Source organism: Eleutherodactylus coqui, chromosome 5 (assembly GCF_035609145.1).
Source record: "Eleutherodactylus coqui strain aEleCoq1 chromosome 5, aEleCoq1.hap1, whole genome shotgun sequence".
Lineage (NCBI taxonomy): Eukaryota > Metazoa > Chordata > Amphibia > Anura > Eleutherodactylidae > Eleutherodactylus > Eleutherodactylus coqui.
Genome location: NC_089841.1, coordinates 136,459,480 through 136,588,347, shown reverse-complemented (window position 1 = coordinate 136,588,347; position 128,868 = coordinate 136,459,480). Strand labels below are relative to the sequence as shown.

Here is a 128,868-nt window from a genome sequence, read left to right as displayed (position 1 = left end):
ATTTGGCCTTAAATAGTGTCAAGAAAATACTTTTCAGCACATAATATAAATGGCGGCCCTTCTAGACTCCACTAAATGTAAGCAGGTTTTCCCTCTGTATAAGGGCTCATGCCCACGAATGGGTCAGATTCCGCCTGCAAAATATTGCAGTGGAATCAGTCCTGGCGCCCCCTAGAAAACCTATACTCACCTCTCTGGATCCGCCACGAGCGTCTCACCGGCGCGCAGCCCATGATGTGGATTCTCGTGGTACTTCAGCAATAATCCGTCTGTGGGCATTAGCTCTTACAGTGGATTCAAAGACTGTTATGACTAAAGATGGTATATGCAATGTCTAAGTAAACAATGTGATTTTTGTTTGTTTTTTACTAAAGCAGAAAGTAATAGCAAAGTACAAAAAGGAGGAACAATTGGACAAAGTAAAATATGCAAACCAAATAAATGCATTTCTTAGCTTCAGACAATTCTGAAGGCTGTGTGCGCAAACAACCCAGGAATTCAAGGAGAGTAGCTTGATGACAAAGTGTCTAAATCTGAGCTCTCATCCCCTTGCCTAGTCCATGCTTAAATAGCTAAAATGCCCATTCGTTTCCTTATGCATATACTCGTCAAAACAAAATCAAGCACCTAGAAGGAGTTGTCACAATCGAATTAAACTTTATATGTGTGATTGTAACGTTAATATAAGTAAAGGGAAGAAGATGGAAACTACAGGCCTGTGAGCCTGACTTCTATACTGGGAAAGATCATTGAACAAATTATTAAACAGCATGTATGCAAGTTCTTGGATGAGAATGGAGTAATTAACCAGAGCCAGCATGGGTTTGTAACAAACAGGTCATGCCAGACTAATCTAATTTCCTTCTATGACAGAATCACCGACTGGGTTGATTAGGGAAATGCAGTAGATATAGTATATCTTGACTTTAGTAAAGCATTTGACAAAGTATCTCATACCATCCTTATTGAAAAAATGACCAAATATGGGAACAGGATTCTCCATCTTCTGTTGCCTGGAGTAGTGTAGTCTGTCTCAGCAAGTATTGTATGTGTGTTTGTGCTTCAGTATGGATGCCGCCTGTGTCCGTGCTGGGTGTGGCGCTCTAGTGCCGTACGGACATGACAGAAACTGTTAGAGAGTATAGGCCTGACGGGATACGTGGTGTAGAAAAATCCTTTTTATTCCTCCAAATGATAAGTTAATACATTCAACGTTTCGACTCTATGAGTCTTTGTCGAGTATAAACACTGAAACAACATGTATACCTTTTAGACACAGTGTATTTGCAAAGACAAATCACGACAACCCCCCCAACAGTTCCCACCCCACCTGTATTCCGCGCTGTAATAGCGGTGAGGAAATCCACATACAGTGTATCGCTCCATAGCAATGCCTACACTGCATCCAGAAATCACTAAGGCGCAGGCGCATGATTCTCTATGACGTGTATTGTGTCAGAAATTGCCGTAATCCCGCCTTAATCGCGCATGCACGAGAATGTTCCTCGTTTCGCGAGATTACACTGATGTCACACATCCAGCGTCATTACCTAGGCAACCAGTTTGCCAGTTACTGTAATGCTCTGTGGCTGGCCAAACTTAGACAGGCAATGTAGTAACCAAGTGATTCAATAACCAAATTGAAAACCCATACTCTATAGATTGGATTACCTATCATACCTCTAATTTAGTAATCTGTTCTATCTATCATACAGTTATTATACTGTGCTTGCATTTCTATTATGTGGCTATTTTACTGCACTCGTAGTTGCAAAGAGAAATGTATTAATTCTGGCATAAACCCTGGCATGCCCATTAGGAAGATAAGAAAAACAAAACTATCCAGCCTAAAGATTGTGCTGCTGACATTCTGTCTTTTTCTTACTCATGCTTCATGAGTGATCATAAATGGCCACACATCCAAGTGGAAGAATGTCTCAGGTGTAGCACAAGAGTCTCTTCTGGGCCCAGTGTTGTTTAATATTTTTGTAAATTATCTAGAGGAGGGAAATGAGGGGAAACTGATCAAATTTGCGGACGACACAAAGCTAGAATAGATAGTTAACATTAGAGAAGAGAGAGTGGATTCAAAAAGATGAACAGTGGGTGGTGACTAAAAGAATGGTATTTAACGGAGAAATGCAAAGTCCTACATCTGGGCAAGAAAAATGAAAAAAGCACATACAGAATGGGAGGAATTGGGCTAAGCAGCAGCACATGTGAAAAAGACTTGGGTATACTAATAGATAACAGACTGAACATGAGTCAACAATGTGCTGCAGCAGCCAAAAAGGCAAACACAATTCTGGGATGTATTAAGAGAAGCATAGAGTCTAGATCACATAAGGTAACTATCCCCCTCTACTGTTCCTTAGCCAGACCTCATTTGGAATTCTGTGTCCAGTTCTTAGCACCCCACTTAAAAAAAGACATAGACAAACTGGAGCAAGTTCAGAGAAGAGTTACCAAGATGGTGAGTGGTCTGCAAATCATGTCCTATGAGGAACGGTTAAAGGTTCTGGGAATGTTTAGCTTGCCAAAAAGAAGGCTGAAAGGAGACTTAATAGCTGTCTACAAATATCTGAAGGGCTGTCACAGTGCAGAGGGATCAGCCCTATTCTCAATTGTACAAGGAAAGACTAGAAGCAATGGGATTAAACTGAAAGGGAGAAGTCACAAATTAGATATTAGAAAAAACGTTCTGACAGTGAGGGTGATCAATGAGTGGAACAGGTTACCACGGGAGGTGGTGAGTTCTCCTTCAATAGAAGTGTTCAAAGGCTGGAAAAATATCTGTCTGGGATGATTTACTGAATCCTGCACTGAAAAGGGGGTTGGACCCGATGACCCTGAAGGTCCCTTCCAACTCTACAGGTTTCAAGTGTTGCTCTTTTATCAAATTTAACCAAGCGTTTGCTTTGTAAGGCAGAACAGTTTAATCCATTTTGAGGATCATACATGTGAGATGTGTATATATGACATTATGGACATCAATCTTGTATGCAAATAGGAAAGATGGAACAATACCTCTGCAGCGCCACCCATTGGATGTCAGCATTCCTGCAAATCAATGTCAGATCTTTAAACAAGTCTTTAACCCCTTCCCGCTATAGGACGTACAGTTATGTCCTGTGGGGTCAGGGTATGTATGAAGAGAGATCGTGGGTCGACTTCTCTTCATACATCGTGGGTACAGGCTCTTTATTACAACTGACACCCACCGGCAATAGCTGCAATCAGCCGTGCAGCTGATCTGCACTATTAAATCTTTAAATGCAGCTGTCAATTCTGACAGTGGCATTTAAATCCCCAAAACGATATTCCGGGGTCCCGTATGCCCCCCACCCCCCCTTCCCTGCAATGAGATTGCAGGGAGCTGCACGGGTGTCAAGACAGCCTGGGGCCTTCTGAAATGTCTTTTTTTTTTACTCCTTTTAGAATTTTTTTAAAGTTTTTCAGTACATTATATGGAACATTAAATGGTGCCATTTGAAAAATGCAACTCGCCCCGCAAGAAACAAGCCCTCATACAGCGATGTTGATGGATAAATAAAGGAGTTACGATTTTTTAAAAGGGAGGAAGAAAACACGAAAATGGGAAAAAAAAGAAAAGGATGCGTTATTAAGGGGTTAAAACAATGAATGGGAATTGAAAACCAAGCCAGAAGGAGCATAGTATAAAATGGGTAGGAAAAAGGAGTCCTATTCATTTCACTAATAGGCAGAATTCCTTTCTTTCTGGTCATTCTGTCTTCAAGAAAAAAATCGAATAAAAAACTATCAAAAAATTGTATGTTTCCCAAAATAGTACCAATGCAAACTACAAATTGCCCTGCAAAAAAAGAAATCCTCACACAGCCCGAACGACAGAAAACTAAAAAAAATTATAGGGGTCGAAATTAGCAAAAAAGCTTTTTTATAAAGTATCGGCATATTAAAAAAGTATATAAATTTGGTATCGCTGCACTCGTACTGACCCACAAGAAAAAGATAACGTCACTTTCACTGCACCATAAATGCTTTGCCTCACTTGGGAATTTAAAAAATATTCCAATACATTATATATAACGTTAAATGGTACTATTGAAAAACTCCACTTGAAATGCCAAAATCTAGTCCTCATGTAGATGGGTCACCTGAAAAATCTAAAGACCTTTAGTCTACCACAGCAAGGAGCCTTTCATGGATTTGGTTAGTTACATATCGGACTATAACGGTCATCTGATGATTTCATGTTAAATCTTGGATGGAACACATTCTAGCACTCCGGATTTCTTCTTTAATGGCTTTCTGAAGAAGTTACCTGATGGCATCAATAATTTCATTCACAGGGATATTTGTTTCAATGTTTTTTTAATTACATTTTAAAACGAGATACAACAAGTCGAGAAGTCATCTTTCATGTACAATCAAGAGTTATTTAATCATAGCCTATCACATATCAATCAAGACTAATTGTACACTAGGTTAACGATAACATTTAAATGCAAGAACATATAACGAAAAAGAAAACAGAAAAGCCTAAATGTAGATAAGTATTTACCAGGTTTACAAAAAGCTAGGGCTTAGGGCTTCACGTATTTGCCATCTAAGCTTAGTGGCTCATGGGCTTGTTATGGGAATGGGGTTTGTAATCAGCTCCATATACAGTGAGCACTAGATGAACATGCACTTTATATATGTTGAAGTTTGGGAAGTGTAAAGGTGCTTTAATGGAAAACCTTGTAATGCAAAGGTTCAAAGCTGTTTCTTCGTTGCTTCTTGGAATCCGTGAGTTTGGATAAGCACTCCATAGGAGACCGACTCCTCCAGCTTCTGCTCGTGCCATCTTGCTCCTGTTCTAATTACCGGGAGAACAAGAAATTAATAGGCTTGCCTAGTTTGGTGGACAACCATTTTTCCCTCCCTATTCCGGAGGTCTAAGCAACAGGTGAAGCTTGTATGTTCTACCACAGTATGGTCGTTTTTTGGGCCCTGGTGGTTCAGGAGCTCTGCACTGTGCTGCCATTCAATCCAACAGCCAAGCCACATCCCACATTCACAGTGTTTTTTGACTGCAATGCTATTAAAGGGGTTGTCCCGCGCCGAAACGGTTTTTTTTTTTTTTCAACAGCCCCCCCATTCGGCGCGAGACAACCCCGATGCAGGGGTTAAACAAGAACACCGGACAGCGCTTACCTGAATCCCCGCGCTCCGGTGACTTCTTACTTACCTGCTGAAGATGGCCGCCGGGATCTTCTCCCTCGGTGGACCGCAGGGCTTCTGTGCGGTCCATTGCCGATTCCAGCCTCCTGATTGGCTGGAATCGGCACGTGATGGGGCGGAGCTACACGGAGCCCCATTGAGAAAAGAAGAAGACCCGGACTGCGCAAGCGCGTCTAATTTGGCGATTAGACGCTGAAAATTAGACGGCTCCATGGAAACGAGGACGCTAGCAACGGAACAGGTAAGTGAAAAGTTTCTGATAACTTCTGTATGGCTCATAATTAATGCACAATGTACATTACAAAGTGCATTAAAATGGCCATACAGAAGTGTATAGACCCACTTTGTTTCGCGGGACAACCCCTTTAAGGATCCTCTTCCCCTAACACCTCTGGAATGCCACTGTTGGGTTTTTTTTTAATGCTTTCACTTATATGTTCTTGCAGGCAGATATCGTACTTATTTAGTAATAGAACTAGCTCCGAAAATTTTCTATGACCCAAAGTAGCTTCCTGTAAGCTATATGCTGCGTCATCTTTTTCACCTCTGTAGCCAAGTCCACATTTTCCATTCACATTTATAATATCTATTACCCAATGTAGTACTTGTCTTCTTTTTCAAACTTGCTTTCAGTGAGCTGACATTTGACTTTGTAGAAGGAGGCTCCCTATATCTGCATTGCTTGCCTTCAGAAAGTACGCTTCTGCACAGCTTCTGTGACTGTGACTTTTCTCTGGCTCTAATCTTTGATAAACATGCCTCTTATTGTTCAACCCATCATTTCTATTGTGCTCGGAATTCAGGCGATGAGACCCATGGTTGGGCCGGGATACTTGTCCACATTACAGATGCATAAATGTAGCCATAGTATGCTCGTATGTCATCAGCCATAAGGAGGATCATATGCCTCCCTTATAATTCCACCAGCTCTGAACTCTGTTTCCAGTATTAATCCATGTTTTTTTTTACCTTCAGGAGTGGAGAACTGACCAAAATCAAGAAAAGGACTTTTCGCAAAAGTTGGAGACCCAAGGATTTAACACCCCTTTGTAGATCTGCCCACCCACTCTGACTGGTAGTCTTCTAGCTGTTTCACTACATATTGAGAAAACTGCCACTGCTTTCCACTGAATAGCCTCGCTGCCTACTATTTTTTCCAGTAGTTTATTAATTATCATTTCTGTGCTGATTAATGACCCGCTGAGATAATTAGTACACTGCTGGCCACTAATCGGCCCGGTAGCCCACAAACCAGTCCAGCAGCCCACTAAATAGCCCACACTGTCCAGGCACTGGTGGTACAAATCAGAGTTCTGCTCAGTGCTCATCACTTGCACAGAAAAAGGACAGCTGCAGTCTGCAGAATTTAGCTCAGCCAGACCACCTGACTCACACAGCAGGCAATACTGGACGGTGCCCTTGCAAGACAGGGAAGTTTAACCCTTTCCAATCCACTGTCTGACATCTGAAGACATTATGATTAAGGCTGTACAGTTCTGATATTGGAAGACGTCAGTCGGGCTTCTCTCACTGTATATTGCCAGCCTATCTGCTGTCGGAGCCTATCCAACATGTCACCTCATGCAGTACTGGGTTCAGCCAGCATATAGCGCTATTGTATAATGGCAGAAAATGAGTAAGCCCCCTAGGAAGACCAGGATACACACTGGATTGGAAAGGGTTAAGAGACGAGAAGAGCCTGGACTGTGCTGTATACTCCATGGAGGCGTCAGGCAGTATAAGTAGGTGTACAGTCACACAGCCAAAATCACACACATATGCGACAAATATGCAACCAAATTTAATTGCAGATTTTTGTTCCGGTTTCCATCAACCATCATAATCTAACTCATATTTACCTATCATCTGTTTCATATGTACCTGTATGTTATTTTAAATGACCCTTTAAGTAGGTATTTATGAACTACTTATACACTGGGCGAAGGGCCAGTATCATAATTTAAATGTGGATGGCCCTTACATTTGCTAGAAGGCTTAGTATTTCCTAGTCATAGCTATGGCAGATACTAATCTTATGGGTAGTATATACACTTCGTACCTATGCAACGACCGCCTCCCAGGAAACTAAGAATGTCCTGATGGCTATTTACAAATCCTATCCACCCAAGAAGAGGTTGAAATGCATGTGTTTCCATTTTTGTGCATATTTTTTTAAATTAAGTTTTAAGGAAATATATAACATTAATATATATCTGAAAACCTCATGGGGCACATTTACCAAAGCTTTTTATATCAGGCCCATTTGCACAAAACCTTTGCAACTTTTCTTGCACAGGCGACGCAACTTTTCCATAAAGTGAGCATGGCGGCCCCAGACCTACAGATTTATGATTAATTTACGCCACAAACTGGCATAAATTATGGTCAGGAATAGGCTTACATTTTTGTAATGGCATATGGAGGTGCCAGGGATGCACTGAATGCATGAAGAGGCAAGCATGTCTTCATGTAATCAGCGCACCTTCCGTCGGGGAAAATCATACTAAGCATGGCGCACAAAATGGCAGGCTTAGTAAATTGCCCCCCATATTGTAACAAGTATTTTATTAGTATACAATGTGGGATGAGGAGGGGGAGATGTTTCCATTCTTTACAGGAAAGAATACATCGAACTACACTATTCTACCAGTCAAAGTACAATGGAAACCTCAGGTGATGGACTCTAATACCAGTGTGAATACAACTTATTCTGCAGAGTCTTCTGCTGCCCTCTGCTGGCTGCAGTACTGTACGTTACCAGATATATAATGCTGCAGTGTTCTAAGTCCTGGAGGCATGCTGGGCAATGGAGGTGACACCCGGGACTGTCCCACTGAATCCAGAATATTATTCGTATGTCCTTCAGATACTGTTGGACAGGGCAAGCATCAGCAGTAGAGATGAGCGAGTGTACTCGCTAAGGCAAACTACAGGTACTCGCCCAAGGCACTACTCGCTCGAGTAGTTTGCCTTAGCGAGTACGCTCGCTCATCTCTAGTCAGCAGTGGATCATTCATCTATATTTCTATGCTTATACTGGTGTTGTGTTCATTGCATAACCACACAAAGTGAGCAGCACTTTAATAGCTTTTAACCCTTTTTGAGCCACCCAAATCTCCATCTTTTCTTTCTTAGCACTGAATCCAAGATACTTAAGAGGTTAATAAGTAATCACAACTCTCAACGCCACAGAATGTACAGTTATGTCCTAGGGTTTTGTATGAAGCAGGATTAGGGTCTGATCCCGCTCCATACAATGTGGGTGCCAGTTGTCTCTGACAGCTGACACCTGCCCCCAACGGTGGGCAGAAGATGTGTGTGAAGACATATAAGGCCATCCATGCTTCTCTTGAAATTTTTCAAATGGGAAGATGGAACAATATCGCTACAGCACCACCTATTGGAAGGGAGTATTCCTGCAAGTCAATATCAGACTTTGTAAACAAGCCTTATTACAATGACTTTGAATTGTAAGCCAAAGCCAGAATAGCCATGCACAGACAGCTGTTTCGGGGTGATTCCAGGAATGCTGCCTTCCCATAGATAGCACTGCAGAGGTATTGTTCCATCTTCCCATTTATATTTTATTGAGTAAACATCTACAGTGCAGGGAGGAAAACTGAACTGTCTTAATGACTCTTTTAAGAGCTGATTGGCAAAAATATTTTAAATATGATGAGATTGTAGTGTGACTTTCACAAATGCTATTGGACAAACAATAAACAAGAATAGTGTTCATGGATGGACACCATGATGGAAGTGTTGCAGCCTGCCTCAAGTGTGCCTGATACCACCAGGATGTTCCATAATGCTTCTGGAATAATGTTCTATGGACAGACAAGACAAAAGTAGAACTTTTTAGCACAAATGCACAGTAAAGGAATAATGTACTGTAATAATAATAATAATCATCTTTATTTGTATAGCGCCAACATATTCCGCAGCGCTTACATAGACAGGGGTAATACAGAAAGACAAAAGTACAAAAAATTACAGAACCACGGTTACAATCGTAATCAGTTTGTGGAAATAATAGGGAAGGGTCCTGCTCCAACGAGCTTACATACTACAAGTAATGGGGTGATACAGAAGGTAAAATGGCTGGAGATGTGCACGGTATGGCGGGGTGGAGAGTGGGGGATTCTATACACATAGACAATGGTCAGACATTTAGCCGTGTGATGGCAGAATCGGTATGACTACGGGGGCAGTTTATGACAGCTAGCAGGGATTGCAGTTAATAGGTCAGGGAGCATGTTATCAGGTGGCATACAGAGGAGTCGGTTTAGGGTATGCGGTATGCCTCCCTGAAAAGGTGCATTTTTAGAGCACGCCTGAAGTTTTTCGAGTGCTGGATTGCCCGGGTATCCTTTGGTAATGCGTTCCAGAGGGCTAGTGCTGCTCTGGAAAAGTCTTGGAGGCGGGAGTGAGAAGTTCGAATTAGAGGGGTGTGCAGTCTAGTTACGTTTGCCGAGCGGAGAGCCCGGGCTGGGTGATGGATTGAGATGAGGGAGGCAATATAGGGGGGCGCTGCACTGTGGAGGGCTTTGTGGATTAAGGTAGTACGTTTAAATTGAATTCTGTATTTAACGGGAAGCCAGTGCAGTGACTGGCACAGAGAAGAGGCGTCCGAGTAGCGGCTGGACAGGAATATGCGCCTGGCTGCCACATTCAGGATGGATTGGAGAGGGTAGAGTCTGGTGCAGGGGAGGCCGATCAGCAACGAGTTGCAATAATCGAGCCGTGAGTGGATGAGGGCAACAACAAGTGTTTTCAGCGTGTCTATGGTGAGAAAAGAGCAGATTCTTGCGATGTTCTTGAGGTGCAGCTGACAGGTTCGGGCCACAGATTCGATGTATGGGGTAAATGAGAGATCGGAGTCGAATATGACCCCAAGGCAGCGGGCATGCTGCTTGGGAGTTATGGTGGTGCCACACACTGAGATGGAGATGTCAGGATGAGGTCGGTTAGTGGAAGGAGGAAATACCAATAAGTCAGTTTTAGAGAGGTTTAGTTTTAGGTAGAGAGAGGACATAGTGTTGGAGACAGCAGACAGACAGTTGGTGATGTTTTGGAGGAAAGGTGCAGAGATGTCACGGGAAGAGGTGTATAGCTGGGTGTCGTCAGCATACAGGTGGTATTGGAGGCCAAAGCTCCTGATGGTTTGTCCAACAGGGGCTGTGTAAATAGAGAAAAGGAGGGGGCCGAGGACCGAGCCTTGGGGGACCCCAACAGCAAGGGGAAGGGAAGGAGAGGTAGAGCCAGCAAAGGAGACACTGAAGGAGCGGTCAGATAGGTAGGAGGAGAACCAGGAGAGAGCGGTGTCCTTTAGGCCGATGGAGCGAAGCATACTGAGGAGGAGTTTGTGGTCGACAGTGTCAATTGCTGCGGAGAGGTCGAGGAGGATCAGTAGGGAATAGTCGCCCCTCGATTTGGCTGTCAGTAGGTCGTTTGATACCCTTGTAAGGGCAGTTTCTGTCGAGTGTTGGGGTCGGAAGCCAGACTGTAGGGGGTCTAGGAGAGAGTTCTCTGATAGATAGCTTACAAGGCGGGAGTAAACCAGCCGTTCAAGTAGTTTGGAGATAAAGGGGAGGTTTGAGATGGGTCGGTGATTGGCAACGTCAGTCGCGTCAAGAGTCGGCTTCTTTAGCAGTGGGGATATGATGGCGTGTTTGAAAGAAGAGGGAAAGATGCCAGAGGTCAGAGAGAGGTTGAATATAGTGGTTGGATGGGAGATGACCACTGGGGAGAGGGATCGGAGGAGGTGTGAGGGTAGAGGGTAGAGGGTCGCTAGCGCAGGTGGTGGGACGAAAGCTGAGAGGCAGATGGGGAGTTGGGGTCATTAGTGGGGATGTTAAAATCGCCTAAGATGAGGGTTGGGATTTCGCAGGATAGGAAATGGGGGAGCCAAGCGACAAAGTGGTCCAAAAACAGGCGAGGAGCACCTGGGGGGCGGTAGATAACTGCTACTCGCATGGACAGCGGGCGGAAAAGCCGTAACGTATGTACCTCAAATGATGGAAAGGTGAGTGACGGTACAGGGGGGATGACCTGGTAGGTACAATTTGGGGAGAGAAGAGCACCTACTCCTCCACCACGCCTGTCATCTGGTCTCAGGGTATGGGAGAACTGCAGGCCATTGTAAGACAGTGCAGCAGGGGAAGTCGTGTCAGACTGCTGTATCCACGTTTCTGTGAGAGCGAGCAGACTTAAAGAATTAGCAGTAAAATAGTCGTGGATGGTGGGGAGTTTATTACATGCTGACTGGCAATTCCAGAGGGCACATTGAAAGGAGTCAGGGTAGGGTTCACGTGGGCTAGCAGTTGGGCTTGAGGGGTGTCTTAGTGAGTCAGGTTGGGGGTAATAGTTAGGAGCAGTGGAGGGTGGGCCAGGATTGGGAGAGATATCCCCAGCTGCTAGTAGCAGCAAGATAGCAAGCGTGAGCAGATGGTTAGGAGATTTATGGGGGTGGCAGTTATATTTGTTAGTGGTATTAGGGGGTGTGAGGCTTAGTAAGAAAGTATAGAGTGCATGCAAGCTGTGCATAGGGGAGGACAGGAGAGAGGGGCTAATGTGAATAGTGCCCCCCGGAGGTGGGCATTTGAAAGAAGTTCTGAGACTGAGAGCAAGGACTAGAAGAGAGGTGACAGCATTAGCGATAGCTTTGACGTGAAAAGCCTTTGAACAGAGTTTGTGGCGTACCTGTCTCTTGCCCTGTTGAACTGCCATGTTAAACTGCATGGAAGTCACACTTGATCACGGGCACACTTCGTCACAGGGGCCACATGTGTACACTGCCACATGCGTGTCAGTGAAGGGATACTACTTTTAAAACCAAGCTACAGCCAACACCTGGGAGGGACTAGTTCAATTTAGGTTCGTTAAGCAACTGGCTAGTGACCCACCCAGAGGTTTTATGGCTCGCTTACATAAATAACACCTCCACACTAAAAACTAGACATAGAAGTGGGGGATAAGTACTGTAATGGGGGATCACTACATTATTCATGTACTGTGACATCATGTGTGCATTATACCTGCATGTGACATCACTGTTGGCATATTCCATATAGGACTCATGTCCACGGGCATTTTTTCACCACATATTTTGTGTGTGATGCACGGCCACATGATACGCGGTCAATGGAGTCAATGAAAGTCAATGGACTTTCATTGATCCATGCATATGTTCGCGTGGACACTGCATGTTGATACGCACAAGAAATAGATCACAGTATGCTCTACTTCTCTGCGTACCACACAGCGTAAGCCCTATACATGTGTATAGGCCACATATGCAACACGGTCCATACGCAATACATTGTGTGTGGGTGGCGTTTTCATACACAACCCTGCTATGAAACAGAGCAGGGAATTTAAAGAAAAAAAGAGTCACACTGAGCATGCCTACGAGATACGCGGGCATGTGCAGTACACTCTGCCATACGTGGTCTATGCTGGCAGAGCCTGTCTTTACAAACAATAGTAAAACGCTATGTGGAGTTCCGCAGCGTTTTACCAATATGACCGAGAACATGAGGCCTTATTCTAACATCACTAGTAGACTACCCCTGTACTGTGACAACACTGTGTATATTATGTCAATGTTGTGACATCACTGTGTGCACTATCCATATATTGTGGTATCATTGTGAACATAATTCCACTGTTATTACATCACTGTTTGCATTAACCTTGTACTGTGCTATCACTATGAACACTGTCCATATACTATGACATGTGTCTTGGCCCTGTTCATTAGAAAGGCCAATCATAACCTGTTCTGAAAATGCTGATAAAAGTTGGTTGTGGTGGAGTAGGGTCTCATTCCCAGTTTTGCTACAAGGCCTCATGAGGTTACTAGTAGAGATGAGCGAGCATACTCGCTAAGGGCAATTACTCGATCGAGCATTGCCCTTAGTGAGTACCTGCCCGGTTGGAAGAAAAGGTTCGGCTGCCGCCGGCGGGCGGGGGAGAGCGGGGAGGAATGGAGGGGAGATCTCCCTCTCCCTCTCTCTCCCCCCCGCTCCCCCCGCTCACTGCCGCAACTCACCTTTCACCCGCAGCGGCAGCCGAACCTTTTCTTCCGAGCGGGGAGATACTCGCTAAGGACAATACTCAATCGAGTAATTGTCCTTAGCGAGTATGCTCGCTCATCTCTAGTTACTAGCTACACCCAGATCCTATGTCTATATACGAAGTCCAACCTAAATCTCATTCTCATCCATTTTTAACCTATTTTTGGTAGCCTTTCCTGTGTTAAATTTTTTAGAAAATCAAACTAGAGACAGTAACCATGGAGTTAGAGTTGTTTTATTTAATCATTTATTTGATCTTTCAAACAAACATATGCAATGTTGATCCATACCACTTTTAGCTTGGTACTATACACAAAGGGTGCATGCTTTGACTACAGTCAATGTGGAGGTATAACATACTAAACTTGCTAGTGATGAGAAATGGACATTGAAATTCTGGTAACAGTCCAGGATATCCATGTTACTATGTGGTTATGCTTCTTCAGTAGCAATAACATTTCACTTTTTCCATGCAGCGTGTTTGTAAGGCTGGTGTTGTATATTTGGGGTGTTGGCCTATGACCACCTCATCCACATATCCCCATTTCACAATTGTTGCATCGTATATTCCTCTCTTTACATGATATATTGATATATGGAAAGCGCAAGGCAAATAAATGATCATAGACATTTCGATTTACTTTAGAGCTCATTTCCTTACCATCGTTTCCTATATCCTACAGATCACACATCTTGTGCAGTATACAAGGATTACACTAGTGGTGCAAATAGATCATTTCGTTAATGATTGTTCTATAGTATATTCATTAAATATATTTCATTTAGAGCTTCTTAGCTCTTAGTCTAGACATGTGTCATATATTTTAGTTTTGCTTCACTGTATCACATAACCAATTTAGTTGGCGTTCTCAGTATAAATTATTTACTTTTTTACTTTGTAGAATAAACAAAAGCATATTAAGTTTTTTCTCTATATATTGAGTTTTGGGGAAGTTTATTTGAATGTCATTTTTTTCTTGTAACCTATTCTGTGTAAATGGGAGGTAAGCTATACGGGGTGTAGAGTTATCAGTCTAATCCGAGCCATAGTGCCTGAGGGATCCCAAAGCCCCTTGCCATCTATGCTGATAAATTCCAAAATGCAGGTGAGGACCTTGTTAGAGATTTTGGGGCCAAGAAGTTACGCAACTGCATGTAAGACCTACGATCCAATCCACTTCTTTTAACCCTTTTGCTTGATTTTTTAGATAGCAGAAAAGTAAAAAAAAACTCTTATTTAATACAAAGAGACTCATGTTGATTAACATATCACAAAATAAAAGGATGTGTCATGTGTCAAAACTCTGAACAAAGACCTAATTTATACTATATACATGACAACACTGAAAACAAAATCCTTTTCCAGAAAGGCTACCAGATTTTTAGTCCTATTTAAAAGGCATTTTGTAATTAGTTCGTAGCAGATTTCCTTCGTTTTTGCATGTAAACAGTATTACTTTGTACAAGAGTACGGTCACTTTGTTTCCACCTGTGGTCCCATCACCTAAATGAAACCCCTATCTTGAGCATATCCTTTCCTTGGGAGCTAGTAATATCGGTCGGTCATGACATACTAAGAAGAACTGCTTTATATAAGTGACAGGCCTCAAGCTTCGTATTCCAGTTTACATTCACTATTAAATCAGTTGTAACTAAACAGTGGAGGCAGGGAATAACGTGTTGTTTCCATGTCTGTACAGCTACATCATGCACTGAGGATATAAACTGTTGGGGAGTTATACCATTTTAAATGATTGCATGATTCATTAGCAACAGTATGTTAATTTATAGATCTATATAAATATAGAATTCTTTTAATCTGGCGTTAATGGTAACTAATCGCTCCTGGAAATTTTGAATAATGAAAAGGAAAACACATTTTCTATGTAGAAGTGTAGAACCTTCAGGAAAAAAATGAAATATTACTAATTATCAGTTTTGGGGGCAGAGGGTTTATGACATTTTATGCTAGAAATTGGATTATAAGAATCGCCGGATTATAAATGCTGGATTAAAGGAGTTTTAGTGCATTAAAGAGGGCCTGTCATTGGATAATATCAGCAAGGCTGGCCGCATAGCTCTACAACTGCAGCCTGCTCATTCTATCACCCCCACACCCTACTTACATCCCTTCACCTGGACAGGCTCTTCTTAGGTCCATCTCCTGATGATGTCAGTGTGTCAAGTGGCCGGTCCTCATTGCTCACTCTCAATGGGTGATATCAGACTTTATTGGTAGTCCGACAACACACATTGACAGTAAGTGGTGGGAACCAGCCATTTGGCACATTGACAATGCCGGGAGTCAGACCTAAGAATAATCTGGCACAAGAGAGGTGAGTATTGGTGGTGGGAACAGGCCAGCATTTGCAAAGCTATGCAGCCAGCCCTGCTGATCTTGTCCCATCACGGGTTCTCTTTTAAACAGTTGTGTGCTTAAAGGAAAACCCCACTTTTAGTAATATTTTAATATTAGATGTGTTATCTAGAAATGCTGAGTAACCAGGCTTTACTTTTCAGATGCTGATTTCACTTAATTTTTTTAAGTTAAGTTAAAAGTGACAATTTGAATTTTGCTGCCCGTCCGACTCCTACATTTTAGGGAAAAAAATAAATTAGCTACTACTAAAAGTTATGATTTGAATTATAATTTTATAGATCCAGTACAAAATGTAGTGGACAAGACCTCACTGCTGCCTAGCCATAATACTAGTCCAACAGGTGGCAGTGATAGGATGTAATCAGACAGTAAGTATATAGGAAAACTTCTTCTTTCTAATTTCTACAGGTTACTTGGGCTGTTTTCGAGGTGCTCAAGTAAATACCTATCACAAGTCATGTCGCGGTATGGGTATATCTACTTGTTATAATGTGTCTTTTCATCATCCAATTTGTTTAGTGACTATTTTAAAGCAGATCTGTCAGATAGTCTGTCGCACCTTATCTGAGGACCATTGGGATAGTATAGGAGACCTCACAGATCCACTTTCCCCATCAATGCCCTCTTATTCTGTACATTATTCTTTCAGTACTTTTTTTTTTTGGGGGGGGGGGGGGGGGGTGAAAAGCTTCTTTGAATGGGTATCATAATTACATGTACTATGCACAATATACAATATGCTGCAGACAACCATCTGCTTTCATACACACAGTTTTCAGACATTTCATGACATTTTGCATTAACTGATCTACTGTAGAATAGACACGTTTAATAGGTAAAGAGAGATGGTTTTCCCTTAGTAAAATCTTACTTCTCATAGTAAATGACCACTAACAATAGAAATTCTATGCCTTTAAACTGATTAACATTGGCTGTAGATCACAAATTAAATTTTAGAATTGATATCCTTGCATGTATGTGTAAAGGAAAGGAGGAGCCCCCATCGGTTGAGAAAGTGTGGTGACATTTTACTCCCATGTTACTTTTATTTATGCCTTTACTTTATAGGAGGTGTTGAATGGAGAATGTGTGTTTTAAACTACGTATTCTTCCTATTGCACACATTGTGTAATAGGGACCTGTTCTCTTAATTTTAAAGGGCCATTCCAATGATTTTTCTTTTTGTTCATTCACTCATTCATCATCAAGCTATCCTGCTAGTATATATAAGTGAGCTAGTATTACTTTGGTTAGTCATTTCTCTCTATCTGAATCTCTATCAGATGGTTGTGTGATCTGATTTCTGACCAGCTTAGATCTTTTTAGGTTTATGTGTTCATTTTCTAGTCAGTATCTCAGTCTGTATGATGCTGTTACACAGGACCTACCTGCAGTGGCACAGCCATTCCTATCACAGTTACTGATGATGATCACACAGCTCCTGTCACACAGTTATGATAGAGGAAATCACAGCTCGTCCTCCTGACTATATACATATTTAGAAGACTATAGGAGCTATTAATAATTAAAATTCCACCTCCCTTCCCCATAAATAAATAGTATAGCTGTGCTGATGTACCATGGGATAGATGTGAAAGTGAAAGCAAAATCTTTTAGCATCAAAATGGTGTCTGATACAGGGGGCTACACTGCAGGGACGTGGCTTTTAATACAAAGAGGAGACCTTCAGAGTCGGACAGGCAATCAGGTGAGGGGACCAGAGATTAAAAAATGTGTTTTTACTGGAGTGACCCTTTAAGTGCATTGGCTTTCAGGGGATTTAGTTAGACCATGTCCTAACCAACAAGACACTGAACTCCAGACACCATGATTGTTTGGCAATCCTACAGTAGCTGGTGCACACTCCTTGAGAGCGCAAGAGCGTGCTTTTCGCACGTGTCTTGTCTATGTGGAGGAGTAACTCCCCAAGAAGAGACCCAGGAAAGTAGGCCACTGAGCAAATACTAGGAACTGGGTATAGGTGAAGACAGAAGGGACTTTGCTGTTGTAACAAGTTAAGTGCCTCTCCAGCTTCATATACTGAGAGAATATCCCTTAGAAGTGCAAAAGTAGGCCTAAGATTCTTCCCAGTGTGGCCATTTGGCATCGTGGTTCAGCTCATCAGTAAAGGTTAACAAGAAAATTGTCCCACTGCCTCTGATGTGTCTTTCTCTCAGTGACTTTTCCTTGTAAGGACCGCTGGGACAACTTTGTGGACCTTACATGTAGGTAAAATACTATGTAACATGTTGATAAGGCAAGAAAGTTTAATAATGTACATTGAGATATGAGATTAATACTCATTGTAGTTATCTTATAAAGAGACTGATTCTGAATGTCTTTCCAAACTGACCAATAACTGTCACTTACTGTAAAGGTCCTTTTACATGGAATGATTGTCGGACGCTTAAGGACTTCTAACGATAATCACGCAATAATTGTTCAGTGAATGGCGGTGGAGTGGGCTGGAGATCTCTTCTGTCTGCTCACTTCCATTCACAATAAACAGGCAGTCATTCATAGATGACAAACTGCCTGTTTAGACAGGCCTACAGTCACTTCTATAGCTGTCTACACTGAACGATGACCGAAACCAAGCAGATTACCTTCGTTGTTCGGTGAGGTGGTATCTACACAGGCAACAGTGATATCGTTGCTATGTACAGACGATTTTGTAGCGTCTGTGATGCTTTTTCTTGGGAAAAATGTAGCATCGCGACGCTGTTGCCTGCGATTTTCTCTCACGATTTTGTAGGAAGACAATTAGTAGGACTTTCGAATATTAAAATCGCATCGCATGAAAATCGGAAGTTCGTGCTATGTGATAAAAAAGGAGGCTCCATAGGGAAACATGGGCTACAAACAAAATTGCAAATCGCGGCTATATAGAGCATGCCGCAATTTTCTAGTCTCACAATGTAGCAGCCTACAAAACATCGCTAATGTAGACGAACCCATAGGGAAGCATGGGCTCTACATACATGCGATTTATAGCACTGTCGCATCGCTACAAAATCACCTGTGTAGATGCAGCCTGAAGCCTATGGTTTCCAATGGGTTCTTTCACATGAGCGATGTTTTGGAGCAAAATTTTGTAGCCCGTGCGGATGCAGCCTTTTGAAATCTCAGGCTCAGCTGCACTGGTGACTTTGATGGTCCACTTATTTAGAAGAACTTTCTCTACAGAATGATTGATACATTTAAAAGGTGATTTCAGATGAGATCCTTGATCTATATCGTATTATGAGATTCAATGAAGACGTCAGCCATTAAAATATATAATAATTTTGTGGGATTTTATATTTCTCTTCTATAATTTATATTTTATCACAGTTTTTTTTAAGGAAAACATTGAGCTATATGTCAAAATGGGTTACTGACCATATTCACTGCTTGGGATGTCGCCCGGTCCCCTGATCTGGCACCCGCTGTCAGCACTACAGCACATAGGAGCAAAAACAGATTGTTCTAACCCCTGTGTAGTGGGCGACGCCAGTAATTGCAGGCGCAGATCTCACTGATTTTAATGGTAACTGTGGCAATTATCAGCGTCGACCACTACACAAGAGGGTCAGAGCTAAATGCCTGTGCTACATACCCCTGTGTGTTGTGCCGCTGACAAATGGGCACCCAATCAGCTGATCAACCGGGATCCCAAGCGGTACACCCCAGCTGATCAACTATGGATGACTTATCCTGTAGTTATCAATAGTATTGGCCTAGAAAACCCATTTAATAACTTAAAGTACATAAACCATAGGCATCAAGTTCACATTACAATTTGCTTCTTAAAAAGCTTATCTTCTGTCAGCTGTCAATTTGTAAGAAATCTTGTTGCTACCTATGTAATTCTAATGTACAGTAGTGATCGTCATCTTCATTTACCAGCACACTACACTACTTTAACCCCTTAAGGACCAGGCTGTTTTGTACCTGAAGGACCAGACACTTTTTAGGGATTTTACCCATGTGGGGGTTTAACTGGCCTATTTTTTTTCCTTCAGCTACCAAAATTATTTTTGCTGCGTTTTTCCCCCCCCATGATACATAGGGCTATTTTTAAATATTTTTTTCATTAGTATATTTACGCTAAAATAAAGTATGGGAACGGGTTCCTCATTTTGCTTTGGACGTTTTGTTATATAATATGTATGGTTTTGGATTACAGGCCGCATACGGCGACGGTTTTTGGTTGGCATCGGCTTTGGGTTATTTTCTTTCTTATGTACCGTATATACCGGCGTATAAGACGACTTTTGAACCCCGAAAAATCTGCTCTGCAGTCGGGGGTCGTCTTATGCGCCGGTAATACAAAAAAAAAAAAGTGTAAAAAAAAAAAAAATTATTACTCACCTCCCCCGGCGTTCTGTCGCGCTCCGGCAGGATGTCGCTCACTCCTCGTCCCCGTCGCAGCATTGCTTTCTGACTGCGGGGCTTGAAATCCCCGCTTCCAGAAAGCTAATACACACGCCGTCAGCCGGTACAGCTATTCAATGACAGCATTGAATGGCTGTGATTGGCTGAAGGCGCACGTTGCTTCAGCCAATCACACCCATTCAATGATGTCATTGAATAGTGTGATTGGCTGAAGCCACGTGTGCCTTCAGCCAATCACAGCCATTCTGTAACTGGCTGACGGCGTGTGTATTAGCTTTCTGGAGGCGGGGATTTCAAGCCCCGCATTCAGAAAGCAATGCTGCGCCGGGGACGAGGAGCGAGCGACATCCTGCCGGAGCGCGACAGAACGCCGGGGGAGGTGAGTACAGATTTTTTTTTCTCCATTGTAATACCGGCGTATAAGGTGACAGTTGGGGGGTCGTCTTATACGCCCCGTCGCCTTATACGCCGGTATATACGGTATATGTTTTTATTTTATGCGCCAGAGAATGGTGATTTTTTTTTTCTTTTTCTTGCATTTAATATCTTGTTTCAAGATGCAGCAGCAGAATCTCAAGCAAAATTATCATAGTGAGTTTATATTGAAATCAACTGGAATCCCATCGTTACAATGGAAGAGATATATATGTCTCTTACATTACATATATTAATATATGTTTATGAGCAAAGGACAAAGAACAGCACGGTATGGCAGGCAGATCAGTGCTGATAGTCCCCATTAAAAAAATGCTTCTGAAGTTACAAAATCCATCTTGTAAGAGAGGCTTTTTATGAGAAAGAGAAAGCGAGTTAGTATATGTAAATCTCCACATTGCCATAAGGGTGCGGAGTCGTCGGCTGTTTTCATACATGCAGTACACACAGTTTATGTATGTCTCCACAAACAGTGTACATGCAGGTGTGGTATGCCATGTGCATGGGGTGTGGTGTGCCTCATGACCAGTTTGCAATCTGTGTACAATGAAATATTCCAGTTATGAGCAGAAAACTCTGAAACAGAAAGAAAAAAAAGACATTATTGTAAAAGAAAGGAAGTTGCTAATCACACATATACAAGACAAATAGATAAGTGATATGTGTGAAGAAAACATTAAAAGGATTTTGGCAGCTTCTATGAACCCCATAGGCTAAACTTATGGACTTATGGTAGCTGAAATAGTTAATCCAGCACTATAAGTCTTCTACTTACCTTCCCCACCATTCCCCTACTGTCAGAGCTGCTGCTGAATGCTTCCAGTGGACTACTTGACGCAATTATAGAATGAGAGGAAACGTCTGTTATTCTATATGCATGTATATATGGTCTATTGGGCACCTTCAGAGGCAGCTTTGACAGCACATAGCGGGGGAATTGCTCATGCTCCGCAAGAACGGAAGCCTCTCTTTTTTTAAGTCATAAACGCGGGTCCTGAGCAAGGAGACCTAAAATGGTATTATGACCAGGAGTTGCCTTCTTGGCAAAACTCCTTTAAAGGGACCCTCTGGCTGGAGCAACAATGATGGCCACACCCACTTCTCTGAGTGCCTGGATGACTGTCACATTGTATTAGTATGCATCGTTAGTCTTACACTACACCTACTTTGATTGGCCAGTGCAGCCCACATGAGCAGTGGTGGCCAGTCAGACCAGCATGTAGTGTCTTAGACTAGCAACACACACTATGCACACAGTGTACATCAGGTAGTCAGAGAAGCAGTAGGACCATCTTTGTTTCTCAAGGCCCAGAGGGTCGCTTTATTAGTGTTTCAACAGACTAGTACATATATCACTTTTAGGTGCTTTTGTAATGAATATTAGATACTATACATTAGCCTCTTCCCACCCAAGGGAGCTCCATCTGACATCATCGGCCCTCTGTGATGGGTTGCCTAACAGTGACCTTCAGGTCTAGTGATAAAACACTGCAGTACAGAAGCTCTCTGCAGTACGAGTTGGCTGTCTACAACATCCATAAATCCAAATTCATTTTAAAGCAGTTCTCTCAAGAAAAAATACCCAAATCTTGTTTAATTTCAGTGGTTATAACACTAGGTTATGTGGTATAGAGCTGCCTCCTCGGGTTGGTGATGGGCTTACAGAAGGCTGTGATAGAGAAGGAGGCTGGCTTAATTGACTGACTTATTTCAATAATCAGCTCTACAAGCACACCACTGAATCTCGGGGAAAGGAGTAAGCTCTATATCACATGACCTAGTGTTGGAACCAGACTAGAATACTTCTGGAGCTAGACTCGAATCAGTAATTATATTTCGCCAGAAACCATTAAGGCTATATGCTCACAAACCTATAAAAAGTTGCACCAAAGATTCTTGGGCACAACTTGGTTTGGATAGCACATGGACATCCCATCTGCACATTGACATGTATTATTTTTGTCCAAGAATCGGACATAAATAGGACATGGTGTAATTTATTTTAGCCCATATGAGTACATCCATTTAAATTAATTGGGGCTATTTACGTTGCACGGAAAAAATGTCCATGTGCATAAACCCTTTATAAGGGGTTGACTACAAAAGATTTTTATCACCTATCCATAGGATAATTGATAAATGTATAATCAGTGGGGAGTCTCACCACTGAGATATCCATATATCCCAAAAACGGGTATCCTGTGCCCCCCCCCCCCTTCTGGGCACTGCATGGTCGCCGAACCCACCTACAGTAACTTCAGATTAAATGGAGCAGTGGTCACATGTGCATGCTGATGGAAATAGCCAAATACAAGTGCTTGGCCGTCTCTGACAGTCCCATTGAAGCATTCAAGCTCCTCCTTACTATGGCAGGAGGTGGGAGGGTGTGGCACAGTAATTGCACATTGAGTAGGGGAGGGGAACATCTGACCCTCGTTCTTAGGATCAGCGAGTTTCTCAGCAGTGAGACTCCCACTGATCAGACTTTTATCACCCATGTTATGGACGGGTGATAAAAGTGTATTGTGGTGCAACCCCTGAACTAGAAAATAATTTTAAAGAACCATTGTTTTTTCTTCTCATATTATAACTGTATTCCTTATAGACATCTTGTCATGGGACCTCCACTCATATGTTTGTTCTTAGCTGTGAAGGTCACATGACAGCATGTCCATGCAGAGGTAGTTTGTTGAGGCTGCTATGGCGACCCCAGACAAAGCAATAATGTAAATATTTGGAGGATGAGATAAGCTAAACAAAATATGTAAGAAATAGTCATTATTTTCAATTACCCATTGAACAATATTTTTTCAGCAGAAAATGTTAAAGGAGGTCATCTTAATCTGAGAGGAATGTATGATTAACGAGTTAGTGGCCTAGAAGAAATTAAAAATGTCACAAGTTTATACAAACCTAGAATGCTACTCACTCATCTGAGTCCTTTTTGCTTTCTTCAATAAATGCAATTGATTCAGATCGGAGGCGATTTGTAACCTCATATGTCCGTAGTGTCACTCCAAAGATGTCTTCATGATATCTGCTGTCATCCTGAAAACAAATGACATTGCAATTATGAAAATGTTATTTTCAGTATGGATATTTGCCCAGTCTTGGACTTATGTTATCTTATTTGTGTATGTGCCTAGGGGGAAGATAATGCTTCTACATGTTGAGAGACCCCAAGAGAGAGCACCACTAGGATGTAGGCAATCTTATACAGGTCTTGCAGTGCCCCATAGGAAAAAGCCATGCAAAATAGTCCTACACAGCTGCCCCTATTGGAATAGTAGCTACCTTATGAGTCAATATCTGACTTTTGAACAGGCCATGCTATATTACTTGGGTTCTGAGCCAGAACAAAATATCCATGCACATACAGCAGTTTTGTGGTTATTGTCTGTTAGCAGTGTATTGTAAGATTCTTGTCTGGCTAAGTGAGAGGTCATCAACATGGGGTAATTGGGGTGCGGGGGGGGGTGTTTCCTTGTGGAAAGACCACAAGAAAAGACATCAGTGGAGTGTAGGGAGTGTAGTGCTCTCTGGGAAGAAGCCATGCTAGAAATATCTGCAGTCTGACTCTGCGAACGAAAATTATGGATGCTCAAGAGCCCACTAGTGTTAAATTGTGACAAATCCCACCTCAGCCTTTGCCATAAGCTGAAACCCATGCTTGGGTCAGAGTCTCAATATAGTGTGAATAAGTGTGATGTATTAGACAAAACCAGCCTAAAAGAAACAATATCCTGCCTTGCTAGTTATGCCCAAATATCAGGATCCTGACTGTAACACTTACTGCTAACGCTGTGCAACAAATTTTTTTAAAAGGTTTCGTAACAGAAAGTAATTGATATGTTTCTGTAAGATTAAAACATACTGATTCCACTTGTAAAACTGAATAATAGCAGTACGTCTCATTTTCTCAAGTTATTTAACCCTTTAGTGACCAAGAAGTTTTTCCGTTTAAAAAAATCGTAACTCCTTTATTTATCCATCGACGTCGCTTGTTTTTTGTGGGACGAGATTAATTTTTCAATGGTACTATTTAATGTACCATATAATGTACTGAAAAAACTTTTAAAAAGTTCTAAGTGGAGTAAAATAAAAAGAAAGATGAAATTCCGCCATCTTTCGGTGCGTCTTGTTTCTACGGCCCACAAACTGCAAAAAAATGACATAACTTTATTCTATGGGTCAGTACTATTACTAAGTCCCTCAGGAGGGACTACAAGAGGCTCTGTGCTAAAAGACCAGCCCCCCACCCCTTCTGTTGACTCTGCAGTCTATTCAGGTTCCCTTTTATTATTGTACATTCCAACTCTCTAAAATACTAAGTGCATTTAGATTTCTTTCGTTTAGACTGGTTTTGTCTAATACAGTACACCTATTCACATTACATTGAGACTCTGATCTTTTTAATTCATTGCTACCACAATATATTTTATTACACATCAGTAAAGGTTACTTTTTAAGGGGATCCAACTGTGGGTTTCAGCTTATGGCAAAGGCTGTGGTGGGATTGACTCACAAAATATGGACTGTTAAAGACAGTATACATACTTTATATAAGAGATAATAATGAACCCACATAGCCTTCTACTTGTCCAAGTCATACTTTTTTTCTTTAGGGTGCTTTCAAAGGGCGTTTTAATCACAAGAAAATTTGAACGATGACTATTCAGTGTATACACAGCGAATGATTGAACAGTCCAGCGTTTTTTTTTGGGTTTTTTTTTAACGATACTCGTTATACGTAATAACACCTTTAGGTTCAGTTCACATAACTTTTCAAACACTTCCTTTAATGGGGTGAAGTGAGTCCAAAGATGCAAGCTTTGGGCATTATACGACCTGATTTCCATTTGTTTACATCATATTTGGCGGATACAGTAGCCTGGTCTGTCACAATATTGTGTCTTCCAAAAAAAGAAAAACAAATGGAAACCAATCCACAGTCCAAAATGGGGACCTTTGGACTCCTTTTGCCTCAGTAATTAAACGTATCCCACAGTAGAATAATTTGCTTTAATATTTTCAGTATTCAAACATATTTCTTTGCAGGAAAGCTCAGCAGGAAGCTACATTGTGATGTTTAACAAGTCTTAGATGGGTCTACTGTCCTGAATCATCCAGAAGTGGAAGCGTGTACATAGTTGGCTATTATACATTCTCACTCACCCTCAGTTTGCTGATTAAGGCTCCTGCCTCTTCAGTGCTCATGTTCCCACGTTGTTTTGCAATCTGCTGAAGACTTTTAAGAACATCTCCAGCCATAGTGACATCACCACATACATATATGTGTCCTCCTTGCTCTTTCAGAGCTTTGAAGGTCACATCAGAGAGCTGTTCACGCAACACGTCTTGCACATATTTCTAAAATGAAATTAAAGTATGATGAAAGATATTTGTTATTGTTTAGAGTTTTATAACATATACTGAACAGTGATATTTCTATGCAATGCAAATAAAAATCTATTACAAACTATAAGGGTCCTTTAAGACTAGCCGATTCTTGTTTCAATGAGCGAGTGATGTCACCACTAACCTGTTCACACTCATGCAGCCTGTTTAGACAGGCAAGTGCATCATTGGCCCATTCAAATAAGAATCGTTCAGATCAATCCCGGTAAAAGTGAATAAGAGGGACTGAGCGATTGCTGTTTAAACCTAAGGATAAGCGAACGAGCCAACAATGGTTTTTATTAGAGATGAGCGAGCAGCACTCGTTTAAGGCTGCCACTCGATCGAGTAGCAGTCTTATCGAGTAACCATATACTCGTCCGAGCAGCATTCGGGGGGCGGGGGCCAGCAGGGGGGGAGAGGGAGAGAGAGATCTCTCTCACTCTCCTCCCGCTCTCTTCTGCTCCCCCCCCCCCCCCCGCAGGCTGTCGCTCAAACTGATGGCTAAAATCAAGCTCACTTGATTTTAACCTTTTTTAACCTTCAGCGAAAAGGGCCTGAAATGCGGGTGCCCCGCGCCCATTTACACGCACCGATTATCACTAAAACGATTGCCGATGAGTGAAGTTTTAGGGATAATCATCCAGTGTAAATGGGCCTTTATTTAGCTGAGATGTGTCCTGCAAGCAACTATTAGTACACTCCTCTCCTCTATTCTTTTGTGTCTATAGCAGTATAGGCAGAATACTATTATTACATTCTTTTAAACTCAGTATATAATGATTAATTAGAGAATCTATATGTGATGATGTAATCCCCATTGTAGATGAAAGGAATATTAGAAGTTGCCATGTAGTTCTCTTGAGCATTATTTGCACGCACCAATGTCGTTTCAGTTGAGTGTTGTGTGCTGATTCCTGCACCCTCCACCAAAGGAAGGCATATGATGACTGTGAATGGAACAACACTACCCTCTCTTAAGGCAAAATTAGATATTTCTTGGTTCCAAATGACTATATTAATAATGTAGCATAGCAAAGTTTCAAACAAACAGTCCATATGGCTGTAATATGGCTCAGTGTGGTACTTTATAGGGCTTCGGGACCGTTCCTGGAGGCCTGTAAACAGAGGTAATTGGCTACCTGCTATGAATCATTTTGGGGATTACATATCTCAATACACCCTGAAGGAACTATATGATTTTTAATATTTACTGTAGATACAATATTGCAAATCCATGCTTTTGATTACCTTTGGTTTATTTGGTTCCCGGGAATATGCTGTGAACAGTTCTTTAAACACTCCTTTGTTCTTTGCAAGCATTGCCTCTTCTTTGTAGATATGATCAATCTTAGATTCCCGACATCCAAACACAAGGATCATTGGACAAGGTTTCAGTCCTGAAAATATGTAAATCAATCACCCTTAGCCTAACATCAGCAGTTATATATATATATATATATATATATATATATATCATCGCAGTTGCAGCAGGAGGCTGGCACCATCCATAGAAAGTAAGTTTGTGTTTATTTATAGGAACCCCTTCCAGCCAGGATGTAAACTTACGTCCTGGGGCGGGAAGGGGTTTAAGTGGTCCTATCCGGTGATTTCTTCTGCCCTATCTCAGAATAGCATATGATAGATCGACTGAGCTGAGCTCTCTGATATATAGCTATATATGATTTGAAGCAGGATTTCAGAACAAAAAGGAAAGTAAATCCTGATAGGACTCCTAGGAGAGACATTAAGGTAGGGTCTTGATTACCTTTTCCCCCTGGCTAACAGTTTCTGTGTATACACTGATACAAGGAAAGTTATCAGTATATGGGCAGGGTAAGCAGGACTCTCACTGTCTCTCCTAGTCGTTTGAGGTTTTACCCTCCTTTTAACCCTTTTCAATCCCATTTTTGATTCAGGGTTTCCTAGGGGGCTTTCTCTTTCTGCCATTATACAATAGCGCCATCTGCTGGCTAGAGCCCGTACTGTGGTATGGAACATGCTGGAGAGGCCCCCAACCACAGAGCAGCCAGTAATATACTGTAAGAATACCCAGCTGGACATCTTCCGACATCGGAGCTGTACAGCCTTCAATCAAAATGTCTTCAGACGTCAGACAGTGGATTGGAAAGTGTTAATTCACATATCCTACTCTAACCATATATACCTATATTACATGGAGCTCAACTTCTCTCCCTTTATCACATCCTTCTCTCAGATAGGGCAGCACTTGGAGTCAGTGCACTGCTGTTTCTATAGCACATAAACTATAAATCAGCATACAGAGTGAATGTAGATCTGTGGGACTGTCACGCTTACAAATTTGCCTACAGATCTCACCTTTATGCTGCATATCATAGAGGCGTTGTTGCCAGAAGCTCCTAAAGGGTGCAATGCCAGTCCCAGGACCAATCAGGATACAGGGCACATGTGGATCTTGTGGCATTTGGAAACTGGGTGCTCTAAGGATGAGAAATTAACATTGAGAAAATATAATGTTTGGTAATTTATCTGATGATTATGCAAAATACATCATTATTAGAGATGAGCGAGTATACTCGCTAAGGCACATTACTGGGTGACAGGTGAGTTACGGCGGGGAGCGGGGGGGAGAGAGGGAGAGAGAGAGATCTCCCCTCCGTTCCTCCCCGCTCTCCCGCCGCTCCCCGCCCCTCGCCAGCCCCCGAATCTTTAGAGACGAGCGGGGAGATACTCGGCTAAGGCACTACTCGCTCGAGTAATGTGCCTTAGCGAGTATACTCGCTCATCTCTAATCTTTATATAACCAAACTGCAAAGAAGTGAATTAACAGTCACTCAGAATGGTAATTAAAAGTAGTTTTCAGGACTGTATTATATAGTTCACTATGCTACACGCAGCTATATACGCTCAGCTCTGCTACACGCAAGTATATATACTTAGCTCTGCTACACGCAGGTATATACACACAGGTTAATAGTGGTCTATAACTCAGTGACTCTATTCTCTATCTGTGGTAAATCCAATCTGTAGAACATACCAGAGATACCAGATATTACTGCAGGATACACTAAATATACTGGGGGCTCCACAGTAAGGGCTTCTACCCATTTGTGTTTTTTTAATGCTGCGATATCCCTGCATTTTTTAACACGATTGTCAATGGGACTTTCTAATGATAAAAACGCATCACAGGTTTGTGTTTTGCGATTTTTGTATGATGCCTTTTTTAACATTAGATAGTCCCATTGACAATCGCGTAAAAAAAACAGCGATATCGCAGCGTTAAAAAAACACAAGTGAATAAGAGCCCTAACATATACTATACTAAGTGGTGTAATATACCGACATGCAATTGACTGTTGCTATGTCCCCAAAATGTGGAAGACTAAGCTGTGAACGGCGAACAGTTCAGGCCAAATCCTTAGAATTATTCTTCCAAGCTCTTTATGTTCGCGCAGCAAATATTGAGCCAATCTAGTATTTGGAATTTACTTCCACAAATCTTCTTTCCTATGGTGCAGCAGTGCATACATGTGGGGTTAAATCCCCCAACTGCAAGCTGAGATGAGTAACACGAAGGGCGAACACATTAATCCATAAAAGCCACCCCATCTCCTCCCCTCAGATGTGTATATGATAAGACAAGGAAGAAAATCAAATCAAAACCTTTATTAGGGGGGGACAAACATTTTTGCTGCTGTTTGGACTACAGGAAAGATGACTTTTCTAAATAAATTCCAACTTTGCTTGTACCATTAAAAAATAAAAAAAACAGAAACCTAACTGAACGGAAAGAAACGGAAACTTTTTCTTTGCTTTTCATTTGTTAAAGACCCCATATAAATAAATGGGGGAAAATCCAATCCGTGTCTTTCCATTTGAATTTTGTTTCTCTGATCCAAAAATGGATCTTATGACTGAATCCCAACGCTGATTTGAACTGAGCCTAATTTTGTCAGTCTCCCTCTGATCCAGCACAGATGTCACTCCAGTGGCCATCCATCAGGCAGGCTACCAGTGAGCATGTGCTGTAACTGCACATGACCACTGCAGTCAGTCATTGGCCTCAGCGGTCATGTACTGCACTTACTGGCATCAGCACTCAATGCTGAGGTTTTTCATTTAGGGCATTTGCTGTTTAAAAAAAAAATCCACTGGACAACAACTTTACCAGGCAGTAACAGATACTCAAAATGTGTGCCCTAGATGTCAAGCTACAATGCATAGTTAGAATATAGGCTACCAAGCACTCCCGGGCATTGTTCTGGGCAAGCAGCTCCATCCTCCGTTCTTACTACTTTGTGTACAAAGCAAAGAGCTGGCAGGGGGTAAAACAAAAATGCTCCAGAGCCAGCAGAGGAAGCACAAGGGACTCTTCCTAGTTGAGTCTATATATATATATATATATATATATATATATATATATATATATATATATATATATAGACTATGTTTAATATATAATTAATGCTTTTTTGGGGGGGGCAGTGCCATTTCACTATTCGCCTCGGGCAGTAGAAATAGTAGGTGCCTCCCTGTGTATACTAGTACAGAGAAAAGGGGAAAAGAACTACAATCAGCAACACCAACCTGAAAAAACAAACAGAGTTGGAACAGCTACCCATACCAGCACACAGAGGTAGAAGAATAAAAACCACATTTAAGGGGAGGAACTGAGGTGGTTTTTATGTACTGATTTGTTAGCCCTTCATGTTACTCGTCTCACCGCGGCTGGGGGTATGTGCTACTGTGAAGGAGGTCCAGAAAGCATTAATACAATTTATTTTGTTTTGTGACTAACCCTCTTACAAAACAAGGTACCACTTCATCAGTCTGTATTCTGTTAAGCCAAGAGGAGCAGACACCATGATGTATGGGACCATCACCATCTGAAAAACCCAAGAAAAAAGTATATGCATATATTCAAAATTTATGATCAAAGCAAAATTAGGATTCTGTTTGCAAACCAAATCCTGATTTTCTATTTGTATAAAGTATTCACAATTAATTTGTATGTCTACTCCTGTGCTATGTATATGTAATGTACCAATGTGTCCTTCATATCGAGCAATGTCACTTTGACACCGATGGTAAGGTGACCGACTCCTAGGGTGACGTCACATCATGACATTTTCGTGGCAGACTGTTTTTGGGGTGGTTTGCTATTGCCTTCCCCAGTCATCTTTTAACCCCACCAAGCTGGGTACTCATTTTATTGACCTCGGAAAGATGGAAGGCTGAGTTGGCTACCTGAACCAAGCGGAGATTGAACCTGCAACTTTCAGGTCATGAGCGAGAGCTTAGGACTGCATTTCTGCTGCCTTTACTCTGCACCACACAAGGCTCGACCGTGATGGTAGCGTTAGGAAATTTTCTGCATTTTCTATATTCCTGTGTGTATATCTTTTTAATTCTGAACTGTGTGTTTCCTGGTTCTTCTCACCTGTCAATCAGGTTCTGCCAGCACACCAGTATATCTCTCTAACAGCTAATGCGTTTGCTTGAGTCTCTATATAAATCTACTCATCCCTCCATTCTCTGCCAGTAGAGCTGTCCATGTCCATTACATAGAAGTTGGTTTAATGACCGTTGAAACATTTATCTGGTGAACATTTGTTTTGCAGATGCAGCCATATACATTTTAGTCAATGTGGATCATTAAAATTGATCAAACTAGCCATACATGTTCAATGATGCCATGTGATGCGCAACCAATCCTTCTGAAAATGTTTTAAAGGAAAATGGTTTGTTGTTGAAAGATCGTTAATGCAAATGAAAGATCTTTCATCCAACTACTGGACTATTATTCTTTGATTCTGTCTTTCACTCTGACTTCCTGGTATAGACCCCTGGCTTATTTGACTATTGCCAGTTTGTTCCATCAATCAGTGGCTACTCTGGGGCAGGACCCTGGGTATCACAGCAGCAAATGCCATATTATTTCAAAAAGGGGTTAAAGAGTGAAAACCTGCAGCTCCTATGAGCTGCTAACCTGAGTGTTTTTGTTGGACAGGCTATTCCTGACTTGACGTAAACATCACAAGAAGGTGGATTTAAAGGGATTATTCAGAATTAGAAAGAGATTGCTTTCTTCTAGACACAGCACCACACATATACATAGGTTCTTCCTGGTATTACAGCTCAGATACACTGATGTTAATGAGGCTGAGATGCCATACCACACACAATATGTGGTCAGGTTGGCACTGTTTTTGGAAGAAAGCAGCCATGGACAACCCTTTTAATATGTCTATAATGTTCTACTTGAACTCATCCATGAGTTTATAATAATTAAATTATGTTCTACTAGAAGACCACAGATATGTGTAAATCATGTTGAAATAAACCCTTTTTAATCATGCCAAAACATATACAATCTTCATTGTTACAGCTACGGTACTTTTTTCTATAAATGTTGTAAGCTTTATAACTGTTATGAAATTAAAAATGAATTGAAATGTAAAAAATGTATAGAGTTTTAATGGAAAATGAGTACCAAAGGAAAAATTACCTCTTGTACCATAGGACACAACTGCTACAGTGAGGTGAACCTCATCAGGGTACATGTCAGGAGATGAGCTAATGGAGTAGTAACGAGGTTGTAGCAGTGGTAGCTGGGTGAGCAGGAGAGATGATGGCATCTGAACGGAGGGGAACTCCTCTAGCACCTCTATAATGGTGGGGTTCTTGTACCACTTCCACTGTTCATATTCTTGTAAGCCCTTCATGGTCAAGAAAATTTGTTAACACAAAAAACCTGTGCGAAATTAAAACAATCTCCATGTTTATAATCAGAACTAAAATTATTTCCATTGTCTTTGTGAAAACTTTAAACAAGGTTTTTGCTAAATCTTAGAATCTTGGCTATCTTAGGCTAGAGCTGCACCTAGACTTTTTGTAGTAAGACTTATAATCTGAACCTTAAAGGGAAGCTATCACCACCTATTTGCACCATAAACTATGTTATGGTTCTCACAGCGCAGGTCCCGAGGAGTCCAGGTATTTACTTTTAATACTTTACCGGCTCTCCACTCGCTTGGGTTTAGCCAACTTCTGCAAATAACTAATTTTACAGATGTGCAAATCAGAACCAAATTAAAGGAGTTTTATCAGAATAACAAGTGACTTGCTGATCGATAAGGGTCTCAGCGTTACGATCCCTGATGATCTTGAGAATGGGACTCCCGTGTCCCATTCTCTTGTTACTGCAGGGGTTGCTTCTTCCCCATCAGTGACATCACTCTGAATAGAGCGCTGGCAGAGCATGCTTAGACTTCCTTAAAGGGGTTGTCCTGCGGCGAAATGCAATTTTTTTTTCAACCTCCCCCCGCATTCTGCCCCGTTAAAATCAATACCGTTTGTAATTAAAAAAAAAATAAAAAATCGCTTACCTCCTTCCCAGTTCGCGCAGCATCTTCTTTTCTTCTTTTAAAGATGGCCGCCGGTCCTTTCCCAATGATGCACCACGGTTTTCTCCCATGGTGCACCGCGGGTCTTCTCCCATGGTGCACCATGGGCTCTGTGCGGTCCATTGCCGATTCCAGCCTCTTGATTGGCTGGAATCGGCACACATGATGGGGCGGAGCTACGCAATGACGCGTATAAGGGGGCGGAGCCAGAACGCCGCCCGTGCCCGGACCGACCAGAAGGGAGAAGACCCTTCTGCGCAAGCACGTCTAATCGGGCGATTAGACGCTGAAATTAGACGGAGCGATGGATACGGGGACGCCAGCAACGGAGTGGGTAAGTGAATAACTTCTGTATGGCTCATATTTAATGCACGATGTATATTACAAAGTGCATTAATATGGCCATACAGAAGTGTATAACCCCACTTGCTTTCGTGGGACAACCCCTTTAAGGCTGGTTTACATGGGCCAATGATCGCTCAAAGATCGCTCAAACAACAGTTTGAGTGACAGCTTTGAGTGATCATTTTACATAAAGTATTAAGTAGCTACTCAGCTACTTAAGTACCAATTAGGTGTGCAAATAAAGCCTTCCCTGAAGGCAGTTAATAGCCTGAGGCTATTATCTGCGCTCAGATCCTTTGTTCTCCACAGGGAAAACAATGCTATCAGCACTCCCCGTGGAGAACTACTGATAAAAGTGAATGAGGATTTTTAGGTTAGCTTGAATTTAACAATCAGCTAACAGTGCCCGAAAAGTGGATTTACACACCGACATTTACACGCACCGATTATCGCTAAAGCGGTCGCCGATTAGCAATTTCTTTTTTAGCGATCATCGGCTGGTGTAAATGGGCCTTTAGACTTTAAAACAGAGAGTCATACACAAATGTGGCCATCTCTTCTTGATAAATAATGGATTTATTAAAAACTCCTTAGAGGACCCACATTTCCCAAAAAGGTAGGGTTCCCAGATATAAGCTGTTTATACACTACCTTCACAAATATTGACCGCCAGGTGTGTAACTAAAACATTCTGGATGGGATGGATTGGAAGAACAGTATCATTTTGGCCATGGAGGACAGGAGGTGGAGGCTCCCTATGTTCTCATGGTGGTGGATGCCCAAGCCCCTTATGCTTTCTGTATAATCCAGACTTGGAACTGATACAACAGCAGCTCATACATTAACTTTTAGGACCATAAAATATTTAATTATAGTATAACTTTTTGCACCTAACTTGAAATAAATTATGCATACAAATTTTGTTTACTAATGTGAGTTTGTGTGAATAATCCTTTTGTGACGTAACAGTATAGCAGCTATAAATTTGAATTAACATGCTGTCAATATATAGTAGTTTATTTACTCCAATACATGGAAATATACTGCATATGTTGTATGGTGTGTACTATTAATGTATACTAGATTGTATTACAAGCGTTTCATGCCACCTTGCTCAGAATTTCCAGGCGTTTTTTCTCTTTCTCATTGGTAGCAAGACATGCAATCTGCTGCATGAGGAGTGGGGTGGGTGGTGTTGTGATATCCAGGAAATATTTGAGGGCTTGGAATATGGTGCAAGGAGGAATCCTTTCTTCTTCTGTCCAGTTGCTGATTACACCTGTAGGGATGATAATGGATCATATCATTGAAGCACACTTTTTGTGTTATAAAGTATTCTAGGTGTGACACCTATATTGACTTACTAGACAAATAGCATTTGCAAGCTTTTGGCCACTTTATCACGTAAGTTTACAAATGCTATATAAACTCATTGTCAGAAAACATCAAGCACCTAGAAGGAGCTGTGGGAATTGAATGAAACTTTCTATGTGAGATTGTAACGTTGATATAAGTAAGTGATTATAATATCAGAGCAAAAGGATAATTTATTGCAGAAAACTGAACACTTAAAGGGAGGCTCTAGTACCCTGTTGGGCTGTCTCTAGCTTGGATGCAAGATGTGATATGGGTGAACATGAGGCATACAGGTTCAAATTTGCTGTAAATGAGCCTCTAGATTGTGCAAACTTGTAGGCTATGGAAGTTGGCATCCCAGGTAGTCCCATACATGTTCTCTTGGCAATAAAACTGGCAATCAGGCAGGGCACATATTGTGGAGGCATTCCTGTGACACCCTTCATATGTGCGGCCAAGCATTATCCTGCTGGAAAATGCCTCTTGAAATGTCCTGTACATATCTCTGACCTGTCATTGTCCCTCGTACCACTACTAGTGGTGACTGACTGTCATATGCGATGGCCACCCAGACCATCACCCCTAGGTCTCCAGACATGAACAAGGCCATCATCAGTGCCCAAACTTAACCTGGATTCATTACCGAAGTCAACCCAGTTCTACTCTGTAGCAGACCGGTTTTGTCATTCACGGCACCACTGCAAATGAAGGCGATGGTGGGTGGTTGTCAAAGGCAGTATACATCATGGGTGCTGTGAGACCAAACGTCCTTCAGCTAAAGAAAATGGTTCCAACAGACACAGGGGCCTGTAATGATGGTGACAGCTGTCTCTGGATGCTGATTAACAAAATAGTTGGAGCTGCTCATGCTTGTCGGACAATCAGACGATCCTCTCTACTGTTGGCCTATCGAGGGCATCTTGAGCCTGATCTTGTGTGCGTGCCCTCACACCTCCACTGTTCCCAACATCTCCTAACAGTCTGGTCAGAATGACCCAGGTGGTGGTCAATCTGTCAATACAACCATGCAACCTTATCACATTCCAATAATGTGCCCCCTCTCAAACACTGTTAACTACCTGAAATCTCTTCAATTGAGTCGTAGTGGTGTCTAGTAGTCAAAAAGCTCTATGCAAGCAGAAAAGAGTTCACTACACACAAGTAGCCTCTGAAAGCCTTTTTATAGGCCAAGGGTGGGACCATTTTAGGGCCTCAGGTGGCAGGACTGTTCATTTAATCATGCCACAACTCGATTTGCATATCTGCCTGAGATGTAACTGCATGCCGAGTTTTGCAGCAAAACACCAATTCTTTGTATGTGCCTTTTTTTTGGACAAAGAGTGTATATTGTCATAAAAGTATATACATTGTGAACAATTAAAAAAATTAAGACCAGTCTGACAGTGGGGTTTTAAGAGAGTACTATGAGAAGTAATACAAATAGCCTTGTCGTATATAAAAATCTAAAAAACACAAAAAAAGCTAATGAAACATTAATACATCTTTGATAGGGTCTCATCTATGGTAGTGATATGTCCACTGTCATTCCACTAATATGAACAAAGCATTAATTAACGATATGAAGCCACAAGAAGTAAAAAGCTATATGAAATATATGCATGTTGGGGGTAAATATCATAATTGGCTTACCTAGGGCTGTATTTCTTTCCTCCAAGATTTCTACCTTGACCAGCTGGTTAACTGGAGGGGCATCTTCCAGCCTCTCAATCAAGGCATTGACAAGCTCATCGTGGTTACCAGGAAATATTCCCAAGTGGTCTCCTGGTCTGTACCTCAGCTCTTGGTGTCCATTTGTGTGAAGCCGAAGGAATATGGTAGATCGACTACAAAAAATTAAGCACTTTACTTAGCATTAGCCTGTTATTTTAAATACATATGGGGTATATTGGAGTGAGATAATTCCGAATTGTAAGTTACAAGTGTGGTTGCTATGCTGCCTACCTAGTAAGTGAGGTTGGCCCTATTATTCTTCTCTATGGGTGGTGTGAACTTTTGCAGAGTATATTTTGCACGAAGAATATATATGGGGGCTGAAGGAGACCTTTAATCCAAGGCCTCTCTCTCTATGCAAGCCTTGGGTTACAGAAGATACTATACGTTTTAATACTTATAATTACTGCAGATATTGCAGACATATCTACCCGACCAGAAGTGCTGTAAGTTACACTATATGGTGACTTAAAGGGCAACTGTACCTTTAAAAATCTTTTGACATGTCAAAGCGATATAAGCTTCAAAAGTTTTGATCAGTGGGGCCCGGTTGCTAAGACTTTTAGATTAATGGTTTTGAGCTTTTACAATTGTTATGATCTCTTTAAATGGTTTGAAATGTAACAATAATCTGAAGGTGTAAACAAGTCTTTAGTAACATTCATTGTAGATTAGTTGCACTTAATGGCTACAATTCTTTTTATTGATTTAAAGCATGAAATGTGGTGGTGTGATGAGGAATTGTAAGTTATTGTACCTGGATTTTGCACTTTGTAGGTTTTGTCGACCTAGTAGTCTTGCACCGTAAACCTTCTTTCTGTGAATACTGTAGAGGGCTGGTAAGACAGAAGAGCAATATTAACTATTTCAGCATGACATTAAAAATATTTGCTAACTCTGATCTCATTCTTGATATTGTAGGTTGGCCTATTAAAGGGGTTGTCTCATTAGGGTTCACTTACATGGGTGTTTGTGCTCCACAAATTAAAGCTGCAGATCAGTAATTTGATGTGAGCCTGGTTCTAAGCACCTCCCCGCAAACAACTGATTAAAGGTGTAGCTAGACATTTAGTAGTAATACTTGGCAGCCATGCATATAATTGTAACACATGGACAGCTTAAGTTGGACTGGTCAAGTCTATCAGAACAAAAGCTATTGTTACAATGTGACTCTCAATTTTGGATCTTATGATCCTAAATAGCGGACCCAAGGTAGGGGGACTCTCTGTGATCCTAATTTGGCATATGGACAAGGGTCTTCATGAGACTATCCCTTTAACACCTAATTACTTAAACATTATTTTCAGGACTAAAGGCCCTCTTATATGCAAAGACAATCTTTCAAAAGATTGAAAGATTGACAGTTTTAACAATCGTTTTGCATAAAGTGCTAATGGACACTAATGTCCATTAGCACTTTATAATCTTCGTTTGCATGTAAATCAGCCTCCAAGAGCTGTTTGCAGAGCTCAGCAGGTGTTCTGAGCTCTGCACACAGCTCCATTGTTCTGGCATGGGCTGTCGGCTGAATACAATGTAATCTCCGACTCCCGTGCAGAACACAGCATGCGGTCACTATTATCTCTCTCTGGTTGAATGATAGGTTTTAAGTTCACCTTGAACTTTAAGCTCACGATAGTAGCGTTTACACGCAACAATTATCCCTTTTATGCCATCGCTTGAACTAATTTTGAGCGATAATCGTTGCGTGTAAATGGGGCTTTAAAATTGCTTCACAACCACTCTGCCCTTCCTGGTTGCTGCTGATCAGGACATGTGACGGCTGCAACCAATCACTAGCCACAGCAGTGTCCTTCTGTAGCTAATGAGTGGCTGCATCAGTCATATGCCGTAGTAGCCAACAAGACAGAATAGTTGTGAAGCAATTTTAAGTTCTGGGAAACCCCTTTAATAAACATAGGAATATTTTCCAGAAAGATGTATATTTAAGACTATTAGCGTTAGGCTCTGTTTACACTAGCATTATGGGTTTTACTTGTAAAGGATCTATGATGGATTTCACTGGATCTCTTTTGGAATGGATAATAATGGATCCCGTTGACTAATAATGGGTCCATCTACAATACAGCAGCATATTATTGCCTGTCAGAGGTAACAGAAATCTGTCTGAACAGAAACATGACGACAATGTGAATAGAACATAATACTGGACAGATCCTGTACCTTGTGTGAGTTCTGGAGCCTCAGCCACAAAGCTGATCCGGTACTTGCTCCTCTTCCAGCTGCGGTCATTACTAATCAGGGAATTGTTTGCTTTTTCAATATTCACATCATCTCCTACACAAAAGACATCACAGGCAGCCTGTGTACAACATAGACCAGCAAGACGTTATGTCATTTCAACCACATACTACCCAAAAAACAAAGAACCTACCGTAACTCTGAAAATACCCAGTGCTGATATTATTACACTGCCAGCCTAATGAACTTCTGCCATGAGGATGTGGGTCTTATCATAAACATAAAATGATGGTAATCAGCTAATGCAATTGCAGGTAAACACATGGATATTACACAGACACAGTTCTTCTCAGACAATGCACACAAGATTCCAGGAAACTGCAGATGCGAATATAATGTATTATTTACTATTTTAACCTTCTTGTTGCATCTCATCTGTCGATCATAATCCAACAACAAAAGAAAACTAAATCATACAGTAAAATTTTGCATGTCTTCCGTAATTACATGCAATGTATTTATTAATATACTGTATGGGTGCAACTTTAGAAATGCAATATAATGCTGGAATGTATGAGAAAATGCAATATATTATGGAGGAAATGACAAAAGATACATGTGCTCATAGAAGCCACATTATGGCTGACTCATAGTATACAAAGCATTCAAATAAAGTAATGGCGGACAGAGGAAAGATATTGATTAACTTGATACAACTTGAATGCAGAGTATGGAGCACTTGGCCATCTCCATTTGTCCAATTGACATTGAATGGAGCAGCAGAGCTTATACATGTCATCTCTGGAACAAAGGCTTGGGACCCCTGTTCTAGTGATCAATGAGATCCCAGAGATCATAGATTTAATTACAGGGAATATAAAAGGGTCTTTTAATACAATTTGTGTGTTTACAATTCCACAGTGGAGACAATGGATATGTTTACTACAGTATGCACTGGCGTAACTATGGGGGATGTAGAGGATGTGGTTGCACCCGGTCCCAGGAGCCTTAGGGGGCGCACAAGTCCTCTCTTCTTCATATAGGGAGCTCACTACTATGAAGAAAAGCATTATAGTTGGGAGCCCTGTTACGGGTTTTGCATTGGGCCCAGGAGCTTCAAGTTATCCCTCTGATTAAAGGAGTTAAGAGAAGTTGGGGGGCCCCAAGATAAACTTTTGCACCCGGGCCCATGAGCCTTTAGCTACGCCCCTGACAGTAGGTACTATATTAGTTTTATGAAATTATGTAGAAAGGTCCACGAAGGCAACAACCATTACAAAAAATACAGAGGCAATATAAATTTACCTTAAATACTTTTTTAGCCCACGTCCTGAAAGATTCCTCTTGTCCACATAGTTCATCTCCCTCCCCCATTTTTAAGATTCTTTCTCCCCCCATCTCTTCTAGCAGAGTATCCACAGCTCGGGCAAAGGCACAAAAATGAGGGTAAGCTCTTGAACCAAGTCCAAATACTGAGAACCTAGAATTAAATATAACAAGCAAGAACACAGACTCTAATTATTTAGCAAATGCCATATACAGTTATCTACCTTACACTCTGACATAACCTCTCCGGAAATGTGTTGCCTAAGCACAGACATTGGAGTGATAGTCCGGGTGATATCACTCGAGCGTATATATGCGGCTAATTTAGCTGCGTTAAAAAACCGCGACCCCTGAAACACTGGTTTCCAGTGCATTAGTTCAGATGAGTGATTTTTAGCCACGTAGAAATATTGCGCCAGGAATAATAGGGCATCGGCAACCTATCTTGTGCCGAGATACGTTGGAGGCTCCCATAGGCTTCTGTGGAAGCTAAAAAAAAAGGGAGGGGGAGGGAGTTTAGCTGCGTACAACGCTGAGAAAATAAGACAGATGCCCCTATTTAAGCATTAATAGTAATTCCGAGGATTTCTGCCAACCAAGGGATTTCCATGCAGCAGCGTATTTTTTTCGCTGATACGCCATAACCGCCTTTGTGAATTAACGAGAAAACGCAGCTAAAGCTCGGGACTTAATCGTGGCTATTCTTCATTCACATGATTTTTGCCCGCGATGTGACGAGCATAAGAACGCATATGCTTGTGTGAACGAGACCTTAAATCGAGAGACACAAATCTGCGGCTTTTTCCATATCCGGTAAAGAAATTGCATTTTAGTAGTGATCTCCCACTATTTATCTAGGACAGAGGGCAGCAACCAAGAGCATCTCTGGAGGACCAGAGAGCGCACTAATTTTACTGGGTACTATGTTCATTGTTACTGTAGTGAGACCCCTTGATTAGCTACAGCAGTTTCCTACATACATTGCTATTAATTTGGGCTCATTAAATCCTTAGAACCTCTTTAACAATACTTTAGAACTAGAGATGATCGAACATGTTCGGCCCCGCCCCTTTTCGCCCGAACACCGAACTTTGCGAGTACTTCCGTGTTCGGGCGAAAAATGTTCGGCGGTCGCCGTGGCAGCGCGGGGGGGTGCGGCGGGGAGTGGGGGGGAGAGGGAGAGAGAGAGGGCTCCCCCCTGTTCCCCGCTGCTGCCGCCCGCGCTGCCACGGCGACCCCCGGCGGCCCCCGAACATTTACGCCCGAACACTGAAGTGTTCGGGAAAGCCGGTGTCCGGGTGCGTAAGTGTCCGTAACGGACACGTTCGATCATCTCTATTTAGAACCAAAAATTAAATTTTTTATATCAGTTTGCTCAGCTTCTCCTGCTCTATAACTTGATGCCTGCAGTTTGGACAGCATGTTCGAACTGACAGATTCCCTTTAAGCTCTGCAAATTGCAAAGTAGGGTCTCCATGGATTGGACTTATTTTCCCCTGATATCCCACAGATGCTCAGTATTAAGATCTGGGGAATTTGGAAGCACTTGTGATATTCCAAGAAACATGTACATGATCTGCAATAACGTTAACGTAGGTGGTACACGTCAGAGTAACATCCAAATGAATGCCAGCACCCAAGATTTCCAGGGGAACATTGCCCGGAGCAGCACACTATCTCCACTTGCCGTCTTCCCATAGTGTATCATGGTGCCTTCTTTTTCCAAGGTAAGCATAGCACATGCTTCCAGCCATCCACACAATGTGAAAAAAAATGTGATTCATCAGATCACACCACCTTCTTCTATTGCTCTATGGTCTACAAACATACAGCAAGCTGTGATGCACTGTGTGTTCTGACACTTTTCTATCATAGCTAGCAGTACCTTTTTCGGCAATTTGTGCTCATTTGTGGGATTGGACCAGATTGGCTAGCCTCCATGCAAATCAAATCCAGGAACCAGTCGTTGGGTTAGCAGTTGCCCTCCTTTTGACTACTAACCGCTGCATACTGGCAACACCCTTACAAGACCTACCATTTTGGAGATGCTCTGACCCAGTCATCTAGCCATCACACTTTAGTCCTTGTCATAGTCACTCATATCCTTACACTTGTCCATTTTCCCTGATTCTAATACTTCAACTTCAAGAACCAAGTGTTCACTTTAGGCCCAATATATAATACCGCAGGGGTAATCCCTAAAGAAGGGAAAGACCCGTCGGTCTGTAGTAGTTACCACCCCATATCCCTTCTTAATGTGAACCTTAAACTATTTGCTAAAATTCTAGCCACCCGTTTGACCCTCTTTTTAAAAGACTTGATTCACAGTGATCAAGTTGCTTTCCTACCTTCTAGAGAGGCTAGCGATAATACTCTTCATGCCATTAATTTCATAGTACACATCTCTTATTCTCCCTGCATTTCTGCAGATGCCGAGAAGATTTTTAATGGTGTCAACTGGACATTCCTCAAAGAGATGCTCTTCTGCATTTGTTTGGGTCAGACCATGCTGGGTTAGATATCTAGCCTCTACTCTGCCACTTTGGCGTCCATCAGCGTCAATGGTCACCTCTCTGATCCTTTTCCCACAACCAATGGAACCCACCAGGGTTGCCCTCTTTCGCCTATTGATTTTTATACTCTGCCTATAGCCTTCTCATGTCATGTTCATCAAAATCCAGATATATGTGGCATCACCATTCATGATGTATCACACAAAGTTGCTGCATATGCAGATGACCTGGTATTTTTTATATCACAACCTCTTATATCTACCCCCAAAGTATTAGTAGAATTCAATCGCCATGCTAGTTTATCTACACTCATTGTAAGAAAAAATCAAGCACCTAGAAGGGGTTGTCGGAATTTAATGGAGCTTTATATGTGTGATTGTAACGTTGATATAATTACAATACCAAAACAAAAGGATAATTTATTCTGAAAAGCTGAACACTTGAAGAGAGGCTCTAATATCCTGTTGGAGTGCCTCTAGCTTGGATACAAGATGTGATATGGGTGGGTATAGAGGCCTGCAGGTTCTGCATAGAATCATGTAGCATATCCGTCTCTATTTGCTGTAACTGAGCCTCTAGATTGTAGGCTGTCAGTTGGCATCTCAGATAGTCCCATACATGTTCTATTGGCAATAAATCGGGCAACTGAGCAAGGGACAGAAGTGTTACAATGCTGTGGTATTCCTGTGGCACCCTCGATTTGTGTGGCTGAACATTATCCTGCTGGAAAATGCTACTTGGAAGTTCTGCCATGAGAGGAAACACATGTGGCTGCAGAATTTCCTGAACACATTGCTGAGCTGCCATTGTCCCCCCTACCACTACTAGTAATGTAGTGACCAACTGTTGTATGCAATGGCAGCCCAGACCATAACTCCACCAGTGAAGGCAGTGTGCTACTCCACAGCGAAGGCAGGATTGAAGCACTCACCTCTAGGTCTACAGACACAAGCACCAACGTCAATAATGCCAAATTAAACCTGGATTAGTCACTGAAGACAACCCAGTCCAATTCCTTAGCAGTCCAGTTTAGTCGTTCATGACACCACTGCAAATGCAGGTGATGGTGTCAAAGGCAATACATGTAATGGGTTCCGTGAGAAAAAATGTGCTTGAACAAAGTACTTTGACATGGTTCCGACAGACACAGGGGCCTGTAATAATGTATCTGGATGACGGACAATGAATCAGTTGGAGCTGCTCGTGCTTGTCGGACAATCAGACAATTATCTCTATTGGTGGTCTGTCGAAGGCATCCTTAGCCTGGTCACTTTTTGTGCATTCCCTCACATATCCACTGGTCCCAACACCTTCTAACTGTGTGGTCAGAATAGCCCAGGTTGGCAGAAAATTCATCAATATGACCATCCAGCTTCTCGCATTACAATAATGCGCCCCCTCTCAAACTCTGAGTCAGGAATCGAACACAGGACTCAACCTCCTGTGCTCTGGATGGTGCCTCTACCCACTGAGCTATCCAGGCCTTTGGACAAATTCCCCTGCAAACCTTAGCCTTGTTTCTATGTTCCTGTTAATCTATTTCCTGATTCCTGGTGCTGACCCTGTCTCTGTCTCGACTGTGCTTCCTATAAAAGCCAGACCCTGCCACTCCCTCGAGATTATTTTGCTCCACAGCGTTTGATCCAGATTCCCTTCTGCCTACTATTACTACAAGATTACCCATTGCTAACTCCTGCCTTTCTCTCCTGACTACATTACCTGCCTCATGCCTTGTACTGCATACCGGGATTAACTGTTGCTGACTCCTGGCTTTCCATCGGACTACTCTCCAGACCTGTGGCTGCTACACCTGAGGCTCCGCCCTAGTGGCTGAACTGCTATACTCTATTAACTGGGAAAAATCTCTTCAATTGTGTTGTAGAGGCGTCTAGTGGTCAACAAGCTCTACACAAGTGGACAAACAGTCTACTGCACACAACAAGCCTCTGAGAGGTTGTTTTTTTATCATTAAGAATTTTTATTAAAAAAAGAATTTTAACAAACAGCAAACAAGGGCAAATTCTGTACAAAAGTCTGAAAGCTTAAGGCCGGCTGTCCACGGGCGTAGCGGTTTCCCGCAGAAGATTGCCGCTGTGGCATAACGCTAAGTTGGCACAATTTTCCACGATGAACCTATCAGTAATGATAGGTTCCGTGTTTAAAAATCGCGGCCAAATCGCGACATGCCGCAATTTTTTAAACGCGAGTGGAAAATCGCGGCGATTTTCCACTAATCTACATCGGGCTGTGCTACCCATAGTTATCCTATGGAAAGTGCTCACCGCGTTATCCGTGTATGGCTTATTGCGGCGGGTAACGCAGTGAAATGTCGCCCGTGGACAGGAGGCCTAAGAATTGATAAATATTGACAAATAATGGATCAAAGCAATACAACCTTTAAAATGTATACACCCTTATTAATTGAGAAAAGAAAAATGTGAAACAAATGAAACAGTGAAGCAAATGTAAAATACTGAATCCAAGGGCTCCACATCAAGTAATATTTATGAATGGAATTGTTACAAAGCGCATATATATTTTCATAGGAGCAATGCTCTGAGATAAAGGAAAATCAAGGCTGTGATATCAGACATAGGGGACTTCCAGTTTCTAGCTATCATCAGTTTTGCTGTATGTGACAATTTAGTTTCCTGAAGGGAGAGAGAATCATGCTGGAGTCAAGCCAAAGGAGTACTATAGCAGAGTTATTAGAAATTGTCACTCCAGTTACATTCCTAATCAAAGATAATACTTCTTCCCAAAATGAGGTGAAAACCTGACAGCTCCAGAAAAATGTGGATTAAAGAGCCTGGGTATCCGCACTTTCTCCAGCACAAATTGCTCAGACCAGAGAAACAATTAGTGATTTTGACTGGAGTAAAGTACCATCTGGTTAGCAGCTTGTAGTGAACATCTATAAGAGAGGAGCTAAGGGAAGATTTACTAATACATTCCAACGCTGAAAACTGTTGGTTTAAAGTAAATTTAGTAGATACATCTGCTTCCAGTTTAGAAAATGAGATTTTTGGGGCATTCGCCGATGTCTCCCGACAAAATATTGTATATCTGACATACAACTGAGTGACTGCCTAAAGAGTTTTTGGATATTATACAATGTAACTTTGAAGCGATGAAACTTCAGACATGTTAAGCGTCTTTAAAAGGGAGGAAATCTTAAAAATTTTAAAAGGATTCCTACTTGAAATTCCAAATTCTAACCTGAGCTCAGAGAATGTCTTAATTTTGTTGTTATGAACAAGATCTGATATAAAAATGACTCAACTAGACACTTTCAAATCAGGAACAAAGTACTTGAGAGTCTCAAGAATTTTTACATTACTTCCTTTCATGCTCTGAATCTTTCCCCAAAGATGAAACATCCAAGTCTGGATAGTTGTCAACATGAGGGGGAAAAGTTTCTGAGGAGGGGGAAGAGTACGAGCTTTTACATGCGAGGAGGTAGTTGCTTGTGCAATTAAAAATGGCTTTAATGGCCTATAATCGTTTAAGTAAAATTCTATCGAAGGCCAACTGGAGTCTGAAGAATAGGAGTCCTAGTGCTGTGATTTATTGACAACTGTAAAGTAATAGTAGCAACGTAAATTTGGTACCCCCATCCCTGTTTGGGGTGAAGGTACATTATAGATGAAGCCACAGACCTTTCGCTGAGTCACCACCCAAAGCTCAGTATGCAGAGTAATGTGAAGATACTCAATAGTAAGGTTTATAGGGAAGTTAAGGATCTATCGTATTGTGAGGGAAGTGAAGATTTAGCATTTTATACAGTACAACATAATGTAACCAAGACATTTTGTGGCTTGAGAGATGATTTAATTCTACTTGGATAGAAGACAATAGAGGCAGGACATTTATAGAAACGAGATTTGCTAGAGGAAAGCATAGCTTAATCCCCAAGTATGGAATATTATCCTCTTGCCAGAGGAAGGGAAATTCAAGCTGGATAGATTTTTAAGTTCTTCTGTAATATTAATGCCAAAAATTAATGATTTGCTAATATTACGTTTATAATAAGAGATTTGGCTAAAATGAAATAGAGAGTTATATGCTTTTCTTAAAGAGGCAAGGGGGTCTGAAAGAATCAGTAGTACATCATCCGCAAAAAGGCTTATTTTATGCTGCCGATGACCAGCCAAAATCCCTCTACTGTTAGAGCTGGACCTGATCAATTCTGCAAGTGGCTCTATTATTACGGAAAACATTGACGTGTACCATTAGTGATTTAAAAGGATTGAAATGCCTTCTCTGCGTCCAAGGTCAGAAGCAAGAAAGGCAAGCGAAAGCGTGCAGCCTCTGAAATTTAATGTATAATTCTCCTAGTGGCATATAGGGCCTGTCTCCCCTTCATAAACCCACCTTGGCCATTGTGAATTAAATTAGAAAGTAACACTAGAAATCTTTATGCTACCAATTTAGAGTATAATTTAGTATCATAGTTAAACAGGTTTATTGGTCTGAAGTTAGCTGGGGAGTCTAATAATTTACTCAGTTTGGGGATTATAACTATGGTTGCGTGCAACATTTCGCCCAGGAGAAGACCCCGAGAAACTGCTTTATTAAGAGTTTTAGCTAGATGCAGGGAAATAATGGGATCAAATAGTTTGTAGTACTCATTAGCGAATCCATCAGGTCCTGGAGTTTTGTGGTACTTCAAAGAACTAATTATTTTTAAAACTTCTGAGGTGAGAATGGGGGCATTGAGCTATGTCAGGCGATCAGGGGGAATAGCAGAGAGTTAGATTTTCTGGTGGAATTCGTTAATCGGAGAATGTGCAGGTTGAGGAGCAGAAATGTTGTCTTTCAAATTATACAGTTTAGAGTAGAAGTCGTTGAATTCATCCATAATATGTTGGGGATTAGTGATCTTAGTAATTAAACTTTCATTTTGAGAGTTTATTATAAGAAGAATAATACGAGGCCCAAAAGAATTTTAGATCTTTATCCTAGTAATTTTCTTAAGTTGCTTATGGCCAGAATAGGAGAAAAGGATCGGCAACTCAAGTTCGATTTTCTTAATTTACACAAGGAGGTCGCTAATACGAGCTTGTTTTACTTTCTTATGTTGTGAGCTTATTTTGATCAAAATGCCACATATGAAAGCTTTGTGAGCATTCCAAATTGAAAACGAGTCAGTCTCAGGCAAGTCATTAAATAAGAAATATTCTTTAAGTTTCTCAGTAGTCAATTTATTATAATGGGGAATTTTTAAAAGGAGGATATTATTTCTCCAGGACCTAAGGCTATTTAGTAGAGTGTCTAAAGGCCCATTTACACAAGCAGATAATCACTCAAAGATCGCTCAAACAACAGTTTGAGTGACAGCTTTGAGCGACTATTTTGCATAAAAAATCATTGCTATTCAAGTAGCTACTCAGCTACTTAAATACCAATTATGTATGTTAATGAAACCTTCTCTGAGTGCATGCTAATAGCCCGAGGCTATTATCTGAGCTCACATCCATTGTTCTCCACAATGCTATCAGCACTCCCCCGTGGAGAACGACTGATAAAACTGATTGCTAAAATCAAGCTCACTTGATTTTAACGATCAGCGAAAAGAGCCCGAAATGCGCTTTCGCCACGCCCATTTACACGCACCCATTATCGCTAAAACGATAGCCGATTAGTGATCTTTTAGCGATAATCGTACAGTGTAAATGGGCTTTTAGGCTGGCTGCACACGGCTGTGACAGGCTCCGCTGCGGAATATTCCGCGGCGAAGCCCGTCACGGCGCCCCCCAGAGACCCCAAACTTATCAGTGGATCCGGCGTTCTGGGTCCCGCATGACGCTTCGGCGTGACGCGCCGCAGCGTCATGTGACATGCCGGCCACGTCACAAGACACGCCCACAGCGTCACATGACGCGGCCGGCCGTGTCATATGACGCGGCGGCGGTGGGCGGAGAGGTGATTTCACGCTACCTTCCGCTGTGTTACAGCGGAAAATAGCGTGAGCGGACGGCTTCAAATTGACTGCAATGGAAGCCGGCCGTACACCTGCGGTAAATAGAGCATGCCGTGGGCGAGGACGGGAGATTTCACCGTGCGGAATTCCGCGATGGAATTCCGCACTATGAGCATTGAGCTATTAGGTTCAATAGAACCTAATAGCTGCAGGCAACGCGGCGGAAATCCGTCAGTGGGAAGGAGGCCTTAGGCTATGGGTAATGAAATAGAGGAATGATCAGACCGTATAGAAGTGCCAATTGAGGAGGAGGTGATCGAGGGGAGTGTACCTTTATCAACCTAAATCTATTTGTGAGATGTGTACCGAGTGGAATAAAATGTATATTCTCTAGAAGTGGCATTTACACAGCGAAAAGTATCAAATAGGTTCTCTTTATGGAGCCAGGGAGATAAGGAGAGAGACATCCTAACTCTATGACCTGTTGAGTCCAAATCTCTGTCAGGGGCAATGTTGAAGTCTCCACATACAAAAAGTTTGCCTGATTGGAGATAACAGATCTTTTTAATTAATCTATTTAAAAATGGATTTGAGGAGAATTCAGGGCATAAACGTTAGCTATAGTGATTGAGACTTTGTTAATACATCCAGTCAAAATAATAAATCTGCTTTGGGATCAATCACGATTCGATAAGATTGAAATCTACACTCTCATAAATAGTGATCCAAACTCCTGCTTTCTTTTTAGCAAAGCGTGCTTTATGTTTGCATATTTTTTAAATGAGAATTTAGTAGAAGCGAGTGAGGAAAAGTGTGTCTCTTGAATGCAGAAGATATCAGTCTATAGCCTTCTTCCATGCAAGAGATTTTTTAAATGGGGAATTAAGCCCTTTCTTATTAAGTTAAAGAATTCTAAATGACATAGAACATAAATATCAACAAGCATATAAGAAGGACCCTCATAAGCATATAAGTTACTAGGCTTAAAACGAACCAACAAAAATAAACATAAGAAAACATTTTGTTGCTCACAGACTTAGAAAACGCTAACTCGAGCATTATCACTAAGATTGGGAGCAACTAGAACAAATAAGAACAGAGAAACAGTAAATATCACATGATAACAAGGGAAACCTGCTTTTTTTCGAGGGGGCAAAGTTCGCCTGGAAGGAAATATTCTTTTCATTAAGTGGATAAGAGTCAAAACCTCAGTGGACAGAGGATTTCTGGGACCATTCATGTGGTGATTTGACGGGTCTTCTGGGTTGATGGGTGGTTTGTTGATCTGTAAGTAAACCACATGGGGACAGGAGCCTGATGCTATCTTCAGGTTTGTTGATGATACATGTAGAGCTATCCCTTTGAATGAATAGCTTTGTGGGGAAACCCCACCTGTAGGGGATCTTAGACTCTCGTAAGATGAGTGTAACATTGGAAGAGTCTCTCCTAGCTTGGATCGTTGCAGCAGAGAGATCAGTGAAAAGAAGAATGCCTTTGAAGGTTGTGGGAATACTGGAAGCCAACCGTGCTGCCAACATTAAAGCTTCTTTCATGTGAAAGAAGTGTATTCTGGTTATGACGTCACGTGGCACATTGTCAGAAAGATGTTTAGGTTTCGTCAGCCTGTAAGCCCTATGAATAGTAAGCTCATGAAGTGAATTTGCAGGCAGTAACATTTTCATCAGTTGAAGTAGGAAGTCCTCGAGTTCTGCTAGAGTAATCCTTTCATGGATGCCCCTAAATTTTACGTTATTTCTATTGCTATAATCTTCACTAGTATAGTCTTGAGCAGCTCAGCCTCATCATTTAGGGAATAGTGAGTGTCAATTAGGTTGTTATGCGACTGGGTCAATTTGTTCATTTTATTTTTGATGGGCCCAACTCTCTCCCTAGATCAGAAATGGAGGAGCTGAGAGAGGTTAAATGTTTGTGCAAGTCACTTTGGATAGACCCTTTCAATGCCAGATCATTTCCTTTATTAAAGATTCTGATGTGGGTTAATTAGATAAGGGAATATCGAGTAAAGGGTCAGTAGGTTCAAGTGCTGTGTTTAAAGTTGGTAATAAGTCCTCCAGTCTAGGTCTCTGCTTTTCAGGGCTATATCAGGGTGAAGAGACTGAAGCCCCATTTAAGGCCTGTGCCATGTACTTGGGTGCCATCTTAGTCAACATTGTAGGACTACAGGAAGAGGGAGAGGCCTTTTGTTCACTCACCAGGTCTAGTGTGGCTGGAGGACTGCATTGTCGAGCAGGTGGATGATAACAAAGTTCTCAAGCAAATGTGATGAATCGAGTAGATAAAATGCCTGCGGATACACTGAAATGTCGCTGAAAGAGGAGACGACCGAGTGGGGCTCAGAAGGAAGTAGCTATCTTGGTCCACGTCCAGGACCCCCCCCCCCCCCTCTGAGAGCCTTTTTATGGTTAAAGGGTGGTATGTTTTTAAGGTGGCAAGACCATCCATTTACTCACACCACAACTCTAGTCATTTGCATATGTGGTTGAGATGTAACTGCATGCCAAGTTTTGCAGCAAAATGACAATTCCTTCTAGGTGCTTGATTTTTTTTGACAATGAGTGTAATTATAAAATCAACTTTAAGAAGTTCTCAATATTTCTGTATCTTCTCACATAATAGCAGCACTGGCGGATTTCTGTTCCTTTCACTGGGCCTCCTCCCTTAAATACTTAAGGACTCAACTATGCCAATCTAATTTCTCTCTACTTCTCCAAACAATCTGGAATGACTTATACAAATGGTCTAAAAAGACCATCACTTAGTTTGGCCACTCTACTATCTTTAAGATGAACATGTTACCCTGCTTATTATACCTTTTGCAAGCAATTCAAACACACAAACTGTGACTGTCCTGTACGCATGCTTCGCTCAAATTGTGGGTCACTCTCAAATAGAACTCTATTCTATTTTGTATTTCATCTGCCCCTCTATTGCTAAATTCAGTTACCCTTACAATGCTATTGCACCCCCTCATTGAAGCTACGCTTCGAGTAGTTAAACGTACTTTTCCTCATATGGATATCTCTCCTCACCTTTCTCCTCCTTATCCTATCCTAGATAACACATTCTTTCTGCCAGGGAAAAAACCGGGCCCCTTTCGAGCCTGGATTGGCGCTCACCGCACACAAGCTTGGCACTTTACAGTTAATAAGCTGACACTACCTCAATTGACGGCTACTCAAGAACGTTGTGCGCTTCCCTACTGGTCAGCCTGTCATTGCGACATTTCCTACTCTCTCTACCATCACCATCTCAGTATGATTGCCTTCTCACAATCATTGAATGCTTATGCTCTGATGCTCATTATCTTCGACAGGGTCTCTCACTCCTAAATAAGCTCCTTTTACTCCCACCAGAGGGTAGGCACCCCGTCTACCCCTATGCCTGGGAAAGGGACCTTCAGGTTAAATTCTCCCAAGATAAACATCTTCATTTGTACAGAATGACACATAACTTTTCCATATCTAGCAGGATTCAAAAAGCTGGGTTTAAGGTCATGACTAGGTGGTATGGCATACCCTCCTGGCTTAACTTCATTTTTCCCTCTTTCTCCCTCCTTTGCTGATGGTATGGAGTTTTTGGGATGTTGTCTGACTTATTACCTCAAGGTTTACAGATTATATATTACCTAAGTTTCCTGCTTTCTTCCTTCTTCATCTGTTTGATATTCCCCTGACCACTTACAAGAAATCAATCATTCAACGCTTGGTCAGTGCAGCTCATGCATGCATTCCCGCATTCTGGAGACAAACAACCTCTCCCTACATGTACCTCTGGTTTCAGAAAGTGTTGTAACTAAAGATTTGACGGCCTCTTTTCAGGGAAGTCATGACAAGTTTCTTTGTTTTTGGCACCACAGGCTGTGTTTTGAGGATTCCTGGGATGATTACCTTTCCCTTATTTTGTGATACTCCCTTCTCTGTCAAGCCTCCCCCCACCCCTTTTGTCCATTGCAGTTAGCCAATCTTGTTCCCCACCTACTTTTTCCTGCTCCCTTTCTTCCCCCTTATCACCCCCTCTCGTTCCCTGCTTCTATTTCTTCATTTTTCTTCCTGCCTGATACTCACTGTCTCAGCAGCTGCCTAAGACAATATTCTGTTGTACGGCTTTGTCATGGTTTCACATATTTAATCTGTCTCTTACAGTAATTTTTTGAGATCTCCATGATCTGACTATGACTTATTATTTGTTTTATTAGTTACCTGCATTCTACATGTTCAAGATATATAACCTATTTTGCAATAAAAATCAGACCTTATAATACCACAAGGGTGACAGGTGTCATTTTCATTAAATAAATGTTTCTCATTTCAATTGTCAGTATGCTAGGTAGGTAAAGTCATATAGATATATGTAACAGAATATCCAAGCCTTACCTAACATTGGCTAAGGGGCCTGCACTTCCAAAATTATCTCCAGGGCCTGTCTCATCTCCAGATGACTTTCGAGCATCAGCAGAAGAAGACACGCTGTTAAAACGCACCTTGTAGCTCCTAAAGACAAAGAGAAATTATTCTTTCCAAAGCATTTGATACAGTGCCGTATAAAAAATGGCATATAAAATGAGAATGCTTGGTCTGGGGGAGAATGTGTGTAAGTGGGTAAGTAACTGGCTCAGTGATAGAAAGCAGAGGAGGGTTATTAATGGTACATTACTAGTGGGGTAGCACAGGGGGCAGTACTGGGTCCTATTATTTTTAATATATTTATTAATGACCTTGTAGAAGGATTTCACAATAAAATATTAATATTTACAGATAATACAAAACTATCTAAAGTAATTAACACAAGAGAGGACAGAATATGGTTGCAAGAGGATCCGGATAAGTTGGGGGCTTGGGCAGAAAAGTTTCAAAGAAGGTTTAATACTGATAAACGTAAGGTTCTGCACATGGGCAGAGAAAATACATGTCACCATAACACGCTAAATGGGAAACCACTGGGCAAAACTGACATGGAAAAGGACTTAAGGATTTTAGTTAACTGTAAGCTTAACTGGAGCAACCAGTGTCAGGAAGCTGCTGCCAAGCCAAATGGAATCATGGGATGCATTAAAAGTAGTATTGGGGCACATGATGAGAGCATTGTTCTTTCTCTTTACAAGTCACTGGTCAGACCACACAGGGAATAGTGTGTACAGTTTGGGGCACTGGTACTCAAGAAGGACATATTGGAGCTTGAGCAGGTTCAAAGACTAAATTAATTAATAGACTGGGCGGACTACAATAGCCAGAGAGGTTATTAAAATTGGGGTTATTTAGTTTAGAAAAAAGATGGCTGAGAGGCGTCCTAATAACTATGCATAGATATATCAGGGGACAATACAGAGATCTCTCCCAAAAACTATTTATACCCAGGACTGTGACTGTAACAAGGGGGCGCCCTCTATGTCTAGAGGATAGATCATTTCTATACTAATATAGAAGGGGGTTCTTTACTGTAAGAGCAGTGAGACTATGGAACTCTTTCCCTGAGGACGTGGTGATAGTGAACTCACTAGAAAAGTTCAAGAGGGGGCCTGGATGCCTTTCTTGAGCGTTACAATATTACATGTGATAGTCACTGATTACTTCAGAAAGGTTGTTAATCCAGATATTATTCTGATTGCCAGACTGGAGTCATGAAGTATTTTTTCCCCTAAAATGAGGAAAACTGGCTTCTACTTAGTTGTTTTTTTTTGTCTTCCTCTCGATCAACATTGCAGGAAAATAGCCTGAACTGGATGGACACAAATTTTTTTTAAAATAAAATAATATGTTACAAATTGTTAATAATTTGAAGTAAATATAGAGTTTGTCATACAGCCACATATATACCAAACTGATTCTACCTTACACAGAAAGAATCACAATAGTGCTGCGGTTTTATTCTATGGATGCACAGGTTTATGCTGAAAATAAGAATGTACAGTGTATATCATTATTGGTACAAGTTTTGGTTACAGTCTAGTCATGTTTAGATTAATTAAGCTAAATTATCTATGAAACCTAATTAACATGATTTGTGACACATGTATCAAGGAACTGTCTCTTCACCGTCACATCAAAGTTTGACAACTGTTCCTTAAGTAGCCGAAGGGAAATTACGGTGACTGTCATTCTGTATAAATGACACATTCTATATATTAATATTTGATAAACACATCATGAGACTAAAGTCATTCATCGTTAGTACCGATAATGTAACATTTTTTGATGCAAATGTTTTTTTTTCTAATTACTGAACAGTACATTTATTTGTGTGTGAATGTTATTTTAAAAGTTGTATCATGTTTTCTAACCATGACTTCGTAAAGGAGTTTACAAGAATTCAAGAATCTTCTAAGAAGACCTCATTTGTCAAAAGGGTCTAGGATAAAAAGTGTCCTTTTTGCCCAGCATAAAAAATGACAAAACAGTTTAGACCTTTCGTAGCAATTTAAGAAAAAAAGTCAAGCTCTGATTGGTTTCTATGGCCAAAAATGACAGTTTTTATGGTTAGACAGCTTTCATATTCACTTAAACCCGAAATCGTAGAACATTTTAACAAACATTTAACAAAATGTCCAGCTTTTGGATTTAGGATGAACCACGCTCATTTTGCAGTTTGGTTGGTGGAACAGTCCCACATAAATGGATATGAGTTTTGATAAATGAGGCCAATTGTGTTCTAGGTGTCTGCTGCTTCGTTTTCATGTTAACTTACGTTCTCTCTTCCATATTAGAGTTAGGATTCCTCATCTCCATCAGGGCACAGCCAAATTTCTGTAGAAGAGAAAGCAAAGCTATTTGAGTTATGTTTGTGATAATGCAAAACCTGAGCATAGATGGCAAAATGTATTGTAAATCTATACTGATGCTACATGTAAGTGAAAATGTATGTTTCTGTTAAATAGCTCTTTAGTTATTATTCTCCTGCAGTGCCTCGTACCTTATCAGGCCTTAAAATAAGTATTTCATACAGGTGCTCTATACCTCTCCATTTTCTGGTGGGTCACCATTTCCAAAGGTGCTGGTCACCACTAAGACAAGAGTTTCATGCTCTAAATGCACAATGTCATACTCTTCCATTGACATGGCCTGAAAAGAAAAGTTTATACTTTAATAACAAAACTGTAACAAAGACAACAATAAATGAGACAATGGTAGACTGGAAAAATAATGAGGCAAACTTATTAATACTGTCAAATACTTAGACAGTACAAACGTAGTCCTTACATGTGCCAAATTTATCACAGCGACTGCTGGTCATAAATCTGGTGAACCTTTAGACTGTCTATTCTAACTTTGTATCACGTATGAGTTAGCATAGTTTAAACCAAAAAATTTTGGCATAATTTTGGTGCAATTTGGCGCACTTAGACCATGCCCCCTTTTCCATGAAGCCATGCTCCTTTGTCGGTCATGTTGAAAACATTGTCCCAAAATGTCTAAAATACATCATAAATGTTGTGGAAACTGTTAGACAGTATGTTAGCAGAAAACAGTTGAATTTTTAATAGTAAATCTGCCCCCAATATGTTTCTTCAATATTTCTCAATTCCAGTCCTCAAGTTCCTCCAGTGGTTCATAATTTGAGGATATCCCATAAAGTGAACTCTTGTGACAATTCCCGAGGCACTGACAAAGATTGTATCACTGGAGTTGAGAAACACTGATCTTATTGATGTTACTACCTAAGATTAGGCACAACAGACTTTTTTAATCTAAACTCATTTTTAGGTCCGTTTCAGATGAATATATTTAACTCCGTATTTGGTCCGTGTTTTATGGACTGTAATACGGAGCTAATCTAAATCTATATATCTATGTACATGGTTGTATTTTTCAGTTTTAACAAAGCATCATGACTAGAGATGAGCGAGCATACTCATTAAGGCGATTTACTCGAGAGAGCATCGCCTTTTTTGAGTACCTGCTGGCTCGTCCCTGAAGATTCGGGGGGGTCGCGGGGGCGGCGCGGCGGGGGGGAGCAGGGTGGAGAGTGAGAGAGATATCTCTCTCTCCCTCCCGATCCCCTCCACACCCCCCCCCACTCACCCCCATGGCTCCCCTGAATCTTCAGGGACGAGCCAGCAGGTACTCGAAAAAGGCAATGCTCTCTCGAGTAAATCGCCTTAATGAGTATGCTCGCTCAACTCTAATCATGACTCATTTTTGTTTGTTTTTTCCTTCGTATTTGCTTTCATTCATATTCTTATCTATTGGGCAAATAAAGATACGTATTTGCCTTGTAGAAAATAAAACTAATGACAGCAAATATGGAGGCAAATACAGATGAAATACTGATGACATACTTATGACGTATATTTGCAATGTCATCTGTAACATGTGCATATTACATATACGTATTATAGACGTATGGCAATACACTCATCTGAAAATGGACTTGCACAAGTTCTTCTCACATGCCCGTATAGTACATATTTTCCTCCAGAATTTCCCATCAATCCAAAGACATTGCACTTGACTTAAGGAATCATTACATCCTTTACAGCTTTATTAATACAAGAATTGCAATACACTGAGAACAATTGAATACTGTATTACCTTTGCATCAAAGGCATGCTTGAATATTTCACATAATGTTTTTGCATAGGCTTCAGATTTGCCAGTTTCAGTCGCATAAAGAATTGTCGCTTTAACTCTTTTTGCCATTGCTTGTCCCATTAATTTAGCTGAAAATTTAACTGCCCTGTAAGAGGAATATAGCAGATATTTAGATACGGGCAAACGATGCACTGTTTAGTCTGTGATATTGGACAAAAATCCAGTACTCACTTGGCTAACTTCTTGAATCCAATGGCTCGTTTCTTAGTCGGTGTCCCATTCACTCCTTTCCAAACATGAGTGTTCCAGGGGTCAGGCTGAATATACCAAAATATACGTACAGTCATTTTTCATTTATTATAAAATACTATACAGGAGTGACCAGGAGAAAAGACTAAAATGTCTGGAAAGTAGTTGCAACACTCTAATCTTGGATGACATGAAAAGCCAGCTGTAGCACTTCTGTGGTCCCGGTTACCCTGCTCCTTGCAGGACTTTTGGGATCCCCACAAACTCTTGGAAGTTTGTCACCCCCAGGTCTCCAATTGTTTGTATGTTTTAATCCAGCTAAACTGACAAAGGGGTCTGACCCCGAAACGCGTTTTCACATGCTGGCTTTTCACATCGTTCTTCACCACTTTATCCATGACCTCCAATTTATACTAAGTCCGGAGTGTTGAGCTTACTTTCAAGACATTATAGTCTTTTCTCCTTGTTGCCTTTACACCCATCTAGTTGGAAAGTTATCTGGCAGGCAGCACCTCTACCACTTCAAACATCTATTGTATCGCTACGATCTCTAAACCTTTTTGTCTAATCACCTTCCTCCGGGTTTTGCTCCACCCTTCCTTTTTTCTTCTATATATATTATACAGGAGTGAGGCTTATCTGCTATGTATTTTTTCAGTATTTACTGATTTTAGAACTGCTTTATAAAGGTGTAGCTATTGAGTGCCATTTGAACTGCATGTTAATCTTGCATTTATTGTATATGTTCGGTGGGACACTTGGACCGAACATGCTTATATGCTTGTATAAAATGAACACCGAACAATAGGCAAACTAATTTGCACAAACTAACGATTTTTTTGAATGATAACTGTTCCATGTAAAAGGGCCTTTAATCCTGCTGAACTATGGTCAGTTATAAGCAACTCAATGCCATTACAGTTACATTACACTGATGGTCATGCTACATCCAAACGTTAATAATGGTATACTTTTTATTTACTACAGTTACTGTATGTTTTGTTAATACAGTTGTATTGGAAAACAGTCAAGAGTTGAGTTGATTCTCTTACAGCAGATATAGAATGATTAAAAAGTACAATCAGACCACCAATGAGAAAAAGATTATCAAGTCATTCATACAAATAAACTAAGGGAAATGAGACTTAAGGCCCCCATACACATTAGAGAAAAGGGAGCTATTCCAGCTGATTATCATATGTGTATGCAAGCTAAAAAAGAACCAACTAGTATATGCGCTATTCTTCAAGCACTGACAATTAGAATGCTAGAATTAATTCCAATTATAATTGAGTTTTTATTAACAAAATTAAAACCATGCGTTTCAACCCCAGAAACAAGTCTGACATCATAATTGTCAGTGCTTGACGGGTAGCGCCTATACTATGATGGTTGGTTCTTTTTCTGCTGTTGTATGATACCTGGTTTGAGCCCTGGGAAAGGCCTTTCAGTGGATTGAGAAAGACTTGCACCTCCTCTTTGTCTCTGGCCTATTACATCTCTGAAGTGTTTCTATGTAGTTGTATACATCGTAGCACAACTTCACCCGGTGAGAGCATCCATCAGCTATTGTGCTTTATTAGTTCTATTAGTTGTATTGGGTTTATTACGCCAAGTAGGGCCCCTTGTCTTCCCTTCCCTTTGTGGTGGTGTTCTTCCCAGGCTCTTCTGTATATGTATGGGGGCTTAGCGACTCTCCCTGAACACATGATATTGGGTGAAATAAGGATCTAGTATGTTGAATTTTAGCATCTGATCCTCCTTGCCATGGAGATAAGCTTCCGCTAGAGATGAGCGAACGTACTCGGTAAGGGCGATTTCGCAATCGAACACTGCAATTTTCGAGCACTTCACTACTCGGGTGAAAAGTACTCGGGTGCGCTGTGGGTGAGCGGGGGGTTGCAGCGGGGAGTGGGGGGGAGAGGGAGAGAGAGAGGGCTCCCCCCTGTTCCCCCCTGCTACCCCCCACTCCCCTCTGCAACCCCCCGCCCCACAGCGCACCCGAGTACTTTTCACCCGAGTAGTGAAGTACTCGAAAATCACGGTGCTCGATTGCGAAATCGCCCTTACCGAGTACGTTTGCTCATCTCTAGCTTCCGCCAGAGTTGTCTGGCAGTGACTTACCTACCTCTGTCCATTGAAAACACATGAATGCTCAGCTGAGTCTAATGTTCATGTGTCTGGGAGAGACAGAAGAAATAGCTGATGGAAGAAATAGCTTCCTGAAAATACATTTTAGCAATCTTCATCCATTGGTCAGTTAATTTTATACATTTTCATAGAAACGTATGCTCTCTCAATATTTTGTGGCATTTCTAAATGAATTTTTCATGGTTATAATCTTATCTCCTACACTGTTTAGTGCAATATAACACATGCAAGACATATATATCATATTACCTGATATTCAAAGGAAGGTGTTAGACGGTAGTTGAGCATTTCTTGGTGAAATACTGGAGTAATGCTTCCAGACATCGGGGGTATTATCCAGACCCAGTCAGCAGGACAACCTCCACGACACCGATATTCGTTTTCCATATGTTTAATAAATGACTCTGTAGCAGAGTGATGATCTACAATTGTTACTTTATCACTCTGAGAAGAAAGAAAACAACTGATTATGACTGAAGAATATCCTCCTCTGCTTTTTTTCAGGAACAGCACCACACTTGTCCATTGGCTGTGCTTGGTACTGCAGTTTACCCTCATTCAAGTGAATGGACAAACGTGGAGCTGTCTCTGTGACAATAGTTAAGACAATTGAAGCTAAATGGAATGGGCAGAATATTCTTCTTTTGTCATGACTGTAATATACATATTCGTTACATACCTGAAAACTGTACAAAACTGCAATATTAATTTCCACCAGAGCTTGGTCTTTCCATAGCGAAGACATTTTTCTTGTGTCCAAGTTCATTCTTTTGGCAACTTCCTGCAGGAAACAGTTTTACTAAATAAGAACTATAACATATCCAGCACAATGGCCCAGTTTATTTTAGCGTACGCGAACAATAACATTGGCTATTACCCCATCGCTTCAATCTCTTCACACTGAATAATCCTTATTTCATGTAAAATATAGTCATCTCTGAAAAACTGATATTAATTGTGGGATTTACAGTACAATATCTGCCCCGCTAGCTGCAATGAAGAGTAAGAACATTCTGTTTGTATAAGTAGTATAGGGACCTCTTCACCATGTATGCTGTAAGGTTTCCATCCACGTCTGTGGGTCAGTCATATGCTTGGCTGGTTTATGTTTGTACTGAATAATATAGTTCCCTATACATCACATCATCAAAATCATGTAGTACACTGTTATTTTTTACAGTGGGAGTCAATACCAGATGTATGCAGCTATATAGACATACAGTCACATGAAGTATGCATCTTTCCAAAATGATATAGAAAAACATTTGACATGCGTTTTCCTATTCTTTTTAATCTTTTTGTTTAAGAACATTTTAATTAATTTTCTATTATATAGATGATGCTGTTTACACCAACTCTATACACTCTCAAAGCACTTTTAACCCTTTCCCCATATCTGCGATACATTTACGCAGAATGTCGGGTATGTATGGACTGCCTATCAGAACGCAATGTACTGTGGTATTGCATAATATTGTATGAGCAATCAAACTATCACAATTCCAAGGCCACTGTGGAAACTAAACAATCTTAGGCCTTAGTCAGACGGGCGTTTTTTCGTGCGATTTGCGGATCGCATGACGGATGCGCATCCGCAAATCGCGTGACCGGTGCCCGAAAATCGCCCGAAAATCTGCTCCTAGCCGCGTTTCATTAGAAACGGGCCGGAGCTGTCCAGCGCATTGCATTCAATGGAGCGGCAATACAGCCCGCTCCATTGAAAGCAATGCACTGCGGGCGAGTGTGGGATGAATTGTCGGGAAGGGCTTAAATATATAAGCCCTTCCCTGCAATTCATCCAGAAAAGTGTTAAAACAAAGAATATATATATACTTACCTGCTCCCGGCAGCCGGAGTTCCGCGCGGCCGGCCTGCAGTGAGTGTGAAGGGGGTGTGAGTCAGACCTGCCCCCTAATTGGCTCAGCGCTGAGCCAATCAGGGGACAGGTCTGACTCACACCCCCTTCACACCCACTGCAGTACGGCCGCACGGAACTCCGGCTGCCGGGAGCAGGTGAGTATGTATATATTTTTTATTTTAACACTTTTCTGGATGAATTGCAGGGAAGGGCTTATATATTTAAGCCCTTCCCGACAATTCATCCTGCGCTCGCCGGCAGCCCATTGCTTTCAATGGAGGCGGCTGTATTGCCGGCTCCATTGAATTCAATGGGCAAACATCGTTCTTCTCTGCCACAGCTGTTACAGCTGTGGCAGAGAAGAATGATTTGTCTTCTATATGTTCTCAATGGGGTCGGCGCTGCTGCCGCCGGCCCCATTGAGCGCATATAGAGAAGAGAACAGGAATCGCAGATCGCAGATAGGTGCGATCTGCGATTTCTGTTCTATAATTTATCGGCCGAGCGCATAAAAAGCGCTCATGTGTCCGATACCATTGCAAAGCAATGGTTTTATAAAATCGCCGGACGCATGCACATGCGCAAATCGCGGCAAAAAACGCCCGTCTGACTAAGGCCTTAAAGTACGTTTTTAAAAAGTTCTCTTAAGTACTAGAAAAAAATAAAATATTGTAAAAGTTTTACCCACCCTCCCAACTTCCTTGTCATCTCACCCAAAAAATAAGAAAGAAATAAAAGTTTGCTATCACTATGCCCCACAAAAGTCCAGATTATTAAAATAACACAATGTTAATCCTGCATGGTGAATGCTGTTAAAAAAACAACTATATATATATATATATATATATATATATATATATATATATATATATATATACGGTATATATATATATGCAATTCCAAAATTGTGCTTTGTTTGGTCAGACATGGCAGCAGAAAGCAATTTTTTCAAGTTTTTAAAGTATTTTATTTTTCCTTAGGTCATACTACATTTAAAAAAAATTATGTAAATGTAGTATTGCTGTAACTGTACTGACGCACCGAGTAAAGATAACATGCCATTTTTACTGCTTTGCGAACGTTGAAAAAGCAAACACCCCCCCACCCCCAAAATGTGTGTCATTTTTTCCCACTTGGAAATTTTTAAACGTTTTCTAGCCCATTGTATGGGACGTTAGACGATAGCATTGAAAAATACAACTCGTCATCCCTGAAAAAAATCAAGCCTTCAAGTAGCTATGTAAGCCAAAAATAAAAGAGCTATGCTTTTTGAAAATGGTGAGAAAAAAAAGTAATAGAGAAAACGATAAAGGAACTGCAGAAGGAAGGGGTTAAAAATACTCCTGTTTATGGGTAAGTGTGAACATCTATGCCCTGCACTGAAGATTTATTATAGTATTATTCAGATTTTGCCACTTCCCTGGGATTTACCTAAAACATGATAATAGAACTATGTTTAGCTTTAGCAATGGGGAATATCACATACCATGAAAAAAATGTTCCTTCCTTTACAAATGTAGCGTGCAATTTTTTTTTTTAGTTTTTGTTAATTTTCTAATACTGTCCACCTATCATATCAACATTAAAAAATGTAATGTAAAATCTAGTACACAGTATAAATTTAACCCATGCATTGAATATGACGTTTCATTATCTAATGCTACCAAAAGGTGGAGCTCTTTACCAGGCCACAGTACCTCCAGTATGTTATAGCGGGAGTTATCGCAGTAATCTCGAACTCCAATTTCAGTCCCCATGTACCAGCCACTGAAAGGACAGGCAGTAAACTCTAGGCCTCCAACCTCTAGTAGCAAACTAGACACAGCTGGTAATCCATACCACTTCAAACCCAGGTCTTTGAACCATTCAAACCTGAAGACCAGAATTAGAAAGGACATAGTATGTATAGTGGCACTAAATTTTATACACATAGAGACTCTATTACGTCGTATGTTGTAGTTCCTTCATTAATAATGGTATGTATACAAGTTACAGTATATATGAAGTAGCTGTTCATTTTTTTACAACTTTATTGCATCATAAGTTGAAAACTATGTCATGCAATTGATAAACAATAATGCCTGATTATGTCTTCATAATATGAAAGTATAACTAAACTTTTTCAAAACTTTTGACATTATAGTGATTTGTCAGAAGTTTTGATTGGCAGGAGTCCTACTGTTGAGACCTCCCCTGATCGATAAAACAAACAGGCAAAAGTGCTCAGCTGATCACTGCGCCCATTTGGCAGTCATTGCGAGCAGCGTATTGGCTCCATAGACTTTCTATGGAGCCTGTACATCACTCCGAGCAGTGACAGAAAAAGCAAAACGGGCACAATGCTCAGATGAGCAGTTCTGTTCATTCTTTTTAGTTAGCAGTGAGGATCTGAGCAGCTGGAACCCATCTCAGCAGCCAGACCCCACCGATCAAAAATCTGACCTGTCACTATGACATATCAAAAGTTTTTAAAAAGTTTAGTACCCTTTTAAATACAGCAGCAGAAACATAATACAAAAGCTTTCCCCTAATGAAGAATGGAAATTTAAGATCATACACAAAATATATTGAACATTTTCTTCTTATGAATATGCTAAGGGTTAAACTTGCCATATGTGCCATAACATAAGCACAGGTGGTGAAATGGAGGGCAGCTGAAAATACCAGTGCCTCAATCTATACTGTATAATGTATGCCCTCTATACTGTATATACCGTATGGTAAGTAAGTATTCACATGTATCAGAATGGAATTGGATCAGTGAAATTTGCTCCAGAAATGCAATACATTTCCTAGTAAAAGGCCTGCATGCTCATTGTGATGGAGAACCTTTAGTGCCTATGTATATAATTCAATCGTATGTGTATAACCCCATAATTTCAGAATAGAATGATCTGATTCTTTCCCCAAATGTTATTAAACGTATTTTATTTTTAAAGGTGGCCGTACACATTCATTGGCTGTCAGCTAAATTCTTATTAGGCCGACAACTGTTCCTTTCATACTCCCTCATATGATATATTCATATCATACCCCCTCATATACATGTAAGCTCGGTTCAGCCAAGTGTGCATGTGAGAGAGGGTCGAAAACTGCTGTCAGACAGCTCTGATGGCAGCTTATCTCTCTTGAGAACAAAAGGATTGTGCATGTTAAATTCAACATGCTTGATCCTGGTTTCCCCAACATCAGCTGAACGAATACTGGCTATACATCTAATGCACATTAGATGAGTGGGCAATACCTCCGGATTCGGCCAACCTTAGTCTTCTGTATATGGAGACCCGCTTGAATGATCTAAAACATGCTGACCAACCCCCAACTTTGAATGAGACCCTTTTACTACTGATATAGTTTCTGGTGGAACTATTACTCTGGACTGTATTAATAGATATCATATGAAAGCCTGCCTTGTTAATTTATATCAATATACCTTTTGCATTTAAGAAATAAGAAACCTTTCGGAGTATAGTTTCTGGTTATAGATGTTGCCAGTAGCGAACTCCGTTATATCGTATGAGAAGATAACCTGGTTTATACAAAACTATGTCTCAATCTGGAACATGAGTGATCCAAGTTCCAGCCAAGTGATAGACAGAGTTGGGTGGCTTTAAGTGGGACAACTATCATCTGATTAGTCACTCAAAAAAATCATTAAAGCATACACACAACTGTGTGCCGTTACACAGAGCGATAGTTGTTTACTTGTCCAATTTTGCAATCAGTGAACAAATTTAAGGAGCATTTACACAGGGTGAAATATTGTGTATTGACTAGTTATGGGGTGTGGGGTTCTTTGGCAGGTGTTTATTTGAAATTTTGACTCCTCCCTAATGCAAGCTTATTTTTTGTGAGTCCACGGAACTCATAAATATATGTGAGCAGTATTCGAGTGAACACTCGAGGTCACTGTACCAAGTGTTCCATCAAAGGCCAAACCAGCCAGAGAGCATAGCAATGAGGCTTCCTTCAAAGGCTAGCACAGGCTGTTGGCAACCAAAAAGCATTAAGTGGGAGGAAAATGCTAAAAAAAGCTATTCTGTAGGAGTTGCATACTAAACAAGTGCACACATCCCTGCAAAGTTGTTGGCTAGTCATTGAAAGTCAATAATTACTTGTTTACACCAGATGATAATTAATCAACTAGCAATTATTTTTAGTTGAGCTGAAACAAAGCAACTAGTGAACACATTCTGGCTTCTCACCCAGTCAGTGCCTATGTTTGCATAGAAAAATTGGCGTTTACATTCGTTCTATCAAACGACTATTCGGACTTTAGTTGTCCTACGTTAATACATTATCTCTGGGACAGAAACTGGACCACTGAGCGTGATGAAATCCTACTGTCGATAATACCTCAATATCTTTTGGATTACTATCTCTGCCTAAGGCCCAATGGTCATGGACGGATCTGATTTGCAGAATCCACAAATCAAGCCACCCATAGAGAAGCATGGGCATTCGCACATGCATTAAAGCATGCGATTTGTTTTGCGGCCCCTCTGGTCTGGAAAATAAAACACACCATGCTCCATTTCGGTGTGGTTCCTGCATGGACGGCTTCTATTGAAGTCAATGGAAGCCGTCCGATCCGTGGCCTGTCTGCAATTGAATTGTCACGGATTTCACAGGAAAGCAGGAGGTTTATAAGAAAAAAAAGTCCACTGCGAATGTTCGGAGGCGCGACAACTAGCACTTCCGCACACATCTGCAGTGAAGAAAATAGATGCCCTGGGCAAGCACACAGAGCACTCCAGATGGGTAAGTAATGTCCTTGGCCGCGGGCAGGGGCGGATTCCGAATCTGATCCACCTATGGACATTGGGCCCAAGTGTGACCTTAATTGGTAAGTATAAGAACACATTCATTTTTTATAACAATTCACAGCAAGGTGTCATTGCACAGTTAAGTTATTGCTGTCAGTAAGAGAATCATATCTTGCCGATATGATACCGTTTAATGGTTAACAAAAAGAAATTACATTACTAGCGCAAGCTTTCGAGAGTACTTAGGTCTCTTCATCAGACATGTTAATGTATCTTATCTAAAGATTTTTGGGGTTTCTCTTACTGAAGCAATAATATTTTGTTCTACTGGCTAAGACAGCGCCAAACCTTTTTCTTATTACAGTTATATCTTGCTTCAGTATCTCACATTTTTAAATTTAGTTAGTACTCTTAAATCCGCAAACCGCTATCTGAAACTACTCGTGTTTTGCTACACTATATTTAGTGATATGCACTACAATCAATACAAGTTTCTGGATTAGATTATCATACTTAGGATGTCGGATTTGGACCTCCATAATCATTTCTGGTGGGATCTCAAACAGTTCCGGATCATTGCCATCTGCTTGAAGAACGAGAGGGAGGACATCAAAACGGCCTCTTGGAGCTTTCCAGCCTTGCTGAATACAAATCTGCCCACAGAAATCATTTTAAATAAAGAAGATATAATCAGAAGCAATGCTCACCAGCAAGAGCCAGATCTGCAGAAAGTGTCTATTCACACGTCAACCCTCAGATTCTTACTAGATAAGTGATTAGCTTTAAGAGTTTTTTCATAGTTAGAAAAATGTCTGCTTTGCTCCATAAATAGCGTCACACTTGTCCATGGTTTGTGTCTGGTATTGTCACTCGGCTTTATTGAAATTTTTGGAGCTGAGCTACAATACCAGACACAATCCCTGGACAGATGCGGTGCTCTTTTTGGAAGAAGGCAGCCATGTTTTACTAACCTTGTCCAACCCCTTTAATATTGTGATTACCTCAGTTAACTCTACATTAGCTGGGTCCCCAAGCACTGAGCCATCAGGCTGCTTGTACCCTGCGTAACGGATAAGCTGTGTATTCCAGACCCTAAAGTCGTGTTTTGCGTCAGTCCTTTGGGGAAAAATAGTGATCGCTGATCTGTGAAGAGACATTAATTAAAAGACATTAACAATCATAAAGGTATACATAGTGGATCATTCCATGCCAAATCTTCACAAAAAAAATGAAATTTTCAAGCCAATTGTCTCACGCTTTCTTGAAATTTGGTAGAATTGTAAAAAGCATAAAGTAACTTACAAATGTAAATTAACTAAACTAAATTTTAGCCCTCTGTGATACACGGTATTCATACAGCAGGGTTGCAAACATGAAGGAAAAATGCGAATTTTATGCTTGCCAGGTCAACATAAGAAAATTCCTACTTTTGCTTCTACTTATGGTAGAACTTTCTCGGCTTGTTTTGAAGTTAATGGGTCCCCTGATGCAAAGTTAATAAAGTCCTCTGATGCAAGCACCAAGTCATGACTGACTCCTAGGGTGACGTAACATCGAGCACATTTTCTTGGAAGACTGTTTTTGTGGGGTGGTGCCATTGTTTTCCCCAGTCCTCTCTTTACTCTCCAGCAAGCTCGGTACTCATTTTACCAACCTCGGAAGGATGGAAGGCTAAGTCAACCTTGAGCCGGCTAGGTTATAATAGGTTAGGTTAGGATAGGTTATAAAGCCTGATTAGTAGGAATCCTGAGAATGGGGGTCCCATGTCCTTCTCTTTAATGCACCCAGACTGAATGAAGTGGTGGCCAAGTATATGCAATCGCAGCTCCATTTATTTCAATGTGGCTGATGGAAATATCCGAGTACAAATGCTCAGCTATCGCCAGCAGTTTCGCAGAAAGTGTCACGATGCATGTGTGATTGCCTCTCCATTCAATCCCCTCCTCACTGTGAGGGGTGCAATAAGCCCACTGTGTGGAGGAGAGGGGGATACAGGACCCCTTTCCCAGGATCGGTGGGGGTCTCAGCGGTGAGATCCAAACTGATCAGACTTTTATCACTTACCCTATGCATAGATGATAGAACTGTATCCAATACAACCCCTTTAACATGTCTCTAAACATGAATTGATATTGTAATATTGTAGGGGGGCCACTTTGGATAAAACACATTTTTCCATCCCTGTCCTCCTCACTTGGTAGGGTAGGGTTCATCAAACAGGAATTATGCCAAATGAGAAACTGACTTTTTGGAAGAATATAAACCCAAGTAAATCTCAAGTGGTTAGAATTAGATAACATGACCCACCTCAGGAGAAGGACTCCAGGATGTTTCAGATAGAAGGGAATAACTAACTAAAGTAATACTAGTCGATTTATGTATACCAGGGGGCTAGTTACAGAAGAAGGAAATTTTTAGCTTGATTGTGATAAACACAGAACAGTATCTTAACCCATTAAAAAGCTATTGTTCTCTTATTTCAACACAAAAAACCCATTGGAAGCCATTCAAAGTATAGGTAAACCACCCTAATAGCACGGCACACTGTGATATCATGTCCCATTACCTTTTTCCAATCCACTGTCTGACATCTTCAGACATTCTTATTGAAGGCTGTACAGCTCTGATGGCGGAAGACATCCGGCAGGGTATTTTTACTGCATATTACTGGCTGCTCTGTTGTCGGGGGCCTCTCCAACATTTCTCATACAGTACTGGCTCTAGCCAGCAGATAGCGCCATTGTATAATGGCGAAAAGAGAAAGCCCCCTAGGAAACCATGAATCCAAAATTGGATTGCAAAGGGTTAAGGGTCCGTTTAGACAAGCAAACGAGTGAATGATGTTAGAGTTCACTCGGGCAGCCCGTTTATTCAAGCAGATACATGGTTGGCTCAATGAAGTGAAAAGTCGTTCAGCTATTCACATTTGTTGTATAAGTGAATGAGAATGACTGAACGAATGCTATTTAAACTGAACAATAAATGAATGAATGAAAAATGCATGTGTACATAATGAATTTAAAAAATTTCACTGGAATGGCTCTTTAACCCAATTCAAGAAAATTTAAGGGTGAAAACATTTTTCTGTTTTCTGCTTTGAGTCAGTAATGCTGAAGTCTCACCTGAGGTTGCCTTTGTTGGTGGCATATTTGATGTGGTTGCAGATGTAATTATACATTCCATGTGCAGTAGTACAGTCTCGGGCATCAAAAACCTGTGATAGCATGCAGAAAATACTGTTATTGTCACTAAGATACATTATTTCTCATTTCCACAGAGGGAAACATAACAGCGACATAACAGGACATAACAGGATATATATCTGATACCATACTATGATTGCCCCATACACACAGTATAGCCACGTAAACACACCTGTGGGCTGCATTTCCACGAACGTATATCGGCTCGGTTTTCACGCCGAGCCGATATACGTCGTCCTCATGTGCAGGGGGGGAGGATGGAAGAGCCAGGAGCAGGAACTGAGCTCCCGCCCCCTCTCTGCCTCCTCTCCGCCCCTCTGCACTATTTGCAATGGGGAGAGGTGGGACGGGGCAGAGCTAATTCTCAGAACTTAGCCCCGCCCCCGTCCCGCCTCCTTTCATTGCAAATAGTGCAGAGGGGCGGAAAGGAGGCAGACAGGGGGCGGGAGCTCAGTTCCTGCTCCTTGCTCTTCCATCCTCCCCCCCTGCACATGAGGACGACGTATATCGGCTCGGCGTGAAAACCGAGCCGATATACGTTCGTGGGAATGCAGCCTTAACAATAGTGCATGGAGCCCCAATCGATGGCTATTAGGGACCTGTAAGCACTCAATATTCAATGTTTTGAAAGAAGAATACCCCTGTATAAAATCAAAAGCTCACAATGGTAAAGCATGATCCCATAACACGCTATGTGCTTCAGTGTAGCAGTGTGCGTGGCACCATTACAGATCCATATAACACAGATCCATAATACCATGTGTCCATGGACTCTAATACATATTTAGGACGCAGAGAAGGATACCTCACCTGCAGTTTGGACCACTGGATCCTTCCCACACAGCGAGCTGCATTGCGCCATGCGTGTTTAGCTCCATATATCAGCTCAGTATCACGAAGTTGGTAAGTATCTGTTTCTTCAATCTCCTTTCTTACTTCTTCCATTCTTTCTAAGTGAGCTTTAGAGCCAAATCTTCAAGAATAAAGGTCAGAATTGTTATACGTTCATGAAGTATGCAATGTCACTAGCAACAGGACTTGATTAATGATGACAATGTTACGTACAAATTAAATTCTCATTAAGCGTTTATGTATCATCATAGGATTCAAACAACATTAACTATTGAAAACACATTACTCATGTGTCACCCGTTCTCTCCGATTCACAGTGCTATGATTTGTGGTCAAAAAACATCTGACAATCATTCTAAAGATAAATAGAGTAGGGGCTCAGTGTTTAGTACTGTTGCCTTGCGGTACTAGGGTCCTGGGTTCAAATCTGACCAAAGGAAACATCTACATGGACTTTGTATTTTCTCCCCATGTTTGTGTGGGTTTCCTCCCATACTCCAAAAACATACTAAAGGTAAATTTAGATTGTGAGCCCCAATAGGGACAGGGCCCAGTGTAAGTGATGACAATCTGTGTAGAGCACTGCAGAATATATATGTACTATATAAATGAGTAAGGAAAGTTTTACATCTGTGTTCGAAACTCCGGCCGGAGATTTGATCACAGATCCAGCTAAAAATACTGGAAGAAAGTGCGTGCAGCCCTTTTTCTTCCGTCCAAAAGCTGGGCAGCTGGGCTGAAAGCAGATGGACCCCATTAATACTGCTAGCGATATTCCGCAACGGCCGTGGACAGGTGACCTTAGGGTTCTTCCTCAGCCTTGGGCCACTTCCACATGGGCGACATGATATGGACGCGAGGAAATCGAAGCGATATCGGATCGGTGGTCCATGCGAATGCACTGCGTTTTCTTGTGGCAATAATGCGATTTTGTGTAGCTACAAAGTTACACGAGGTGCTACAAAGTTGCACTTTGTAGCATCACATGCGAGAATTTTCAGGGGCTGCGGGCTTGAAATATAACCCCTCTCCCGAGAATAAGCCCTAGCTGCATCAAAAAAACAAAAAAAAACCCCACATACATCACCTAAGAAGCGCTGTCAGCTCCCGCCCTTGTTCTCTCTGGTCTCTGGTCCTTGTCTTCAGGCAATTTTCCCTGGTCAGGAAATTGTAAATCCCCGCCTCCAGGAAGCACTACCTGTGATTGGCTGAGCACCATGGCACTTAGCCATTCAGAGCCAGTGCTCAATTAACCAATTACAGCCATTCATTCAATCATTGGATGGCTGTGATTGGTTCATCGAGCGCTGGCTCTGATTGGCTGAGCCACAGCGCTCGAGAACCAATCACAGCCAGCCCTTCCTGGAGGTGGGGATTTTGATCCTCTGATCCAGGAAGGGCTGGCAAAAAACAAGTCCCAGAGGTGAAGAAGAGACGTGCACCTGAGATGACAGCGCCTCTTAGGTGATGTATTATTTTTTTTTGATGCAGCTAGGGCTTAGTTTTTTTGATGCGTGTTTTCATGCATTGCAATGCAACAGAAAGTAAGGCTGTATAGGAAAACATGGGCTACAAAATATTTGCAAATTGCGGCTGTATACAGCATGCCACGATTTTGTAGTTTCACAATGTCGCTGGCTACAAAACATTGCTCGTGTGGAAGAGCTCATAGGAAAGCAAGGGCTCTACATACATGCGATTTATATCACTGTTGCATCGCGACAAAATAGTGCGATCAAGTCATCCGTGCGGAAACGGACTTAATGGAATAGATCCGAAGAAGTGTATATGTATATTACACATACATATAAAAAAAGGCACAGACATGGTGTGATTAATTTGCACTTAAAACAATACCAGAGCAGAATGAAAAGAGGAGTAAATACTTAGTCCACTGTGAAGGTTTTATGGTTTCTAAATTGGTGTTAGAGGGTCACCAGGCCTGTGTGTTATCTCTGCTACAGATTTCTCATATGCTCCACTGTAGCATGAAGCCTCTTGAAGTGTTTAATCCTGTGTTGAGAGTGTCAAATATGGCTATAAACTTGTACTCCCAAATTCTTTTATGACACTCAAATTTGAAGTTGCCTTTTAATATAGTAACTTTCCTATGTTCTGTGTTGTGACCAAACCTTTTTCTTTGAGATGTAGAAGTAATGTTTTTTTACCAATATAAAAGTATACATTCTTAAGAGCCAAACTCCACAACTATTAAGCTCAATGTATGAACATGGAAGGAGGTGCAGCCGTAACGTACTATAAAATGCATTACCTTTTAATTGACGTGTAATATTGGTCAATGAATTCCTTGGCAAGGGGGAGAAGCTGCTCTTTAGGGCGAATATCTTCTGGCTTACGGACATACTGTGGAGGAGTCATGACAGCTCCCATACACATCTGCTGTGTACAAGATGTAGGCTAAAAGACAAAAACACCTTTTTTGCATAATATTCAGGAGAATCGCCATTTATAATAACGGTATGCATCATTTCCACCTTACCAATGGTAAATGTCATTCTGGTTTACAACATCTACATGAGGCATGTAAAATGTGCAGCCTATTACACTGAACATTTGGGGTTAAATGCATGTTTGTTGAAGATATTTAGAATGTTTTATTGTTTGCTTGTTCATATAAGTCCAGCTATTGACTTATCGCATGCCTCTGTACTTTATAAAGCGAGTACTAGTTAGTGTCCCCACTGACATTGTGTAACTCACCATCGAAGCCTTGAAGTGCAGTGTGTCATGCAGTACAGCATTCGTGTCCCAATTTTTCACTCTCAAATAACGAGGACATTTGGAAGGGCTTCCGTTCACCTGGCTCTTTGCAGGGGACTGTCTACCCGAGGCTGAAACCTGGAATTATAATCGGGAAACAATGCCAGCGCCCACAGGGAAGGAGAAAAAGGAAGAGAAAGAGGTTTTAAGTTGTATATATCTGGTTGGCAGCAAAATGAAGCTCAGACATGAAGCCAAAGCAGAAATAAATAATTCTTCACAAAAAGACCAACATCATTTCATAATTAACTAATTTGGTTGGCACAAGCAGCAGTTATGCAGACGTTATTGTATCTGATACTGTTTCACATATTTTTCCTTTTCCAACACAAATTACAGTGCAGGCAGAAGCCACAAATAACTAGAATCGTATTACATTTATTTAAACAAATGTCGGGAAAAACTCAGGTAGAAGGTATCATGGAAGAAAAATGGAGCTTTCCCATAGCACATATAATAGGTATAGACAGGATATCAAAACGGAATTGTTTAAAAGGGGTTTCCAGGTCTTAAAAATTGATGACCTATCTGCAAGATAGGCAACTGATAGCTGATGTGTCCTGGTACCACGGCTGATAAGCTGTTCACAGGGCCAGCTGTCTGTAGGAAGTAGATAGCAGTACATTGTGCGGTGGCCTGGTGTGGTATTACAGGCACAGCTCCAACTCACTTAAATGGGAGCTGTGCCTACAATACCACTGCACAATGTACTAACCTATCTACTTCATGTTTCATACATGGTGACAGCAATTCAGCAAATAGCTGATCGGCTGGGGTCCTTTGTGGTGTACCGCCAATCAGCTATTAACAACCTTTCTTCTGGATAGGTCATCAACTTTTAAGAGTTGGAAAACACCCTTTGTGTATTAGAATTGTTTCACTTCACTGACCCAATTACCCCCAGGTGTGCAGAAGGCATGTATGTGTATTGTTCCCATGTCTATGGAGATTTTGCTTGTGTATTTATCTCAGGTGTATAAAATAATGTATGTGTATTGTTCTCTAGTCTGCAGAAATCATATGTATATAACTGTCAGCTATATGAAAAGTGCAATATATAGTCAAACATTTGTAGATGCCCCATATAATGAGGAGGCTTGTCCATTTTACCATGCCCATTCTATCAAGTTCATAAAATCTTTCATAGCAAACTAGCAGCATACAACTCAGTGATCATGGCTGATAAGGAGCTCCACTATATTAAATACCTGTCACTCATATTAGATGAAGTAAGGAATAAAATGAAAACTTTTATTAAAGCACTTAAAATATTAGTTTTATTCAGACCCACTTTACACAGTATAGTACCCAGGGCTGAAAGACTCATTTGCTATAGAGAAGCATAGAGATGAAAGGCCAACAGAATAGAGACTAGTGGAGAGATGTTAATGCACTTTCCTTTAAATCTCTAATAACGTGCCTGTGATCAACATATTCTACTCTATGACAGAGAAATGATTAATAAAGTGCTGTAATAAAATCGAGGTTTTAAACTCATTCCAAACTCCAATCAATGTCGGCGATAGGGGCTAAACCAGCAACACACAACTTGGAGATGCACAAGGTTTAACCTCAGCTGGATCGGTTTGAAGCACACCACTAATGGACTCTAGCAGTAGTTGAAACACATTTTATAAGACATTAGCAGATGTTTAAAGGAATCAGTACTCAGTAGAGCTTTACAGACTAATGGTAGTTATTGTTGTCAGGTCATTGCATTGGAGGTTGCAGAGCGCTATGTGTAAATAGCTATGGGACCCGCAGTATGCTATGTTGGTCATGTGTATCATTGGCACTTCGGAAGATCTGCTCACGGGAACTCTAAATCCACAGTAGTGCTGAATGGGTGATACAAAACGGAATAACACGGATTAAGCTACAGCGTCTGCTCACAAGGGGAGGGGTATGTCAATGTGTGTCAGTACAGACTAGTGGGGAAGTCCTGCATTTATGTCAGAAATTTAAGTTAAAAGCAGATTATGCAGTATGTGTAGCAGTACAAAATACAGTACTGGGGATTAATCTGAAGCTTTACGGAGAGAAAGACTGAGCTAAATGTGGCAGGGGAATCCCATAATCTGCATGTGCATGGGAACACTTAAAGGAAATCCCAGGCACTCTGGGGAACCTTTTCCTTCAACATAATTGGCATGAATTTTCACGGAGGTTTAAATATTTTATATTACACACCCCATATATATTAAATATATATATGGGCTGTATTTCTAAAATTGACTATTTGATCTTTATTGACTTTATTGAATACAGTGCCCATGGTAGTTGTGTTTAGGAGCATATTAAAAGTAAAACACAAACTGTAAACTGTTGAGGTATAAATGATTGAACCAGCGGCCTAAAGATGAATCTCATCTCATATTATAATTTCAATTATGTACAGTATTAACCCCTTCAAGACCAAGCCTGCTTGTGCCTTAATAACCTAACTAAATCTTTGAAATCTGGTATGTGTCACTTTAACAGAGAATAACCCTGTAAGGATTTTACACGTCCAAGTAATCCTGACAATGTTTTTTTGTCACATATTGTACTTTATTTAGGTGGGAAAAGTAAACTGATAGGATTTGCATATATTTATTAAAAACACCAACATTTAAGAACATTTCAAAAAAAATTTTTTATCATGTTTTTAACTGCAGAATGTTAAATATGTTTATACGAACATACTGTATAATTTTTTTAATTAGATATCCATTTGTTTACTTTATTTTGAAGCCACATTTGAAAAACTTTGCATCTTAAGCAATTTAGGAGACTTTCTAACTTAATATTCATTTTTACAATGTTGATATATTTTTTTACATTTCAATTTAATTTACAATTTTTAATTTATATAAATGGTATTGATGATTAAATTGTGTTATTGAATAACTAATTGATATAATGAATGAATGTAGGTATACTTTCACATGAAACGAATTGGTAAAGATTTCCTGCATCGGAAAATCCACATAAAAATTCCAATTACGCTATTGGTATGGATTTTCATGCAGATTTTAATGTGGATCCGCAGCAGACTTTAGCCCTTGATTTGAAAGGGTGAAATCAACTGCAGGTACGTGTCATAAACCTCATCAGCATCCACACCAAAGTTCACTATGTGTGAACATACACATCAATTTCACTTATTTTTAGATAAATTAGTAAAGATGAACCTACTCCATATAATCACCTATACTAAGTAAACAGTGTGTGATTGTAATGTCAGGAGTTAATTTGGGGTTAATGTTTGGTGTTTTAGAGTCATTTCAGCTTTTCTCTCCTCCAATCTCACACTGACAGGAGAGAATGGCAGAGAGCGGGGGACAGAGAGTCTGTTGCATCTCGCAAATGCCGGGAAGGGGCAACAAATTTGCCGAGCCAGCACTCTGATTATGCAATTGGGACCTGAACCAATCAGATCCTAATGATGGCACCAAACCATAACCTGTTTCGGGTGTTTTCTCATGCTTAGAGGGATATGATCACTGAATAACATACATTTTCGTCGTTGTTGCCCAGCAATAAGCTACATAACTTTACAGTAGATGGTCGCAAAGTGGTTAGACTTTTGCTATTATGCCTAGATTTGGAATAGTATAAAGCCAGATTAAAGCAAACTCTTATTTTTGCAGCTGCATTTCCCTCATGGATCATTGGCATATTTCCCAACATTTAAACTCCAAACAGAGATCTATTAGCTCCCAACTTGTTTTGTCCAGAAACACCTCCAAAAAGGCCTAGAAAACATCTTTTTTCTGAAAGGTTTTGCAAATTTGTGATCCAGTTTTTGGGACGGTCCTATGAAAATGGGACTGTTGTCTGGTAGGAGAGGCAGTATTCTTAAGCCACCTCTAACAATTATGCTAACGCCTCATATAGATGTCTTCCCTATAGATTTGCTTGACATAGTCTAATGATGTTATTCATCAGCCCCTGCCAGCCCTAATTCTGCAGTGCCTGAGAAAAGAGGATCTTTGTCATGGAGCTCCAATACCGGCTTTTGCAGTTCTACCCATATTTTATGTATTAGAAGGTATTTGTCCAAGTAATGAGTTATTGTCTGCAAGACTCTTCTAGATCAAGCACAACTTTGTTTGTTAAAGGAAGTCTGTCAGCTTCTATGAGGCCTATAAACTAAAGTTATAGCCTTATAGGAGGTGAAACACTAAATCTGGGTATGTGACACTTACACGTCGCCTGCTGACCGATGTCTGGGCCACAGCTGCATGCATCCAGCAGACTGCATAGGTGTGTGCACAGATCGACAAGACTATTCCTTTCATCCTGTGTGCCCACCTATGTAGTCCGTGGGATGCATGCAGCCTTGGTTCTAAGAGTAGACAGAAGGGGAATGCTGAGGAGTGTAAGCATAAGTGTCACATCCCTGGATTCGTCCTTTCAGCTCCTATAAGCCCATAACTTCAGTTATTGGCTCTCACAGGAGCTGACAGATTCTCTTTAAGTAGTAGAACTGATACGCAATGATAGAGAGTGGATATAAGGGTTGGCAACTCTAGTCATGAAATGCAGTGAACAAACTGCACAATATTGTCAAGCGTTTTCTGAATCACCTTGACCATTGTGGCAACTCATTTCATTCTTCTATTCTCACCCTGCAGCCCCTCAAGTTTCAGATTTAATTAGAAAGCAGGTAGCAGACCTAGCGACAGGACATAGAAGTATTTTATACTGAATGCAATATGCAACCAATGCGCCAAAGGCAAAGTGCTCTCTGCGGGATTGAAAGCAGGTTTTATTTTTTAATTTTGGCATCAATAAAATATTTCATCATTTGCATTTGGTTCTATGTGTTTTACACTCCACTTAATTCTCATTTGCTTTTCCTCAATTTTAGATGGCTGTAATTTCTTGCTTTATGTTTCACTGTTATTTGAAGATTCAAGAGGCTCTTGCTGTTAATATTTCAGTAAAACCTCAGCAAAAAATATTAAAACATTCCAATTCAACTATTAGCTAGATAGGAAATGACATAGAATAGCTCATAGATACATGGACTGAAGTAACAAGGTATTCTTAAATGTACCCTGGTGTCAGAAACCAGTCTAAATTATGGTTTGTACATCCTGGATGTACAATCTAACATTTTATACATCAGTAGTATAAGGAGACGATAAGAAATAACTGACAACCTTGACTCATAGTCAATACTGAACATTAATTTATCCTTAGGATGACAGTGCTCAATAAATGACAGAGCGCAGATGAGATTGGAAGACATTACTTGACATCCAGAACAAATATGACAAGTGAAAGATCTACCAAATCTTGATATCATAGAGACAACGGTAAAATGTAATAGACTAAGGCCTGACATACCTGCTCACACTCTAAGTAAGGGTTGTTTAATACGACAGGCATATTATTGTTGCTCCTCCATAAATCATTTAAGGCTGCATCATTGCCTCCTCCCTTCTGGGATTTGCTGAAAATGAAGAACACAGCATTTAGTGTACTCAAATATCATCAAGAGCCAAGGAGGCCATTTATATAATATTTACCAAAATGGATATTATCTATGCATACAGTATTATCAAACATGTTGGATACTTAAAGGGGTTGATTCATGAAAATATTGTTTATAGTTACATCCAGTTCATAATTATAAACATTTTTGCATTTCACTTATTAAAAAAGGTTCTATCCTCAGATATTTCAGGGCTAATGTTAGAATAGCACCACCTGCTGCTTCTATTGAAGAGCCTTTCTGTGTCTGGTTCACCTCAATAAATGTTCCAAAATGGTTATATATACTCAATCTCACTTCTCTGCAGTAATGCTGTCTCACTCCTAATACTTTCTAGCCATCTCTTCTGACATCAGAAAAGACAAAGCAACTTCAGAAGCAGCCGCTCACCACACCAGGGATCCCTCCACGAATCCAGTGTAGCAGAGAGAGAAGCAATATTGAGCATGTGTGACCACCTTTGTACATTTACAGAGGTGGACACAGAGTGGAAATAGCAGATGGTGCTATTCTAATATTAGTGCTGGAATATCTGGAGATAGAAACATTGTTTTAGTAGGTATAGATACAAAAATATTTATAATTATGGGTTGTCTAAACTATAAACAATATTTTTCACGGAACAACCCCGTTAACCCCTTGAGTGGTACGCCCGGAAATTTTCCAGGACGAGCTCCACTACCCATAGCGATATAGCCCGGAAGATTTCCGGGCTATGTTTCACTATGGGACCTGCAGAGCACAATGCCATAAGCTGTGGCAGTGTGCTCTGCCTGCCCAGTCCCTCATAGAACAGTGCAGGACTTTGAAAAAAGAAGCAGGAAGATATTGCCGATCTGCCGGCAACTTCCCGCTTCTATTTTAAAACTCCTGCACTGCTTTGTTTACAGGTTGCCACAGAGACCATCGGCTTGTCAGAAGCCAGCTGATGGTCTCTATGGCAGGGAGAGCTGGTGCTTGGCTGTCAGAGGATAGCCGGGCACCAGCTCTTACAGATCAGAGAAAACCTCTGATCTCTTCTGTGTTAACCCTTTACATGCTGCGGTCTATACGACTGCAGCATGTAAAGGGCTGTCACCATCGGACCCCAGGAATGTGATCAGGAGGTCCTGATGGGTCTCTGTGGAAGTCCCCTAAAGGGACAAAAATTTAAAACAGGTCAAAAAAAAGTTAAAAAATTATAAATAAAATAAAAATAAAAACACTATTCTCCCTTTAGGGCTCATGTCCACGGGCAAAATAAGAATTAAAATCCGCAGCGGATTTTAACTCTTCTCCTGCCCGCGGATCCGCACCCCATAGGGATGCATTGACCACCCGCGGGGTAGATAAATACCCGCGGATGGTCAATAAAAGGGATTTAAAAAAAAATGGAGCATGAAAAAATCTGGACCATGCTCCATTTTCATGCGGGTCTCCCGCGGGGACGGCTCCCGCGGGCTTCTATTGAAGCCTATGGAAGCCGTCCGGATCCGCGGGAGACCTAAAATAGGAATTTACTCACACGCTCCGTTTCTTCTCTTCGCGGCGGCGCCATCTTCTCTCCGTCGCGGCCGGATCTTTTTTCTTCGAGACGGCGCATGCGCGGGGCACGTCACCGACGTCATCATGCACATCCGCCGAGCCGAAGAAAGAAGATCCGGCCGCGACGCAGAGAAGATGGCGCCGCCGTGAAGAGAAGAAACGGAGCGGATGGGAGGTGAGTTTATTCTCATTTATTCTGATTTTCAGCGCTCATGTCCGCGGGGCAGGAGGGACCCGCTGCAGATTCTCCATGGAGAATCCGGAGCGGGCCTGATTTTCCCCGTGGACATGAGGCCTTACCTTGTAAAAATTTTAAAACAAAATTACACATGTGGTATCCCTGCGTCGTAATGACCCAGAGAAGGAAGTTAGTAAATTATTTAACAAAATTATCATTTAAAAAATCATAACTCCTTAATCTATCCATCGCCGTCGCTGCATGAGGGCTTGTTTTTTGCGGAATGAGTTGTATTTTTCAATGGTGCTATTTAATGTACCATATAATGTACTGAAAAACTTTTACTAAATTTTAAGTCAATTAAAATGAAAAGAAAAATGACATTCCGCCATCTTTCAGTGCGTTTTGTTTCTACGGCACACAAACTGCAACAAAAATGGCATGATAACGTTATTCTATGGGTCAGTACGATCACTACGATACCAAACTTGTATAGTTTTTTTTTTTTGCTGTAGTACTTGTATTTTTTTTCAGACATTTAATTTTTTAAAATTATTTTTTGTGGTCATCTTCTGCGCACAATAACTTTTATATTTTTCCATCGACGTACTTGAGCAAGGGCTCATTTTTTGTGGGATGTCCGGTAGTTTACGTTAGTACCAATCCGGAATACATACGACTATTTGATCGCTTTTTATTGCATTTTTTGGGGAGACAGGGTAACTGAAAAAGTGCATTCCTGGTGTTCTTTATTTTAGGTTCCCCGTGCAGGGTTAATAATGCACTACTTTGATAGATCAGACTTTTACTGACGCGATAATACCAAATATTTATTTTTATTTTATGATTTATATTTGTTAATTATAGATATGGCAAAAGGAGGGCGATTTAAACTTATTACCTTTTTTTTTTTTTGTAAAAAAGTCGCGAAAAAAAATCAACTACTACAATTTGGTATTGGCATAATCATACTGGCCTGTAGAATGACTTTAATATATTATTTATACTGCTCAGAGAATGCAGTGAAACATAAAAATAAAAAACATGCCAGAATTACAGAGTTTGTTAATCTTTCCCCCAGAAAAAAATGGAATAAAAAGCGATCAAAATTTTACAAGTTCTTAAAAATTATGTACTGCTATCTACTTCCTACAGACAGCTTGTCCCGCAAAAAGCAAGCCCTCATATGGCCCTGTCAATGGAAAAATGAAAAAGTAATGGCTCTTTGAACGCGACTGGAAAATTAGTTGAAATGAAATGATTGGGCCATTTAAAAAACCTGCCCTGGTGAGTCTGACAGGGGGGTAAGAAACCGCCACTGAAAGGGTTAAGTGGGGCACTGATTATGCAGACCAATTACTCTTTATGCTTATATTCTTCACAAGTTTTTTCATTGACAAATTACCTGAAAAATAACTGAAGATACAAACTTTTGAAATTAGTGCCCAGCCAGATACTTTCTGTAGCAATACGGGAAGTTTAAAAATAATAATCAGTTACAAAAGAGGAACATTTCAGGGACAAAGAGGGACAGGGGATCATTAGGAACCGTCTCTCTAATAAAGGGAATACTTGTGAATTATTTTCAAATTTTGTACTAGAAAAGCTAAATTGACATGCAGGTAAACTTACAACCTGGCTTTCAGCTAAATAAGAATTCGCTACATTTAAAGAGAACATGAACAGTATGATGGCTATGATGGGCATGACAGCTTGGGTAAACTGAAGTCATTTGTCACTAATTACTTATAACAATGTGAAGCCCTTGGCTAGAGTTTCAAAACACCTCTGATTTTCAGGCCTTGTTAACCTAAACCTCACACTACTAGTGATACCTCAGGGCACCCCACCCCCAATGTACTCCTTTGGTATGCATCTGTGAAACTCCCTCCTCACAAACCCCTCTTTTCTCTTTCTTTTTCTTCCTTCCTTACTTCTTCCTTCTCTTTCTCTTCTCTGTAAATTCCTTTCTATTAAGCTATCAATAATAAACCTATATAGAATTCAATTTGGCTGTGTTAAAAGTTGTAACTAAGATATTACCTGCTTTCGGTTTGACAACATGGTTGTATGGTTATCTATTTCATTATAATAGCCTTAGTAAAGCGGATCCATAGATCAGGCAATGTATAATGGTAAATTGTTGCCCTCGTACGTCTTAGGGGATTTATCCCCTTCCTATAACAATACCACCTGAAAGATGACTAATCATACAATCAAGAGGAGGAAGGCATAAGCTAAACTGTGTTTGGAAACTACACAAGAAAATGTTATGGGTAATTGTTTCATGCAATTTATATGGTCCTGCAAGACCTACTTGCTACTGTTTATTTTATTTTAATATAAACACAAACTTTAATAAAAAAGTTATTAAACATTATTTATATTACATTTTTACTACTATGCAACATAGTAACATGGTATGTAAGTATGAAAAAAACATGTCCATCCATATCAGCACTGAGCTAGGGGAAGGTATACAACCCCTATGACGTACTGCAGAAGCCAATATTCCTCATTTTAGGGAAAAAAATCCTTCCCGACTCCAAATCTGGCAATCACAGTAAATCCCTGGATGAACAACTCTCCTGAAGTAATTAGTGACTATAACATGTAATATCACCATCACCACGTCCTCAGGCAGAGAGTTCTATAGTTTCACTGCTCTTACAGTAAAGAACCCCGTTCCATGGGCGTAAGTAAAGGCTCAGGGGCCCTGATGCAGAAGGTGAACTCCCCCCCCCTCTATCTGTATCTGTACCCGTATCCATACCTAAACCATGCTGCACAGAGACATAACTTGAAGCTTCTGGGCCCCAATGCAAAACCTGTAAAAGGGCCCCCAACTATAGTGCTTTATTCATAGTACTGGGCTCCCTATATGGAGAAGAGAGGCCTTATGGGCCCCCTAAGGCTCCTGGGCCCGGGTGCAACCGCATCCCCTGCACCCTCTATAGTTACGCCCCTGCCCCCTTCTATGTTGGTGTAGAAACCTTCTTTGCTCTAGAAGAAGAGGATGCCTCCTTGTTACAGTCCTGGGTATAAATACAGTACTGTGCAGAGGTTTTAGGCAGGTGTGGAAAAAATGCTGCAAAGTAAAAATGCTTTCAAAAACAGAAGTGTTAATAATTTATTTTGTCAACTAGCAAAATGCAAAGTAAATGAACAAAGGAGAAATCTGATCAAATCAATATTTGGTGTGATCACCATTTGCCTTCAAAACCACATCCATTCTTCTCGGTACACTTGTGCACAGTTTCTGAAGTAACTTGGCAGGGAGGTTGTTCCAAACATGTTCTGTGGATGTCGGCTTGCTCAAATCCTTCTGTCTCTTTATGTAATCCCAGACAGACATGATTATGTTAGATCAGGGCTCCATGGGGGACCATATCATCACTTCCAGGACTCCTTCTCCTTTTTTACACTGAAAATGGTTCTTAATTACATGGCTGTATATTTGGAGTCATTGTCCTGCTACAGAATAAATTTGGATCCAATCAGACGCATTCTATTTTTGAAAAAATTCTTAATTTGCAGAATTTTTCTCACAACTGCCTAAAACCTTTGCACAGTAGTGTAGATGATGAGAGAGATCTCTATAGTGTCCCCTGATATAGTTATACATAGTTATTAGGTCTTCCCTCAGCTGTCTTTTTTCTAAATTAAATAATCCTAATTTTGATAACCACTCTTGGTGTTGTAGTCCGCCCATTCCATTTATTATTTTGGTTGTCTGCCTTTGTACCAGCTCAAGCTCTAATATGCCCTCTTTATATACAGTAAAAGCAAAATACTTCTTCATTGAAGGGATAAAGTAGACAGTGGTACTGTGGAATGCAGAGAGTTATCTCTAAGGGCTCCTCCACACTGGCGAGAGCGATATCGGGCCGTGATTCACAGCATGATATCGCCCTTGCAGGCCTTCTGAAAACCCCTGGATGCGAAGCGTTTTCACACGGAAACGGCCTCGCATTACTGCGGTGATGAAGGATTTGCCCGGCATGGCTGTCACAGTTGCAGCAGGGGATCGCGATGTTCTCCCATTTTTTCAATGGGGCAGGCGCTGCTGCCACCGGCCTAATTGAAAACATTGGGCGATATCTCAAAAAGAAAGGAGATGCTGTGATTTTGTTTTCACGCAGCATCGCAAGAGTGAAAACTTTGCAAATGAGAATGAAACCATTGAAAATCATTGGTGATGCATTTACACTCACTCTCAAATCGCGAGAAAATCGTGCGATTGTCTTGCCAGTGTGAAGGAGCCCTCAATGTCAGGTTCTCAGTTCTCACATTATCAATAATAATCCTGTTGACATCTCTATGACTATTAAAAAACACATTACGTAGATTTTACTTATGCATGTTGTTTTATTTTGGTAATGCCTCGGTTACTTTGTAGATGTTTCTAGAACTGCGTTCTTACTATATTACAGGCTACACAACTGTACAGGCACTTCAACTTTTGTTTGTGCTTTTATTTTTTTCCAAGACAATGCCTTACTAGGTGCTGCTATTAATATGTGAAATATTGTGGCATGGTTGTTTCTTTCTAGTAACTTTCTAGCATCTAGAACAGCGTTTCCCAAACTGGACTCCGCGAGAGCTTCTCAGGCACTCTAACCGAGGGTCTAGGTCACCGCTCTACTCACTGATGAAGCAGTGTTCAGACAGGCTCTAGTGAGGAACAGGACCTGCAGTGGTATATCAATGCAGATCACATAAACTGGCTTCGGTCATGTGATCTGCACTATTATTCAACCGCAGGCTCTGTTCATTGATTTCTTTACTCCAACCTGTCCAGACACTGCTGCAGCAGTGAGTAGAGCAGAGACCAATGGTGGGGGGACAGCAATAGGAGGGAGCCCATTACTACTGGAGACAGCCATAGGGGGGAGCCTATTACTACTGGAGACAGCAATAGGGGAGAAGCGCTGTTCCTACTGGAGGACAGCAATATGGGGGAGCCCCATTACTACCGGTGGGCAACAATAGCGGGGAGCCCATTACTACCAGGGGACAGCAATAGCGGGGACCCTATTAATACTAGGGCAGCAATAGGGATCACCTATTAATACTGGGGCCGCAATGCGGGACACTATTACTACAAGGGCCACAATGTGTGACACTATTACTACTGGGACTAATATAGAGGACGCTATTACTACTGGGGCCACCAATATAGGGGGTCACTATTACTACTGGGACCACCAATATACGGGTCACTATTACTACACAGGGCGGATTTGCTGCGGAATTTACAGCAGCAGCAAAGTCGACGAGATTTTTTAAAAAAACTGTGCAAAACCCGTGCGGATATTGACATGTTGTGTGTGATTTAATTCCGCAGGATGTTAATTTTAAATATATTATATATCAATAGCTCATCCAGCGCTCCAGCATTCCAACCTGTTTTCTTTCTTTTAAATGGCCCTGCCCTTTTTATAACGATGGAGGTAAAAATCATATGTTGTGATAAGCCACGCCTCTAACCCCTCCCTTGACCACACCCTCTGTTCTGCTTTGGTGCTCCATGGGAAACTTTTGCTTCAAGAAGGGCTCCATTGCTAAAAAAAAGTTTGGGACCACTGCTCTAGAATACATTTTTTTCTAAATAGTAGCAGAGGTAGCAAAGGTTTGCTGTTGCGATTTATACAATGTTCATATCTCTGTTAAAATATAGTTTAATGGATTGATGATTTTCAATTTGATCACCTTTGTTGAAGAACAGACACGGTTTCGCTCTCATCTGTGCAGTATGTCTAGTATTTCAGCTTTAAAAAGAGCTCAGCTGGCACTCTATACAAAGCCTTACTGCACTTGTCAAGAAACAACACAAGTGCAATTTCAGTAGATATGACCATCAGTGACGAATATTTGGCAAAAGGAAATAAATGAACAAAAATGTTGCCAAATATACTGCACAAAAAATTAAAGAACACTTAAATCACACATTGGATCTTAATTATCCCCCCCTCATCTTCGTGCCTGTCACTTGTACTCACTATGAGGCCTTATTGATATGGGCGTTTTTTTTGTTTTTTTTAACCATCAGAAGCATTGGAATTTTAATACATTCATTCAGATAGCTGCATTTTAGCCACATAAAAACGTACAGCTGGTGAAGATAGGACATCGGTGGTCGAATACGGTGGCCATGTGAATGGGCGAGAAAACGCAGATTTTGGGCGCGAATCGATTGTGGTTTTTGTGCCGCTCATGCATTTTCCAGCCAGCATAAATCTGCTGTCATCTGTGAAGAAAATGGGGCGTCAATGTCGGTCATGCCAATTCTGGTGGTTTCTGGCGTATGCCAACTAAGCTGCATGTTACTGAGCTACTGCCATGCCCAATTCTCTTCATGTAATGCCCTTTTGTACTGGTATCTGCTCCATGCTCTTGAGAGGGCGCTGGGAGACAAAGCAAGCTTTATTTCAGTGGAACATTCTGGAGGAGCAGGACTACCTGTGTAACCTGATTGGGTGCAGGTACTCCTCGTCTACCAGTAGTGACAAAGACACCAGCGAAACACAAAACTAAAGAATTAGTCATGAAAGATAAGAAGGGAGCGATTGTTTGTGACCACCTGCAATACCATTCCCTTTTTGGGGGTTGTCTTGCTATTACCTCTCCAGCACACCTGTTACCACTTTCATTTGCATCAGAGCAGGTGAAATTGATTCATAATCGCTTATGCTTCCTAGTGACTTGGGGTTATATGGCGATGCTTAAGTGTTCCCTTAATTTTTGTGAGCAGTGTATAAGGGAGTGCTGGTCTTCCCTACTGACATAGTAAACTATCCCACCAAACGTATTTGGACACCCGTATCAGTATAATAGATCATGTCTTATTAGCATGTCAAGTGTCCTAAACCATGCTATATGAGATGGAGACCCTTGGACATGTCAGCCATAGTTTGTATTGGGAACTACACGCTGTTGTATACATAGGTTATGCCCCTGCACACAAGCCATCCATCACAAAGTGCAATGCATTGACCATTTACAATAGTACAAAGAGTGTTGTAATTGGACAGTTGAGCGATGGAAGAATGTTCTATGAAGTGACGAATCACACTACTCTTCAAATCAGATGGACATACCTGGGTGTGGAGGATGCCTGGTGAATGCCTTTTGCCTAAGTGTGTTCAATAAATGCCTAATGAGGTAAAACACATCCATTCCATTTGTCAATATGTTGTCTAAGCATGCACATATGTAAAAAACTAGTAGATAACCCATCGTAGGACTGTAGTAGAAAATGCATCCACTGAACCACTAGACACAGGAGATGCTAAGCATGGACCCCCTTGTGCTTCCTAGCGCTTGCATCACGTTCCTGTACAGCACTTTGACATGGGTGTTAAATGCAGCAGAAACCGCTGGGCTCAGAAGCCGTCAAGCATCGCCCCCAGCTTGGTACCACCCACAGCACACTTCAATATAGGCGTTGAATGCAGCAGGAGCGGCCAACCACACGTTGGTGAAGCAGAAGTAGCTGAGCCAAATGTGCAGTTAGTGAAGCTGGAGCCGCTCTCCGCTACACTATTGATTACATGGCATAGTGGCGTGAGTTTGGATAAGATAACTGCAACCACATGATGACAGTATTCCGGTTACAAACTGACACAGGACACGCTAATGGCCCTTTTACACCAAACAGGGACCTCAAGATTGTTGTTTGCCCAGCGTGAAAGAGCTGGTGGCATCATCATCAGCTCACTTACCCGTGCAGCCTGTTTAGACTAATCATTGCTGGGAATCGTGAACCTCTCATTCAGTTCTCATTCATTGCTTCACATTCCTATCTTAAACACTAAACCATCAGTGTTTAAACGCAACGAGAAGCCAACAAGCCTACAATGATTATTACGCCGGCTGAAGCTAAGCGTCAAACGAGAAGCGCACGACTCTGGTTCGTTGTTAAGTCAGCTCGCGTTTAAACTGTAGAATTATCATTCACTTTTATTCATTTGAATGATTTTTGGAATGCTAAACATTCCGTCTAAACGCACCATAAAGCATATATATATTAGACAAGTAGAAAGGAGTCAACCTATTTAACTCAACTATTACTATTACCTGAATAGTGCTTTCTTCCCGAACTAGGATTTTACTACTAATACAATTAATTGCACAGCAGTGCGTTCACACGGTGCCGATATACTGCAGATTTTGTTGCATAGTTTGGCGCAGATCTGCAGCAGATTTCGCCCTTTCAATTGAATTCTGGGCTGTGATACTGTACAAGATATTTACACTTCTCTCATGCTCTGTCGCTTCTGTACATTTGCCACCTTAAGGCCGGCTTCACACGGGCATATGTGTATTTACAGGCGCATTTAAGCTGCGTATTTGCACAATGGGTGTTGCATTTTTGTGTGTGTATATATTTTACTGTATTTTTGGCACGCACATACCCTGCGTATTTCAATTCGAGAAAAAACATTCACGCATGCTCCAATTGATTTCAATGGGTATTTAATTTAATTAGTTTTATACGTGCTAGTATCGTGTGCAATATGCACGAAAATAGTTATCTCTAGCAGTCACAGAGATAAATGGAGCCGTGGTGTATATACTTCAATGCCACTCAATTTATATTTTTTTCTGCTTGATTGAAAATGCACTTGACAAAACCCATTACAACCAATGGGTTCTATCCACTGCATATTGCACGCACAAATTCTTCATGCATAATTTGCAGCGCAAATGCGTTCATGTGAATAAGCCCTAAGGGTGATTTCAGACGAAGGTTTTTTCCTAAACACAGTTTTTGTGGCAGTTTTTGTGTCAATACCAAAAAATAGATACAAAGGGAATGGGAAATATAAAGGACAGACTTATACTTTCCTTAAGTGCTGGATTCACTTCTGACTTTCCCTAAAAAAATTGTATAAAAATCTGCCACAAAAACAGCATTTTTTAAAGAAAAAAAAGCAGTGTGTAAAACCACCCTTAAAAGGGGTGTGCCAACTTTTAAACGTTTTTCCAATCTATGGGGGTTTAAGTGTATGGGGGTTTAAGTGTATGGGGGTTGAACCGCTAAAACTCATAAGAACAGGTGTTGTATGTCCCCCATATAAATTGAGTGACATTCAAGTATGTACACCACTGCTCCATTTATGTCTATGGGAATGTTAGAGATAACTAAATGCTGTACTCAACTAACCTGAAATACATTGAGTTGAATTCTAGAGAATATATCAGCACAATGTACATAAACGCTGATAATAAAAACAGCTATAAGAATGTATTTTGTTGTATTTCTCTTATTAGTCAATTAAAGGGACAATAGCACCAAAAGTTTCTAATCTCTTTTTATCTGTTTTCAGCTGGAGAGACAATAACAGGGACCGCACTCTGTGCTCTGCACGGGTGTTGGAGATTACATTGTATTCTGCTGACAGCCCATGCAAGAACAATGGAGCTGTGTGCAGAGCTCAGACCACATGCTGTGTTCTGCAAACAGCTCCCAGAAGCTCTTCTACACTCAAATAAAGCTAATAAAGTGCTAATGGACATTAGTGTTCATTAACACTTTATGCAAAACAATCACTAAAACTGTCAATCTTTCAATTGTTTGAAAGATTGTCTTTGCGTGTAAATGGGCCTTTAGTGAGATGACTGCTGCAAAGTTCTCTCTACAGATCAGGAAGTGACAGACAAGTATTAGGCTCTGTGTTAAAGAAGGCAGGATTTAAGAATTTTTTAACAATGCAGATAGTGACCAAAAATGTAAAAAATCATCATCATCATTTTTATACAAAAATGTGATTTATATAATAGGTCATTTTCGGATGACATATTCCCATTAAAGTATCACAATTTGGGTAATAGGAGTAATAAAACACACATGAAGATGGTCTTTTCCTTGACCATATCTGTATTATGTATCCTTTCTTCTTGCCAACGTAGCAAACATCAAACAGAGAAAACTATTTAATATTGACAGTTGATCCTGATTCCTTTGAGACACGTTCACCCAGCTCCGTCAGACAGGTTTTAGGCACCTTTCTGAGTGCATTAAGATTTTAAACACTGACATGAACACAAGCTCAAGTGGCCTCAAGTCTTGGCCCCAGTGAACTGATGAATTGGCTTCTTTCCTAAAGAAGCAATTAATGTAGCAGGCATGAGATAAGTGTGGATCTGGCTTGTATATCTGATTACAAACACTCTTACTGAAAAATAACCACTAAACCAAAAAAGTTGTCTTGCCAATCAATGCTCTTTATAAGTATACAGTATATACGTAAAAACGTAATTGTCAGTTAACAGCTAGATTAAAAAATTGTTTTTTGCTTTAAGAAAGTCTATCAAGAATATTCCCCCTATAAGAGGTCACACCATTAGATCACCGCTTAATGCTACCATCATAAGGAAATCTCTGTTTTTCTTCCCCATGTCCCATATGCCATATTCAAATAAGCTCTAGACCATCATATTAGCATTCTTCTCTGCTTCTACTTGTCCCGTGTTTCTACCTTCAGTTTTCCCCAATTTCTCATCTCGCCATGATTGAAAGTTACAGCTTCCTTCTGATTGTGAAGTCTCAAAGCAGAATGGAGCTGTGCAAAGGCGTAACGTGAAGCAACTGGCCTCCAATGCAAAATCTATAATAGCGCCCCCAATTATAACGCTAAGGGTCAGATGTAACCACACACTCTCTGCACCCAGTATAGTTATGCACCTAGAGGTGTGAATCATTATCTTCTGTGTAAGTAGTCTTTGGGTCTTTCTATGCAGGACACCCAACAATCGCCCCAGCAATTATTACTCCAGTGCTTTCATAAAGGAACGACAATGAGTCAGTGAATGGAAGCGGAATGGGCTGGAGATCAATTTCGGATGCCCCTCTCCAAACACAGTAAACAGGCAGTTGTTTGTAAAGAAATGAATGCCTGTTTACATGGGCCAATCATCGTTTGGTTTTTATGCCTGTGTAACTGAACAGAGAACACCAAGTGAACGAATTATCGTTCATCATTCAGTAACTGGCCATATTAACACTGAACGATTATCATTAAGTTGTGCACAATCCACTGATAATCGTGAAGTGCAAAATGGCCCTACGTGAGGTTTATTTAGCACCCATGGCCTTTTCCACAACACTAAGAAAACTTATAGCTATAACTATAAGCTATAACTTTGTAATATATCTTATCACACATAAATGCCTTTTACTCCCCTCTCGCTTTACATCCTCCACTATTCTCTCACTGTGAATTTACTGCTCAAACTTGTCTTCAGTGAAGACAGGTGTGTAGCCTACAGATAAATCGGATTACATGGAAGTCTATGGAGAGGAGAGGGCGAGTAGGAGGAGCTGCTGCTGGAGAGAGAGAGACACACACACAGGGATGCTGCTGATGGCTAGTAAGTGATTTACGGTCTCTGACAGCTACTGGTTTTACATCTTCACTGTTGGTTATTGCTGTATAATTTGCTCTATGATGCCGTAATTTATGAATGTGTGCTACAGAGAGTTATATGCTGCTTTCTCCATCTCCATGTGCAGTGCATGGGAGACATCATAACAGCTACGGTAGTCTCTATCCACCAGCTCAGAGAGAACTGGCAATTAGAGAGTGAGCCCACAGAATAGAAAACTGGTGGTAAATGTAGGATAAAAGCCATAGCATGGCCAGATATAGTGTGATTCCTCCTGTATGCAAACAACAGTTAATTCTGAGAAGTCATCTGAAACAACATTTACTCTTTAAGTAATTGATACATTTTGCTTATCAATTATGCAGAGAAGAATGCTGTTAGAGACTAAAGTTCTACTCGGCAATCTTAAAGAATATTGGACTCATTCCATTTTTCTCCAAGGTACTCTGTGGGGACAGATTGCAAAAATGATTAATAAGATGCAATGGTTATACAAGGGTAATAAACTAATGCCACACATCATATTCATGCATTGATAAAATCTGATGTTTACTACTATTAATGTAACATAAAACACAGTTAAATAAGAGCTCTTGTTGTAGGGAACAACAGGGTGACAAGTTAAGCAATTACGTTATGCACCATCAGGAGTATTGGCACATACCTGAAGCTATTATATGTCAGTCCACTGTGTGAAGAGCAGCATCTTCTCTCTAACTTTAGTTAAATGTTGTGAGACATGACAGTGGCTCCTCCAGGGGATGCAGAATTGCTTAATTGGAACTAATAGTTAACACAGAAAGGTCTTCACACAGTGTTGTCACAAAAGGCAGAGCAACAAGAGGGGAATCTGTCCACACAATTCTCACTGGTAATGAAGATGCATTAAGCCACCATCCTTTACACTGAACACAGTCATATTTATTAGGTCCTGCCAAATGCTGTCACGTACTGCAGCTACCCTCAGACTCCATAATACTGTATGACCACAACGATACAATATCAGCTACTGCCCAAGAATAAATGCATACAGTAATCCTGTACTTACTACAATAAAAAAATGAATAAATGATATATTGTAGAGAAAATATCTACTAGCATCACATTACTGGATTCTAAAAGAGGTTCTTCACTTTGGACAATCCCTTTTTATTAGAAGAGTCTTTCAAAAATAAGCTGATCTCAGGGTGTCCTGTCACCGGGAACCCAAGTAACCCAGCAAAAAGTGTTCAAGTTCCTTGCTGCACCACCACAGGAAAATAAAGCTTTACTTAGTGACCATTGCAAAGGGCTGATCATATAATGTAGAGATGTTCTTTGTACCTGCTCTCCAATCTGACTTATTGACGGAAATATACAATAAGGGTCTCCTCAACATTAACTCAGAATGTTCTTTTATAGAGTATTTGAAAATGGGTTTTCAGATAACCCCTTTAAGAACATGCAGATAGGTCAAGCTATTTGGAAAACTCGAATATAGGCACATACTTGCCCTTCAAGCTCCATACTGCTTCTATAGCGAGGGCTCCAAGGTATATCATTAGTGTCTCTTTACTTGGCAGTCATGACATGCCAACTAGAGATGAGCGAACACCAAAATGTTCGGGTGTTCGGTATTCGAAACGAACTTCCCGCGATGTTCGAGGGTTCGTTTCGAATAACGAACCCCATTGAAGTCAATGGGCGACCCGAGCATTTTTGTATTTCGCCGATGCTCGCTAAGGTTTTCATGTGTGAAAATCTGGGCAATTCAACAAATTGATGGGAACGACACAGGAACGGATAGGGCAGGCGAGGGGCTACGTGTTGGGCTGCATCTCAAGTTCACAGGTCCCACTATTAAGCCACAATAGCGGCAAGAGTGGGGCCCCCCCCTCCCAAAAACTTTTACTTCTGAAAAGCCCTCATTAGCATGGCATACCTTTGCTAAACACCACACTAGCTACAACAAAGCACAATCACTGCCTGCATGACACTCCGCTGCCACTTCTCCTGGGTTACATGCTGACCAACCGCCCCCCCCTCCCCCCCACAGCGCACACCAAAGTGTCCCTGCGCAGCCTTCAGCTGCCCTCATGCCACACCACGCTCATGTCTATTTAGAAGTGCGTCTGCCATGAGGAGGAACCGCAGGCACATACTGCAGAGGGTTGGCACGGCTAGGCAGCGACCCTCTTTAAAAGGGGCGGGGCGATAGCCCACAATGCTGTACAGAAGCAATGAGAAATAGAATCCTGTGCCACCGCCATCAGGAGCTGCACACGTGGGCATAGCAATGGGGAACCTATGTGCCACACACTATTCATTCTGTCAAGGTGTCTGCATGCCCCAGTCAGACTGGTAATATGTACCTTAACAGTAACCGCGTTGGTGGTAATGTGGTGGTGACTGCGGACCTAGTAGCGCGGTTTTATTTTGTTGGTTTTCGGAATGTGGCCAGGATTAAGTGGGCCGTGGCGGGGGGATGGTGGGGGGGGGCTCTCTTGTAGTGTCGGTAAAGGTGAAATTCTTGGACTGCCACCAGACGAACCAATGCAAAGGCATTTGCCAAGAATGTTTTCCCTGTTGGAGGAGGAGGGGGATGTTTTTGAGGCACTACGTGTCCTCTCCACGTGTCCGTGGTTATATGCACTTTAACAGTAACCGCGTTGGTGGTAATGTGGTGGTGACTGCGGACCTAGTAGCACGGTTTTATTTTGTTGGTTTTCGGAATGTGGCCAGGATTAAGTGGGCCGTGGCGGGGGGATGGTGGGGGGGCTCTCTTGTAGTGTCGGTAAAGGTGAAATTCTTGGACTGCCACCAGACGAACCAATGCAAAGGCATTTGCCAAGAATGTTTTCCCTGTTGGAGGAGGAGGGGGATGTTTTTGAGGCACTACGTGTCCTCTCCACGTGTCCGTGGTTATATGCACCTTAACAGTAACCGCGTTGGTGGTAATGTGGTGGTGACTGCGGACCTAGTAGCGCGGTTTTATTTTGTTGGTTTTCGGAATGTGGCCAGGATTAAGTGGGCCGTTACGGGGGGATGGTGGGGGGGCTCTCTTGTAGTGTCGGTAAAGGTGAAATTCTTGGACTGCCACCAGACGAACCAATGCAAAGGCATTTGCCAAGAATGTTTTCCCTGTTGGAGGAGGAGGGGGATGTTTTTGAGGCACTACGTGTCCTCTCCACGTGTCCGTGGTTATATGCACCTTAACAGTAACCGCGTTGGTGGGAAATGGCCTCGCCGCCATCATGTCTTTGGGAAGCCTCTGTTTCCACACCCCAGAGACATACCATTAGCAGCGGTATAGGCAGAGCCCATAATTCGTAACATTTCAGCCATAGCATTAGGACAGGCCCCACTAACATATCACTAGCAGCATTATAGGAGGAGCGCAGTCTTCGTTCCATGTCAGCAATAGTAGCACTCAAGACAGGCCCCAGTAACAATTCCGAAGCAGCAGTATAGCGGGAGCGCAGTCTTCGTTCCATGTCAGCAATAGTAGCACTCAAGACAGGCCCCAGTAACAATTCCGAAGCAGCAGTATAGCGGGAGCGCAGTCTTCGTTCCATGTCAGCAATAGTAGCACTCAAGACAGGCCCCAGTAACAATTCCGAAGCAGCAGTATAGCGGGAGCGTAGTCTTCGTTCCATGTCAGCAATAGTAGCACTCAAGACAGGCCCCAGTAACAATTCTGAAGCAGCAGTATAGTGGGAGCGCAGTCTTAGTTCCATTTCAGTAGCCTTAGTATAGCCAAGGCCCAAGTTACATTTATGTAGCTAAAGTGCAGGCCAACCCCACACACACTTCTGTACCATGAGTGCAGGCGAAGAACATACAAATTGCTATGATTACACTGTAGGTGAGGGCCCCAAAAAATTGGTGTACCAACAGTACTAATGTACCTCAGTAAACATTGGCCATGCCCAACCAAGATGGCAGGTGAAACCCATTAATCGCTTTGGTTAATGCGGCTTAAGTGGTAACTAGGCCTGGAGGCAGCCCAGTTTAACGAAAAATTGGTTCAAGTTAAAGTTTCAACGCTTTTAAGAGCATTGAAACATATAAAAATTGTTTCGAAAAATTAGATGAGTGAGCCTTGTGGCCCTAAGAAAAATTGCCCGTTCAGCGTGATTACGTGAGGTTTCAGGAGGAGGAGCAGGAGGAGGAGGAGGAATATTAGACACAGATTGATGAAGCAGAAATGTCCCCGTTTTGGATGGTGAGAGAGAACGTAGCTTCCATCCGCGGGTGCAGCCTACGTATTGCTTACGTATCGCTGCTGTCCGCTGGTGGAGAAGAGAAGTCTGGGGAAATCCAGGCTTTGTTCATCTTGATGAGTGTTAGCCTGTCGGCACTGTCGGTTGACAGGCGGGTACGCTTATCTGTGATGATTCCCCCAGCCGCACTAAACACCCTCTCTGACAAGACGCTAGCCGCAGGACAAGCAAGCACCTCCAGGGCATACAGCGCTAGTTCAGGCCACGTGTCCAGCTTCGACACCCAGTAGTTGTAGGTGGCAGAGGCGTCACGGAGGACGGTCGTGCGATCGGCTATGTACTCCCTCACCATCCTTTTACAGTGCTCCCGCCGACTCAGCCTTGACTGGGGAGCGGTGACACAGTCTTGGTGGGGAGCCATAAAGCTGTCCAGGCCCTTAAAGACTGTTGCACTGCCTGGGATGTACATGCTGCTCGATCTCCGCACCTCCCCTGCTACCTTGCCCTCGGTACTGCGCCTTCTGCCACTAGCGCTGTCGGCTGGGAATTTTACCATCAGCTTGTCCGCAAGGGTCCTGTGGTATAGCAACACTCTCGAACCCCTTTCCTCTTCGGGAATGAGAGTGGGCAGGTTCTCCTTACAGCGTGGGTCGAGCAGTGTGTACACCCAGTAATCCGTTGTGGCCAGAATGCGTGCAACGCGAGGGTCACGAGAAAGGCATCCTAACATGAAGTCAGCCATGTGTGCCAGGGTACCTGTACGCAACACATGGCTGTCTTCACTAGGAAGATCACTGCCAGGATCCTCCTCCTCCTCCTCCTCCTCCTCAGGCCATACATGCTGAAAGGATGACAGGCAATCAGCCGGTGTACCGTCAGCAGCGGGCCAAGCTGTCTCTTCCCCCTCCTCCTCATCCTCCTCATGCTCCTCCTCCTCCTCCTGTACGCGCTGAGAAATAGACAGGAGGGTGCCCTGACTATCCAGCGGCATACTGTCTTCCACCGCCCCCGTTTCCGAGCGCAAAGCAGCTGCCTTTATGGTTTGCAGGGAATTTCTCAAGATGCATAGCAGAGGAATGGTGACGCTAATGATTGTAGCATCGCCGCTCACCACCTGGGTAGACTCCTCAAAATTACCAAGGACATGGCAGATGTCTGCCAACCAGGCCCACTCTTCTGAAAGGAATTGAGGAGGCTGACTCCCACTGCGCCGCCCATGTTGGAGTTGGTATTCGACTATAGCTCTACGCTGTTCATAGAGCCTGGCCAACATGTGGAGCGTAGAGTTCCACCGTGTGGGCACGTCGCACAGCAGTCGGTGCACTGGCAGCTTAAAGTGATGTTGCAGGGTGCGCAGGGTGGCAGCGTCCGTGTGGGACTTGCGGAAATGTGCGCAGAGTCGGCGCGCCTTTACGAGCAGGTCTGACAAGCGTGGGTAGCTTTTCAGAAAGTGCTGAACCACCAAATTAAAGACGTGGGCCAGGCATGGCACGTGCGTGAGGCTGCCGAGCTGCAGAGCCGCCACCAGGTTACGGCCGTTGTCACACACGACCATGCCCGGTTGGAGGCTCAGCGGCGCAAGCCAGCGGTCGGTCTGCTGTGTCAGACCCTGCAGCAGTTCGTGGGCCGTGTGCCTCTTATCGCCTAAGCTGAGTAGTTTCAGCACGGCCTGCTGACGCTTGCCCACCGCTGTGCTGCCACACCGCGCGACACCGACTGCTGGCGACATGCTGCTGCTAACACATCTTGATTGCGAGACAGAGGAGGAGTAGGAGGAGGAGGGTGCTTTAGTGGAGGAAGCATACACCTCCGCAGATACCACCACCGAGCTGGGGCCCGCAATTCTGGGGGTGGGTAGGACGTGAGCGGTCCCAGGCTCTGACTCTGTCCCAGCCTCCACTAAATTCACCCAATGTGCCGTCAGGGAGATGTAGTGGCCCTGCCCGCCTGTGCTTGTTTACGTGTCCGTTGTTAAGTGGACCGTGGCAGTAACCGCGTTGGTGAGGGCGCATACAATGTTGCGGGAGACGTGGTCGTGCAGGGCTGGGACGGCACATCGGGAAAAGTAGTGTCGACTGGGAACTGAGTAGCGCGGGGCCGCCGCCTCCATGATACTTTTGAAGGACTCCGTTTCCACAACCCTATACGGCAGCATCTCAAGGCTGATGAATTTTGCTATGCGGACGGTTAACGTTTGAGCGTGCGGGTGCGTGGCGGCGTACCTGCGCTTGCGCTCCAACAGTTGCGCAAGCGACGGCTGGACGGTGCGCTGAACTACACTGCTGGATGGGGCAGAGGACAGCGGAGATGAGGGTGTGGGTGCAGGCCATGAGGCGGTAGTGCCTGTGTCCTGAGAGGGGGGTTGCATCTCAGTGGCAGGTTGGGGCACAGGGGGAGAGGCAGGGGTGCAAACCGGAGGTGGTGAACGGCCTTCGTCCCACCTTGTGGGGTGCTTGGCCATCATATGTCTGCGCATGGTGGTGGTGGTGAGGCTGTTGGTGTTGGCTCCCCGGCTGAGCTTTGCGCGACAAAGGTTGCACACCACTGTTCGTCGGTCGTCAGGCGTCTCTGTGAAAAACTGCCAGACCTTAGAGCACCTCGGCCTCTGCAGTGTGGCATGGCGCGAGGGGGCGCTTTGGGAAACAGTTGGTGGATTATTCGGTCTGGCCCTGCCTCTACCCCTGGCCACCGCACTGCCTCTTGCAATCTGCCCTGCTGATGCCCTTGACTCCCCCTCTGAAGACCTGTCCTCCTGAGTAAGCGTTGCACACCAGGTGGGGTCAGTCATCTCATCGTCCTGCTGCTCTTCCTCCGAATCCTCTGTGCGCTGCTCCCTCGGACTTACTGCCCTTACTACTACCTCACTGCAAGACAACTGTGTCTGATCGTCATCGTCCTCCTCACCCACAGAAAGTTGTTGAGACAGTTGGCGGAAGTCCCCAGCCTCTTCCCCCGGACCCCGGGAACTTTCGAATGGTTGGGCATCAGTGACGATAAACTCCTCTGGTGGGAGAGGAACCGCTGCTGCCCAATCTAAGCAGGGGCCCGAGAACAGTTCCTGGGAGTGTTCCCACTCCTGAGCAGGTGTCATTGTAGTGGAGTGAGGAGGCTGGGAGGAAGGAGGAGCAGCAGACAGAGGATTCGGATTTGCAGCAGTGGACGGCGCAGAACTGCGGGTTGACGATAGGTTGCTCGAAGCACTTTCTGCCATTCAGGACAGGACCTGCTCACACTGCTCATTTTCTAATAACCGTCTCCCGCGTGGACCCATTAATTGGGCGATGAATGTGGGGACGTCAGAAACGTGCCTCTCTCCTAATCGCGCAGCAGTCGGCTGCGACACACCTGGATCAGGAGCTCGGCCTGTGCCCACACCCTGACTTGGCCCTCCGCGTCCTCGGCCGCGTCCACGTCCTCTAGGCCTACCCCTACCCCTCAGCATGCTATATTACCAGTGATTTCATTTCACAGGCAGGAAATAAATTGGCGCAAGACTGCAGGCCAAATATAATTTTTTCCCTTTTTTGAAAACGAAAGGCCCCACTGCCTCTAGTGAATGAATAATCTAAGTTTAATAACTGTGCTGTGGCCCTGCTAATGTGTCACAGAACGTGAGGGTAGCAGAGTTATTATAACTCTGGCGGAGCAGGTATTTTTTTCCCAATTAAGGAAAGCAAATGGCGAAGCCAGCAGTAAACCGTAGCTGGGTGCGTCTGATTTTTAAATGTTGCACACGCAGCTGACACATACACACAGCCCTTAGGACGGACAGAGGCAGGACAAATAGATTTTTTTTCAGTTTTTTTCCACCAAAAGGCAGCACTGCGTATATTCAATGAACATGAGAAGTTTAATAACTGTGCTGTGGCCCTGCTAATGTGTCACAGTACGTGAGGGTAGCAGAGTTGTTATAACTCTGGCAGAGCAGGTATTTTTTTCCCAATTAAGTAAAGCAAATGGCGAAGCCAGCAGTAAACCGTAGCTGGGTGTGTCTGATTTTTAAACGTTGCACACGCAGCCGACACGTACACACAGCCCTTAGGACGGACAGAGGCAGGACAAATAGATTTTTTTTCAGTTTTTTTCCACCAAAAGGCAGCACTGCGTATATTCAATGAACATGAGAAGTTTAATAACTGTGCTGTGGCCCTGCTAATGTGTCACAGAACGTGAGGGTAGCAGAGTTATTATAACTCTGGCAGAGCAGGTATTTTTTTCCCAATTAAGGAAAGCAAATGGCGAAGCCAGCAGTAAACCGTAGCTGGGTGCGTCTGATTTTTAAACGTTGCACACGCAGCCGACACGTACACACAGCCCTTAGGACGGACAGAGGCAGGACAAATAGATTTTTTTTCAGTTTTTTTCCACCAAAAGGCAGCACTGCGTATATTCAATGAACATGAGAAGTTTAATAACTGTGCTGTGGCCCTGCTAATGTGTCACAGAACGTGAGGGTAGCAGAGTTATTATAACTCTGGCAGAGCAGGTATTTTTTTCCAATTAAGGAAAGCAAATGGCGAAGCCAGCAGTAAAACGTAGCTGGGTGCGTCTGATTTTTAAACTTTGCACACGCAGCCGACACGTACACACAGCCCTTAGGACGGACAGAGGCAGGACAAATAGATTTTTTTTCAGTTTTTTTCCACCAAAAGGCAGCACTGCGTATATTCAATGAACATGAGAAGTTTAATAACTGTGCTGTGGCCCTGCTAATGTGTCACAGTACGTGAGGGTAGCAGAGTTGTTATAACTCTGGCAGAGCAGGTATTTTTTTGCCAATTAAGGAAAGCAAATGGCGAAGCCAGCAGTAAACCGTAGCTGGGTGCGTCTGATTTTTTAACGTTGTACACGCAGCTCACACGTGTCCACACTCCACAGGACGGACAGAGGCAGGTCAAATAGAATTTTTTTCACTTGTTTTACAAGCAAAAGGCCGCACTGCGTATATTCAATGAATAATAACTGTGTTGTGGCCCTGCCTACACAATTCTTTCCCTGTAGTATCAATGGAGGGTGAAATGCTCTGCAGAGGCGATTTTGAGAAAAAAAAAAATATGCAGCACAGCTAACAGCAGCCAGCACAGTACTGCACACGGTTAAATATGGCCCTAGAAAGGACCGTTGAGGTTCTTGAAGGCTACACTCACTCCTAACACTCTCCCTGCCTAAGCACCACTTCTGTCCCTAATGCCGGGTGCAATGCTCTGCACTGCCGATTTTGAGAAAAAAAATAATTGCCACTGCTAACAGCAGCCAACACACAGCTATCAGTGGCCCTAATAAGGACCTTTGGGGGTCTTGAAGCCTACACTAACTACAAATTCTTTCCCTACAGCAGCTCCGGTACAAACAGCACTGTCCCTCATCTAACTCACAAGGCATCTGAGGCGAACCGCGGGAGGGGCCGACTTTTATATTCGGCGGACACCTGATCTCGCCAGCCACTCACAGCAGGGGGGTGGTATAGGGCTGGAACAACACAGGAGGAAGTTGTAATGCCTTCCCTGTCTTTCAATTGGCCAGAAAAGCGCGCTAACGTCTCAGGGAAGGAAGTGAAAGTAACCCGAACACCGCATGGTGTTCGTTACGAATAACGAACATCCCGAACACCCTAATATCCGCACGGATATCAAGTTCGGACGAACACGTTCGCTCATCTCTAATGCCAACTAAAGAAAGGCCAATGGAGTTCATGGAACCATTCGTTCGGGAATAGTGGGGGATTTTAAAGGGTAGTATGTGCCTTTTTTATTTTTAGACCTGTGCAGCTTTAGAATATTGTAAAACCCTTTAAAGCAAGCCTAACCCAAAGTATGAAATTTAACCTATGGCAGATTTACTGTATACTGTTGTCTCTAGTACCCTCATAAAGGAAATCTACCTGAAAAAACTAACACAAAGGGCACAGAATGGTCATAGGTAAATTTAAACAAGTAGCTCTATGGAGTAAAAAAATCAGTCTATGAGACCATGGAACCATTTACATAGTAACATGTTAGGCTGAAAAAAGACAAATGTCCATCCAGTTTGGCCTGTTTCCACTTCCCCCTTGTTGATCCAGAGGAAGACAAAAAATACTCTAATGAGGCAGAAGCCAGTTTACCCCATTTTGGGAGAAAAAATTCCTTCCTGACTCCATAATCGCAATCAGAATAATCCCTAGATCAACATTTGAAAAGTTCCTACCTGACTCCAAGACCGGCAGCTGGAAGATACCCGGATTACCAACCCTTCTGGTTATTTAATGTCTATATCCTGTAATATCATAGCGCTCTAAAAAGATGTCTAGTCCCCTCTTAAGCTCCTCTATCGATTTTGCCATCACCACGTCCTCAGGCAGAGAGTTCCACAGTCTCACTGCTCCTACAGTAAGGAGCCCCCATCTACATTGGTGATGACACCTGCTTCCCTGTAGACAAAGAGGATGCCCTCTTGTTACTGTTGCAGTCCTGGGTATAAACAGATCATGGGAGAGATCCCTGTATTGTCCCCTCATGTATTTATACATAGTTATTTGGTTGCCCCTTAGCCGTGTTTTTTCTAGGGTGAATAATCCCAATTTCGTTAGTCTCTCTGGGTATTCCAGTCCTCTCATTCCGTTTATTAATTTAGTTGCCCTTTTTGAACCCCCTCAAGCACTGCAATGTCTTTCCTGAGTATTCCATACTGACAAATGCCCTATAAAGTGGAAGAATAGTGTTCATGTCCCTCGCCCTTATATCTCTTTTAATGCACCTCAAAACTTTATTTGCCTTTGCAACAGCTGACTGGCATCGATTGCTGCACTAAAGTCTACAGTCAACTAGTACTCCCAGGTCTAGTATCCCATTTAGTGTCTATTGGTGACACCCGTTTCTCCTGCCCATGTGCACAATCTTACATTTATCAATGTTGAAGTTTATTTGCCATTTTTCTACCCAAACCCCCAGCTTATTTACATCCATTTGCAGTCATACATTGTCCTCCGTTGTATTAATTATATCTTCTATGGTTTCTCCTGCATTATTTGTTAAAGGGCCAGTGCTTTCCGTGCAAATCCTTTTACTGTTTTTATAATGGAAAAATTGTTTAGGGCAGTGGTTCCCAAACGTTTTTAGCCATGAAGACCTTTTTGAAGCAGACGTTTCTCCTGGAGCCCCATGCAGGGTATGATCATAGCTGGGTTTAGGGCCGTGGCTTATCACAACATATGATTTTTACCTCAATCGTTATAAAAAGGACAGGGCCATTTAAAAAAACAGGGAGGAATGCTGGAGCACTGCATGGGCTATTGGTATACAATATGTTTAAAATTAACATGCTGCGGAATTAAATTCTGCACATGTCAATATCCACACGGGTTTTCTGCAGATTTTTTCACAGAGTGTGGATGAGATTTTCAAAATCTCTTCCACTTTGCTGCTACAGCTACTGTAAATTCCGCAGCAAATCCACCCCATGTAGTAATAGTGACCCCCTATATTGGTGACCCTAGTAGTAATAGTGTCCCTTATATTGGCCCCAATAGTACTAGCATCCCCTATATTGGCCCCAGTAGTAATAGTGACCCTTATTGTGGCCCCAGTAGTAATAGGCCCTCTATTGTGGCCCCAGTAGCAATAGGCTCCCCCTTTGCAGCCCCAGTAGCAATAGGCTTCCCCATTGCGGCCCAGTAGTGATAGTGCCCCCCATTGCTGCCCCAGTAGTAATAGGGTCCCCCATAGCTTCCCCAGTAGTAATAGGGTCCCTCATTGCTGCCCCAGAAGTATTAGGGTCCCCCATTGCTGCTATATTCTTCAGATGCAGGGAAAGGTTTAGCAGTGCAGATTACAATAGAGGCGATTGGGACGGCCATGGGCCCCCTTGGAGTCTCAGGCCTGGGACGGTCGCCCCAATTGTCCCTATTATAATCCCTGCTCTACTCACTTATGTAGAAGTTTTCAGAAAGCCTGTACTGAGGAAATAAGCATGCAGGACCTGTGGCTGACATAGCAACAAGGATCACATGACCAAAGTCGGCTCATGTGATCTACATTGCTATGCTGACCACAGGTCCTGCATGCTGATTTCCTCATTATAGGCTGTCCGGACACTGCTACAGCGGTGAGTAGAGTGGGGACCTAGACCCTCCATCAGAGCCTTTGACAGTCACTCGCAGAGCCACAAGGGCTATGTGGAGCACACAGTTTGGGGAAACCCTGGTTTAGGGTTATTTTTGCTCTCTTTGGCAATCAGTCTCTCTGCCTCTTCCTTTGCAGTTTTTATCTTTTCCTTACATATTTTGTTTTTTTCCCTGTATGTTTTTAGCGCTTCTTCGCTGCCTTCGTGTTTTAGTAATTTAAATGTTTTCTTTTTTCACTTATTGCCCCCTTTACAGTCTTGTCGAGTCACATTGATTTCATTCTATTCGTAGTTCTTTTATTGAAGGGTATAAACTGCTCGCATGAGGTATTTAGGATGTTTTTAAACTTCTCCCATTTGTCGCCTGTACTGTTATTTTTTCAGGACTTTGTCTAATTAATATTGCTGAGAGTAATTCTGAGCTGATCAAATTTTGCTTTACTAAAGTTCAGTTTTTTTGTCACTCCCTGATAAGGCTTTTTATTGAATGACAGCTGGAAATTAATTATATTGTCATCACTATTTACAAAGTGTCCCTCAACCTCCACCCTGTGATTCTGTCCAGTCTGTTGGTTAGTAATGGGTCCATAATGGCCCCCCCTCTAGTTGGCTCCCGTACAGGTTGGGTAAGGTAGTTATCTTCAGTTGTTTTCAAGAACCCTTATGAGATTCACAGTTTTCATCTTCTTATATTATATCCGGATAATTAAAGTCTACCATAATAATTACATCATTGCAGTTTGACACCTCTTCAATTTGCTATTAATAAGTTATCTTAGTGTCTTTTTGGCCTCTTTCAGCCTAGTATGTGTCAATATACATTTTTTAAAATATGTAGTGGCATGGTAGGCTGCACAATTCCATACAACATTAATGGGCGATGTATCAAACTTTGTTCCTATACAGTGGAATATGTCTGAACGTTCTTTTGTAGGTATATGTTGGGATCTTTTCCTGAAGTTTACATCAAATGGAGGCTGAAAAAGTGATGTCAAAATTGGAATGTTCCTTTATTTCTGAATAGAGCAACATAATGTGTATTATAGGGATGTACTTGGTATATATTATCTAATTATTAAAGTTAAATACTATTCTGTAATTCAATAGCAATTTGATAATTTCTTATCACCCTGTTCAGCATTTAAAGGGGTTATCCAACCTTTTCAATATGTGATTGGTGGGCGTCCGCTGGTTGACATCCCCACCAATCAGCTGATTGAAGGGGCCACAGTGCTCGTGTGAGCGCCACAGCCTATTTGACGTTTATATCTGGGCAAAACCCTATACGTAAGCAGAACACCATATTGTTTATAGCGGCCATATGGATGGCTACAGGCTCGTTTATTGAAGCAAACCTCTATCAGGTACTGATGGCCCCGTTCCTGGGGATAGGCCATCAATTAAATAAGGTTGGATAATTAATGTTACCTGTCTGTAATGATTCAGTATTTGACAATAGCAATAATGCTGACGACAGCTGTAGCTTATTTTTCTAAATGAGTTTACTGTCCTGTCTTCATCCTTGGCTACTGCAATATTGGAATGTGTTCTGAATGAAAAGTTTAGAAATAAAACAGAGCAGACGTTTTTGAGCTATAGGGAAATAAATGTTTTAAAATCATTACAAAGTAACAAATTGTCCCAGCAAATGAAAGCAAAAAGAATTAAATGAAAAGTTGCCTGTATTAATGTAATCGGATAGATGCTGTGAAATAATTTTTAAAAATGGGGCTTCATTTATGATGGCCTTGTGGCGAGAGGGACAAAAGTTGGAGACAAGGCAAAAACAGATACAGCTTTTCCCCATATCAAGTCACTGCTATTCATGCAGTTCTTTACTTTTATCAATGTAAAACATTTGAACTTGCGTTAGCATTCACTATTGTTCTACTTCTTGTGTTGGTTTTTCACTTTTTCACCACTTCTATCTTTTTTCACCAAGCTCTGTATTCATTGTGTTGGCTTCCCAACAATGGTTGACTTAACATGCAGAGTACACTACCCTTATGTGTCATTGCTCAGTCACCTCAGTGCAGTCCCCAGTTCTCAGACATAATGCTGCAAGCAGTCCCAGCTCATTTCTATACTGATCATATATCAGTATAGAAATGAGCTGGGACTGCTTGAGGTGTCATATGCATTACTCATATGTTACCTCTCTTGTTATATCTCTAACCAATCAGCTGCTCTTATACATATATTTTCTACATTTCCTTATGCTGCTCATCTGTTAGTTTAGTATTTCATTTCCCTACGCCCATCACACACTTATCCAATGAATTTTGTATTATGTGTATTTATAGAGAAAGGAACAATGTTTTTTCTCCTTAGGGAGAGCACCTAGAAGGTGAGTGGGTGAGGAGACTTCTAAAGCCATTCACGCTCCTCTGAGTAATATGCAAATAAGGAAGATGGAACAATATTTCCACAGTGCCACATATTGGAAGGCAGCATTCCTGCAAGTCAATCTTAGACTCTTTATACAAGCTTAGTAACAATGACTGGGAATTGAAAGCCAAGCCAGAATCCATACACAGACATTTTGATTGAGAAATAAATAGAATTTTGCACAAGTGGACTGTATACAGTAATGCCGCTGGGAACTATCCACACATTGCCTTAATAATTTCATGCCTGTCTTCCCAAGCTTCTCTTAACATCTGTATTGCGAATTAAATTTTTCTGTTTTCTCACAGGAACAGAAAAACAGAATTCTAGATGTGAGAGATCCTTTACACAACAGACATTAACATGCTCAGTTGGATGCATTGACTTCTAATGGGCTCTGACCGGATCCATCATGGTGTCTGTCAGCTTACCAAAAAATAATGCTGCATGCTGCGCTACTCTCAGAGCCAGCACATGTGGGTCCTCTGTGTTGCACACTGGTTTGACTTTGGCCTAAATCTAGAGGCGGGACCTGAAGAACCTCGGTCTTCACCCTTTAACCCTACTAATCAGGATCTAGGCTTAGCTGTTGTGTCCCCAGGACATTACACTACAAGTTGGTCCTAGTTATGTGACTGCTGACACAACTACAGACCAAGTTGGGGGACCTAGGTGTGTAAACAGAGATGTAGTTAGGAAGATCTGGATCAAGGCAGGTAGCATATACTTCAATTGGGCTCAACACAGTACAAAAAGGCCAGTAATCAGGGTAGGCAGCAGACAGGAGAATGGTCAGTACAACAGGATGAGGCTAGGAGTGCAGGAAGCAGAATAGTCAGGTATAGCCAGAATTAGTAACCAGGAAATCAGAATAAATGAGAAACACCTTCAGCTGAACAAGGAAACCAGAAGCTTAGGCACTGTTCTGAGGGGGACAGTATCGGATATAACTAGAGGTGTTCTGGGATGGCAAGAAGTGTTCTGGCCCTTTAAGACCATAGATGTGTGTGCATGTGCTCTTAGGGCAGTAGAGAGAGACTGACAGGAAGCCAGTGTACAGCATCTTCCGTTAAGGGAAGGAAACTGCACGCTATAACTGTCCGCAGGAACAGGTGAGGCAAGATGGCGGCCACAAATCATAACAACTGCTTTTTCAGTCAAATGTGATAAAATCTGCGATGGAGACACGGAACTGTGATATTTACTTTTTCAGCCAAATGTACTAAAATATTCATTCTTTAGGGAAAGAACGGATTTATGGATCTTATTTGTTAATTTAAAAAGAAAGCACTGGACCAACTAGAGGTACAAGTGGAACTATCAGTGGTTAGGGAAGATGTTTAACCTGGCATATATCATCTTTAACCCCAAAGTTAAAATGATCACAAGCAATAAAGTATTTGTAGTTCTGTAAACCTAGTTTGCAGAAAATCTCTACTATACTTATTTAAGAAAAAGTTTCTATCCCCAGATATTCCAGAACTAGCGTTAGAATAGCGCCATCTACCTGATGTTTCTATTGAAGAGCCTTTCTGTGCCTGGTCTGCCTCAGTAAATGTTCTAAGGTGGTCACATCAGTCTTGCTTTTCTGCTGTAATGCTTTCTCAGTCTCTTATCACATGCTCAGTATCTCTTCTGACATCAGAGAAGATATGGAGCTTTAGAAGCAGCCGCTCACTACACCGGGGATCCCTCCACGTTCCCAGTGGAGCAAAGAGGGAAGCAAGAGTGAGCATGTGTGACCACCATGGAACATTTACTGAGGTGGACACAGAATAGAGACAGCAGGTGCTGCCATTCTGGAATATCTGGAGATAGAAATAAGTGTAAAAATAAATAAAGTTTATAATTATGGACTAAATCTAACTATGAACAACATTATTCATGGGGCAATTACTTTAATGTGTATGGCCAGCTTAATTTATTGTAGTATGACACTAATATTTCACTTATCACTGATATTCCCTTTGCTGTGCAATATGAAAGTGCATTACCGTACTTACTAAAATAACATGACTCTTACATCTGGAGAATGGAAGGCTCCATTATAAAATTAGGGAACAGAGGTGCAACTCAATGAACAGTGGTCAGGGACACATGCCGTCCCCTAATAAAATAGTGTAATAGCACAATGCAATATACTCATTACACAGTTATATTCTAGTGTTAGACTGAGTTGCATGTTAGCATACAAATGAATACTTCGCTACAGAAGTGTGTATGTGAGTAAGGATTTATTTCTTTGTTCTTCATTGGCTCCTACATGTCTTGATAGATGTCAACCAAACTTGGTATACATGATCCAATTGAAAATACATGGGGGGTGGGGTGAGAGGTTCAACTGTTTGTTGCTCATAGCTAATCACAGCACTGCTTTCATTTTACTAAAGCAGCTTAAGGAATGATGATTGGTTGCTGCTATGTGCAACAAACAGTTTCTTACAAAGTTTCAATAAGGCCTGTTGTATGGTAAAATAAGATTTAGTTGATTTAGATTTAATAATTTAAATGTGTGGTGGATCGAAATGCCCCCAGAACAATGAAAAACTATCGGACAAGCCCAGCTGAAAGCAAAGAAAGTAAAATTACTGCTAATGAGTAAGTGAACAACATGCCCAGTTACTTAAGAATGAGCAGGAAAGAGCCAGGACATCAAGGGCTGCAGAAACCCTGGAACAGTATTGCAGGAAAAGCCAGCACCTCGAGGGCAGCAAGGCATTCCATTGTTGCTAGAAGGTTTTCAATATGATCCTCACAAGAACTATGATCAATATCTGAATGTTATTATTAGGCGAATTGACCAAATGTAGCTACTGGCTCACCAGGAAAAATAAAATTGAGCCTCTTGAAATGTTCAGTAGGAGTGGAAACCCAGACAATGCCAGGTATATAAGCTAGCCCAGTAATAAAAACATTAATCATATACGGTTTTCTAACATGGGATCCTGGATGGCATCTGTTGGACGAATACATTTTTTTCCACTTTCATCACATATCACACATCTCTGACTATATTAAGCTAAGGGAAAACGCATGTGTGTATTTATCACCATATATGAAAGTAGAGAGCAACTGCATTACCACTAGATTATAATGCAGTCAAGGCGACAATATCCAGCACACTGCTTTGAAGGTAGAGTGTACTTATCAAACAAAGACACTTCATTGTATTGGCCACTCCAGAGTAAAGACCTCAACATCATTGAATGTATTTGGATTGTGAGAAGCAAAAAATGCATCAAACGTCTAAGACTGTGAGGGTATTTACAATAAGCATGAAAGCTTCTCTGAAAAGCTGAAAGCAAATGTCCAGAAAAAGAAGAAACTGTAATAAATGCAGAGGGTGAATGCAGAATACATTAACACTGCATAAAGTTGTTGTGGAGTTTGTGTACTTTTTTCTGATAGGTACGTTTCTTGTTTTAACTGACACTAAAAATGAATAACTTAATTGCCACCTTCTGAATGAAGAAGAGATGGTCTCTTGTGTAGAAGAAAGTAAAAATTCTTATCTTCAGGTGTGAAACACAAGTTATTATCTCTATCCTCTAAAGGACATTACAACTAACAGCTAGACATTTCTACATTACCCTAGCCATTACCACTGAAGACCCGTTTTACACAGAGGATGGTGAGAGTTTATGCTAAAGTGGATATAGAATTAAAACTAGAATGGGTTGATTCCTTGCTGACTGACTATAGAGATAAAGCTGCCAACTCAAGACTGATTACATTTCACAGGTTTTATACATGACTAGTCATTTCCATTTGGTAAATGAATATAACTGCATCCAATGATGGTTGACTAATAATAATAGCTTATGTAATTAAACATAAAATGCTAGACCAAGAAATGTCTTACCTTTCGACTTGGACTTCCACATCTTTCCTTTCTACTACATGATGACCATCTCCGTTTAGCTCTTTACATGCATTTTGTAGCAAGTTCACTACAGGTTCAATCTCTTTCATGATATCATTGTTTTCTGCTCCCCCATTAAGGCAAGGACTTATACTGATGTCATCTCCTTTGACTCCATCAAGCCCATTTAAGTGAAGAAGCTGGTGGACTTCCTGCCAAGAAGAACCAGCTGAACTTGTTGCACTGTCCACCATGTTTTGTTGGTCTTTACTATACAGACTCTGACTTGATAAGTCGCTTGACTTTGACTTTGGGCACAGAGGTCTGGTAACTCTAATTGTCTTGGGTGTTCCATCTCCTGTAAAGGTGGTCTCCAAATGTGTTGTGAACCCTTCAGGTCCTCTAAGGATGAGCACCACAAATGTCTCTGAGGCAATACTGCGTAGTATTTCCAGTGCAGTTTCATAACTGGCATCTACAAGTGGTCTATCATTCACTGCTAATATAATGTCACCTACCTGCACAAGACCACTTTGCTCTGCTGCCCCACCTCGAATTAAGTCAGAAATTATCACTGGGGGTCTGTTCCTTCTTTGCTTTACCAGAAACCCCAGACCACCCACTTTTCTCTTATAGAGGCGTACCGATATGACATTCGGTTGTAGCTGCTTAACACTAAATTCATATTCCTCCATGACCAAGCTCTTCAAAGTCTGTTGGGAATCAATAAATTTGTCAAATGATTATGTTAGTTTTCTTTAAGTTAGAAGGGCGATATGAGACTGTTACAGAACCTCAGGTTGCCAAGTGAACCCTAGTTTGGTGATTTTCAGACGTATGAGCGTAGCTTTGCTTCACCTATCTCATGCTTCTGGTCCTATTTTCAGGAAACTTGCTGTGCAAGCAGCCTATAATTCTGAGGTTTCCCAGGTAACACTGAATCCAAACAAACCTTGGATCTGTCGCGGGAGCTCTGGTCGGCTCTTAATAACAGTTCATTTATAGGTAGCTTAACATCTTATTGATTCTCAGGCATCCTTGAAATCATGTGTCCAGTCTCCATCTGTAGTTTTTGCAGCTGTAGAAATAAAATATGTTCTTTATTAATCAGATTCATGCATATATTTTATTATGTACTATATAACAGTATATTGAGAAGCCCAAACTGCTACAAAAGCCTATGGTATAACAGTAAAATGTTGTTGGTATACGTATGTTACCATAAGGTACATCATCCAAAGACATGACTAATGCATTTAACTTTACACAGCAGTATCTTTCAGTATGCTACGGTCCTCATTTATCAAGACTGTCTAACAGTAAGGCCTTATTCACATGAGCGCTTTTGCGCGTCTATTTAGCCATGATATTACGTTAGCCAAAAATTGCAACCGTGTGAAGCATTGGATTCCAATGCATTCATTCAAATGGGTGATTTTCGGACACGTGAAAAAAAAACGCACCGTCAAAACATGAAATCAGTGACCGTTTTTGGTCGATGATTTTTCACGCTGAGTCAAAAGATAGTTCTTGGCCTATCTTTTGACGAAATATGCTGGAAGCTCCCATAGACTTCTATGGGAGCTGAAATAAGGGAGGGGGGTCGAGTTTACATGTGTTTGGCATTTGGAAAAGAAGACAGCTGGCTCTATTTAAGCATTAGAAGTCATTCAGAGGATTTCTGATGACCACCGGAATTCCATGCTGCAGCGTATTTTTCACAAGATACGTCCATGTGAATGGGTATAAAAACACTAATTAATTTTCAGGACTCAGTTGCGGCTATTCTCCAGTGATACAATTTTTGACCGAGATGTGGCCGGCGTCAAAGTGCATCACCCGTGTGAACGAAGCCCTAGACTGTCTTTGTTGCCCATAGGAACCAATCAAAACTCAGCTTTTATTTATGAAACTGCTCTGATAAGATGAAAGCTGTGCTGTGGTTGCTACAGGCAAGAAAGGTAGTTTTTCTTTTAGCCAGTTTTGATAAATGAGGCCTAATATGTTCTATACATAGTATTTATATAACAATTGGCTAGAATATCTGGAATGAAACATAATGCAACATGTACTATAAGCTACTGATTCCTGTGGTTTTGTTTCCAAAATGATAGTAATTGCCCAAAAATGTTTAGTTTTGATTGCATGTAAGGCTTCAAACAATTTGACTCCCTACAGTTCTACTAACATTAGGGGTGTAACGCTGGTGTAACTATAGGGAATGCGGTTGCACCCGGGCCCAGGAGCCTTAGGGGGCCCATAAGGCCTCTTTTCTCCATATAGGGAGCCCAGTACTATGAATAAAGCATTATAGTTGGGGGCCCTGTTACAAATTTTGCATTGGGGCCCTGGAGCTTCACGTTACGCCTCTGTATTGAGGGGTTAAGAGAAGTCTGGGGACCCCAAAATACATTTTTGCACCCAGGCCCTTGAGCCTTTAGCTACGCCCCTGCCCAGAACACATGTATTGAAATATGGGTACAATATGCACTCAGTGTTTTGTAATTATTGACAGTATTCTAGATAGCTCTTGTTCTCCTATTAATTCACAAGTCTAGTTGGGCATTTGCTTGGTGAAACCCAAGATGGTCACATGAAGATAATAGGGCGGCACATTAAAAACAACAGCTATGGTATCACACAATACAAAGAAAACGCGAGCTAACCCTCACCTAAGGTCTGACTGGATATAAATAGGTCAAACAAGTTAAGGTTTTTAGGACAACTAGGTTTCTCCAAGATAGACATGGATCAGTAATGGATCAGTGGCATCATCCAACCATCTCATATCTACAGTTTGACCAGCTTTAGGCAGAACACTCAAGGAAGACATCCAGAACAGAATAAGATATATAACTGGCAGAAACATTAGACAGATTTACATCCTGTATTTTCTCTGCTCCAGTTTGTGTGAATGTCTTTGACTGTCTGACTTTTACTGTCTGACTATTGCACTTTTCCCCATATTTGTCTCATTGGGATTTTCTTTCTAATTAAAAAAAAAAAAAGGCGTTTGATTTGTAAAAGAATTCTAGATATTTTTATAGAGATCTAAGAAGGTTTTATTTCTTCAACACCTGAGAATATTTCATAGTGTACAGAGACTGTAACGCTGTCATCTTATTATAACCCAGTTGTTGTATGCCTTCCCTGGAGCGCAAACAATAAACTCAGGGGAAAGTAACTTCCATGGATACAATTCCCCTCAAAACATGTAATATTTACCTGAGAATGTCTTGTAAAATATTTATACTTTGCAGATACGGATGCAGCAGAGTTTACCTTGAGCATCATAATTTTCTGAGATGTTATCTTAAGGGGTTTTCTGGGACATTAGAAAAAAATTCTAGAGACATAAATTGTGTAAAAAGAAAACAAAATGAATACTCACCATTCCAGTGGCTCCCCGCCCAGCGCTGCAGCCCTGGTATCTGCATGGAACCTGAAAGAAGTGGGAGGCGGTCACATGCCGCTCATTGTGCATTTCAATGCTCAGCCAATCACAGGCTTTAGTGCCATAGAAGAATCAGTGCCGAAGCCTGTGACTGGGGTGGGTACCAGCGGTGCAGACTGCATGGGGAGCCACCGAAATAGGGGAGTATTCATTTTTTTCTTCATTTTACGCCTCTAAAAATTTTTTATGTCACAGAAAACCCCTTTAAGCCATTAAGAAACTATTTTTCTCTATCCTTAAAGTGTGCTCAACTTTTCCGACATCTTATGTTCATTTAATAACCTCTGTGTATCTCATCAATTTTGTAATATAGTTTTATTTTTTACATTTATTTTACCAGTGGAAATCAAGGATGCAGCGTAGCCCCTCTTGAATCCACTGCTTGTTGTCAGGCATTTAGCCTTCCTAGCAACTAGGAAAATGAAGATGGTTTCTTAGCTATGAAGGAGGGATTATCTCACTCCCAGATCTGCATAACTCAAAGCCCCAGCAGCACATAAAATATACCACACCAATGGTTGGATCCTCTTGATGGATGCAGCAGCCATACACGGATCCAGACCAATTCTGTAATGCAATACCATGTAGAAAGGAAGCGTGGTAGCATCAATGGGTGTAAAAAATGACAATGAGTTTTATTCTCCCATTGGGGACCCAAACGTCGCCTTCTTTGTACTATGGGAGAATAAAAATCATTGTCATTTTCTACATCCATTGATGCTGCCACGCTACCTTTTTACTCCCAGATCTGCAGTCAGTGTGTATGCTATGTCTCTCCTGATGTTATATTTACCTAACCTACTATGTGCACTTATCTTTATATTGTAGACATTGTATGTGTTTCAAGTTTGCTGTGGGCAAATCAGCATGATTCATTGATTTTTCTTAGCTGCTTTACTACTTCATGTGTGTTTGCGTGGTGACAGCATATAAAGAGATCGCTAGGTCTATATTTATGCTGTGACCATGCACACACGAGCTAGTAAAGCAATTAATAGGAAAAAATGTAATAGGAAATTCTGCTTCTTTGCATTTTTAAAGGATGAGATAAATAAAGACTGCATTTATTTCTGGATTCCTCTAGTGCCTTGGGTTTTTCTCCATGTATTAACACAAGTAGTGGTCTCGTGGAAAGACCACGCTGAGTAGCACGGAGGACCAGGTGGTGCATGGGGATCAATTTTGCTTTCTATACTAAAAATAGGTCATCAATATAAAAGTCCCAGAAAACCTCTTTAAATGCTAATACATTTTAATAAAAAAATGATTCTCTACTTTTAATAGGCCATTCATCTATGACTGCAAATCTTGCAATGTAAAATGGCCAGACCATTGCCCAGAGCACCACCAAGGGAGAAATTTCAAATAGCCACAAGTGAAGACACACTCTTTATATTACGTGTTTGATATCCTTTCATATGGCATTATCAGAACGTCTTCAGCACAGATAGTACAGTTTCCATTAGGCTAATTTCACACAAACGTATTTGCGGAGACATTTCCGCACATTAAAAAGTCGCACGTATAATGCGACCAAGCAATGCCTTTGATTTCAAGGGTATTGCTCAGACAAATGTGTTTTTTCCACGCAAATTATTTGTCCGCAAAAAGATAGGACCTGCTCTATCGTTCTCAGGTGTATCTTTCATACGGGCCGTGAACAGATAGGTCTTGACCTATCTTTCACCATGTTACACAGAATGCTGCTATAGACTTCTATGGCAGCTGAACAAAGGGAGGGGAAGGGAGTTACCCTGCGTACAACCCTGAAAAGAGAAGACAGCTTGCCCTAATTATTGCCATTCCAAGCTTTTCTTCCGGTTGCTGCTTGCGATTGGTTCAGCATACTTTTTTTTACCTACATGCTGCAGCGCACAGTCTGAATGGCTTTAAATATGCCAATTACAATCGAGAGTTAAGCTTGGTACAGGCGAACATATTTACGCATACATTCATGTGAATAAGCCCTAAGGCCCATGTCACACGGGCGTAAGCGCATTTATGTACACATTTGTACATTGGGTGTTATGTATTTGTGTGCACATGTGCGTGTTTCGCTGTACATTTGGCGCTTGCAAATTGTGCACACAAAAAACCATGCAAGTATGCTCCTATTCATTGAAATTGGCAATTAAGTTAATTAGTCCAATAGGTGCTTTTTTATAGCACAAATGTGCCGGAAAATAGAGCATGCTGCATATTTTTTGGCGGGAACGAAATGCACGCAGGAAATATGCTTATGTGAACAAACCCATTAAGATCAATGGGTTCTATTCACTGCGTATTGCGTGCACAAAATGCAGCGCAAATATATTCGTGTGACACAGGCCTGACATTGGCATTACAATAAAGTAAAGAGGACAAGAAACTAGATCTCTAGTGCTCATGAAGCTATACATGAAATATGCCCTGCAAATCATCTGGGATCTGTTGAATACTCTTTTCAGATATATAAGAAGACTCACTTTCCACTCAACACACAAATAGAACCACAACCCCCAGAATTTGTCCGGAAATGGGAGGAGGAACTTAAAATTTTGCTCTCCCAGAGCGAAAGTGAAAAAGTTTTCATGCTTACACACTCCTCATCCATTTCCAGCAAAATTCAGGAGGCAGGATATAAGGTACTATCCCGCTGGTATAGGGTGCCCACCTGCCTTAACAAAATAAATCCCTCAGTGTCTCCCCTTTGCTGGAGATGTGGAACAGAGCAGGGGACATTCTTACACATCTTCTGGGACTGTCACGTGTTGGCGAGTTTCTGGACAAAAGTATGGCAGATAACCTCCAAATTCACCCATTACCCCATCCCAAAAACACCCGCCTTCTTTCTCATACACCATAATGAGATTCATACTTCAGTCTACAAAAAATCAGTCACACGCCACCTGGTCACCACAGCGAGATCCTGCATACCGAAATTATGGCGCCAGACCACTCCGCCCTCAATAGCACTGTGGCTCAACACGATCTGGGGAGTTCTGGAGATGGAGGATCTCACAGCTACACATAAAGGTACCCAAGAAAAATTCTGAAAAGCCTGGTTCCACTGGCTTGAGTTCCAAAACTCAACAGAGTATCGGAGACTACTAGAAACCACCGAGTCAAGGGCATAGAGTCCACCCCCCCTCAACCCTACCTCCCCACCCTGTCCACCACATACCCCGTCATCCATGACAACACCCGCAAGCTCCCGATCGTATCCTGTCCAGAGTCTATATGTACGTTTATTCCTAGTTAAGTTTGCTCAGAGTTTCAAATGCAAATTAACGTTACCATGTCACCAAGACATGATTACTGATAATTACATTAGAACCTACACAGAACGATAGGCCCCCGTCTTGATCAAAAGACCTCAAGATGAGGCACTGAACGTAGTACCCACCCTCACACATAGTTCATAGTTTAAAGTTGCCTTGAAGTTTAATTACTGACGGCACAACAATCACTTTTAACGACAGGTTCACAAAAGAAAATGCTTCCAAGAATGTTGACAATGTTTACACTTTATTGTACCGTACAAATGCTTTGCAAGGATTCACAATGTCTTTTGTATTAAATTTGAAAACTGGAAAATAAAGAATTAAAAAAAAAAAGAAGACTCACTTTCCACCAACACTTATTAAAAGCCCTCAAAATCCAGTTTTTCGCTACTACTTATGATATGCAAATTGACATAAAAGAATGCTTGCAGTAGTATGTTAGCATTGTAGAGTATTACACCTATGTTGGGGCTCATCCACGCTAGCGTTACTGACTTCCGGTGCTTTGTTAAAAATCAAACAAAATGAAATATTTCTGTTTTTTTCCCCATTGATTTCAATTGGTTTTAATAGAAAAATTGAAACATTTAATTCCATTTTATTTCCATTTCTCTGCTACAAAAATGGAACAGAGGAACGGAAATCAGTAACGAAAGCGTGGACAAGCCGTTATTATGTACAGCAGCTCAGGTGACTTCAAAATGACCTGCTCTGGAGGTCTTCAGGCTGGAGATGCATGCAGAGAATTAAACCTCTCAGAACAATCTACGGAGATAAGAGAGGCAATATAAACAGCAGATTGAATCAATGGCTGCACAGATAACATCTCACTTCTGAGGGCATCTGGTCCGAGCAGGCACAAACTACCAGACACAAATGCAGTTGTAAAGTTTTCTTTCCTTCTATCATATGACTAATGAAAATTGATGTCATCGCTGTAGAATAAGGCCCCATTCACACGGGCGTATTCTCTACATGTATTGCATTCGTATATTTTATAGATAACATACCACGCCATTGCTTTGCATTGGTGTATTCAGACGTGTTTTTTGTATACACGTATTTTACGCGCATAAAAAAATTGCAGCATATCCTATTTTGATCCAAATCTACGGACCAAAATCGCCCATTTATGTCTATAGGAGTACAAAGAAAACCCACAGTCAATGCTATGTAACTTGTGTATTTGCTACGTTTTTTGTGCATGTCTTTTGTTCACGCGCATTTACACCCCCCCAACCCGTAAACTTCAATGGGGCCCTTTGGTACACGAATACACAGAAAGATAGAGCAGGTACTATTTTTTTGCGCACAACCAAAATGCGTGCAAAAAAATTAGTTAATGAGAACTAATTCATTGACATCAATGGGTTCTATTCTCTGTGAGCTGTGCGCCCTAATGCCGCACACGCAATGCGCAGAGCAAATATGTCCGTGCTCTAAAGGCAAACTGAATGAATGATAATTTATAAGTGTCAACTTTCCAGTAAAGATCTTTGCAGAATAGATTTTGTATTAACCACAGTCTGAGGACAGTTATTGAAAAAGCGGATTTCCTGGTTGCCAAGTCTTAGTGAATATGTAAGGCTCCTGCTCTGTTCCATCGCTTCACACAGCACACAATGGGACTTTTGGTTTTCAGTGCAGTTTAACAAGAGACTTGATAGGTTATTGCACATGCATATCATAAACCCATAATATCCCCCCATGGAAACTATATCTACAGTATGGAACTTATTTTCACACATACAGATTTGGTGGTCTGCTCCTGAACACTAAAAATACAGCATCTATTAAAGGGTCAAGTTACCATATATACTCTAGTATAAGCCTAGTTTTTCAGCACATTTTTTTGTGCTGAAAAAGCCCCCCTCGGCTTATACTCGAGTCAGGGAAGGGAAAAAAAACCCTCCATACTCCCCTCCCAGCCGGCGTCTGTGTCCCCGGCGGAGGTGCGGCAAGCTGCTTCAATTCCTGTGTTTCCGGCGACGATGCGGCAAGCTGCTGGAAATCTCCCCGCTGTCATCCCCCATCGCCCTCTCTGCTCGGCTCTGTCATTCCCCACTGTCAACGCTGTGATTGGATCGAGCGCCAGCCAATCACAGCCAGCGCTCGATCATTCACAGCCAATCGCAAGCTGCTTTAGAATTTTCCCCGCTGTCATCTCCCTGCTTGGCTTTCAAATCCCTCGCCGTCAGTGCTGTGTAAGTAAGCGCTGTGATTGGATGAAGTGCTGGCTGTGATTGGCTGGCGCTTAATTCAATCACAGCGCTTACTTACACAGCACTGACAGAGATGACAGAGCTGAGCAGAGAGGACGTCGGGAATAACAGCGGGGAGAATTCACGCAGGTTGCTGCACAGACACAGACGTCGGCTGGGAGGTGAGTATGGAGGTTTTTTTTTCCCTAGTATATACTCGAGTATAGCTCAGCTTATACTCGAGTCAATAGGTTTTTCCATTTTTTTCTGGTAAAACTTATTGACTCGGTTTATACTCGGGTCGGCTAATACTCTAGTATATACGGTAATATAGACCAAAATAGGACATTAGATCTAGATTTTTTTTGATGCTTGTAAATAAGCATGTAAAACAATGCAGATATGAATATTCCAATGCAAATCAATGGGTTTCAGCACTGTGTATTATGCAGCACAGATATGTCCACGTGAATGAGCCCTATCTTGCCCTATCTTTCTCGCATGTAGTTTTTCTATGTGCGACAAAAAGATAGGTCAGGACCTATCTTCCCACTTTTTTTTTTTTACTCGTGTGCAATAGTCAAAAAAGGGAGAAGGGGAGAGGGGGAGAGGGAGAGGGAGAAAAAAAAAAAGAACTCGGCACCCGAAGTTTACGAAAAGTTCAACTCGAATAACGAGGACCCAACCATTTGGGTGCTCGCTCATCTCCAGTCCTTAATAACAGATTTGCAGGGATCCACTGCTCAGGATCCTTACCGATCAGTTGATCTCCGGGGCCAATCACAGTCTTTGTGCAGGAAGCAGACCATTCTGTACACACAGTGTAGCACAGTGGACCTAGCTGGTATTAGATGCTGAGTCCCAATGAAGTGAGTGACATTATTAAAGCGGTTACTACATAAGAGAATACATCTTTCAGGAATTTGTAGCAGTGATCAGCTGATTGCTGCTAGTGCGGCACTTTTATGGGCACATCCAAAACTTTAGCTATGGCAAGGCTTACTGAAAAATGTCAGTCTTGGGCAAAAAAGCCCCCACCCATCTTAAATGTTGCATGTAAGAAAAAGTTAAAGGGTCTTGATGGTATGGAAGGGATTTGTAGGGGGTCTTTATTCTAATTGTTGCTTGTGACATGCAGCATCTATGGAAAATCTGGGTACAGGCAGTTCAGTGATTGTACGTTCGGCCCTTCTGATGCAGGAGAAGCTGAAGATATTGTTACTGAGCATTAAGGCTCAGTTCACATCTGTATTAGAGGCTTCATTAATAGCTTCTGGAGCAGAAATCCCAGATGCAGCATGTTATTTAGTAAAATGCCACAATGATGGTACGTAGACTAGTGCATGGCATTGCAGAGGGACCAAACACCAGTGAGCCAAGATATGTCAGGAGGGATACACAGACATTATCATGTCTAGTGTAGTTGAAGAGGTTATCCAGGGACAGTTTTTTCAAAAATGTGCTCAGCCTACACTGGTAAAATAATAGAAGACACAATCACCTTCTCTGTTCCCCCACATCTGTAGTTTCACTGGTTTCTTGTCCCTGCTGGTCTTCATTTCTGGGTGCAGGATGCTGGTGATGATATCACTACCAACAAGAAGGCCATAGCCACTGACCATCTCCCTTCAGCCAGTGATTGGCTGCAGTGGTCACTTGACCAAGTGTCGTGACATCATCACTTCCCTCCTGGAAATGAAGATCAGCGGGGACCAAGTATTGGTAAAATGGTGAACATGGAAAAGGTAAGTATATCTTCTGAGCATATTTTTGGGATAACCCCTTTAAAGGCTCATGGGCTCTGGTACAAAATTTCATTTTAGACACTGCAGACAGCTTATCTATAAGACAACCTTTATAATATGTCAAGCTTAATTTCAGCTGCTCAGCTTTATTATATCTTTAAATAATGCAGTCAGCACATAATAGATACCAACTCTACACAGCAATAGTGATTACAGTGCAGTTACCTCCAGTGATCACAGGTGATGTCTACTCTTATCTGTGCTGTCCACTTTTGGTTTTCTTCTCTACCTGCACCTAAGACCATCATGATGATTTCTTCCAGCTGCAACCCATCTCTGCGCACCGAATGAGGACAATGTCAGACACAGTGCAGGGAGGGTAGGAGCAAATTGGACAAGTAAGGGTGGTTTCACACCTCCTCTGTTCAGAGGTTCCGTCTCACATCCAGCACAAAATACACTGCATGCAGAGCTTTTTCTTCCTGTAAATTGCTGGGCAGCTGAGCGGAAACCGAACAGAGACCATTATACTCAATAAGGTCCCTTCTGCACTATTTGGCTTTGTCATAAGACAAACCCATTCGGCCGCAGGGATTCCCCTTTCCTGCTCTCATAACAGAGCAGGAAAACAGAACCTCCATCGCAGATGTGAAAGCATCCTAAAGCGACTTGAATGCTCTACTAATGTGGTGAGGTAGGGGACTGTGGACTTCAGACTCGAAGACGTGGGGTCAATTTCTCCCATTGCCCTCTAAATCTACCCATGTACACTTGAATCCCCCAACAAGCAGCTGATTTTGCTAAGGGAAGCTATTGCCGGCCAGATATTTCCACTGGGAGATACAAAGAAAATATAGTGCTATATGGTGGCCATTCAGACTCTCCTTTCTGAAGTAGATTTGTGACTGTAGCCACAGAGTAGATTTTTTTTGGTATAGTTATATTATCACTTTTAGAAAAAACTGTGTATAAATAGCATCTGTAGCTAGGAAATAATCATTTTTGTCACATACAACCATAGCTGATTAAATTGCTAAGCTTCATTCACAGAAATTGATGAGGCACAAAACCAAATATTGGTATAACTTGTAAATGTCTTCGGTTTAATAGAACTGCAAAACTCAATCTAAGCACAAGCTGCATCAATTATGGTCTTGTGGGAAGCACTAGGAAAACACACCATGACAAGGCGCTGCTTGCCAAATGCCCATTGATGGAGTCCAAAAAGTCACGGTGGGGCTAACAAGTATCAATAAATAAGTTTGTTACGAAAACATATGTGTTTTCATATTGTGCTGGGGTCTTCGATAACTATAGCTCACAATCCGTAGAAATCAAAATTTAAATGGCCTCAATATCATAGGTGGGCTTCACAAATTTATTTTGACAATTCAACACTTGGGGCTGCTTCACACAAGCTTATCCACAAAAACACTCGCCGCCGCATATTTGCTCATGAACAAGGTTTAAAGAGATTGATTTGCGAGTGTTTACGCATAGTACTGTACTTTTTGCGCATGCATTACCTGTTCAAACATTGACAAGACACACCCTTAATGGCTATTTAAGCTAATGAGGTCCAGATGTGTTCTTTTTCCCAAGTTTTGTGCTGTTTCACCCTTCCCCTTGCGTATTTGTGCAACTTCTATAGACTTCTGTGGGACCCTTGCGACGCAAAACTCAGGAAAATAGAACTGGTTTTACTTTTTACTACACTCGCGAATTGCGCATGCAAAACATGCTCATGAAAACAAACCTATTGAAATCAATGGGTTGTATTCTTTGTTTAGCTCACTCAGATTTTGGTTGCATAAATCCCCATGCAAACATGGTGGTGTGAAAAAGTCCTTTGAGTTACGCCATGTTTGCTCTATCTTTTATTCCAAAACTTACTTTGAGTTCCAGATCCTTTTCAACTTTTGTCTTGGCTATCTTTTTTTATATATTTGCCAGATGTGTGTATATGTAGATAATCATACTTGAGTTATTGATAAGTTCCCATAATGTGCTGTAACTTCCTGCAACGTGATATTTGGATTACCAATGCACATTCAAAGTTGCAACAAATGAGCATTGTTTGTCATTTAAATGCTGGGGATGATTGTGATTGTTCAATGCCTTGTGTAAAATGCCGTTCAGCAAGAAGTGTGTTATCACAAGAAAATTTCTTTGCAAGAGATTGATAATTTCTGAGCATCACTCAAGTGCTTGCTAAAGGCCCATTTACATGCAAAGATAATCTTTCAAACGATTAAAAGTTTTAGCAGTCCTTTTACATAAAGTACTAATGGGCACTAATGCCCATTAGTACTTTATCAGCTTCATTTGCATGCAAATGAGCCTCCAGAAGCTGCCTGCAGAACTCAGCAGGTGGTCTGAGCTCTGCAATTAGCTCCATTGTTTTGGCAAGGGCTGCTAAGAGAAAACAATGTTATCTCTAGCTCCCATGGAGAACACAGCCTGTGGTATGTTTTATTGCAGGGGCTGCAGAGAGAATACAATGTTATATCCTGCTCCTGTGGAGAACACAGCCTGTGGTCTGAATGATAGTTTTTAAGCTCACCTAAATGTCATAATTCAGACGAAAAGTGCACGATGGTAACATTTACACACAACGATACCGTTCATTTGCCATTGTTTTAGCGAATTATGAGTGATAATCGTTACGTGTAAATGGGCCTTAAATCTCTCTAGTATGACCAATTCTCATACTAGTTGCTTCCTAAAAAATGGGGGGAATTAAAGTAAAAAATAGTGTAAAAAAAAGTTGCACATTTTGGCCCGATTCCTACTTTTAAAAAATTTACACCACTCACTCCAGCTTTGTAAAACGGATCATGTCTTATGGGAGTGGCTGTCCTACTCCAGTAGATTTAAGAATAATTTATGAAATAAATGACAAATTACAACATAAATCTACTCCTGCTGATAGCTGGTGTAGATTTCTTTTCAGGCGCTCGGACGACACAAGATGCACCTAATGTATTAAAGGCTTGTGCCTCTTCATGCATCGGGTGCATCTTGCACCGGTGGGAATTATATTAAGACCAGAATTTGAAACACTCGTCTTTATACATTCTTGCCAATGTGTTTAAGTGGGAACAAAAGTAGAAAACATCAGCTTTGATAGAGTCTAACATCAATAGCAGTCAGTACATCAAAATTCATCACGTGATGCACAACAAAATCATCAAGGAATCAAAATTCAACTCTGTACAAAGACTTCTGTACTTCCCAAAAGGAGTAAACACATGTGGTTATTTACCAGTCACTGATGAGAAAGCTATAAATTCGCAAATGCTTCAGACAGGCTGTTAATGAACTTTGGGAAATGTTGTCACGCTGCTCCTATGTTATTTATTGTCTGGAGAACTAATGTCATTTCAGCATTAAGGAACTTAAGAAAGATAAGACAGAATGGCATTGTAACACAAGAACTTGCAGTATTATTAGTTTCTGCATGTTTAAACTTTCATCTTATCCTCTATTATTTTGCTGGAGATACAGAAAGTTTACAAACCTTGTTTTCAGTTATAAAACAATGCAATGTTGGGAATCAATGTTTCTGATTTCTTGTTTGCCTCCTAACAATCTTTTCTATCTCCCTTGTACAACAGCTACTCAGAATATTCATTGCTTGCAGCATATTCACAAATTGGGCAAATACGTGCCAGACATTACAGGGCACACTGAACATATTTTGGTCTGAGTTCCAATCTCAAGTGGAAATGGGTTTGAGCAGCACATCAGAATGAGTTTTGTTCTAGCTGGAGATGAGTTTTCTTACAAAGGCAAAGAGATAGCATGTTTTCAATATGAATGAGCGAGTGTGTCCTATACTGACTTTCAGCCGGCTGCAACTATGTACCAACATATCGTATGTTGTACATTCTGTATCACTTAATCAGTTTGCATTCTCCAAATATACTGTAACAGGACAGAGATCTGATACTAAGATTAATGCTTTAGATTCAGACTCATAAAAAGCATAGAATGTATGCAATAAAATGTTTAATGAATGTCTTAATTTCTTAAGTTCTTTTTATATTGGAGCTTCATACAGATCAATACTCCACTTTTGACATTTTTAATCAAATGTCTTTTCATTAAGAGGGTAGCTAAACTTCTTACAAACTTCTAGCATGTCATAGTGACATATCAGAAGTTTTGATTGAGGAATGGGGGCCGGGTTCTAAGACTCCCCACAAGGGGGGCCAGGTTCTAAGACTCCCCACAAAGGCTAAAATAAATGGGCAGAAGCACTCAGCAAGCGGTGTATGGGCTCCATAGACTTTCTATAGAGCCTGTACACTGCTCCAAGCCATGACGGAAACAGCTGAGCAAAATTGCAGAAGAAGTGGCAGCATAAATGGTGAAGTAAAATTACAAAATTTTATAATTCCATGTTAAAGAAGGAACGTTTCAACCTTTCCAGGTCTTGGTCAAGCCAGCTAAGCAGGAAAGAGCTGACCAGGCACAATGCTCAGATGAGCACTTCTGCATGTTTGTTTTAGCAATTAGTGGGGTCTCAGCACCCAGATCCCTACTGATCATATCTTCTAACATGTCACTGTGACATATCAGAAGTTTGTAAAAAGTTTAGTTATCCTTGAATTCTTTTAGTAAATAGATATGAAGCAAAACAATACAGTGTAGGGTTAAGTAACTCATGACTAAACAGCCTAATGAGCATGGTATATGCATTATGAAAGCAAAGCATCAATGAAACAAGGGATGAACAGGCATGTCCTCTAAAAAAGCTAAGCTTATTAGTGGAAATACTGGAAATATTGATGTGTCTACATAAGTCCATATTTATGGCTAGAGAAGTATATCCTTAATAAGAGAGTATGTTATACAGTGTAAACACTGCATATATTGTGAATACATAATGCATATTTTGTTATTAATGAAAACCAGGCTAAGCGGGTAAAAAAGAAATGAAAAAACAGAGCCACATAGAGATATCATGTAGGGGAGTGGGATGATATTCTTATAGGGTGTGTCAATGCCAACGACAGCCAAGATTTCCTACAAATTAATACATTTCTCTTTAGAATTTGAGTCCCAGTTAGATAATTTTCCTTTTTGAAAAATGTGTTTATTTGTTTCCTATCCACATTGGGATGTCGGGTGGCAAATAGATGAAGAGGCAAATCACAATGAGGTAATTATCAAGAGGGAGCTCAACTATCTGGATATAAACTGGGAAACGGAGACCTACATGTCAAAAAGGAAACAGTTTCTGTTAATGCTTAAGGTAATTATTACCTAATCCAACTTTTGTAGGACCCAACTAGAAGGTTAGGTCTTTTGAACCTAATATTATCCAATAGACCTGACAGAATAACAGAAGTGCAGGTCAGGGACACCTGGGAAATACTGACGATAATATAATAAATTTCTACCTGTTTTTTAATAGGGTGTTCTGTCAGGAAACTACAATTTCAGGAAGTAAATGTGATCTGCTTACAGATGCCCTTAACCTTATTGACTGAGGCAATCTCCTCAAAATAAGAGTACAGAGAAGAAATGGGAGAATTTTAAATGCATCTTAAAAACTCACTGTGCGTGGTTCATACCTTACAGGAATAAAATGGATAGGGATAGGAGAAAAACAGTTTGGCAAAATAAGGATGTAAAGGAGCATTAAAAAACAAAATGAAAACATTTAAACTACTACATAGTAGAGTAGTAAATAAGCACTTCAAAGCAATAAGGAAAAAAATAAAGCAAAAAGCAAATAAAAGCAATTAAAAAAAATAATCAGGGAAGAATTGTAGATGGTTATGAGGAAAAAGCAAATCTATTAAAAAGTTTTTTCTCCAGTGTATTACGAGAGGAAAATGAAATGTCGGGTAAAATGCAGATAGATAAAGTAAACTCTCCATTAAATGTCACCAGTCTAACCTAGAAAGAAGTGTGGAGTCACATTAAAAAGATTTAAATATATCGACCTGGCAACCATGGGCCTCTTTTTGCAGATACCTAACCTAAGCCGACTACTTCGTACATGACGGAATCAGATGGAACTTGATTTTTGGGAATGGAGGCTGTTGAGGTCTTATTCTGGGAATGTAGTTTGCCCGAGTTGGACAAGAGGAGGAAGAGGAGAAAGGGAGGGGTGGAGTGGGGGAGAAATAAGATATATTTTTGAATACATTAAAAAACACAGGGGGAGGGGAGTGGGATAGAGTTAGGGGAAAGGGGAGGAATGTTTCTCCTGCTCACTGTAGTTTGATTACTTGTGTTAATACTAATTGTTTTGTTCATATTATTGTGTCATTAATATACCCCTTGCGTTGGGAATTTTCTGGGCTTTATAGCATGTAAAAAGATGCATAATTTAATAAAATTATTTTGGAGATAAAAAAGAGGTAAAAATAGACAAATCACTAGATCCCAATAGCATGCACCTCTGAGTTAAGGGAATTAAGTAATGTGATAGACAGACTGTCGTTTCTTATTTTTAAAGGGGTTGTGTGATTATAAAATAAAAAAATTAAAGGCTGGCAATGTGATAAAACAAAAAAAGAGGTCATACCTGTTTTTGGGCCCCCTGGGACACAGCTGAACGCTCCCACAGCCCTGTATCTGGCACCTGGCACAAACATCTTCTGGAAAGCAGGTGACTTCTGCCGCCAATCAAGGGCTGTAGAGTCACTGTCTGAACTCCTGAAATCAGCACTCACATCCTGGGTGCCATGATGTCAGGAGGAGTTTGGAATGGTGACACTGTGGCCTCTGATTGGCCACAGGGGTCAACTGACGTCCTGAAGATGTCCATGTCAGGTGCCAGGAATGAGGCTGTAGGAGCCACTGAGCTGTGTCCCGGGAGGACTGCAGACAGGGGAGCATGACTTCTTTTTTTTGTTTTATTCCATGGTCCGGCCATTAAAATGTATTTTTTGTAATCACAAAACCCCTTAAAGCATAAAAGTTATGGGGACTGTTCCACTAGATTGGCACTATCAAATGTGGTGACAATAGTCAAAAGTGCGAACTATCAAATGTGGTGACAATAGTCCAAAAGAGGTCAAAAGTGAACCTGGAAGCTATAGGCCGGTAAGTCTTACTTCTATTGTGGGTAAAATGTTTGAGGGGTTTCTAAGAGATGTCATCCTGGAGTATGAAAATAGCCATATAAATCCATATCTGCATGGGTTGATCTTTTATGAGGTAATAAGTTCTAGATTAGACCGGGGAGAGTCACTGTATCTCATATATCTTGATTTTTTCAAAGCGTTTGATATTGTGTTGTATAAAAGGTTGGTATATAAAATGAGAATGCTTGGTCTGGGTGAGAATGTGTGTAAGTGGGTAAGTAACTAGTCAGTGATAGAAAGCAGAGGGCGGTTATAAATGGTACATACTATGGCTATGATTGGGCCACCGTTATTAGTGGGGTATCACAGGGGTCGGTACTGGACCCTATTCTTTTTAATGTTAATGACCTGGTAGAAGGATTGTACAGTAAAATATCAATATTTGCAGATGATACAAAACTATGTAAAATTATTATCACAAAAGAAGACAGTACACAGTTACAAAGACTTGGGGAGAAAAGTGGCAAATGAGGTTTAACACTGATAAATGTGAGGTTATGCACATGGGCAGGGGAAACACGTCACCATTACACACTAAGGCTGGATTCACACGAACGTATATCGGCTCGGATTTCACGCTAAGCCGATATACGTCGTCCTCATCTGCAGGGGAGGTGAGGTGGAAGAGCCAGGAGCAGAAACTGAGCTCCCGCCCCCTCTCCACTCCCTCTCCACTATTTGCAATGAAAGGAGGCGGGGCTAAGGTCCGCAAATTAGCCCCGCCCCGCCTCTCCCCATTGCAAATAGTGCAGAGGGGCGGAGAGGAGGCAGAGCGGGGGCGGGAGCTCAGTTCCTGCTCCTGGCTCTTCCATCCTCCCCCCCTGCAGATGAGGACGACGTATGTCGGCTCGGCGTGAAAACCGAGCCGATATACGCTCGTGTGAATCTAGCCTAAGGCCTCATG

At 41.5% G+C, this 128,868-nt stretch overlaps 1 protein-coding gene across 1 annotated transcript; it reads right to left on the bottom strand.

Moving 5' to 3' along the window:
- Nucleotides 1–20,747: 20,747 nt before the first annotated feature.
- Nucleotides 20,748–110,898, bottom strand: NOS1 (nitric oxide synthase 1). The gene is made up of 28 exons (XM_066601916.1): nucleotides 110,196–110,898; nucleotides 78,403–78,508; nucleotides 73,006–73,143; nucleotides 72,557–72,702; nucleotides 70,243–70,405; nucleotides 69,352–69,443; nucleotides 67,231–67,372; nucleotides 66,743–66,882; nucleotides 63,161–63,335; nucleotides 60,285–60,386; nucleotides 59,855–60,049; nucleotides 57,437–57,522; nucleotides 57,206–57,350; nucleotides 55,631–55,735; nucleotides 55,362–55,420; nucleotides 53,054–53,170; nucleotides 40,203–40,377; nucleotides 38,880–39,018; nucleotides 37,453–37,531; nucleotides 36,615–36,808; nucleotides 34,718–34,887; nucleotides 32,366–32,576; nucleotides 30,656–30,743; nucleotides 28,213–28,334; nucleotides 27,124–27,272; nucleotides 25,651–25,845; nucleotides 23,389–23,523; nucleotides 20,748–21,051 (listed from the first exon to the last, which is right to left on the bottom strand). Exons 1-27 carry the CDS (start codon nucleotides 110,888–110,890, stop codon nucleotides 23,401–23,403), a joined length of 4,251 nt encoding a protein of 1,416 aa, XP_066458013.1. The 5' UTR covers nucleotides 110,891–110,898; the 3' UTR covers nucleotides 20,748–21,051; nucleotides 23,389–23,400.
- Nucleotides 110,899–128,868: the final 17,970 nt, after the last annotated feature.

Excerpts from the sequence above, each read along its gene's own strand:
- NOS1 (XM_066601916.1), bottom strand. The coding sequence starts at position 110,890 with ATGGAGGAATATGAATTTAGTGTTAAGCAGCTACAACCGAATGTCATA. Across the intron at positions 66,883-67,230 it reads CTAATGTAGAGTTAACTGAG|ATTTGTATTCAGCAAGGCTG; the intron begins GTAATCACAATA and ends TTCTGTGGGCAG. Across the intron at positions 55,736-57,205 it reads AGCATGCCTTTGATGCAAAG|GCCATGTCAATGGAAGAGTA; the intron begins GTAATACAGTAT and ends TTTTCTTTTCAG.